This window comes from Rhamphochromis longiceps, linkage group LG10 (assembly GCF_057381845.1).
Source record: "Rhamphochromis longiceps isolate RC_006_pf linkage group LG10, R_longiceps_female_GT1.1, whole genome shotgun sequence".
Taxonomy (NCBI): Eukaryota; Metazoa; Chordata; class Actinopteri; order Cichliformes; family Cichlidae; genus Rhamphochromis; species Rhamphochromis longiceps.
The window spans coordinates 18,917,768-19,061,946 of record NC_140566.1 but is presented as its reverse complement, the minus strand read 5'-3'; the positions used below and the strand labels follow the sequence as shown (position 1 = coordinate 19,061,946).

General features: G+C 40.3%; 3 protein-coding genes and 1 long non-coding RNA gene across 4 annotated transcripts; 3 read left to right on the top strand and 1 right to left on the bottom strand.

Annotated features, from left to right (window-relative positions):
* The first annotated feature begins 8,316 nt into the window (after nt 1-8,316).
* Nucleotides 8,317-23,622, top strand: ufm1 (ubiquitin-fold modifier 1). Its single transcript, XM_085420732.1, has 6 exons — nt 8,317-8,416; nt 8,517-8,573; nt 14,124-14,181; nt 15,828-15,867; nt 20,283-20,315; nt 23,223-23,622. Coding segments are annotated over exons 1-6 (294 nt in total). The 5' UTR covers nt 8,317-8,414; the 3' UTR covers nt 23,327-23,622.
* Nucleotides 23,623-38,993: 15,371 nt separating this feature from the next.
* Nucleotides 38,994-116,352, top strand: frem2a (FRAS1 related extracellular matrix 2a). Its single transcript, XM_085420731.1, has 24 exons — nt 38,994-44,150; nt 46,844-46,933; nt 72,941-73,087; nt 85,596-85,826; nt 91,591-91,716; nt 93,782-94,033; nt 99,318-99,467; nt 99,582-99,791; nt 100,294-100,491; nt 100,870-101,034; nt 102,494-102,676; nt 103,707-103,837; nt 104,271-104,429; nt 105,233-105,536; nt 106,989-107,120; nt 109,346-109,677; nt 111,209-111,401; nt 111,530-111,655; nt 111,750-111,874; nt 111,997-112,131; nt 112,305-112,431; nt 112,774-112,961; nt 113,062-113,208; nt 113,601-116,352. The coding sequence occupies exons 1-24, from the start codon at nt 39,167-39,169 to the stop codon at nt 114,147-114,149; spliced, it is 9,384 nt and encodes a 3,127-aa protein (XP_085276857.1). The 5' UTR covers nt 38,994-39,166; the 3' UTR covers nt 114,150-116,352.
* LOC146660720 (uncharacterized) lies at nt 48,440-52,661 on the bottom strand. The gene is made up of 5 exons (XR_014913553.1): nt 52,572-52,661; nt 51,807-51,872; nt 51,301-51,456; nt 50,756-50,848; nt 48,440-50,459 (listed from the first exon to the last, which is right to left on the bottom strand). It is a non-coding gene; the product is annotated as an uncharacterized LOC146660720 (long non-coding RNA).
* Nucleotides 116,353-118,323: 1,971 nt separating the features above from the next.
* trim47 (tripartite motif containing 47) lies at nt 118,324-129,949 on the top strand. The gene is made up of 8 exons (XM_085420729.1): nt 118,324-118,534; nt 118,908-119,119; nt 122,386-122,431; nt 122,607-122,702; nt 124,646-124,870; nt 125,805-125,827; nt 125,906-126,027; nt 126,477-129,949. The coding sequence occupies exons 1-8, from the start codon at nt 118,352-118,354 to the stop codon at nt 127,004-127,006; spliced, it is 1,437 nt and encodes a 478-aa protein (XP_085276855.1). The 5' UTR covers nt 118,324-118,351; the 3' UTR covers nt 127,007-129,949.
* Nucleotides 129,950-144,179: the final 14,230 nt, after the last annotated feature.

Genomic DNA, 144,179 nt, shown 5'->3' with positions numbered 1-144,179 from the left:
GCTTTAACTGTCAGCAGCTTCATTCAGTTACTACATTTGAGGAAGGACATGCGGGACAGAGAGACAGTAACAAAGAATTGAATCCAGAACTGTGAAGGTGAAAAGAGACAGAGGGGAAGAGAGGTGCTAAATCTGGACAGCAGGGATTCTTTTTTTAAATAAAAAAGATATATGACAAAAAAGAGAGAAAAAGAAAGGGGAAGGTAAAACAATACCAAACGATGGAAAAAATATTTAAAAATTATGAGAATATTTTTACTTTTAAACTGTTTAACTTTGTCTGCAAAAACACTCTATGTGAGTCACTTATGATTAAAGACATTACTGCACAATTTTCATATGACTATGAAGATTTGTCACATGGAAAGAATAATATATGCTACAGTACAGTATTAAATTATCATATTAGACAAATTGAAAAAACAATATAAAGCAAAAGCAAAGACTGTAGCAGCCTGAGAATAATTCATTTTCCCTTTGTTTGTGATTTAACATGCTTTTTTTTGCTAGTCAGCAAATGCAAATTTTTGTGCACCAGTTAAATAAATAAATCATACAACTAAAGACAGAAGATATAAATAAAACCAATGTAAATGTTAAATGTGACACAAATTTAAACAGTAAGCAAAAATTAAATACAATGACCGTGCCATATACAATACATGCGTTTGGGAAATGCACTGAGTCCGTTTTTGGCAACAAATATCACAGTAGGTTCATGCTGGCATGCATGTTCTCTACATCTTGAGACTTTTCTTTTTCACAGATCAAATAACGGTCATTTCTTAATGACTTTTGCACATGCCGGATGCCCCCACATCTGCTGTTACTAAGTTTAAACTATGCAAAGCAACTGCAAAATAAATTGTATCTTTTTGAGTATGAAAACAAGTCAAATCTGTTCATATCACAGAGTCTATGTGGCGTACACATGCGTTGTGGAAACACATACTTCGATGAAGCAGAAATAGAGTGTGCTGCTAATTATCTCTGACGTGTCGGTTTGTTACAGGGATGTGTTGATTTGCCACAAGGATCAAACACCCACGTATCACACAACTTTCTTTCTTTTTTTTGGCCTTCTGTTTTTTCCTTCTCCAGTCCTGTAAAACTTGTCTTCAGTTTTAGCTATAAAGGCTTCAAACTGTACACCATCAATCAACACCTTATTTTTAAGTATTCACACATCCTTTCCACACTGGAGCGCAACATCTGATTCATTGTGAATGGAGCGTGTAATTAAAACGGAAGCTTGTCTGCTCCTGGCTGTCGCTCTTTGCTGCGCTCTCATCTCAACATCACTTTGACACGCATTTACTGGCCTGCTACCTTAACACCCATCTGTCAGTAGCGATGATATGCTGTTAACTGCATGCACTTTGCATGAGAAGTGGGGGTCATGCATAGAAGTTGGATTACTTTTTTTTTTTTAAAGATTGGACTGTCAACCAGTTAGGGGAATATATTACATCACTAATGTAAACTGATATTTTCAAACAAAATCTGAAAAACATAATTTTTTTTCTCCCATCAGCTGATTTCCACCGTCTAAATCCACAGCACATGCAGGCAACTAAATTATTCTGTTATGCATTATTAGGTTTTGGTAATTGTGTGCATATGTGTGTCTGTGTGAGAGAGAGAAAGAGGCAGAGAGTTATGTTTTGTGATATACATTTGGCCACTCACTTGCATCAGTGATTCATTTTGTTTGCACTCAGTGTACCACCAGGATAATGTCTTGTCTCCTAAAAAGGATCAGGGGAGTGCATTTACGACAGCAAGGTTAAATAGATCTATCAATAACATTAATAGTGGTTAGAGGCTGGGGCAGGGTGGCACATCAGTGTTCTGCACTCTATACAATCAGGTTGTCATGTATGTTACTGTACAGTGTTCTCTTGAGAAACATCCGAATATATATCAGGAAAGCAGCTTTGGTGCTTTGCTCTCTCCCATGTTAACACAGCACAGGCATATTATTCCCCAGCTCAAATTTAATTACCACTCAGTATGCTGGGGATTATGCAAAGTAAGTAAACATTAAAAGAATGACATTGGGGCTGTCCCCTGAGGTATAGTCGCCGTAGCTGTCACATATAATTATTCATTATTGCTTTTCGCATGAGGGGCAATCTTATCGAACGTGTGACCATGTAACCGCGCCGAAAATGATCATGAATTTTCCATCCTGGCATAAAAAGGTGTTGTTAGGCAGGATGTTATCAGAGGATACATGTTTTAGTGCAGAGTCAAGCGGCTAATACCACTGCATGAAGAATGCACGGGGAAGAGAACACTGACATTGAGATAACTGTGAGGAGATGAAGTAAACTTCAGCGAGCCTTTCAGAACATCAGAATAATAATATGGGCTAAATTCTTTTAGCTAACATCTGTGCAAAATGTTATTTTTTTAACACTGTGAAAAATTATTCATGGAGACACTTCAAATATGTTGAACAGCATTAGGACCAGAGAGGAAGCTTTCAGTGTCCTTAAAGTTTAGATCTACTGTGCTTAAACTGTTGAGACTGGAGCCATGTCTTCTGCAACAAGCGCTTCTTAAAAGTTACTTTAGCAGAAATGTTTTTAATTTAGATTATACTTTATATCTGTATTCATTTCTTTGAATTTCCAATTCCAGTCGTGTAAATTGGTGGATGAGTGGTGTATATGATGTCATTCAGGAACCGAAACAAACAACTAATGTCTTTCGTAGAGCACTGGCACACTGGGCTCAGGTGTTGCCAGTGTTGCCTTACAGGAAAAAAACCCACACCGCCTCTCCAGTGCCTGCAGAGAAGAACTGCCACACAGGCAGAATGAAAGAGAGGTGGGGTGAAGTGAATAATCTCAGAGTTCTTCATGTTTGAAGCTGGGGTATTTTGTGTTTATTTCAATAACCTAGAATGAGGTTTTTTTTGCCAAGACCCACTGAGCCTGTCAGTGATTAACAGGAAATGAGAATTGTATTACTTTTTTATCCTATTTGGACTGCCTTTGTTTTTTTTTTCTATTAGTTTTAGATATTTGTGCAACGCAAATCTTAGCTGATGTGTTACCCTCCTGAACTGATGACCCTTTGTCATGCTCAGCCTAAGCTTTGTTCATTTAAAAAAAATTAATACAAAAAAACAGATAAAAGATAAGTCTCCAGTTTTTCTGTTAAAATCAACAGTGAGTGAGGTAAAAAGAATAATAAAATAAAGCATGAGCCTTTCTGATCAGATCAAAATATCTGATGTTTCGTGTTTAGCTTCTGCACTGGCATTGTGCAGCGAGTAGAAATACAACACAGAAAAGCATAACACTGCTGAAACAGGCATAGCACACAACAATCAAACACTTTAGAGCATTACTTGGTGGGTGTTGCAGAGTACTGTGCACAGCAGAATTTCCTATATATAAATAGATAGCTGTGTGAGCCAGAGTTCTTCAGCAGCAACTATAGACACTATTTCATTTACACGTTGCATTACCATTACTCATCTTGCTTTATTTCACCGTGATGTCTATGCCCTTTTCCTAGGGACGTCCAATTATGTCAATATTTCTGCCAATCCAATGAAAATTTATACAAACTGTTAAGCAGTGACCTTTTGGAACTAAACTAATATCTGCTGCATGCATACAGGAATGTGCATTAGGCACATACATTTGGGCATATGTCTACACGCATAAGGAGGAGTATAAATGTAGATAACTGTTATATTTCTGCTGGTAATGCTGGCATTTTCTCCCTCTGTCTATGAGGTTTGCCTTTTTTATGCTTTTTCAGTGGAAGCTACACAATGCACTGAATCCTGTTGCTGGGTTATGCATTTTGAACACACCCTCAGACTTTCTGCAAGAAGAAGATGATGGGCAACTGTCATGTTCTTCAAAGCAATATTTCCTCTTTGCCACATTGACAGAGGCACTCCATGAAATGTGTCTTTCTGTATGGAACTCATTCATTATACATTTCTATTTATGATCAAAGAGAATGAGCTCAAGACAGGAACTTCAATGTGACTAGTTCATTAAAACTGCCCTGAATATGCTGAATTAAGTCTCTGTCTCTTTTTGGGGGGGCTGTCAATTACTGAAAACTGCATTCAGTGTATATTCATTATACGTCATCAGTACAAATGTCCTGCACAAAAGATTCTGCAAAAAAACTTGAACTTAAGTGACCAGTATGCTCTGAGTGCCATTTTGCTCTTATTGTATAATCATCTTTGGCCTCATTGAGGGAAGGTTCACTGCAAATCAATACAGAGTTGTTCTGAGTGTCCATTTCTATTCTATGATGACATACTTCAGTGCTGATAGTAGTGGTCTCTTCCACAATGACAATGCCACCATCACAAGAGATCACTGAAATTTTTGAAAAACACAGAATTATAGTCTGTGTTCTTCACAGTCACTGGATCTCAACCAATTTACAAGCCTATGGGAGATGGAAGATTAACATACTACCCATATGGAAAAGATATATATAAATCTTATAAAGTTTTTATCTGTCTTGTATGAAACTTGTATGAAAAGCATACAAGAGTGAAAACACATATAAGATCCCTTGAAAAATTATATAATGAAACTTGTATGTTTTGTATACTCTCTAAAAAAATATATGAAAGTAATGAGAAAATGGCCACTTTCAAGAGTAAATCATGTAAGCCTTATATGATTTGATTTATTCATGAAAGTGGCCACTTTCATGAGTAAATCATATACAGTGGGGCAAAAAAGTATTTAGTCAGCCACCGATTGTGCAAGTTCCCCCACTTAAAATGATGACAGAGGTCAGTAATTTGCACCAGAGGTACACTTCAACTGTGAGAGACAGAATGTGAAAAAAAAAAAAAAAAAAAAAAAAATCCATGAATCCACATGGTAGGATTTGTAAAGAATTTATTCGTAAATCAGGGTGGAAAATAAGTATTTGGTCAATAACAAAAATACAACTCAATACTTTGTAACATAACCTTTGTTGGCAATAACAGAGGTCAAACGTTTACTATAGGTCTTTACCAGGTTTGCACACACAGTAGCTGGTATTTTGGCCCATTCCTCCATGCAGATCTTCTCGAGAGCAGTGATGTTTTGCTATGGGGTTGAGGTCTGGAGACTGGCTAGGCCACTCCAGGACTTTCAAATGCTTCTTACGGAGCCACTCCTTTGTTGCCCGGGTGGTGTGTTTTGGATCATTGTCATGTTGGAAGACCCAGCCTCGTTTCATCTTCAAAGTTCTCACTGATGGAAGGAGGTTTTGGCTCAAAATCTCACGATACATGGCCCCATTCATTCTGTCCTTAACACGGATCAGTCGTCCTGTCCCCTTGGCAGAAAAACAGCCCCATAGCATGATGTTTCCACCCCCATGCTTCACAGTAGGTATGGTGTTCTTGGGATGCAACTCTGTATTCTTCTTCCTCCAAACACGACGAGTTGAGTTTATACCAAAAAGTTCTACTTTGGTTTCATCTGACCACATGACATTCTCCCAATCCTCTGCTGTATCATCCATGTGCTCTCTGGCAAACTTCAGACGGGCCTGGACATGCACTGGCTTCAGCAGCGGAACACGTCTGGCACTGCGGGATTTGATTCCCTGCCGTTGTAGTGTGTTACTGATGGTGACCTTTGTTACTTTGGTCCCAGCTCTCTGCAGGTCATTCACCAGGTCCCCCCGTGTGGTTCTGGGATCTTTGCTCACCGTTCTCATGATCATTTTGACCCCACGGGATGAGATCTTGCGTGGAGCCCCAGATCGAGGGAGATTATCAGTGGTCTTGTATGTCTTCCATTTTCTGATGATTGCTCCCACAGTTGATTTTTTCACACCAAGCTGCTTGCCTATTGTAGATTCACTCTTCCCAGTCTGGTGCAGGTCTACAATACTTTTCCTGGTGTCCTTCGAAAGCTCTTTGGTCTTGGCCATGGCGGCATTTGGAGTCTGACTGTTTGAGGCTGTGGACAGGTGTCTTTTATACAGATGATGAGTTCAAACAGGTGCCATTCATACAGGTAACGAGTGGGGGACAGAAAAGCTTCTTACAGAGGACGTTACAGGTCTGTGAGAGCCAGAGATTTTCCTTGTTTGAGGTGACCAAATACTTATTTTCCACCCTGATTTACGAATAAATTCTTTACAAATCCTACCATGTGGATTCATGGATTTTTTTTTCACATTCTGTCTCTCACAGTTGAAGTGTACCTCTGGTGCAAATTACTGACCTCTGTCATCATTTTAGGTGGAGGAACTTGCACAATCGGTGGCTGACTAAATACTTTTTTGCCCCACTGTATGTTTTTACTATTTCTTTTCCATATGGGTAGGCACAGCTCTGCATTATTAAAACACCAAGTTAAGGAAGATCATTTGGAAGAATTGTGTTTTTCCCTCCAGCATAGACTTGTACAAATCAATGCCAAGGAGCTCTGAAGCTATTTTGGCAACTCGTGCTTTATGTGGGGTTTTCCTTTTCGGGTATCCTTGTGTCGTTTCTCATTTCCTCACATGCCACACTCCTCTATATTCCATGATACATTACTATGAAAGTTTTAATCCTTTGTGAGGTTTTTTCTTTTTAGTAAACTTCTTTTTTTCCCTACATTTTCCTGTGAAAATCTCGTCACTGAATCCCAGAGGTGTTTGCCTGAGTGTCTGCACTGGAACGCTGAGTCATTGAGTCTGTTACCATCTTTTTTGCTGGTTATCATTTCACTGCTTACAGTGTATCACCTACTTTTTCTTACTACTGTATCAGTAGTGCCAGGAAAGAGGCTAAGAAAAGAAAAGAAAAGGTTATTTACTGCTAACAACCACCTTTTGCTTTAACCACACTGAAGACACGTTAAGTCACTTCTACCTTTCTTTTAGCATATTTTGCATGTAAAATCAGCTGTAATTGTAGTCTTTGAATGTGGATTTATTTTGTTAGACTCATTAGGAACTTTACTAATTCAGAGCAACAGGTCGGAAAGTGACTTAAGACGAAAGCTGGTTTACATTAGTCCAAAAGTGCTATGTGCTACTATTTTATATTTGTATGTTATTTGACAATAGAAACTCTTATATTATTGGGAATAAAATTCAAAAGTATTATCGGGCTGTATTTTAATGTCACAAAAAGAAGTAGGAAATAAGGTGTAAGCCACATTTACCATACATTGTGTTAGTGGTTCTAACACAAAACATATGTTGAGATTTTGCCATTGTAGTGGGGACATTTTCATGAAAAATAAAAGCAATCCAGAGGTTCTGCTGGAATGCATGAAGATTCTTAGATTCACTCTTACAGCCAAACAGTTCCTGTGCTTTGCTCATAGCTTTTACACTTTAGAGACAGATTTAGTGAAAGCAGCTCTGGCTTTCTGGCAGCTGGCTGCATCGGGACATGAAGCCGTTTTCTTTGTTTGAGGCTCTGCCAAACCAACCACTAGGCGGGCATTATGACAGTGGTGCAGATAAGTAACAGAAGAAAGGGCAGGACTACATATGAAACAATTGAGCAACAGTGTTTTCTGTGGGAGACGGTCGTTCTAACTGGTACAGACTGTTCATAGTTTGGAAAGCTTTTTTCTAATCCACCAAAGCTATATATCAAATTGTTAAAATTAGGGGGAGAAAATCCCCAAAGCACAGTGGGAAGGTGTACAGAGTATGACAAACCTCAGATATCTGTAAATGTTAAATTATATACATGCAACAAACTAATTAAAATTAAAGGTCTATTGATTAACTCTCTATCTACTATATCTCCCCCTATCTATTTTCACAGAAAGAAGCACCACTGGCATGTTCCTGGTGGTTGGTGTCGATTTATCTGTGTCCAGGTTGGGCTTAGGCTGGTGTCTCATCATCCTGTCTTACAGTGACTGAAAATATACAACATACTGCAATATAGATACACAGCATCAGTCAGAACACTGAGCTACCTGTAGGTTCTACTGGCTGCCATTAAAACAAACGTGAAGGAAATCTGGATTTAATAATTTTCTTTTTAATTCTTAAATTCTTCCCAACAACATCATGTCAAGTAGAAAATTTCCAATCTGAATGAGGGTTATGTTTGTTTAACGTCAAGAACCTGGATTGAGTTGAACAACAGTGCTGAAAGATGTCAGTGCGCCTCACAGAAGTAACTGCGTCTTGTTTACAGCCTTTACGGTAAAGGTTAGCTATTTGCTATGAATGCCTGTCCGTTAATAGGACATAAAATGGATTATGTTTTAATAATAATACGCAATTTAACTGAAAAAATTTAGTCATTTATGAAAAAAAACTTACCTAACTATTAAACTTTAAAATAGGTACATTTACTTCTCAAACTTGGCACCAGATGGATGACGTGTACGTGAGGGTCCTTCTGACTTCCGGGTTTGTATAAACAGATATCAAGCGGAGTCGCCTCGCCCATAAAGATGTGAGTTTTTGGACTTTCGTGAAATTTTGACATGGACATATTTCACATGCATTCACGTGTATCCGTCTGTTAACAACAGTAATGGTGTGTTCTTCATTAGGTCTAAAGTAACGTTTAAAATCACCCTGACGTCGGACCCCCGGCTACCATACAAAGTGTGAGTACACTGACAACTCAGCAGTCACCGCTTTAATATGTCAGCCAGCTACATTTTCGACTTTATTTAACGTTTAGTTAACATTTCACGGCTACTGCAGATATTTTGTGTTTGTAGTTTTTTATTAAGCAACGTAACACGTGGGCAATGAGTGAACATCTGCTAGTGCCGATGCTGACACTGTAATCACAGTCGGCTTCCGTTTTCTGTAGTGTGGCTTCACAGCATTTTATGAGGTCTGTTATGAATTAACCTGACCATCTTTACGTCGTGATCAATGGAAATGGCACTCATTAAAGTAATTTGTATAATATATGTGAATCCTGACAAACAGCCAGAGTCATAAAAATATTATTAAATTGATTTTAAACTTTTAACTGTATTTCTATAAGTTTTACAGCGTTTCCTATTAATGACCGCCATTCGTACTACATCAAAGTAGTAAAGTAATAGATAAATGATTAAATGACAGAAAGGTTTCTGGTTTTCCAGTATTTACAATGAGTCTATAGTTTTAAAAATGATCTGAATGAATAAAGACTGAATAAAAGTTGGCTGTTTGGGGCCCCACATTTTAAAATGGCATTGATGTCCCTGCTATATGCAGGATAAAAAGACATCAGAACATGGACAGGACGAGCAGAAACAGGAATCATAGCAGCCAAGGGTAAATGTAAAGCAGACCTTTTAACATTAAGCCCTCAGACAGACTGTTATGGCTGTGGTGTTTGACTTTGCATTGCTTAAAGGCACAGTGTGCTTTTTATAATCCAAGTCTTTGTCATAGTCAAGCACAGGCATGTTTAAAAAAAATAGAATGCTAATTCAGAGTATGAGAAAGTCTTTTTTTAATCTAGAAAAAGTAAGTTTAGTGAATCTATTTTTTTATAGTATTATTAGTATAAGTTTCATAATTTGATGATATTGTTGAATATTCAATAGCTTTTGATACAGAGTTTAACATTTTAAGTGGTATTCTTGAACAAAGTATTCAAATCTAGGTTTTCAATATTTTTTTCTAATACTCTGGTTCTTCTGTTTGAGCAACACTTTGGCATATTAAACAGATCCATTTCCATTTCTGCTTGAACTTCAGGTTTCTGACAAATTACCTGAAATCCTTCATGGATTTTATGCAGAAATCATAGTTGAATCCATTTTTGCCATTTCTGCAGCTGATTTGTGTCATCTTTGTTTGTTTGGGTTTTTTTTTTTTTAGTGCAATATAAAGTGGTAGAATGAACACTAAAAGACCAGAAAAAATCTTGTTCAGGTCTTATTTAAATAGATTATTAAATAGCTTATTATGAATGTATTCCCATGAATGAAACAATAATGTTTTTCTGAATCAATGCTTTCATGAAATAGCTTGCAAAACTAAAAAAGTGTATTAAATTTATGTTATTCAAAGGTTGCATAAAATACCAGGCAGTTTAGTGCAGGGTAAACTGATTATTGTGCAATATTGAGATAGAATTTAGAATGATGCAATGTGTTGGGCTGGTTGCTTCCTGAGTACTGTTACTAGGTTACATCAAGGGTAGCAAACATCAATTCATATTTAAGGGGATTCACTTGCTGGATTTTACCTATTACCTATTAGCTTTGTGTCTAGGAGTTAGCAATCAGCCATATAACTAGAGCAGAACATAGAGTAGCAGCACAGGTCATTTGATCAAAGTGTATACACAAAGAAAAATCTACTGGAGCTCACAAACAAATCATTATGTGACTTAATTCTAAGTCATTCTTATCCCCATGCTGCACTCCCCCTGTCGAATCTCACTTTAACCCCTAAATAAAACCATTTTTTTCTACATGAATAAAAATTTTTACATTTTCTTTATTTAACTAAAACTAAAAGTAACTAAAATGTAAGCCATGATTGGTCAACATGTAGTTAATTTAAGCAGTGTGTGCCACCTTACATAAATGATGTCTCACTGTTTTCTCCCTTTTAGATTAACAAAAAGTATAATGGCTTTGTTTTTTACATACTGGATTATGTCATCTGGTTTTGTGTGTATGGGCGTAACATTCCTGCTATCACATTGTCTCAAAGCACTTAAATTGTTGAGCTTTTGACCTTTTATGGACTAATTTGACGTTAGTAGCAAAACAATGTGTGCTAACTTCTTAAAAAACATATACAATCCAAACATCTTAAATCTTAAAATCATGTTCTATGACAATCATTTTTTAAGCAGCACCAAATGACATCCCTATATTTTAACTATATTATTACAAAGCAAAGTTTGAAAGCAAGATTAGAATTTATGTCAATTAAAGATTGTCCTTTCTGGTTGGAAACCCAGCTAAACCCTAGTATTAAGCTGCAAAAAGTTGATTAATATATAAGTTGAATTTTCTTTGATGGTCAATCTAGTGAAAAAATATACAAATAGTGAGGCTAAGAATAAAAAAAATCCCAAATGTCTTATTTTAAGGTTTCACACAAGGTTTTCAAGAGATGTGCCCTTTGTAGAATTGAGGTGTAAACAAGATGCAGTTGCAGAGTGTTTTGTTTTCATGGTATTTTTGTCACATAATGCATGGTCATAATTTCCAACAAAGGTTCAAATGAGTAGGTTCAAATAATTAGATGTAAAATACTGGAGACTGTTGTTACTTTAACATGTTGACAGAGCGTCTTTTCTTTAATGAGGTCAGAGAAAACCTTGCTGGAGCTAATAATGTTATGGCTTGAGCAGAGGGATGGTGATGATAATGAGGTATCGCATTAGCCCTGTCAGACATTCAAAAAAGGTTACCACTGGCTCTCAGTTAACACAAGGTCATCTTTATAATCTCCCAGGTTTTCACTCTCACAAATAGGCTGAAGATTCAGCTTAAGCTTAGCTTCTTTCTCTTTTTACTGCAGTGCTGAGTACATCAATTGATTTTCACCCTCCTAGAGCTCATCTCCACTGCATCACCTTACTTGGCAATTGCATTTCTGGCCTTGATTTTTTTTTTAAAATATTTTTTATTTATTTAAAAAAAACTCTCACATCTGTTTAAAGAGTCTGGTGGTTTTTGGGTTGCCCTTGGGAGATCTCTGGTCCCCACTGAGCACTGCTCTGCAGAATTCATTTGAGAAGCATCCATCTGACAGTGTTGTATGTGTAACTGTTTATGCACCCTTAAGGACCAGCCCTGGCCAGTATGTTGAGGTGTGAACTTTAACTGGGCCAGTGCAACTCGTGTATTCTTTTCTTTTTAGCCTTTGTGTTGTAGATTTGCTGCTGTTCTTGGGATCATTCTCCTGATGCATGACCCAAGTTGAGCCGAGCTTTAGATGTCAGACAATTGGCCTCACAATTGAGTCTAGAATATTTTTACAAACTAGTTTTACAAAATACGGTTGGTTCAATGACTGCAAGGTGTCCAGGTCCAGTGTCTGCAAACCACCTCTGTACTCAGTTGGTATGAGGTGTTTGTGCTGAAATGCTGTGTTTGGTTTTTGCCTAACGTGGTGCTGTGCATTATGGGCAACATCTCCACTTTGGTCTTAACTAAAGGACATTGTTCCAGAAGGTTTGTGGTATGTTCAGATACCGCTTTGCAAACCTTCGCTGCCATGTTCTTTCTAGAGAGAAGAGCCTCTGTCCTGGCAACCCAAGTCAGTTACTTTTTGTGTACTCGTTTTGTATTTTTTCCACCATATTGTCAGGAATGTTAACATTTAACATGTTAGTTTAGGCCTGTAGAGTCTTAGATGTTGCTCTTATATTTTTGGCAAGTTCTCTGAGCTTTGCATGGTCTGAGTTTGTGGGGATGTCCACTCCTGGGAAGATTGTGGTAGCACACACCTTGTGCTTTTATAGAGCTGCTCACATTTGATAAGTTTTGATTTGTAGCACTTGGTTGCTCTTTACCCTCTTAATTCCTATGCTAGCAGTAAGGATGTAGTTAGTTCTTCACAAGACTACATAGATCTTAGGGGTGGGGGAAAAAATCGATACTGTGTAGTATCGTGATATTTTGTTTGCTAATAATGTATCGATACCCGGTTGTTCAGTGATGACGCGACGGATCCTACTTCCGGGCCTAAAGTAGTCTGCGTTTAATATGGCTTTTGTGTTGTTAACATGTTTAATGTTATGTATTTTCTTCTATTTGATCTCAAAAAGCTCCTAAAACAGTCAGTGATCACTGTTGACCTCCCTCTGCTTTTATTACCGCTAATCATTTATTTAAGCTCAGTTTTTAAAACCTTAGGATGTAACTACAGCCCAGCCCATGCAGCAGTATATGAATGACTAACCTCGTATTGTGGATGGATTATCTCAGTTGTTCTCCTGGCTGAAGTTTGGTCCTTTTACAGCATCCTGCCATGCGATTACATTTGTTCCTGACCACCGAGAACACTCACGCTAACTTTTATCGAGTGGAAAAACAGTTAGCTTGTTTATATTATGCTAACATAGCTGTGTCGCTAGCAGTCACGTAGCACATCATTATATACCAGCTAGCCCAACTTCAGTAACCCTACAAACGTCACTGCTGTTTAGTTTTCTGTCTTCATTTATGCTGGAAGTGATAACAGAGCTGTACGTTTTAATTTGTTTCCAAAACCCCGCAGTCAGGACATGCTATATTGTATTTAGATAGAAGCTAGCGAGCTAACTCCCTGCTAACTTCTAACTCCGTTAAATGTCATAAATTCTGTTTTCATGGATGCCTGGGTGTTAAACTCAATTGTTACACCTGGTAGAGCAGAACACTGATCATTTTATTAAAGATGAAAGACTTTAGACAGTTTTTCAACTCTCAGTAATGCCATAGTGATCATTTGATATATGGACCTGCAGCGGAGTTTAGACCCAGACACGGCTAGTGACGTCAGACTGAACAACCGGACAGGGACAGCAGAAATCGATATTTTGTTACAAAAAAGGTTTTTGTGCTCTGACTTCAGAGCATGTTGATCCTTTTTCTGAGCAAGAATCCTGACATTCCTTCACTGTCCAAATGTGTTTTAACTTTTTTTTTGGCAGCAATAAACATGACAGTTTGCTTATTTTAATTTAAGACATGTTTTATTTTAATTAAGTTTAAAACTTTTTTTATTTAATGTAAAATTATATTTTGTTTTAATTTAATTTCAAATTCTTCAGTTGCTGAAGGGCCTGCATAGTTTTCATAAATTGCTTAGTTCAGAATAGCTATAGTTGTACCAGATGGTTGCATTCAGTTAAGTTGGACTAGACTGTAATACAAACCGTTCAGTTTGTCACCAATATAACTGACTGAAATGAGAGAAAGACTGAGTGGGAGACTTTATCAATATTCATTTTATCTAATATCAAAGTTTACCTTTATGTACAGAATCTGAATATCGCAAAATATTTTTAAAAATTGCAATAATATTGTATCGTGCGTTAAGTATTGTGATAATATCGTATCGTGGGATGTATGGTGATTCCCACCTCTAATAGATCTATGTAAACCTTCTTCTTCACAAGACTGTAAAATAGTAGGCATTTTATAAAATAAAAATGTTATTTTAGAGCATTTTTAAAATCCCATTTAATATGTCTGTTGCAGACTAAGTGTCCCAGAGAGCACACCATTCACAGCGGTTTTGAAGTTTGCAGCTGAGGAGGTAAGCTGTTTCTCCTTGTTCTTTGTGCAAGACTACGGTGGAATAATTGCATTGCGCAGTAATGCTGTTCAGCTTAATACAGATCTATGGTACATGTGAAAATATATGTCAGCTAATTTAAAAACAGTTTTATATTTGATGGTTTTGACTGTGACATACCCTTGCAACATTTATTCAACATTTATCTATTTATAGTTACAAAATTCTAGTATAAACAATTGTACCTTTTAATAGACTAAAATGAAGTCTTGTTGCAGTAAGTGTTTCAGGCACTGGATGTGTTTTTCAGCCACGTTTTTCAGTCTGACACAACGGGTTCACTTATATTTTAATCAATAGAGCCGTCTGCTGTCACCGAAAGCCTCTCTTTAGCCTTTGAAGTGTATTTTCTTCCCTTTTCTGTGCATAAACACGCAGCAGTACTGCGGCTTAAATCATCCTAATGAATGAGTAAAGCTGCGGCTGCAGATGTGCTCCTTTTCAGTGTGTTGACAGGGTATTAATCTTATTCTATTACAAACCAGGAAACTAATGAAACATAATTTTCACATTGTGATCCCCAAATTTGCATGCAATGAACATACGTGCTGCTAGAAGTTAATTGACTGTGAGGAGAATACAGTTATGGTTAAGTAGAACGACAAAGATTTCACCATTGATTTCCCACAAAAGTTAGCCTTTGAATTACTTAGCCATGGGAGTAGTTTCCTGGAGTGGCTTCATATTGCTGCCTTGTTCACTTACATTTATTTATTCATCAACACAGATTTTGCTTTTGTGTTAGTAGCTTTATATTTTACATTTTCTTTATTATGGTTCAACTGGCAGGATAAAATGATTTTATTTTCTTTCAGATATAATGTTAAATATTTTATCATAAACCAACCAACCAGGCAGGTGGTTCAAACTCATTTATATGCTATATTTAATCCTTTAGGAGTTTTTTTTTTTTTCTTTCTGCCACAAAAACAAAGCTCATCACCTCCCATTTGTCTCTGATCAAACTGTTTCATGTGTGCTGCTTGTGCTACACAAGCCAGTAGTTTGGTGAGCAGCACTTTGCTAACCTTATCTCCCTGGAGACAGACTGCTTCCTCCACCCGTTTGCAGCAAATCCCCACCAGCCCACATCCTCTTCTGCCGAACACTGAAGTAGGACATGTATTGTAACCGTGCTGAGTGATTTTCATCCAGAAATTCAAGCGTGGCTATCTTTCCCACAGGCCCTCTCTAAAGTGTTTATTTGAATGTGTGCGTGTGCTCAGGTGCATTTTTGTGTGAAACACTTGTGTGTCTGACAAGCGTGAAAGTTGGGAGACAAAGGACAAAAACAAAAGAGTTTTTCATTTTTGCTTGTTTTACTCACTATGGTAGTGAAGACATCGTGTAGTAGCTCTCGCTTCTATTTTGAAATTGTTACCCAATAAAGTCAGAGAACGGCAGCACGCTGACTCAGTAGATGAAGCTGTCTTTCATGGTAGTTTTAGTTTCACACTTTGTCTTCAGGCCAAGTGAAATATGGGAGCAACATGTCCCTGATTATTTAACTAGAATGGATTAGTGCTGCTGAAATGTCAAATGCTAACTTCTGTTGAGAAATTCACTTTTAATGTTAACATTGGTATCTGCTTCAATTTCTCTTCCAGTTTAAAGTGCCGTCAGCAACCAGTGCAATAATAACAAATGGTGAGTACACAGAATTTTATTTATTTATTTATTTATTTGATGTTCCAAGTGAACTCGAGTTATTAGGAACCATTTTATGGTTACAGAGAGTCTCGTGCTTTTACAAGCCAAGTGTTTTGACAGGCAGGTTTGAAGTCAACAAAAAGCTGGAAGGATGTGTGGAAGATGCATCCAAGTGAAGGCGTGCTTGCTGTGGTCTTTGAACTACACAGCGGGTCTGGAAATAAGCTGATGCTTGAAGTACTGTCAAGTCACATATAATGATATATTGATCACCAAAAGCAAGCAAACATAATGTAATGGGAATATCTCATCAAACATACATTTAGACATGTGGTCATGGTCAAGACTGGACCTGCTGAAGTTCAAAATAAGGATCAGAATTTGGGTGCGGGGTGTCTCTGGGTGAAAAAGATTTCTACTAGCTGATAGGAAACCAAAAGTAACTCAAATAATCTCTTGTTAGAACTAGAGATGGCACGATACCACTTTTTTATGACCGATACCGATATCATAAATTTGGATATCTGCCGATACCGATATGAATCTGATATAGTGTTTTTTAATCAACAAAACTGTTTTTTAAATATCTTGCTGAATTTTGTATAAGTTCATACTCAAGTTTAAAGCAACAACTACAGGTATAACAGCTATTCTGTTATACCTGTATGCAAAAAAAAAATATTTCATAGTTCAGCAATACTGATCAATCTAATAAACTTAAACCTACACCATCCTCCCTATTCTGGTATTTTAAAGAGTACTTAGCATAAATATTAAGCAACCTAACTAATAGGGTTCCAACTCCCAGCAACAACAAAAATAAATAAATAAAAAATAGGGAACCACCCCTCACGCTCTACCTCATGATGCTTAATCGACGTAATCAACCTTAATTTGATGCAGTGTGAAAAAAAAAATGCACAGAAATCAATTATTTTTCAAGAAATATTAAATAGATTCAACATCTTTCTTCAACAAAATTGCAGACTGCACAGATGGTACCTTCCCAAAGGAAAAAGTACTATAGCTTACTAGGGTATATATATTAGACTTAATAGTTACTATATACAGTAATTGACTTCTATTCATTTTACATCAAATTAAAACTTTGGGTGTCAGATAATTATTTATTAAAAGCTTGACATTTTAAATGAGAATAAGAAAGAAAAGTATGTCTTTGTGCCCCCTTTTCCCTGTTAATGTCCTATCGGCCCCCCTGGCTAAACTTTGCTAGATCCGCCCCTGCACAGTTACCAGCCGTCAGCTACGTAGAAAAAGATCCTCGAGTAGAAAGTAATATTAAATAAATTCTAACAACAGCTGATCAAGCTTAAACGTGCTTCTGTTGTTCAGCTGCTGGTTTCCTCTTTCTGGTGCAAAGTGGGCCAAAAGCAAACTAGAGACACGGACTCGCGACAGAAAAGCCGATCAGCTGATCGTTAAGCAGTTTCATGATTGAAGTAGCAGCAGGAGAGGCAGTCGCTTGTTAAGCTTAACGCAGGAATGCTTTACAAACATTCAGAGATGGACTTACACACTTGCTTTACTTCTCTCGGGATAACTTTGTCGGAGATGAAATGCCGGGTTGCTAGCGAAGCTCCAAATGCTATCCAGACCACCGACAGGTCCCGCATGCCACAGCCGCTCTATCACGTGATGCATACTGCTCCGACGTGCTAACGTTCTGAGGTGAGTTACGGCGTGTTGCAAGTTTTGTGAGGTGCTTTCGTGATATTTAATGGATCGGATTACATTTTTTTATTTTTCTCCGATATCCGATCCAGTAATTTAGGTCAGTATCGGACCGATACCGATACGTAATATCGGATCGGTCCATCTCTAGTTAGAACCAAGATGTGCAGAAGAGCATCTCTGAAAGTGTGACAAGTTGATCCTTAAGAGGAGCAGAAGACAACACTGGGTGTTACTCCTACCAGCTGTGGAAAAAAAAAGCTGAGCAGTTCACACAAGCTCAACAAAATTGTACGGACGAATGACACCTGATCTTCCAATTTTGGATTTCTGCTGCAATGTTAAATTGATGCAGTCAGCAGTTGGTATAAACATTACTGAAGCTTCCTGCCTCATATCAAAGGTTCAGGCTAGTGGTGGTGATGGTGTGGGGCATAATTTCTTGGCACGCTTTGGGCCCTTTAAATTGTTTAAATGCCACAGCTTACCAGAGTAATTGTTGCTGATCACACCCTCCCTTTTGTGACAGCAGTGTATAAATCTTCTTGCTTAAAACAGGAGAACACAGCAAATAAAACTGAACGTCAACCTGGTACCAGTAAGGAGTAACTAATAAAGTAGCTGAGTGTTTAAGTAAAAATAATTTGAGATATATTCAATAAATAAAAACAATGTTCTGTCAGTATTTTGACTATTTTTAAGCCAAGACAGATCCGTATAAAATATTTCCTAAACTTTGCATTGTTGTAATAGTTTTTCACCGACTGTATTTCTTATGACAGTAAATGGGCGGTGTCTGTAATTTCACGAGCACCTTATAAAAAAGGTTGAATTTAAGTCCACTTTCTGAGGTTTTCATTGCTAAATTAATCTTCGTTTTACTTGGTACTTTTAAAGCATATCAGTTTTAGGCCATCAGGACTCAGTAACACTGAATCCTGCATCCTCTACTAGCAGAAGTTTTGCATAGCTTCTCCCAGTTTGTGTTAAGACCCTTTGTGTGATCTGTATAAAGTAAATCAGTCTAAAGCTTCACCTTAGAGGGGATTCATCTAATTAGTGTGTGTATAAAACAGAAATAGAGTTCAAAGTTGTAAATTAGTGCAATTAAAATTTTTTATTTTTACTTCCATATTTAGGTGAAACGTGATTATTTTTTTTAGCACTTCAGTTTACCAAAATAGGCAAGCATTCAGTAGGTAAGTAAATATATAAATTATATTAAAACAAGAAGTCATTAGAAGTGAAATGAAAATCAGCCTTTTTTATTTAAACAATGATTTTATTTTTTGCACAATTATACACAGAGAAACTGTTCAATCAAATAAACCCCTGCACCAATAGAGAAAACACCCGCATTTTTATTTTATTTGAATATTAACATACTAGTAATTCAAGTAGTGATTACTGAAAACTATTTCTTAATTTATTCTTAGATCTTTTTTGAACGTTTAAACTTGTTTCAACCTTAAGAAACAACGTTTCATTTCATTTATTTCATTTATTTATTTATTTCACACTTTGTCAACAGTTTCCACAGTTAGTTCTTTCAAACAAACCAACTACACTTTCTGTCAGTAAAGCACTGCAACCACGTGTGAAGAATACGAAAGAAAAGAAAACGTTCAACTTTTTTTTTTTGAAAACTAGGTCACATTAAAATCCAACATCAGTTCCTCGAATTCAGTGAAGTCATGCTACAAACATGGTTCTATAACTACAGGAAAAAAGTTTAAAATTACATACAAGTATGATTTCAAATTCAGAACCATTAGCCTGACTCCGGAAAACAGATTTGCTGGATGAACGAGAAAAGTACAACACTAAGCTATTTTTAATGTCTTTTCATGTTCAAGTATTCATGACAAACCAGTTGCACAAGTTTCTGTGCCACTTACCTTTGTATTTATTTTGACAGTGAGCAGTTTGTCCACAGAGTGTGAGTAGGACAAGTAAAATGCATGCTTGGATAAATGTTTGTGCTGCTGTCATTTCAGCCAACTCTCAAAGACAAGAAAAGATATGAAAAGTATCAATAAAATACATGTTCTGGTAAAATATTGAACCTCTGCAAGTACTTTCTCGGGCATGCAATAAGTTGTTAGGTCAACAGATTCTTTTCTAAAAGGCAGAACACATACCGAACAGATGGATGTCTGAAATAATCTGAGCCTAAATTTTCAGCTGGATTCCTCCAGTTACACAACACGTTATTGATCTTATAGCCACACTCTTAGAAATTACCAGAGCAAATGACACTAAATTGCCTTGATGGGTGTTAGGAGAAAAATTGTTGGCTTTTTCATTGTACTCCAGCAATCGAAGAGCAGATTGCTGGCAACGTCGTTTTCTTCTGCTCTGTTCTGACAGGGTTAGACTAGTGAACTTAATTGTATTTTAAATCACAGGAAGATTACTTTCTTGGGGACATATTGTGTTGACAGATAACATAAAGATAAGGTTTGTGTTAAAATGACTGAAGTGATGATACGTTCAAAGATAAGTTTTAAATTTATCAAAAGAAAAATGGCTCGTCTGTCATTGTTCCAGATAGATCTCTTTGCTATCAGTTGTGCTGCTGAGTGAACTGTTATTACAAATGAAGCAGTTATTGAATACATTTTATTTCTTATTTCTTTGCTTGTCTTTTGGATAACAGTTTTTTTCTTGTATTTTCTGCATTTTGTGTTTACATTCTCATTTTAATGTTTGCTTTGCAGATGGAATAGGAATCAACCCGGCTCAGACTGCAGGTGAGTTCTTGTGTTCTTATGTATGTTTTTCTTTTTTCTTTTCTTTTTTTAAGTATTAGAAATACTTTGATCCTCAAGGTGATTTAAGGTCACATGTTCTCCATCTGTTGTATTAATATGCAAATGACCTCTGGGCTTTCTTTTAAGCTTGTTGACACTTGTCAGACTGCTTTTGTCAAATCATAAATAGCCTAAGCAATTAATACAGTTCTTGAACAAAGTATGAATCATTATGCTTTATATCTCGGACGTGTTCAAATCTCAGTGACATTGGCCTGAAGGTCAGCGGTCGTTTTCTGAAAACCTTGCAAATGCAATAACTTGAGAACAAGGCAAGATAGGATTTTGAAATTGAAACCATAGGTGCATCTACTGGGAGCCTGGGGGCTACCACTGGTCACCACCAGTATTTCTGCTAATACTCAATGGGATGTAACTGTGCATGGTTCCAGAAAGAGAGCAAGAATATACAGTAAGAATTACCTTGTATTTTCTTGCTCACTTTGTGATCAGTCATTTCTAATTAAATTTGGGTCATTTAAGTCTGTTTTTACATATTAATAAATAAAATTAACTGTTTTCTTGCCTTGTTCTCAAGTTATTGCAAACTATTATGCACCTGAATCTAACATGACAATGAGAGTCCCATCACAAATCTGCGCTACCTTAGAATATGAGTACAATAGTTGCATATAGAGCACATTAAGTGTTTAACTTTATTAGCTACAGCATCATCAAATATACATCCAACAGACACTTTGTTAGGTTTAACTGTTTATCTGTCCAATAATGCAAATCTCTGATCAACCAATTACATGGCAGCAGCTCAGTGCTTATAGGGATGTAGACATGATCAAGACAAACTGCTGAGCAAACATCAGGAACAGGAAAAGAAAAGTGATTTAGGTGACTTTGGGGCATGGTTGTTGGTCCCAGAAGGGGCTGATCTGAGTATTTCAGTAACTGCTGATTACTGAGATTTTCCTACACAGCCTAGGGATTACTGAGAATGGTCTGAAAGGGAGAAGAAATGCTTTGAGTATCACTTGATATTTCACGTGTGGGTGAAAATGCTTTGTTGATGCCGGAGGTCAGAGGAGAATGGCCAGACTGCTTTGAGCAGATAAGAAGTCGACAGTATCTCAAGTAAAGGTTTGTTACAACCAAGGTATGTAGAAAAGCATTGCCTGGTGTGAGTCTTGATTTCTGCTGCAGTATTCGGATGGCCGGGTAAGAATGTATCATAAATATGAAAGTATGGATCCACACTGCATATTTTCAGTGGTTCAAGCTGGTGTTGGTGGGGAGATATTTTCCTGGGACACTTTGGAGCTGTTAGTATCAACTGAGCATTGCTTATTGAGCATTGCTGATCTCTTTATGAGCACAGTGTATTGTTCTTCTGATGGCTGCTTCCAGCAGGAAGGGGGCAGGGATAGCTCAGTAGGTAGAGTGGTGGCCCCATGATCGGAAGGTCGGGGGTTCAACTCCACTGAACGGCTACCCTGAGGTACCCCTGACCAAGGTACCATCCCTACACACTGCTCTCCGGGCGCTGCACTGGTGGCTGCCCACTGCTTCACTGGGTGAATGGGTTAAATGCAGAGGAACTATTTCCCTATGGGGACTAACATGCACACTTTACAGGATAACACGTCATGTCAAAGCTCCAATCCTCTCAGCTGGTTTCTTGAACATTCGAATGAGTAGACTGTTCTTAAATGGCCTCATCAGTCACCAAATCTAAATCCAATAGAGTATATTTGGGATGTGATGGAATGGGAGAGTTATGAACCAACCAATCTGCAACAATTGTCTGATAGCATCATGTCAAGGTGGACCAAAATTTTCTAGGGAATGTTTTTTGCACCTTGTTAAATCTATGACTTGGAAGAATTAAGACAGCTCTGCAGGCAAAAGAGAGTGCAGCCTGATATTAATGTTCTCTGTCTAACTGATCTGAGTCTACTGCAGCCACCTGAACAATCTTCCATTTGTTTGGTAGCTGAAATTTGTTTTTAATGAGGTTGTCTTTGATTTACTTAAAAAAAAAAAAAAATAGTGTTGATTGGTTTTGGCTCTTACAAGTTAGATGTGAATTTGGGAGGGCAGAGATGTCACAGTGCTACCTTGATAAGCAAGTATTGAAAATCTTACTAATCATTCAGCCAGTCTCTTTACAAAGAATTGCAGGACTTCATCACCACTGGTCATACTCGGAGATCTTGTCACATTTATATTATATGTTGAATGTGATCAGAACTGTAGAAGTTTGGCCTACTTCTCCTTATGCATTGGGTCTCTTCTGCTGAGGAAGGACATTGGTGGGCATTCAGCTTTTTATCTGAATTACACTCATGCGCTGTGCTGCCAAGAATAGCAGCAGTTCAGAAACCTCTGTCCGATTGGCTTTTTTTCACCCACTGCAGCCACTCCACCTCCTGTTTACAGGACTGAGATGGTGGAAATCAATCTGTCAAGTTCTTTTTTTTCCCGACATGCTTTCTAAGGTTAAAATCACACTTCTTTTGGAAAATGGCAAAGGTGCACATATGCCAATAAGAACTGCTTAAAATGCATGCTCTTGTTAACATCCATTTCTTTCTTTTTTTAATAATTGGTTTATGTAGGCTGACTGAAGAGCTGAAAATTAGGCACTAGGATTTTTTTCATCTGTCAGTTTAGTGATCGTTCCAGCTCGAAGCGTCTGTGTGAAGACTGAATCTGTGTGCAAGTTGTAATCGAATCCAAGACTTTGAGTCAGAGATTGCATGCTTTTTTGTCAAGTTTCTCTCCCAGCTGGTGAGTTGACATGTTGTTGGCAGCTTTGGTGACAATAAAACCCCTTATTAAAGCACACTGATTATGAACCATGATCTTTATATAGTGCTCTGCCTTGTGTTGCAGGGAATGTGTTTCTGAAGCACGGCTCAGAGCTTCGCCTCATTCCAAGAGACAGAGTGGGAGGACAAGGAGACTGGTGCTGCTTTTCCTCGTCGACATCGGCATAATGACTCACGCGGCAGATTCATGTAACGCTCGAGACCCAGGAAACACCTCAGCGTGTGTCATTTTTATTTTCTGGCCCACCACTAACAGTGACTCACATGAGAGTATATTTAAACACATTGATGACGTGCGCATGTTCCCTGTGTTCAAAAGTTTGGAGTAACATCAGGAGAGAGTAAGAGAGTAATGAATTCACACAACACAGCATCTACATCCCAGGAAAGATCAGCAAACAACTGAGTCAGCTGACTTTTGTATCTTTGTAAATGACAATAAAGAATCCATATGACCAACAGCACATGCTCAGTGCAGCGTTACTTTTGTTCGTACTGGAATTGGTAATAATATCTACAAAGGATGCTGTTAAGTGCTTCATTAAGCGACTGGTGACTTTATCTGTGCTAATCAGGCACCTTGTGTCAGAGCAGTGTTCTTCAAACAGATGCTGCAGTTGTCCTGGGGACCAGATTTGTCTTTGAGTCGATCCAACACAGCTTCTGATTAAAGCATGAAACTGTTAAATCAATCTGTTCAAACATATGGCTCTTTGCTGCCCTCTCTCAGGTTACATTCGAGCATCAAATGCACTCATCCCCCCACTTGAAATCACACACTGCGCACCTACACACAATAAATATAGAAAATCTCCACTGAATAATGCTGCCTGATTATGAACTGATAAAGCAGGTGTTGATAAAACAAGCCAAGCGTCCAAAGAGCTTAGATTAAAATTGGCATCGAGATGTGTCTGAGTAGCTATCAATAAGATTCATCAGCCACTGGTAACACGGATTTTCATCTTGGAAATAAATGTCACGTGTTTGCAGTCGTTTGTCATGTGGCTTCTCTTTTTGACAGTGTCGCAGTTTGAAAAACAAGTAAACAGAAATTGTGTCTTAATATCAAGCCTCCTTGATTATTTCCACCCAAAACAACATGACTAACAGACCAGTCCGTGTTTTTTCCTTTATGAAATGTGCTTTATTAACTGATTAATGCAAAGAAGCAGCTGACTATCCTCTCCGCATTAATCATTTTCATTTGAGAAGGTCTGCATCATTTGTTTCTGAATTGGTTCAGTTTCTCAACCCCCCAAAAAGCAATACAATTCACACTTTGTAAAGAAAAATAGACTGGGGTGAATAATTGAATGTGCATGGTGTAATACACAAGAGAAAGCTTACGGTTGTGTCTCACCATTTGTTAGGATGCAGGCTGGGATGGGGGGGAGGAGTATGAGGGCCATCGCAAATGGATTTGCTTTTCTGTTTTAATCAAAATCACTGCTGGGCACAGCAGAAATTTGCTTCTTAAATTGGAGTCGACCGCAGAGTGCCCTGAATGCAGCAGATGTTATCTCCCAGCGTTGCAATGTTGGTGGTTGAAAATTGCTTAATTGCTGCAGATATTTCTCATACATGTGTTCCTGAAGGGGTAAAAAAAAGAGTACATTTTTTTGTACTTTTTAAACGGGTGAATAGTCTTTAGGCCAAGATCAATACATGATCATTTTGCATGCTGACTAAACCGAATAAGATGAAACTTAAATAAAAAAAGAAGAAAAAAAAGGTAAGAGATCAGCTCATTTCACACCTGAATTTGTGCTCTTTAAAGCATGAAATTAAAATTTCACAGTTAAACAGAATGGATGCTCTGGTTTAATATTTCTGAGAAGCAAAAAAAGTCTCGTAATCGCATTAATTGAGCTCCATGTCCCGAGTCAGCTGCAGGCTGAACTGTGCCCCAAAGTCAAACCTAACTTAAGAGGCACTGATGCACTGTGGGTATCGTACTTGGGCAAAAGAAGTCTATTACAAACTTGTTCTATAGGTTTTCTGGGTTATTTATCAAATGCGAGCAAGCAAACAATAGAACAAGAAAAAAATAGTTTGTCCTGTGGGTTCTATTACTCTGGAAAAAATAGGCCCCTCATGCATGCTGGTCCTTTAACAGGCTCTATGAAATATGAGAGCCTCCTGGTGTTTCTCTGCTCTTTTAAAATAATGCAGTTAGTAAAATAATCGAAACGAGGAGATAAACTAAATAACAGGGTTTGGATATTTTAAACTAAATTTAAAATATACAGCTCTCTGATGAGTTCTGCTTTTTAATCAACAAACTAAATAGCTCCTACCACCACTGTAGCTGGCTTCAGCAGGTCCATTGTAGAGACGAGACAATCAAAAGGCAGTTCATACAGTTCGGTCTGTTGCCTCTGCTGTGGAATATAAAGACTCAGGGGAGACACTTTAGTGGGTGTCAAATTGGGATGTCTTTAGCCAAACTCCTAGAAAACTCACTCTTTGAATTTTCCAAATTCATTTAGATTTCAAATCAAGACATTTTTTAAAAAAAAGGGTGCAGGTACAGGATAACACATCAAATTTGATAAATGCTTTAAAAGCTGCAGAATTCTCCATTTAAGATTTTCTCTTTGCAATTTTAAAGCCATGGCTCTGTCTTAAATAGCCACTGGTTTAGCTCACTGTAAACAGTTAGGCCACTGAAATGATAACAGAGAATACTGAGTTTTTGATAACAGCATTTGTGGTGTACAGTTGTATTTAAAAGATGTGAGCGACTGTGATTGATGATGTATGAGGAGGTAACAGTTCATTTGCAAACCACTGATATTAAGATTATTAACACTCACAAAGATTGGACATGTCCCAGTGATTGATTGATTTGTCTTGAACCGAGTTAGGAAACAGTTTGAGGTCTCCAGTTGTATTTTTAGTCTCTTGATATAAAGATGACAGACATAAAGAGACAAACGGGGAACCGGGAGCTGACACGGGCTGACAGCGTAGTGCTGACTGGTCTCAGCGGCTGTGTCTGTGTCTGCGTGACGGCGAAAAGCCCATTTGCTATGAAATGGGTTTTCCCCATGCACTGGTCTGCTGCCCTCTTTCCCCCAATCGTTTGCGCTCAACCTGCTTCATAAATGACATGTTGAGTGTGCAGCCACCGAGTAAAGGCGGCCAATCTAAAATGAGATCTGGTGATCTTTCAATTCTCCGTGCAGACAAGATCATCACTGTGGCCACAGGTCAGTGAGCCAGATAAAGAAATCAGGAGCCAGGGAATGGAAAGAGATTCTCTCCGTCATCCCGTCCAGCTAATTTTCACCCCCATTCCCACACATCAGTCTCTAAAACATGTGGATATACAGCTCAGTCTGCAAACCGTGTAGTTCTAGTTTAGTCCCAGCTGAACTAGAACCTCAATCACAAAGTCCACACCCCCTGGGAAAAGAGTGTCACACATTAGGAAACATGAGGAAAACCAGTTGAGGCATCACATCAAGATTATTTAATTATATGAATGACCTGATTCTGCCCCCTTCTGTCATAAATTTAGTATGGCAGCTGGTTGAAAGCCCTAATTTGCCAGGTTTAATCTTCCTCAGTTTCTTTTCTTTCTTTTCTTTCTTTTTAACAAAACGCTCGCTGTTTGTCGTGTCACGTCATGGTTTGGCAGTAATTATTTGTTTCTCTTCTCAAGTGTGAATAAATTCAAGGAATATATTCAAGTTATATTTTGAAAGTAAGCCCAAATAATTCTTTAAATATTAATTGTCCTGTCAGTGTATGTATGACATGTCATCTTAAAAATATATCCAAAAAGGATCCAAAGGAAACCTACTGTCAGAACCACAAGTCTGATGGGTTCAGTTGGCTTAACAACAATTCTCTTTGTCACCCCTGGTGTGTGTCTGATAGGTTGTTTCATCTATTATTACACAGGAGGTGAAGATGGTCCGATGACTACAGTATTGTCCTATTTTAACAAGTTTTTGCCGTGAAATGAATGAACAGATTTCTTACCGCTGTCAGACTGCCTGCATTTAATACTCAGTGTGTTTGGTATTAAAAGTATCAACTTTTATGTCTTTTATGGCAACCACTACATGATGCAAACATACCAGGTCTACCATTTTACTTTTCATTCAACTGAAAAATGTATTAATGAGCAGTGACACACATCGTATGTTACGGTGTTATCAACCAATAACGTGATTCAACACAACAGCTAACTGAAATGAATGTCTTGTATGAATCTGACTGGCTGTCCACTCTTGAACCTGCAAGGCAGTCCTAGAGTTAATTTTTTATTTTCCCCAGTTTCTTTGCATCACTTCCATCTGTGCAACAACTTTCTGCAACTATGTGTGCAGAGGGGTTGTGTAGGTATTAATAAATTGCTTAGAGAGTGTATTTTAAGGGCACAACAGCCACGGGCAATGTGCACTCCATCAGCTTGGACAAAACAGAAAAAGCAGGCTCAGCCAGTGTAGTTTTCCAACAGCAGTTCATGTGCGCTCAGCGATAGTATGCTGTGAGAGTGTGCAGCCAGAGCAATTTAGAGCTCCACAAATACTCTGGAGTAGATTGGACACCCATGCTGCCTAGACAATGGATCCTCAGATCATCCCCCGACTTTATCTTTAGAACAGCCTTGGCTGATACTCAGGCTTTTAGTAAAATTGAATGGATTATCATGAAATTTGATGCTCATTTACTTTTCAGTAGAGTTTATCCTTTAATTTCCTGTGCCACCATCAGTTGAGATTTTTATTTATGACACAAAATCAACTAATGCCTTAATTCACTTTAGCACCGGGACACTTTTGTTGTATATTGCTAAAAAGCAAAGGACGACTGCCTAAAATAGGGGACGGAAATGTTACACTAAAAATTGTGATTTCATGTTTTCATTGAGCGTATTTATGCACAGTCAGGTTAGCGTTTAGCACAAAGCACTGCTGTTGCAAACCAGAAACTTACTGTGAGTGATTATTAGCTCTAGACAAAATTGAATACAGTGTACTGCTGCTGCTATTGCTAAATTCACAGGTTTGCACTTGGTTTGCACAGGGTTCAAATAGTGTTTCTGAGCTCATCTAATAATTACCACAACGTTTTGTCTTCTACAACGTTGCCCCATGGTCTGAAACTAACACCTGTTTATTTGCATGTAGAGGTTTCTCTTCGTTCTCGGAATCTTTCAGTGATACATATCACAAGTTATTAAATCACTGAATTCTTTGTATTTTTAATGTAGAAAAACATGAAAATGCTGAAATATTTGCTTGTGCAGTGCAGTCTATCACACAGTTGTAAATCCCACCACATTTTTACTTTTGAGGCCAAACCTCTGTGCTTGTAATTCTTCTTGGCCAAATACGCAGGCTGCTGCCACATTCTGTATTTTTTGTTTCACCCCTTTGCAAAAGCTAAATAAAACTCACAAAGACAACTTGTTTTGGTGAAAATAAATTTATTTCAGATTTCTGGGAAGCTCTTTTTTCACTCATGCGACTAACTGCACTGACTGTTAGGTAGGAGTTTAATCAGGGGATTTTTGTTTTGAGCTTTTGACGCCTTTTACTGACCGAACGTTTTTGAAATGTGCCACAAGCATCAAATTGTGGCGATGGTGGCTCAAGAGTTGGCAGTTCGTCTTGTAATTGGAAGGTTGCCTGTACGAGCCCTGGCTCCTACAGTATCGGTCATTGTGTCCTTGGGCAAGACACTTCACCCGTTGCCTACTGGTGGTGGTCAGAGGGCCCGGTGGCACCAGTGTCCGGCAGCCTCGCCTCTGTCAGTGCGCCCCAGGGCAGCTGTGGCTACAATGTAGCTGCCATCACCAGTGTGTGAATGTGTGTGTGAATGGGTGGATGACTAAATGCGCTTTGGGGTCCTTAGGGACTAAGTAAAGAGCTATACAAATACAGGCCATTTACCAAATTCGAAATGATCATATTCATATTTTTTAAATCTAAATTTTAACATTGTATGTATCATGTTCTGTTCCCATGTATATTTAAGGCAACATTCAAACTTTTCTGGAAACAGGGTTGGACGTCTTCCCTGTGGGAAAGTCTACATGTTGTGCAGCATTGCCACAAACTAAAGGGACTGTTGACGCAATAAAAAGCATTAATGTCCCTGCAGTGAGCAGCCTTCCTTTAGTAACAGGGATCTCACAACTTAGACATTCACATTACTCACACTCTCATTACACATACATATAGGATCTTGGGGGTGGGCACGATACACGGAATCGTGTATCGTGCCAGCAGGAGGGACCATGCGCTTACCTGCTGCTCTCTGGCAGGTAGCTCCATGCCCTCCTGGGTTTTAAATGCACCTTAGAACGCACATGCATCAACACTACAATGAGCGGGTGGAGGGAGGTTTGGAGTCTTCTCTCACCCCCATTCTCTGCGGCCTGCTGGAGCGGGGGGGCTAGGAGGAGGAGTTGGCCGTCCGACTGCGGTCTGGAGTGTGGGGCCTCCCTGCTGCTGCGGAGTCGGGGCGGTCTGCCTCCCCCCACCGCAGGGAAAAGGGTAACACCACCTGGGTCTGGGTGCAGTTCCCCCCCCCCCCCCCTCCAGGGGCAAGGGTACCTAGACCCGGGGCTTAGAGTACGCTTGGGGAGTGTGATCGTGTGTACAGCGTCTCTTTATGTCTGTCTCCACGTTGGTTAAGTGTGGAGTAAGTGCATATGAGAGCATGAGGGTGGGAATGGATGTTTGTATATGTGTGTGCCTGTATTTCTGTGTCTATATGTCAGGTTGGGTGTCAGGCGCCACCTCTCTGGGGACATCTCAGGCCCTCCAAGGTATGGAGGCCTATCTCCCCCTACCACCACTTCCCCTGCCAGTGGCAGACGCCCTCAGACGTCGGTGCGTTGGTGGTTCTTTGTGTCCGGGGATGGGCGTCCAGGTACACACCGGCTCACTCCTTGGCGGCCGCTTATCGGGGCCTGGAGCCTGGGGCTTGCTCGGGCCACTTCGGAGGTGGGGTGCCCCCGGCCTCTCGGCCTGGGGCTCGGTCACTCAGGCACGGCTGGCTGCCGGCGGAGCTCACGGGCGCGTCACTGCAACTCCCCCTGGCTTCTGCTCTGCGGCTGCTGGGTGAGCCCTCATCTGGGACTCTCCTCAGCTCTTTCTGGGACAGTGGCGCGGCTGCCCCTCTGTTGGTCTTCCTTGGTCTCTTGTGTTCTGGGGGCCTCTGGATGTCTGGAGTTTTGATCTCCTCCATACCTGCTTCACGCCCTGGAGGACGGGGCTGTGGCCCCCCCACACCCTCTTGCAAATCATTACATGAAGGAACCTTTTAAAAAACAAAAAACAAGCGCGTCCATGCTCACAGGTGTACACACGGGTGATCACACCCACAAACTACACCCTTTTTGGCTCCTACCTCAAAGCACACTGTGTTCTGTTGATCTTATGTGCTGCACAATAATGTTTAATATTTAGTATTTACTGTCATATTCCCATATATCATCGTGATGTTGTTTATTCTATTACTCTTGTTCTCTTCTGCTTGTTTTCTTTTTTCTTTCTCAGCAGGTGATCCAGGTGATTGATATATGCATTTTTTTTTCTTTTTCTGCTCATTCTGTTGGTTTTTGTCTTTTGCCCTTCTCCCCCGTCCCTCTTCTCAGCTGTTTCTCTTTCCCTCTTTCTTTCTCCCCTTCTTTCCCCCAGTCAAGTCTGTCCCATGTTCAGTAAGTGAAAATAAAATAAACAATAAAAGGTGAATCAAATGGACCATTATGGCAAGGCTGGGATGGTCAATTTGGTAAAGTAAATCCGTTGGGCATCTTTCTTTGCCTTTAGACAACAATTCTGATGGCAAAAGAGCCAAACGGGACAGGCAAAAAAAAAAAAAAAAAAAGAGCTATACAAATACAGGCCATTTACCAAATTCGAAATGATCATATTCATATTTTTTAAATCTAAATTTTAACATTGTATGTATCATGTTCTGTTCCCATGTATATTTAAGGCAACATTCAAACTTTTCTGGAAACAGGGTTGGACGTCTTCCCTGTGGGAAAGTCTACATGTTGTGCAGCATTGCCACAAACTAAAGGGACTGTTGACGCAATAAAAAGCATTAATGTCCCTGCAGTGAGCAGCCTTCCTTTAGTAACAGGGATCTCACCGTTGCACTGATGTTAAATGCCAGAAAGCATTTGCATAGTGTGTATTTCTGTCCACAGCGTGTGTTGGTGGACAGGGAAAAGCAGGAGGACTGTTAACCTTCAAACCCACTTCACCTCGTGTTCTGACTTTTAGTACACTTAGGAGGGTTCAAATCTTATAATTAGGCACTCAGACCATCTCTTTCTCTCTCTGTCTCTCTCATACATATGCCTGCACTTAACATAGTCCTTTCGCACAGTTCCCATAAAGCGTGGATCTCTTCACTGCAGGTTAAACACAGTGATTACATAGATGTCTGTATTGGTAAGTGCAGGTTTAAAAATCTGGCCTGACATTAACTTGCAAGTAGATGTTTTGTGTACGGTGTGTGGTCTAAGGTAGTTACCAACTGATTTTGTTTACCACTTTCAGGCAACAGTAATGCAAACGTCAGTCTAAATAGTTCTCTGTAACACAAGCTGCCATTATTAATAGGTAAAAACAATGAGCACAGAAAGGATTCAGTTTTGAATCGGAACCTGTCGGAGAATTATTTTGATTTTTCTGATTAATCTCTCAATCTGGTAACAGCACTTGACTTAGGAGCTGATTGCTGAACTGCCCTACCACGTTTTACCACTAGAGGGCAGTAGCCTATTAAAAAAGTATTTTCTTTGTCTTATTTAGATGAAAGTCATGACTGCATTTAAGCCGTTTACTGATTTAGAAGAATGTGTGTGCGTGTGTGTTGTTGTTGTTGTTTTTCTTCTTTTATCCTAGATAAACTTGCTTATACTATTAGGTGGCCAAAAAATATGCAAGATAGTGCTCGTGCAACACAGGAATATCTGGAATATAAACAACTTTAATTTGTTCTTCTCTGTGGGCCTTCTATTCTTATCTGTACTTTTGCTCCAAAAGGATTCTATTAAATAGAAAACAATTAAAGGGGAAGCGCTGAAAGCACGGTAAAAGGGATGAATCACTGCTCTTCTCTTGCAATAAAGTAATTCACCGGAGAAAAAAAAAGAAAATGCTGCGGAAGTACTGTAACAAATGTTCACCTCCAACAGGCCACGAGAGCTGACAACAACCAGCAGAAATTGACACTGCCTGGAGGGCTCAGAGCTGAGTGCTTTGTCTGATGTGTGATGGAGTGTGGCAGGTTTGTCCCTTATTAGACTCATCACCTCTGTAAAATCACATGAAATAGAGAGAATGTGCTCTATAGAGGGCATGTCACAAAGCCAACCAACTGGAAGAAGTCTCACGCACAAGATGTAAACAAATCATTAGAGCCAGTTTTGTTTACTGTCTGTTCTGTATTTAAGATAAAAGTCTCAGCAGTAAATGTCAACCTGAGTGACAGATTTTTCTCTTTCTTCTCTTTTTTTCTTTTTGTTTGTAAGTACACTACCTAGAACTAAAACTAACAGAAACTAGTTTAATTATTTAATTTAAAGCCTTTATTTCTTACAATTTGCCTGGCAATCAATCTAGAATTCACAGAAACACAGATATTTACCCAATTCCCCTCTAATTTATAATGCTAACTGTTCCCCTAACTGAATGGCAAGAACATTGTCATCTGTAATGGAAATGAGCGTGTGAGATGGAGGAACAAACCCGCGGTTTCCCGAGACAGCAAACTCGAACCAGAATGGCACTTTGTGTAAATGTAAACTCACACAGTCCTTGTGCTGATGATTACAGAGCAGCAGCGGAGCTAACGATTGTGTTTGGAGAAGAGTTCCTGGTGTGTCGTCTGAAAACCTACATTTTCTGACTGTAACATATGAACAAAGAAAGCCCAGATGTGATTATGTACGCAGTTGTGAGAATGCTTATGTGCAAATTGGAAGCAAGTGGGGGGTTCTATTACACATTCAGCTGACCCAGACAGAGAAGCTGTTTCATCTTCTGCAGTAACATATAACCAGTGATTTTGCACGTTGAGCTGTTGCTTTTATGCGTGTGCTTCCTCAAGAAGAAACATGTTCTCTGTGGTTATGGAGATAGTGGCGACAGAACAGAGAGTGATAAGAGGCCCGCTGCCTTTCGTAGATGCCGGGCGTTGAAAGCACAAACGTAACAGCTGTGTGATGGTGTTGCCAGGCGAGTGGAGACGCCATTAAACAATTTATGTACCACAAAAGTTTATGTTTAAATTACTGATATGAAAAAAAGCTATTCAATGTGAAGTATAAGTATAAAGTGGCAAAGAATAACAAGACTGAATTTGTGCATTGATTATACATTAGTTTTCTTATGACTCGTTTATTTGATGCATTTGAATGCAAAAGCTTCAATTGCATTCAGGTTTATTTATACAGCACCATAACACTAAAACAATCTCCTCGTGGAGCTTTGTATTGTATGGTAAAGATCCTACCGTAATGGATGGAAATCTCTTAGTATGTGATAAACTTTAAAGAGTAAGAACGTCTGGGGGAACAGTGGGGAGGAAGAACAGCCCTTTAACAGGAAATGACCACCAGCACAACCAGTCTAAAATTTGGAGCGACCATGTGTCTTGATGGTTATGCTCATTAGAGATGAGGAGCTAACAAGAAAAAAAAACAAGCAGGGTAGGGTAACTATGGAAGAGAGTAGATAAAAACTTAATGACATGCAGTGTATACAAAGTCAGTTCAGTTCAGTTTTATTTGTATAGATCACACAAACAGTTGCCTCAAGGTGCTTTATGCTATAACATAAAGACCGTGCAATAATACAGAGAAAACCCCAACAGTCAGACACCCCCTATGAGCAAGCTCTTGGTATTAGTGTGGAGAGAAAAATTCCTTTTTAAGAGAAAAAACCTTCGGCACAACCAGGTCCAGGGAGGTGCAGCCATCTACCTTAACCTGCTGGTCAACGATGAGAGGAAGACAGGACAAAAGACCCACTGTGGAAGAAAAGAAACAGTCAGTGCATCATGGAAAACCAGCAGCAACCAAGGCTTATTGCATATAAACACACGGGAAGTGAAAAAGGTGTAGGAGAACTCCTCAGTGGATCATGGAAAGTCACTCAGCTGTGTGAGCCTATAGCAGCATAACTAAGAGATGGTTCAGGGACTTACCCCGAGAGAAGGCTGATGGCAAAATGCCCCGCTCCCATAATATTTTTGAAAACTCTAGGAATCGCAATTATGACTGCACTCAGGGAGTGAAGTCTTCTAATAATATATGGTCTTTAGGTTACAAAGGGACTTCAGATTCAGATCAGTGCATGTTTCTCCCAAAGCAATCAGCCAGCATATTCTAAATAAGATGCAGAATCTGGAGCTCCTCCATAGACAGTGAGCCAGTGTTGTGATTTGCCTCAAACCCTAGTGAGCATCAGCAAATGCATATTGTGAAGTAAGAGATAAATGATGAGCGTAAAATATCTCCATTTTGTTCTTCTTAAAAAGCACTCTGTTTACTTTCACTGTCACATGCTTTGTCACAGCATCACAGATTAAAACTCCTACCTCTTGATTCTGCTGGGACGGTGGCATGTGGGTGGTGTGTGTCTGTAAACAAACAAAACTGTCTCTGTGCTGTGCAGTCAGAATTCAAGGACTCCACCTTGCAGTGAGAATTTATCATTTAGATGTTTCAGGAATTTTTTAATTTATATTGGTGCCTGGTAACCAGACAAAAAAACAACCTATGACCAAGTATTACAGACTCTAATTTCGACCCATTTTCATACTGACTGACACAAATATGTAGAACTGATTTAGATGAATGTACTTGGTGTGCTCCCGGCTCAGTGATTACACTGCAATGCTGAGCATTTCCCTTGCTTTCAGCCGCACTTGTACAGATAATTTTATGCAAATGTAAAAATCTGATGTATACCTAACACTCATACTGGCATACCCAATTACCTGAAAGTCCTGAATATAGGTACCAATTGAAAGAAGAAGAAAAAATCTCCACATGTGGCCTTATAATAGCAGAACGGCTGCTGTGCACAAGGAACCCCACAACCTGTACAGTGTGAAAATGTCATGAATATTAGCCTCAACTTTCCCCAAAAAATTCTGTTTTGCTTAGCAGGTGATAGAGATGGGCTGCAGGGATGAGTAGGACTCTCTGTATTAATTAGTCAGATGGGAACAGAATCATATATACAGGGAGTGCAGAATTATTAGGCAAATTAGTATTTTGTCCACATCATCCTCTTCATGCATGTTGTCTTACTCCAAGCTGTATAGGCTCGAAAGCCTACTACCAATTAAGCATATTAGGTGATGTGCATCTCTGTAATGAGAAGGGGTGTGGTCTAATGACATCAACACCCTATATCAGGTGTGCATAATTATTAGGCAACGTCCTTTCCTTTGGCAAAATGGGTCAAAAGAAGGACTTGACAGGCTCAGAAAAGTCAAAAATAGTGAGATATCTTGCAGAGGGATGCAGCAGTCTCAAAATTGCAAAGCTTCTGAAGCGTGATCATCCAACAATCAAGTGTTTCATTCAAAATAGTCAACAGGGTCGCAAGAAGCGTGTGGAAAAACCAAGGCGCAAAATAACTGCCCATGAACTGAGAAAAGTCAAGCGTGCAGCTGCCAAGATGCCACTTGCCACCAGTTTGGCCATATTTCAGAGCTGCAACATCACTGGAGTGCCCAAAAGCACAAGGTGTGCAATACTCAGAGACATGGCCAAGGGAAGAAAGGCTGAAAGACGACCACCACTGAACAAGACACACAAGCTGAAACGTCAAGACTGGGCCAAGAAATATCTCACGACTGGTTTTTCTAAGGTTTTATGGACTGATGAAATGAGAGTGAGTCTTGATGGGCCAGATGAATGGGCCCGTGGCTGGATTGGTAAAGGGCAGAGAGCTCCAGTCCGACTCAGACGCCAGCAAGGTGGAGGTGGAGTACTGGTTTGGGCTGGTATCATCAAAGATGAGCTTGTGGGGCCTTTTCGGGTTGAGGATGGAGTCAAGCTCAACTCCCAGTCCTACTGCCAGTTTCTGGAAGACACCTTCTTCAAGCAGTGGTACAAGAAGAAGTCTGCATCCTTCAAGAAAAACATGATTTTCATGCAGGACAATGCTCCATCACACGCGTCCACGTACTCCACAGCGTGGCTGGCAAGAAAGGGTATAAAAGAAGAAAAACTAATGACATGGCCACCTTGTTCACCTGATCTGAACCCCATTGAGAACCTGTGGTCCATCATCAAATGTGAGATTTACAAGGAGGGAAAACAGTACACCTCTCTGAACAGTGTCTGGGAGGCTGTGGTTGCTGCTGCACGCAATGTTGATGGTGAACAGATCAAAACACTGACAGAATCCATGGATGGCAGGCTTTTGAGTGTCCTTGCAAAGAAAGGTGGCTATATTGGTCGCTGATTTGTTTTTGTTTTGTTTTTGAATGCCAGAAACGTATATTTGTGAATGTGGAGATGTTATATTGGTTTCACTGGTAAAAATAAATAATTGAAATGGGTATATATTTGTTTTTTGTTAAGTTGCCTAATAATTATGCACAGTAATAGTCACCTGCACACACAGATATCCCCCTAAAATAGCTAAAACTAAAAACAAACTAAGAACTACTTCCAAAAACATTCAGCTTTGATATTAATGAGTTTTTTGGGTTCATTGAGAACATGGTTGTTGTTCAATAATAAAATTATTCCTCAAAAATACAACTTTCCTAATAATTCTGCACTCCCTGTAGATATAAACTCTGTCCCATCATTGTTGGACTTTTTCTTGTTGTTTTTCATTACCTTAAATTTCCAGGTGTATTTTTTTTTCTATTGCTTATTATTTTTGCCTCCCTAATTAAGATCTTTGCATTCACTTTAATCTTTGTCACAGTTTGTGTCTCGGAAGTATCGGGTTTTAATATTCAGTACAATTTCAGTTTCCATAGCGGTGAATCTAACATGCACGTGTGAAGTCACAAGATGAGTGTTTTTGAGCATGCAGCGAGTGTGACAGCTGGAAAAGCTGGAGGTGCCTTGTACTTTGAAAGAAACAAAGCAGAAGAAACCCTCTAATCACCTGGCATCTTCAACCTGGGTAGAGTCGAGAACAAAATGCAGTCACAAGCAGTTCTTCTACGGATCAGCTTTAGGTATAATGATTTTAACGACTCAAAGCTGTCAGATTTGCAAGTGTGGAACTTTTTAAATATTCATGTTCAAAACTTATAACCAGTATCAGAACAATCACAAAAACTTCAACTGGTTTACAGCAACTGTGAGATCTTGCCTCATAGTGACATTAGATAAATTATGAATGGGGCTGATGAAGATTGTCCCCTTGTTCGCTGACCTTGTTTTTCGTTAAGTGTACTCGTTCGTGCCAAAACAGAACTCCTGGCATGCTCATCTTTTATTAATGTCAAACATATATTTTTTCGTTGACCAGGACATTTGCCAGTGCGACGTCAAATATCGTTCCAAAAAAAGAAAATCAATAAAATAAATGCATAAATGTTAAAATCTTAGAAATCTGATCACATAAAAACAGTCTGCTAAGCAACTGGGGGAAGTGGGTGTATTCTCTCATGAATTAGCCTTGACAGATTTTCAAACAACCCCCCCTCACAGGTTCGCCAAGGTCTAGCACTAGATTCCCTCCAGTTCTAAGCAACAATTGCAATATTTCTTGCTCCATGCCACGGCAGCTGAATGCGTATTTCACGTCCCCGCGCGCCTGCTTATAGTTGGAATTTTGTTTATCGTATTACGGTCTATTCTGGACTGACAAGGACAGGGTCATTCGTTCTAATCAATGGGCAGTGGGTGGGGTTTTATTGTTGCTTTTTCTTGCTTAAGGGAAGGTCGTCATCTTTCTGAGGTCCACACTGAGCTGCGTATTCCCTTCAAAATAAAGCTAAATAAATAAATGGATGAAGGCATACATGAATAAGAAATGGGCAAAAAAATTCGTCCTCACCTTCTTCGTACTTTAACTTTTTGCAGAAAGCGAGGAGTTACTGCAGAGCAAGTGAGGGGAAACACAACAGGGGATTAATACGCCCAGCTACCAAATGACTAATGGAGATATCCCATTAAGTAGGGGATACAGCTCAAATCTTAAAATGTATTATTAATATTGGGGGCAGATGGCATACAACAGTGATCAATGGAATTAAGGGGTTGTCTGTAATTTCTTATAAAAGAAAAATAGGTTGCCGTATAGGAACACATAAATTATCTGTAGCCTGCATATGTCCCAGCAAATGTTCACTTAGTAAGATAACTAGTTTAAGGACTATAATTTTACATGCTCGTATGATGCGTACTTTTACAGCTTTCTCAAGTTAAAAACCAGAAGAATGACAACGTTGGTGGAGTTGAAATGACCTTTTCTGGCACACCGTGGAAAATAAACAATTATAAACTTGCCGTTTCTCTTAATTTCATCAGTGTCTGCATGTCCAAAGATTACATGATAATATTATCTGTGTTAGGCAGAGTGCTTAAAAAGAGGATTTTATTTAAACTCGTCTTTCCATTATGATCGTTCGGGGGGAGTAGTTCTACCAAGAGGACACGCTTGGTAATTAAGCTATAATCAATCCGTCTACTTCAGTTTATCTTCCAGTCTCCACCTCTCCGTGACTGTCAGCCGTACTGCCCATTAGCGATAGGGCTGAGCTAACAAGCCTTCAAAATCCTCCAATATGTGCAGAGATGGGCGGTGGCGCTTTACGCTGGGCTCTCAAGCGGCTGAAGTTAAAACTCCTGAGCGCTATTCTCTCGGAGTATGTCGAGGGTCCGCACGGATAGATGTACGGGAGTCACTGCGTGGGCACCCCGCTGACTCCCTATTGTTTTGGGATTCTTTTATTTTGTTAAGTAAAACAGACATTTTGGAAAAACATTTTCTTTGTTACAGCAGCACCTTGGCAGAGCTCACATAACTGGTGAACATGTTGTCCTGTGGACTTCTCCTGTGTTTTTCCATAACAGGTATTGTCTTCGCGCAGTCCGACAGCTCTGGATTATTTTATGCACTGAGATCAGAACTGTCTGAGGACGCTATCTTGGTGGCCAACAACGGAATACGCGTGCCTTTCGGGAGGTCGGTTTTTATCGATCCAATCAATGATTTGGTCATTCAGACACAGCCCGGCGACCGGTGCAGCATCAACGTGCTCGATAATGATCCACTCTCGCAGAGACCGGGTCATCTGTCTCCCAAAAAGTTTCCCTGCGATTTTGGTCCAAATGATGTGACTTACTCCCACCACGGATCGAGAAGTCCGGCTAAAGACAGAGTGAGGATGCAGCTCAGGTATGACGCGCAAACCGAAACGGTCATTATTCCGTTTATGATGGAGGTTGAAGTAATGTTCACGCAGCTCGAGTTAATCACCAAAAACATGCCTCTGACTGTTGATAACCTCAAAGGGATCAGTAACCCTATTGATAAGAGGATTTTAGAGTTCACTTATGACAGAGAATCTCACAAATGCGAGGTGACATCCCAGTCCAGCAGCAGCGGCAGCAACTCGCTGCCTAGATACGGGAAACTCATCCATGGCGGTAAACTTTCTGCAATGATGGACTGTGATGAATTCACGCGAGCTGATATCCGCTATGAGCACACTTTTCAGCGCAAATCCCCCAACAGGGATTATGTCCCCATGGTTGTGGAGCTGCAGGATAAGGAAGGCAACCTAGTGAAACAGGAGTATTTTCATCTTATGATTCGCATCAAAGGGGGAGAGGAGAACACTCCCCCCAAACCCAGCTTTGTGTCCATGATGATGATGGAGGTCAGCCAGTTTGTCATGACCGCCCTCACCCCTGATATGCTTGCCGCTGAAGATGCCGAGTCAGACCCAGACAAGCTTATTTTCAATATTACTTCCCCCTTATCTTATGAGGAAGGCTATATAGTCAGCACTGATGACAGAAACCTCCCCATCACCTCCTTCTACCAGAGAGACTTGCGCGATCTTAAAATAGCTTATAAGCCCCCCTCCCTGGATTCAGACACTGAGAGGATTTTCCAGCTTGAATTTGAGGTGGTGGACACAGACGGGGCCATCTCGGACCCATTTGCTTTTATGATTGTTGTAAAGCCCATGAACACTCTGGCCCCTGTCGTGACACGCAACACAGGTCAGCTGCTGTATGAGGGGCAGTCTCGGCCTCTCTTCAGCGCTCACAACTTGGAGATCAGTGATGAGGACAACCTCGACTCTGTCAGAGTCACAGTGGTGGATGGGCTGCGCCACGGGGACCTCACAGTGCTGGGCTCTCACAGGAAATTCTTCACACCCGCAGACCTCGCAACAGGAGTTGTTGTGTACCAGCACGACGGGACTGACACATACAGCGACAACATTGTCTTCAAAATGACAGATGGGCAAAATGAAGTTGAATTTCTCTTTCCCATTACAATTGTTCCCACTGATGACGAGCCACCGATTATAAATGCCAACACCGGTTTGGTGCTGTTCAAAAATCAAATGATGCCCATATCTCCCCTCATGCTCAGCGCTGCTGATATTGATTCTGAGGACTCAACTATTAAATTCATCATTGTGCCTCCTTTTTCTTCTATTGGCACGCTGCTCCTAAGGCAGTCAGACGCCCCTGAGGACCCTTCCTCTTGGAAATTTAATGCTGAGGATGAAGTATATGAGAAAGAGGTGACAGAGTGGTTTCAGAAAGATATCACTGATGGGAGGTTGTTTTACAAGCACACAGGCCCTCACAACACAGATGCAATCACGGATCAGTTTGCATTCACAGTCCAGGATGACAACGACCCCCCTAATTTGTCAGAAGAGAGTGTGTTTATAATCCGAGTTTTACCTGTCGATGACGTACCCCCCGAGCTGGTCCCTGGCACCACCCTGCAAATGATTGTTCAGGAGTACAAACCTACTCACTTTAGCAAAGAAGTTCTGCACTATACTGATTTGGACTCTGAGGACCGTGACCTCAAGTATACAGTCATCCAGCCCCCCACAGATACAGATGAAAATAACCCTGTTGTGTTCGGTTCTTTGGTTCTGACAGACCACTCCGCCACTGAAGTAACAGAGTTCACACAAGCTCAAATTAACCACCATAAGGTCTCCTACGAGCCCCCAGATGTTGAGCTTGGAATCACAGCCCACGTTGTGCAGTTTCGTTATACTGTTGAAGACACAGCTGGAAACAGTGTAGAAGGGGCTTTCACCATCTATCTCCAGTCTGTTAACAACAAACCTCCTCAGATCACAAACACCGGCTTTACTGTGCTTGAACGGGGCATACATATCATCACAATCGCTGAACTAGATGCTACAGACCCCGACACTGAGAGTGAGCAAATAACCTTTACTCTGAGTCAGCCTCCTAAGCATGGTCAGATCCAGGTTGCATTCATTGACCTGGAAAAAAAGGGAGTTTTTAGACTTGAGGATATCTCAGAGGGAAAGTTATTGTATATTCAAAGTGGAGAAGAGACAGTAAACGATGAATTTCAGCTGGATGTCAGTGATGGAATTCATATTGTGACCGTGACGGTCAAAGTTAATGTAAAGCCTGTCGATGATGAATCTCCAACCATCAGCTTGCCTGCAGGAACAATCGGGTCTCATATGGAGGTGCTGGAAAATGGAGCCACAGAAATAACAACTAATGTGATTCAAGGTCGTGATGATGACACAGATGACCTTCGGCTGACTTTTATTGTGGAAGATCCTCCCCTTATGGGTGAAATATTAGTTAAAGGAGTCCCAACCACAAAGTTTACTCAGGCTGACATAATTAACGGTGCAGTTGTCTATGCACACACTGGTGGTGAGATAGGTCTCACCTCTCAACAGGATGGCTTCAATTTGACTCTTAGTGACATGTCTGATGATTGGGCAGTAGGTGGCAATAAGGTCACCGGAGTCCATGTTCAGGTCACCATCCTTCCTGTTGACAGTCAAGCCCCTGAGGTCAGAGTTGGTATTCAGTTCAGTGTCATTGAAGGAGAAAAATATGCCATTGGCCCTCAGCACTTGAACGCTGATGATAACGACACTCCAACTGATGATATCCTTTGCACTATCATTGTGCAGCCCACTGCCGGCTATGTGGAGAATATATCCCCCGTTCCAGGCTCAGAGAAGTCCAGGTCAGGAACAGCTATCAGTGCTTTTACCATCAGAGACATCAGGGAGGGAAATATCTACTACGTGCAGAGCATTCACAAGGGAGTAGAGCCAGTAGATGATAGATTCATATTTAGGTGCTCTGATGGTATAAATTTCTCAGAGAACCATTTCTTCCCAATTGTTATCATCCCAGCGAATGATGAAAAACCTGAGATTTACTTGAGAGAGATAGTTTTGATGGAGGGGATGAACATCGCCATCGACTCACAAATTCTGAATGGAGCTGATGCCGATATCCCATCTGAGGAGCTGGTGTTTATGATTTCCAAACCTCCCAAACATGGTGCAATTTTAAACCAGCTAGCCACAGGCCCCATTTTGGTGACTAATTTCACTTTAGAGCAGATTAGAGAGGCGTCAAGTATTATTTATGAGCACGATGACTCAGAGACAATCGAGGACAGCTTTGATGTCATTCTGACTGATGGGAAGTACTTGGCTCAAAAAACAGCCATGGTTATGATCATCGCTGTTGATGATGAAACCCCCAGAATGCTCATTAATAATGGTCTAGAGGTGGAAATTGGGGAGACCAAAGAAATCAGCAACAAAGTGCTCAAAGCGACAGATTTAGATTCAGATGACAGTACACTTACATATATTATCCGGTTTGGGCCTGGTCAGGGTCTGCTGCAGAGAAAAACCCCATCGGGGTCTCTGGAAAACATCACGCTGGGCATGAATTTCACGCAAGTTGAAATTGATGCAGGGCTCGTAGTTTACACGCACAGTGGACAGGAGGGCGTTCGAGACATGGTCAAATTTGATGTCACTGACGGGTTAAACCCACTAATTGATCGTTATTTCTACATCACAGTGGACAGCATTGACATGGTCTTCCCTGATGTGGTCAGTAAAGGTGTTTCTCTGAGAGAAGGTGGCAGGGTGACTCTGACCACTGATCTCCTAAGTACCACTGACCTCAACAGTCCTGATGAGAACTTGGCTTTCACTGTCACAAGGGCCCCTGTTAGAGGCCACTTAGAGTGCACAGACACTCCTGGGATTCCCATTGTGTCTTTTACCCAGCTCCAACTGGCTGGCAGTAAGATTTACTACATTCATACCTCAGACGATGAGGTGAAAATGGACAGTTTTGAGTTTGAAGTCACTGATGGCTACAATCCCGTTTTCAGAACATTCAGAATCTCGATTGTGGACGTCGATAACAAAAAACCTGTTGTGACTGTAAATGATCTAGTTGTCACAGAAGGGCAGCTTAAGCTGATAACACCTTTTGAGCTCACGGCTGAAGACCAGGATACAGCCGAGAAGCTGATCAAATTTACGATCATCCAGCTTCCTGTTCATGGCAAATTGCGCTACAACGAGTCCACACCTATCAGCAGCTTCACAAAACAAGACCTCAATGAAAACCTCATCAGCTACAAGCACGACGGAACTGAATCATCAGAGGACTCGCTCTCCTTTACTGTCACCGATGGCACACACACTGACTTTTATGTTTTCCCCGACACTGTTTTTGAGACTAGGCGCCCTCAAACTCTCAAGATTACTATCGTGGGAGTCGACAATGGCATCCCCCAAATTGTTGTAAACAAAGGTGCGCCCACTTTGAAGATTTTGGCCACGGGTCACCTGGGGTTCCCCATCAGCTCCAAGGCGCTGAAGGCAGAGGACAGAGACAGCAGTCCGGCCTCGCTGCTGTTCCACATCACCACCCAGCCAAAACATGGTTACATCATTCATCTCGGGCACGGCAACAACTCCATCAACACCTTCAGTCAAGGTAAGCTTTGAACAAAACACCTACCAGCTCTATAATGTGTCAGCATGAATATTGAATGTGGAGGAAATAATCAAACAGCACTGATTTTGTTTAGTAATCAGTCAGATCTAATAACCAGAATGCTCATTCCACTCTATGAGAAAAGTCTATCAGTTATTATTTTTTGCAAGAAAAATTACCTCTGCATGCCTGTCCTTGAAAATGTAATCATATATGTTTAAATACAAGATCGTTCTGAGAAGCAAAGTGTTAGACATCAAAATTCCTTGCAAATGTGTAAGTTTTGATTAATTTTTCCAGCCCACCAAAGACTTTAATTTATGGAGTAATAATTATTCAAACGTGTGACAAGTACAGGCCTGGGAATTTCAATAGTTAATTTGTGCGCCTGATTTAGATGTGCCTTGCTCATCAAATCATAATTAGCAGAGCAAAGTTAGAGGCTGATGTTTCGCACAAATGTCTTGTAGACAGTTAGGGATGAATAATTTATTATTTCTGCATCTCTGGGGAAATGTTCACATCTGATGTTCTCTACAGTGGTCTGTTAAATGAAGCAGGACAGAAGTAGGGGGATCGTGTGAAAAGGTCAGCGCGGAGCTTCGAGTGACAGGATGGCATTTGAGTTGCAGCACATTCTGATAGTTTGACCAGGGTCAAGTCAATTTGAAAGAATTTGTTGAAACGCAGAGAGCTCTCACCAAAATGCATTTTTACACCAACACGCAGAGCACACTGTGCCGCTTTAAATGTTTGAACACATTTCTTTTGCATTTGTGCACATTCGGTGACTGATATTACAGGCGGGGATTCAAGACAACAATGCCGTTGATTGAGGTTCAAAGCGATGCAATCAATGCCGTATTTCATATCACGCTGAGGCAATTAGAGCAACAAGTAAGGAAATCCACCTGCTTATGACACAGCTTGGCTTAAGCTCATACGTGGTGTGAGAACACAGTGCCAAAAAAAAAGCAGCACTTGAGCCTGCAGGAGATGGACACTTCTGACAACCACTGTGAGGATTGCAGTCGTTGGAAAAAAATAAAGGGCATAGATGAGACAAGAGTGCAGTGGGGATGAGAAACAAAGGGCAGTAGAGGGGCAAGAGAGAGCAAGTAAAGTGGAGGAGAGTGCAAAAGAGGCAAGAGAAGAGGAGGGGTGGGGGATGTGTGGGTGACATGAGAGAAATAACGAATGAGGGAAGGGGTGTGAGAGATTGAGTGAGAGAGAGAGAGAGAGCAAACAGGCTCGTCAGAAGAATCAGTCAGGTGAAAGAGACAATCCCTCGCTCTTTATTTACTCATCCTATTTCCAGGGCACATCCCGTGAGGCTTTCTTTTTAAATATTTAATGAACAATGTGCCCCTAGTTCACAGTGTTGACTTTGTATTTGTAAGGCCCTCAGGTTCAAGTATGTGCCACAGAGAGGATCCTTCTCAGGCTGCACCTCCCGTTCGATTAGATTCGACACTCAATAATCTGAAAAACATGAGCAGCAATCTGGAAGCGAACAAAGTCTTTGCATCACATGAAAGGTATATTTTTTGTCATGTTCGGCACAAGAGAAGCAGACTTAAGCTTCGTCCCAGGCAGGAGTCGGGGGTTTATACTTTTATGAACCTCCTTCCTCTGACATCTATTATTAAAGGAGGTGGTTTGAAGGGGCAAAGCCCTTTCACAGTCTTGATGATTTTTCTGTACTGTAATGGGTGTTTGCAGAGACTGGTGGGAAAAAGAAATGTAGGCAGAGCCCTGTAATTCAGAAAAGTTGGAAAAACAGGTGTGTCTGTGTGCCTGCTGAAACTCCTGGTTTTAACATTCTTGCCTTGTCTGTCATTAAAAAAGATCCACTGTCACCTGGTTTTCAGCGCTGATGAAACACCGAGTTGGCCGTTTCTGGGTTTAAATGTATTCTGTTGCTTTAGCTTGAGCTCTTTTGGATTTGAGGTTGCGGCCTTATCGTCCTGGATTACGGATGCATGACTTTCAGAATGCTTTCTCTGGTGGAAAATTGTTCATGCTGAGTACTGATAAGGAACTGAATCAGTGTGATACTAGAGACCTGCTGTTACTGTAGCTGATATAGTACTGGAGCGGGACAGCTTCCATCTTTGAGCAATTATTTGACAGAGAGAGTGTTTGAACAAGCCATAATGCAACTTCAAAGTGTGTTTGAGGCTATTTCTGTAGTCAGCATGAAACACAACATGAAGGGCCTTTTTTTACACTCTTAAAATGCAAATTTTATTTACTAAATATGTATTTAAAAAAAAAATCTTGACAAGGACAGATCTCTGCACGATGAAATTAGTACTTTTGGCCATCACCTTGCTTTAAGTTGGAGCAAACTGATATTGTTTATCGTGCATCGTCTCACATTCACTTCACAGCGCAAGACATGACTTTAAAATGGAAAGCAGGCTACAGTGGCACTCATTTGCATTCTATAATTACTTATATTTTTTTTAAAAAATTCTGTTTGCTTATCATCTTGATTTTTGTTTTTTGCCCTTTGTTGGATTTCAGGTGACTGAGTTTTATTCTGTTTGCACAAACTTTCAGTTCACTGTGCTTTTATTTCCAGATCTAATTTTCACACCTGATTTGACACTTCAAAGTTTCACGAAAGAAGAATTCATAAAAAGAAAATATATATTTTTTAAAAAACTAAAGTTACTTTTCTGTTGCAGCCGATATCGATGGCCTGAGCGTCTGCTATGTGTTGCGGAGTGGAGAAAACGCTACGTCTGATGTCTTCCATTTCTCTGTTGAGGATAATGGTAAGAGTTCACCTTCTTTTATATTTGCATTTATTTGTCTGTCAGTATTACTCCTCTTTGCTCTGAGTTTCTACAATAGCTGTCCGGCTAAAAAACAAACAAAAAAAAAAAACTACTTAACCATTCAGTATTTCAGAATTGAGATCTACAAGTCACCTGTCAAGCATTTTTATTCTAACCCAGACTGAGATCAGTTATATAATTTTGCAAATTGTTCCCAGCAGATTTTATAAACAGATCAGTGAAGTTTATTTTTGCTCTGATTGCATTTGATTCAGGATTTGCCCATAAAATAATCTGCCATTCAGAGCGGCCTCGTAGAATATCAATTCTGACAAATCTGCATAGGCCAGCAGAGGTGTTCAGCCTGTAACTGTGTACTGCTGCATTCTATTAACTTACCAGGGAACTGATTAGATGTCCAGGGTCACTGGAGATAGAAAACTCTTTAAGGTGTGAAGATCATTTTTACAGTTCATCGAGTTAATGAGACTGACTGTGTAATTTGTAAATATGACAGGATATGCCAAGCAGTATTAGTGCATATTTTATCTTGAATGCAAGAAAATTTCTCATGAGTTTTTTGACAGAACAGAAGATTAACAATGTGTATTTAAAATAAACACTGACATAAGGTGGTTTCATGCAGAGTCTCCGTTTATGTACAGTTTTTATAAAGCGATGAACATTTTAGTTTGAAGAAATAACTGCTTGCTTTTATTTTACATGTGACGACATTGGCAAATATTACCTCCTTTCTATTTTGGTTCAAACCAACATTACATGCATAATAACTGCCAATTGGGGCCCAATTTGCACATGAAATTAACACGTACAATTCACCATATCTTATGCTATATGCATCTCTCCAATGTGCATTAATTTAGCATCCTTTTATGAAGGCAGCTGCTAATTAAGTAATCAGCAGATGCCAAAAATCTCAGTGAGGGAGGAAGAGCTTAAGATGCAGTTGAATTTATTTAAGACTAAATCTAAGAAGAAACCTCATAATACTGAGTATATATGCTCATTATTGAATAAAAATTTGCACAGGAAAAAATATTTGAAAATGTGCTCTGCATGAAAAAACTGCTGCAGAAACATACACGAGTAGAATCATTCCAAACAATCCCTCTACACTCAAAAAAATGAAACGTTGACTTTAATTAAAATTATTTTGTCAACAGGTTCCACGAAATTGAATTATGTTAGTTTAAAGCAAAAATCTTTAGTTCATCTAATTTAAAAAAACTACTTAAGATTAACAAGACATATTTAAGACTAACTAAATCAAGTTATGTTGTATGAACATAGATGATATATTTTCAGGTTAGATAGTTTAGATTAGTTACTTCAACACATTTCTTATTTGTGGCAGTAAAATGTTAAATTTAAGTTAGATTAATTCAAATATTATATTTTCAGCCACCTTGTGCTTTATTAATTAGTTTTACATAAATCTATTTTGTCAACAGGTTCCACACAAATGAATTAAGTACATCCAACTTATTTTTTTAAATTTATTTTATTGCCAACACATTCAGTGAGCATTTGTGTAAACCCAGTCCAAAATAAAACACAACAGCTCATTAGGGTTAGTAATTAACAGTATGTAGACAGATGCAACATCAAGACTTTAAATTAAATGTCTGTATCTACCAGAAATAGAAGAAAAAAAAAAAACGCATTGAAGATCACATAACACATTAATAAGATGACACTTGAGTTATGCACATGTGATGCTAGTAAGGTCTGTGAGTGTTTTTTTCTTTTAGTGTCTAAAATGGATAGCAAAGTTGCTATTTGCAATGATTGCTTAGGGTCAGTCCAGTAACACAATGCCAATGAAGTGCTTTCCTTTAACAATGCAAAGTGAAGTGTCCACCTCAACAGCCACAATTTAAAAAAAATTTATGTAACAACAACAACAATAATAATAATAATAATAATAATAATAATAATAAATAGTCCACTGATATTAGCAATCAAAGAAAATTACATCACCATCCCAAATAAAACTTTAACAAAACATGCCAACATTATGGTCTAACAATAAAACAGCTTGTCAGCGTTCAGTTTTTTTGCAACAGCACAGCAGTAACCATTTAACACTCGCCACTGTCAACATTTATTTTACCAGTGTTTGGGCAAAAAACTTCAGATGGAAACATTTTAACATGGAAACAATTGTTCGTCTTTAAAAGTCCACAAAATATACATTCATCCTGCATTCCCAACTTGGATGATCTGATATCCTCGTGTTGGTGTTGTTCCCAGACCATCATGAAAATGTTGTTCCAGGTTCAACATTGCAAGTGACCAATCACATTGTTGTGACGTTATTCTATTCCAAGCCATTCGTGCATTTATGAAATTCCAATGTTGCAAGGACAATATCAATTCTGCTTACTGTTTATTAAAGGGTTACGGTTAGGGTTAGGGTCAGTTGATCGGCGGACAGAGGCGGTTTCACGCAGCTTAAGTACAGTTTTTTGTTTTACGCCGGTTTTTCCCGAAGTCGCAAAAGTATGACGTCACAACATTCTGATTGGTCACTTGCAATGTTGATCCTGGAACAACATTTAGTATGATGATCTGGGAACAACACCAACACGAGGATATCAGATCAACCTCCTAACTTACCCTTATTTTTAGTATGTATTGCAATTACCTTTACAATGCACACAATGTAACACAAACTGAATATGAACATATTTCCACCTCATAACAATATGCCTTGAACGCTAATATACACACCACCCTTCAACATTTCTGGTGCAGTATCATCTCTCAATTAAATCCTTTAAATCTCAATACTTTTGATTGTCTCTTAGCTTTCAGTCTTGAGGTTAACTGAGATTCAGTGCATATATCCCACCCATTAAGAGTGCACATGCAGAGGCCAGGTCTTCCAGGTCATGCAGGACACACTAGATGGTTATACCCACTGTAGGGTAATTTCCAATAAACCAAGTTCAAAAAAGAAGAGTCTATGGCTGACGCGTGTTCCTGGTTTCCAAAAGAAATGCTTCCAGTTGCATTATGATTTGAAGACTGTTTATTTATTACAAACGGAAGATGTAACAATGAACTCCTTCCTAAAAAGCATGAAAGTTCCAAAAAATAGCAGTTATCCAGAACTAGCTGTGCACACGGTCAGAAAACCGTGAGACTCCTAACCTCTCTGTCCATGCTCCTCCCCTTCCCTCTCACACAGGGTTTCATGCTACTATTGCACTTACATAATTAAAGTGAGAGGTACCCCCTTTTAGGTTCCAATCCCAAAACAGTGACTTAAAATTACTTTATGTAAACACATATATTTTCACATTTATTAATCCTGAAAAGATGACTTATGTAATGAATCTATGAATTATAAAACAAACATGAACTCAATCGTAAATAAAAATATAAAGCAGACGTCTGGCGCTTACACCCACATCGGCTGGAGGAGTGCTGGCATCAGCTCTTTCGATGGTAAAGATAGCAAGGGTAATTTGTTCCAGCTCCCTCTGAACAGCTGTAGCTTAGACACAAAACATAGAAAAATGGCATCCAGTTTTAAAAAAAGAAAGAAAAAGGGCCAAAGCTACCCTTTAATGACGTAAACACAATATTAGGAACATGCACCCCAGTGCGCCACTATTTTAGACTACAGATTCAACGATAAATATAAATAGTTTGGGTATACAAGAAGATTTCCCAAAACATTTAAACAGGTTCCATGCAAATTACAACAACAACAACATTACAACATGCAACAACATTAGTTATTCAAAATTTGGTTTAATACAGATAAAAAACTAAACTAAAATTACCAACCAATTATTCTTTGAAGAGGATGCTTGGGTCTTCATTCAGGTAAAAAGGTAGTGCCCTGAGGACACACTCCCTCCCCTTTTCAATGGTTTCCTTCTGTAGAGAGTGGCAGAGATACAGGAAGAGAAAACAGATATACTTTAGGATGACAGAAACTCACATTATACGCAAAATGAATGACATATCCACTGCACAGATAGACATGTACACAAGACCAACTAATCATCACATGGACATGAATAGTTAACCTGTTGGGCAGGGTTTCCACCACATTAGATATGTCCATAATGGAGCTAAAGACAAACTAATACATCATCTTTTTTGCATTCAAAACATAACATAAAAACATTCACTTCTGGTTTAACCTAAATCAAGGGATCAGATTTTACATATGTTTAGGTAATTTAAATTTTCCAACGTTTTGAGTACCAAACTTTGTCTTGCTTAATATAAATGTAAGTGCACTGTGCAGCTACCATACACTAGCTGTTTAAATTTGAAAATGATCTTATTAGCCATAATATTTTGCTACCAACAGAATAACGCACCTGTGTGGCTGGGGCCAAAGTTTGTCTAATTTTCTTCCCTGCAACGCCTCCTTTTTTCTTGAAGACTTTTATGAGCTGGTCAGTGTATTGGTCAAGTTGTGTAAAAAGCCTTGGAACATGTGCAGCAGTAGTAATCCTCACATATTCTGCTTCCACCTGAAAATATGTCAACAAACACAACATACTGTACTGTAAATATACATACTATATGTACACATATACAAACTAAAACTAATGTAGTAAGACCTCATTAAAGCTATAATTTTAACACAAACATTTACACAAAATGCTAATGGAGCCATTACAGCTTTTATTGTTATTTATCAAGTTCCAAAAAATATTGATCACAGCTGATCTGAAAAGAATTTCATGCCTCAGGCCCTTGAACTGCAACCTTTACCATGGTTCAGATGTGGAGAAGAAATAACAGGGGCATGGGATGGGTCACAAAAGAAAACTTAACTTATAAAACAGTTTTGTTTTCAAAAGTATAACAGTTCACATACCACATACAAGCTCAGCAATACCACATACACCACATCAGTATAGGAGGGAGCAGGTAAAGGCAGGATCTGAGATTTATAAAGAAAAAAAAATAATTAATTCCTTAATTTCAAGAAGCAAATTATTGTTTGAATTACAACTAAATAAAATACTACTCAGAAGAAAAGCAAGAGATTGACACTGCCATGTGCTAACTTTCTATAGAAGCAATTATCACCAGGTCTGTCGACCTCCATTGTCTGTCCACTCTTATGTCTTGAATAATTTTATTAAAAAAATTAAGTGTGTACTTTCACAAACTGTAATTTATAACTACATTGATATGTATAACTCCGCTAGGAAACATGCTGTATTTACAGACCATTTTTACATAATACAGATTACTGATAGAGCAGAACAATGGTGTCACAGTGGCTTTCGCTCTTGACTTTTTGGATTTTAAATGTCACTTTATGCTATCCTTGCTATCCTATTCGATATTTCCGACTCTCGGATTACAGAAAAGGAATCCCAAGAAAGCAAATGGAAAAATAACCCCTTGAAAGAATAACCCCATGAACCCCTGTAGCTAATCCCTTAATAAAACAAAAAACAATAAAAATGTTTCTTACACAGTCCACAAAATAAGCATGTCCAGGACCCAGTAAAACTAATGTAAAACAAGCACACGCAAACGATATAACATGTCTAGTAAGACAAACGCAAAATATAACCATGCTGGACATATAGATACTACACAACATAGTCAAAGAAAAAAGTGGTCTTACCTCTCAAAGAAACAGCAGCTTGGCGCCAAAACAGCCTTTTTCAGTTAAATTTGAAGTCTTGCGCATGAGCAGGCACAAGCCGTGAAACCTTCTTGTTCTGCGCGGTTTCATTACAACTGTTTTTGCATTACTGCCACCTTGTGGATATACAAGGTATATCGATCCTAATTGACTTAACTTAAATGTTATGCGATCAAGTAGCACATTAGTATTATGTACGTTGAATAATAGACACAATTACGTAGACTTGATTAGAAAAACATATGTTAACTTAACAAAAACATATATTTTAAGTAAAATGAAAATAAATAATTAATATACACTGAACAATCCACCTCATTCATTTTTTTGAGTGTAAGTGGGATATATTGAAAATACCAAAATTTATGCAAAAGATTTGCAGTCCCCGTCTTGTTTGAAGCATTTTCTTCTTCTTTTTTTATGTCTTCAAATACAATATACATGTGTGTGAATGAAAGAGAGTGAGGTTTAACAGCACAGCTGCAAGGAGTACAGGTAATGCATGTGGAAGAGTTTAAATATCTTGGGTCAGCCAGACAAAGCAACAGACAATGCACATGAGGGGTGAAGAAGAGAGTGCAGGAGGGGTGGAGTGAGTGGAAACGAGTGTCAGGGCTGATTTGTTACAGAAAGATAGCAGCAAGAGTGAAAGGGAAGGTTTACAAGATGGTAGCAAGACCTGCTATGATGTATGGTTTGGAAATGGTGGTGGTGACAAAAAGACAGGAGGCTCAGCTAGAGATGGGTGAGTTTAAGATGCTGAGGTTTTCATTGGGGGTGACCAGAATGGACAGGATCAGAAATGAGTGGATAGCTCAGGTTGGCTGCTTTGGAGACAAAGTTAGAGAGGTAAGGCTGGGATTGTTTGGACATATGGAAAGGAGGGATAGTGGGCTTACTGGACAAAGGATGCTAAAGATGGAGCTACCCGGCAGGAGGAAAAGAGAAAAATCACAGAGAAGGATGTAGAGAAGCAGGATATGCAGAAGGTTGTGTGTCAAAGGAGGATTCTTATGATAGGGTGAGATGGAGGCAGAGGAGCTGCTCTGGTGAGCCCTAAAGTTCAAAGTTACGTATCACTACAACCAAAATAAAGGGGTCTGTAAAGCAAAGCAGTATGTTAATAAATAAATAAGAACATGGGATGGTGGAGTCCTATCATAAAATATAATGCAAACTTTCTTCAGCAGCTGTCTTCACGATGTGATCATAGTGTGGTTTAAGCTGTTTTAAAACAGTCAGATAACTGGACTACAAGTTTAGTCATTGTTGGCTTTGTTTCTTTACATCTGTCTTCTTTAAATAATGCAATGCACTGATCACCTTGTCTTGTACCGAGACACATAATTGAGGTTAACGTACAGTATTACAAATACAGCACCAATTTTGTGTAAGTGATGTAGTTTCTGTTGCAGTGGCCATTTCATTTCATTTTATTACAAATCTACAGATTTTTTAAAACACTAGTTTTACGCTGAGCTTATAAAAAGTTAAAAAGTTTTCCTGGAGCAGAACTCATCCATCCAGAATAAATCAACACAACGCCCTGCTTTTAATGTACAGTACACACACACACACACACACACACACACACACACACACACACACACACACACACACAGGTGTATCTGTTTTATATTAACACATTTGAAACAAGGTGCAGCTGACACCACCGCTCAGTCCATCTGTTCATTTTCCTCCTCTATGATCAGGCACGACAATACAACACAATACATTAAAGACTACTCACTCATGTAGCGTCTTTAAAGATTACCAACACAGCTTCTCTGTGAATTACAAGATTATGTACAAGAGTATGTATCATTGAGGACTGAGTTAATACAGTACTGTGCAAAAATCTTAAACCTCCTTCATTTCTTCATATTTTACTAGAAAAATTGGAAACCAGGTGCAGCAATTTAAGCATGTGAAAACATGCCGTACATGAAAAAACAGTATATAATACAAAACTAGAGCACATCTCTAATGAACTTTAAAGTCAATATTTAATATGACAAGCTTTATTCTTCAGTACAGCCTGAACTCTCTTAGATCAGCTTTCTTTACTTTCTTTTAGTCTTCAGGAATAGCTCTGCAGGCTTCGTGAAGGACATTCAGAGCTCTTCTTTGGGTGGGCCAAGCTCTGAGGAGGCCATTACTTATAAACCCCAACACACTGCCAGGGCTTTTACTGCATTGACAGCATGTCTGGAAACATGTTGAAAAATTAGGCTGTTGCCAATCATATTTCAAATGGTTATCATAAATACAGTGGTGTGAAAAAGTGTTTGCCCCCTTCCTGATTTCCTATTTTTTGTGTGTTTGTGACACTTAAATGTTTCAGATCAAACAAATTTAAATATTAGACAGAGATTACACAAGTAAACACAAAATGCAGTTTCTAAATGAAGGTGTTTATTATTAAGGGGAAACAAATCCAAACCTACATGGCCCTGTGTGAATAAATACCTCCCCCCCCCCCCCCCCCCCCCCCAAACCTAATAACAGGTAGGCCCATGTACCTGAAACATAAGAACGTAAGAACTTAACATAAGAACTTAACTGAAATCAAGCGTTTGTGATCACTGGCAATGAGACTTTAAAGCCCTGTGGAGGAATTTTGACTCACTCATCTTTGCAGAATTGTTGTATTTCAGCCACACTGGAGCATTTTCAGAATCAGAATCAGAATCAGAATACTTTATTGATCCCTGGGGGAAATTATTTTTTGTTACAGTGCTCCATTTTAAACCAACATTAAGACAAGACAGACAATACGCTAACTAAGAATAGTACAATATATACATATATATACATACATACATACATAAGTCACTTATAAATAAATATTTGGAAAAGAAACATGTGTAGTTGTAGCAGCAAACAGTGTGTTAAGTGGATGCGTTGTACAGGGAGATGGCCACAGGCAGGAATGATTTCCTGTGTCGTTCAGTGGTGCTTTTCGGTAATCTCAGTCTCTCGCTGAACGAGCTCCTGTGACTGACCAGCATGTCATGGAGTGGGTGGGAGGTGTTATCCAACATTGTCTTTATCTTGGACAGCATCCGCCTCTCCGACACCACCTTGAGGGAGTCCAGCTCCATCCCCACAACATTGCTGGCCTTACGGATCAGTTTATTAAGTCTGTTGGCATCTGCGACCCTCAGCCTGCTCCCCCAGCATGCAACAGCATAGAGGATCGCACTGGCCACCACAGACTCATAGAAAATCCTCAGCATTTTCTGGCAGATGTTGAAGGACCTCAGTCGCCTCAAAAAATAGAGACGACTCTGGCCCTTCCTGTAAAGTGCTGTGGTGTTTTTAGCCCAGTCCAGTTTATTGTCAATGTGTACTCCAAGGTATTTATAGTCCTCCACAATGTCAACACTGACCCCCTGGATTGAAACAAGGGGTCAAGTGTTTCCTGGTCTTCCTGAAGTCCACGATCAGTTCCTTGGTCTTTGCCACGTTGAGCTGCAGATGATTCTGCTCACACCATGTGACAAAGGAGTCGACCACAGCCCGGTACTCTGTCTCATCATCCCTGCTGATGCATCCAACCACCGCAGAGTCATCAGAAAACTTCTGAAGATGGCAGGTCTCTGTGCAGTGGCTGAAGTCTGTGGTGTAGAGGGTGAAGAGGAAGGGGGAGAGGACAGTCCCCTGTGGTGCCCCTGTGTTGCTAATCACCTTGTCAGACACACACTGTGGGAGACGTACATATTGTGGTCTTCCTGTCAGGTAATCAACAATCCAGGACACCAGAGAAGCATCCACCTGCATCGCTGCTAACTTATCACCCAGGAGGGTCGGCCTGATGGTGTTGAAAGCACTGGAAAAGTCAAAAAACATGACCCTCACAGTGCTCGCCGGCTGGTCCAGATGGGTGTAGACACGATTGAGCAGGTAGATGATGGCGTCCTCTGTTCCGAGACGAGGCTGATAAGCGAACTGAAGGGGATCCAGATGTGGTCTTACTATGGGTCGCAGCTGGTCCAGGATGAGCCTTTCCAGGGTCTTCATGATGTGGGAGGTCAGTGCCACGGGCCTGTAATCCTGGGGGCCACTGGGACGAGGCGTCTTTGGTACAGGGACGAGGCATGATGTCTTCCACATCACCGGGACCCTCTGCAGACTCAGACTCAGCATAAACAGTTTATGAAAGACTCCACACAGCTGGGGGGCACAGGCCTTGAGGACAAGGGGACTCACTCCGTCTGGTCCAGCAGACTTGCCTGAGTGAAGTCTCCTCATTTGCATCTCGAGCCTGAACTGCCTTTTTAAAGTCCTGCCACAGCATCTCAATTGGATTCAGGTCAATCCTCCTGATTAGGCCACTCCAAAGTCTTCATCTTTCTTTGGCAATTCTTGCTGGTGTGTTTTGGATTATTGTCTTGATGCAGAATCCAAGTGCTCTTCACCTTGAGGTCACGCCTCAGTTTTGCTAGAAACTGAGGCGAGCCTTTATGTTCCTTTTGGTCACCATTGGAACTCTGCCATGCAGGCCGCTTTTGCCCACTCTTTTTCTTATGGTGGGGTCATGAACACTGACCTTAACTGAGGCAAGTGACCAAAGCGGATGGGTCTTTTGTGACCTCTTAGATGAGCCATCGCTGTGCTATAGAGTAATTTTGTTTTTCTTAGGACATTCAGAGGTGGATTTGTTTTGGATCATTGTCCTGCTGCAGAACCCAAGTCATGACCTCAACCTGAAGGTTGAGCTGACTCTCACTGTGGTTCGCTGGAGTCCCAAAGCTTTAGAAATGGTTTTATAGCCTTTTCCTTGGATCGCGGCATGATGTCTGGCTTTTGAGGGTCTTTCGGTCTTTTCCTCTCTGCCAGGCAGGTCCCATTTAAGGGATTTCTTGGTTAAGAACAGGTGTGGCAATAATCAGACATAGGTGTGTCTAGAGAAATTGATTTCAGCTTTTCAAAGATGTGATACACCACAGTTAATTGACGTTTTGTGTTTACTTGTGTTATCTTTTTCTAAATTTTAATTTTGTTTGATGATCCAAAACATTGAAGTGTGACAAACATGTATAAAAATGGGAAATCAGGAAGGGGGCAAACACTTTTTCACACTACATATCAATTTTGACTAAACACCCCTGGTTAAAATGCAACCCTCGATCATGACAGAGATTCCACTGTGTCGTATGCAGACACTCACTGCTGTACCTCTCTTCTGTCCTCTTCTAAACACACTGATGAACATTTAAGAATGACTTCTTGACAACCAACCTTTCACTAAGACCACAGATTTCTGAAGAGCCTTCACTGAACAGTAGACCAATCAATCAAAGGATCTGATGCATCTCTCAGATCCTGTTTTGTCACATTTTATTTCCTGTTAAGGACATGGCTTTCACATACTGTTCATCTGCAATAGATGATTTTATTTTTATTTTTGATCTGCCACTTTTGTCCAGCTTTTAGTTTTCTCAATCTTTTATGGACAGACCCTACACCATGCTGAGATATGCCGTTTGCACCTAATGGCTCTTTGGGAATCACCTTGTTGGTGAAAAATACAATTTTATTCCTGTCAAATGGTGTTATCTTTGCAAGAAAAGGAAATGGGAACAAATTATGTGTTTTTGTGACAGGCTGCTAGTAACAAAGTGCTTAAAGACACATTTTCAAATTGTTTGTTTGCAAAGTTGTCTGTTATGTGTAGACACAACATTGGTTCAGCCCTTGTCTTATGTACCTTTTTTGTGCTTGATTGATTCACAGATCAGTGTTAACAAAAAGAAAAACACTCCTGGAGTGGACTAAAAATGAAAGCAGCATATATCCAAAGAAAAACCTTCAGAAAGGAGACTAAAATTACAGGAAGCGCTGGAAGCAAAGTATAAAGAAATAAGGGATGGCTTAAGTCATTTGCACAGTACTATATAATGTCTTTTTTAAATATATCACATTTGGCCAAACATATATTCTTTGGTTGAATAAATTATAACAGTCCTGTTCATACAATCTGCAAAACAACTCAAGAACGAATTCCTGCATCGTACATTTTTGGACTAACTACATGAACTATTGGTTTTGGGAATTCCATTCAGGCCCCATTTTTCAGTCTTTTTCATACTCTGGTTCTAATGCACTTTAAAGAAAGTGCTAATGCGTAAAAGAGTAACAGTTCCTTTATGCACATAAAAGCAAAAACATTGACTAATTGATTGTCCATGCTCCTGTTCTTAGAGCTTTTTTTTTCTTTGCCTCTGCTCTCGACTACATTCTTGTTTAACTAAAAAGGCTTTAGGCTTTTAAAAGAAACACTACTTGAAGTACATGACTGCATATCATCATTGGTCCATAAGTTTGTGGAGCCACTTGGTCTTCCTTCCTCCCCTGGAGTGTTGGTGTTATTGCAAACTGATTCCAGATATAGAATTTAAGAAGTAAGGACAAATATATTTAAAAGCCTAAAGGTAACAAGTTTAAAATATTTTAGCATTACGTTCTTATTATGTAAATGCACGTGTAAGCAAATCTTTCCTTATGTTATAAAGGTATGTTAAGACACTCTTCCAGTCGTGTACTGGTACATGTACACGCTCATGCAGACAATGACGCAGAGCAGAGAACAGAGGGGTAGCCGTAGGCAAAGGGGCGTCCAGGCCTCCAGCACAAAGAGGTGTTTGATATTTAAGAGCTCAGGCAACATTGCGGGTAATGAGAGCCTTGGGCGTCTGAGCGGGGCAGAGCTCCAAGGCAAGCACTGGTAATTGTGTGGCCCCGTTACAGGCTCATCTAGAGGAGAAGAGTGGCAGGAAGAACCTTCTGTCACAGGTTAAGACAAGCTAGGACGGCTGCACTTAACTGCAATGGGCTGGAACACAACTTGTTTCCCAGGCTTCTCTTTGCAGCAAGTTAATAATAGAGCAGCAGAAAACAACAGAGATTACTAGTCATGCAAATCTGAAATACAGTACAGAAGGTAACAATGGCTTCAATTATCAATTAAATAATTCATCATAGAGGTATAAAATATTATTTAAAAAACAAAGGCAGAAATACATATTACAGAAGCTAGAGATCAAACATTTAGGGGGACTTTGCTTAAAAAGATCCTGTGATGATCATAGCAGTTGTTGATGTGGATATTATTAGTTTCCTATTTTTTTTACTTTTAAAAGCTAACTGAAAGCACTACGTTTCTTAGATTTCACTCTAGTAGCATGCGTGATTAAAGATACGTCTGTAATATGTGGTCCCCTTGTAAGACACAATGTAGGTGAATAAAATTGAGTTTTGGGTGCACCAAAACAAACATACAAAATGAATATCAGCATGTAATATTATTTTTTCATGAGCAATAGTGCAGTTGATGGTTTTAATTAAAGGTATAACACTGAAACTATGCTGGCATAGTTGTTATTTGAGGTCTTTGTGGTCTTCAGAGTATTCACAGTTGCTAAAACGTTGTACCTAAAAAGATGGTACTGTTAAATTTTTAAATCTCTTAACACTAGAACTAAAATTTGATTCAGCTGCAGCGGGTAGCAGCAGCACCAGTGGATGTCTCAAAATCTCAGGTTAAAAAACCTAAAAACAAAGGAAGAAAAACTGCCCGTGATCCTGGCTTTGTTTCTCCACCCTAATGTAAATGAGACTGAATGTTACGATAGGCCCCTTTCACCCCTCTACCCCCCACCTGCACATGAGGAGCTCAGACACACGGCTGCTTTATCTAAAGTATAAGTACAATATATCCACTTAAAGCGCTCCCTGCTGCTTTGATAGTCCTATTTTAGTCACATTTCACGGCGCACAGTCCGCATTAAATGTAGTTCTGAGTCCTCAAGCATTCGTCTTATTCATGGCAAAATACTTTGCGTGCAACTTTTCCTTTCCTAGCGTTAGAAGACTAATTATCACCATATATACTGCAAGGTCACATTTCTTTATCATCAGTTTTTGTTTGCGCGTGATGTATGATTGGTTGTGGCTCTGTGGGCCCACTTTGAGGTTTTTTTTCTAATCTCTTCAAAAGGCCTTTTTTCATAAAAGGAGTGCCAACTTTTAAGATGAAATGACCTCCTTGGTTTGTCCTCTTCGCTACTGAATGATAAGCATTGCAAATTATTTATGTACATACAGATTTTCTTTCCAATGGATGAAAGAAATTGTTATTGAAAAAGAACAGAGTCCATTTTTAAATAACATCTTTAATAACTTTTACCGGTGGAATAATGACTCATAATGGCTCAGAAATCTGTAGTCATCTATGAGCACAGGGAGCGTTTGCATTTGTTTGCATAATAAACTCATGTAGTATTCGTACTGTATTTTCCCGCTCTTCTGTGAGCTTTGAAAGTTCAGATTGACTTGAAGGCACCTGGAAAACAATTAGAGGGTTGAACCGGCTGTCACCATGGACACAAATGGACCAGCTTAATCCTTTGACCTTTTCTCTGTTGTTTGCCTTTTTTTCTGTTGTTGTTAAAGCAATGTGTACTGATCAGGGCAGAATGGCAAGGTGATATATCAGCACGCTCCACAGACATACACACACTAGCACACACACTAAAGCATCCCCTGGCTTTAGTAGAGGATTCTCTTCATCTGTCTGCATTCAAGAATTTACTGTCACTCTTCTCCCAGGGCCCGGCTCTCCTATCTTTATCCTCTTCATCTCCTCTTCTCACACTGTCACTATTAGATCTGTGCTCAATGTGTTTCATTCATTTTCAATTCTTTTACACAGCTCGGCATCTGTGTTCATTATATATTTTGTTCTGTAGTGTTATTTTTGACTGTCTCCCCATCATTGTCCTTCTTTCCTCCCGAGGTACGAGCTTACCTCCCTGTCTCGTCGAGTGAAATTTTAAAAAGGTGTTGCGGTTTATTGTGATGAGCGTCGAGGCTGTCCTAGGCATCAGGATTCGGTTTTACTGTCTAACCCTCGCTGTTTTTTGCCGCCGTCTGTCCCCGCCTGCTGTGTGGATGTCAACGTGCTGATGGCTCTTTCTGTTGTAGGATTACGGCACATTGCGCAGCGTCGCTTGTGATGATCTGCATCTCATTAGAACCTTGAAACGAGAGCATTCGATTTTGAGAGATGTGTAGGGGGTTTTCAGCATATTCATCATCTTTGATTCTGTGTTTGTCCATGCTGACAGCTGATGCTTGACATGTAATTCAAACACTGAAACGCGGCTAAACATCCTCGAATCTCTGGAGTAAACTTTTTTTTTTCTTGTCATGTAAACATTTCCATTTATATGAATACATTATTTTGCTTCCAGTTATCAGCACTGGATCTTATTCATTTTTAGTGACTTAGTTGCCTTTTTTAAACACATTTCACTCTTTTGTTTCTTCGCAGTTTCTCCAATTTTCACCCTGTCCTTCTTCTGTCATATAAGGGTGTGATTCACACTGTACAAAGTACAATTAGAAGAAAATTACCATTCCAGCTCACCAAACTGTTTTCTATCTTTTAATGCATCTTAATGAAGCTTTAATTTGTTGTTAAAATTAATAAGCGTCTCATCTTAATGTGAAAATGAGAGCTTTTCTGATCCCTTATTCATTATTTATTAAATCGCTCAGATTCAAAAAATTAAATAAATCCAGCTTTTTAATGTGAGGCATCTTGTGATGTTTATCTTGAAAGGTGCTATACAAATACAATTTTACTTCCTTACATCTAAAAGTAAACATTATTCATAATCATTGTATTGGCTGAAATACAAATGAGGATTTACTGACAGAATAAAATTTTGTTTGAAGGAGGCTGAGGAGATGATGGAAGGAAATGAGAGCAGAAGAAAAAAAAAAAAAGAAGAAACCAGAGCTTTCAGTAGCTAGTTTATCATCTCTGCTGAGGCACAGTTTGCTCTCAGGAGTGCCAGTAACTGTCCTGCGATACATTAAACTCATCTTTCTGTTAAATATTACATTGGAGGAATGGGGAGATGTATGCTGAAGCTGGATTGATATGCATGCTAGAGTTCCTTTTTTGTGATGAGCACTAAAAGATCCTGCAGGAGAATGAATGCTTTTAAATGTCATCATTCATAAAAAAAATAAAAATAAAAAATAAAAGCCCAGAATGTATACATATACTGCAGTCACTTACACATACAATCAAGTGAAAAAGAAGCTACACCATTTTTCAAATCTAAAGTTCTATGTATCAGGACAGAATGAAAAATCATTTGTTCCTTTCTAGGTTGTAAACACTACATAAAATATTATACAGTGTCATTATTTATTTAACAAAAAATAAGCCAAAAAGCAGAAGCAGTGTCTGGAAAAAGTAAATATAACCCATGATTCAAAAGCTTGAAAAACAAGAAGTGATGATTCGAGACTTTACCAGTGTCTCACATCATTGCAGAGTATAATTTTGACCCATTCTTCTTTACAGCATTGCTTCAGTTTGTTGAGGTTTGCAGGCATTTATGTATGCACGGCTCTCCTGCCACTGCATTTCGATCATGTTGAGGTCTGGACTTTGACTGGGTCACTGCAACATCTTTATCCTTTTCTTTTTCAGCCATTCTGTTGTCGAGTTGCTGCTGTGCTCGGGATCATTTTCCTGTGCCACGACACAGTCTTGTCAACCTTTAACTGTCAAACAGATGGTCTCACATTTGTCTCTAGAATACTTTGGTATACAGGGGAGGTCATGGTCGACTCAATGATTGCAAACAAAACAGCCCAGCCCAGATTATCAGTCCTCTACGGCTGTGATGGACAGTGAGGATGAGATGTTTGTGTTCATATACTTTGTTTAGTTTTCACTGGACATTGCACTGGGCAGTATGGCCAGACATCTTTACACTAGCCTTATCTGTCCAAAGGACATTGTTCCAGAACTATTTTGGTTTGCTCTGATGCAACATTGCAAACCTAATCTGTGCTGCCTCGTTGTTTTTAGAGACCTGGCAAACCTTCAAAACTAGTCAAAACTCTTGTCTTTTTCTAATTGTACTCTTATGCTAACTGAAGCCTGTAGAGCAGGGGTGGGCAACTCCAGGCCTTGAGGGCCGGTGTCCCTGCAGGTTTTAGATGCCTCCTTGAATCAACACAGCTGATTTAAATGGCTAAATAGCTCCTAAACATGCCCTGAAGTTCTCCAGAGGCTTGGTAACAAACTAATCATGTGATTCAGGTGTGTTGACCCAAGGTGAGATCTAAAACCTGCAGGACTCGAGGCCTGGAATTGCCCACCCCTGCTGTAGAGTCTTAAATGTAACTCTTGGGTTTGTTTTGTTTTTTGCAGTTTCTCTCTCGTACAGTCTAACCTTGGGGTGAATGTGCTGGAACATTCACTAATGGGAAGGAACTGTCCTCAATGTTTGTGAATAATCTTATAACCTTTCCCAGATTAGATGGGCAGTAACAGTTGCTTCTCTAAGATCGTTGTGAATGTCTTTTCTCCTTGTCAGTTTGTTAACGCACTCCTGAACCAAACCTGAGAACTGCTAAAAACTATGCTGTGATTAAAACCACCTGGCTGCTAATTATTCTTTTAATTTCTGTGGAAAGATTACGTGTGTGCTTTTTTCACCCATTTGGGCATTTTTATTTTCCCATAGCTTTTGTTAAATAAATAATATGATGTAATATGTTGTTATTCATCTGAGGTCGTATTTATTTAATTTATAGACCTGCTAAGGACTGAATGATTTGGTTTTATGCCCTCATACACAAATGAAAAGAGGGTCCACTTTATTTTTCACATGACTTTAAATACCGACAAATATAAACACACCTGAGAAACCTACTTCTGGTCCGGCCTCCTGTGCACAATACAAGATTTTTTGTCATAGTTATTGTTGTTGACAAACAGATGAATTTATCATTTGTTTTCTTAAAACAAATTATGCCACATATTTTTGACACTGCTCCCAAGTGGCAGTAGATAGCTCCAACATTTAAACAGAGGTCCTAAAATCTCATCTATGCACTGCCAGTAAAGCACCATGTCAAGATTATTAGCACTGATGTGGTCCAAAGGAGGAGGAGGAAGAAATGCTAGCACCCGAAGCTGTAAAATGAGTAATTCTTGATTTCTGTAGTGACAGTCGTAAGCTATGCCAGTAGTAACTTAGAACACGTGCTGGTGAGACATTTTTATGTACACCACTTGATAAAAGACTTCTACATAGAACATTTCCTATCTGTATCCTCCTCCAGAAACTTTCTCTCTCCATTCTTGTTTGCTCAAAGTGTATGTAAGGGAAGAAACTCAGAATAGCTGAGAAGAAGTGACTTCTGGGAAGCCAGGAGAGAGAGAGAATGCAAGGAAGCTTAAGTTAACCTAATTAAATATTACACTCCACCTTGTCTTTGTCCCCAGGTCTTTACCCTTGAAGCTATGCCGCAGGTTGTATAAGGCTGTCTTTGTAGACATCAGTGAAAAACCTCACATTTATTAACTGTATTGCAAGAACTTCAAAGGTTTGAGTATTCTTTGCCCCAAATGTCAATTTCAAATGGTTTCATGTGCAAGGTCGCTTAAGGTGTTTCTGCGGTACTCTCATGCCTAATGGCTATTGAAGGTAGGCAGGAAACAATGCATTATTCTGTCACACTCAACTTTTATCTCTTACGAGTGGGTAGGTGGGAAGTAATGTATGTGCACTCATTTCCTTTGTAGCCCACAGGCACACACAGTGCTCTCTGATGCACAAACAGCAGCATAAGATTCAGCTTTACGTTTGGTTTAGTTTGAACTCCTGTGAGCAACCATATCACCTCAGTTGTACGGAAGGCCCAACAGCGCCTCTACTACCTGAGGAGACTGCGGAGCGCACACATTCCCAGATCTCTGATGTTGAACTTCTACAACTGTGCCATCAGCAGCGTTCTGACGTATGGATTTCTAGTGTGGTTCCCCAGCTGCACCAAGGCCGATCAGCAAGCACTCCAGCGGGTGGTGAAAGAAGCTGGCAGAATTATTGGAACAAGTCTGCCAGAGATCAGTAATATCTTCCCCACTCGCTGTCTGAGGAGGGTGCACAGTATCCTGCGGGACCAACATCACCCTGCGCGCCACCTTTTCCATCTGCTGCCCTCAGGGAGAAGGTACAGGTCTATACAGGCCAGAACATCCAGACTGGCCAACAGCCTGTATCCACAGGCTGTGAGGCTCCTGAACTCTCTGCCCCCCTCTCACGGACAATAACCATATCCAACTTCTTAATAGCAATGAACTGGTCTGCATTGGTGCATCATATCTTTATTCTCTTCCCCCTCCTGCCCCCCCCCCCCCCCTCTTTCTTAAATAGATAACTATCATATCTGATATCATATCTCACAGTACAATAATATTGAATGGGTTGCATTGTTGTATTTTGTCATGTTTCTCAGGTCTTTGTCTGAATTTCTACGAACATTATTGCTAAGGATTGTCTTATTGCATTGGAGTCACACTGGGTTAAATATGTACACTTGGGTTTTAAGGGGTATTTATTATTTTCTTCTTTTTTTTGGGTTGTATGGAAGCCCCAAACGCAATTTCATTGTTCTTGACAATGACAATAAATAAATAAATACTAATACTAAACACGATGACTAGGAGAATTAATTACCTACACACATACAAAGATTGTCAAAATGTACTTGATCCTTGCAAATTAACAACAAAAATACTTCACACATGTTGGCTTATATTTGCCTTTGAGTCGAGCAGCATTTTAAATGCTTGAAATTGCCCAGGGCTGTGAATTCCTGGTCAGATTACTGATAACTCCCTACACCTCTGGAGATATCCGCTATCATGCTGATTGCCTTGAGTGAAGTGTAAATGTAGCAGAATACACATGTACAGTTTATGCACAGACACACTGCATTATAGTGCTGCTAAAAGACTTGCAAAATAACTTGCTTTCTGTCTGCTATAAGCCTAGCCCCACACACACACATGCACACACACGCACACACTCTCACACACAGACACTACTCTTAGAAGAAAGGAACAGCTGAGTGCAAAACCCATCACAGTCTTTCTGATCCTCTTTGCCACTAGTTGCACGCATGCCAAGCCTCTCAGTAGAATGACTGCCACATATCTGTCAGGATAAACTAAAAGCTACTGAAACATCCTGGGGGGTGTGAGATATCTCTATTTTGTCAACCATCAAAATTTATGTAGTGTGGCACTCCTTTCAGGTGGATGATGCGTGGGCTTCTGTTACTACTGAAATGTTATTGGTAGTCTATTTTTGTCCCAGCACTTAAACATGCAATGTGGTTTGTAAAAGAGGAACATTATGGCAACTGAACGAATAGAATTTTAGATTTAGTTTTTCCTTCGTAGACCAATGTTTCTCAAAAGTTTTCCACGGTGAGAGATCATTCAGTTTGTTGGTTGCATATAGCTCTGTTTGCCAGTTGCAGAGGGAGTTGGGGGTTGAAATACAAAGGAGTACAGAAGGCAGATGGAGACATAACAGTGAGAGAAAGGCCACACCGCCAGCAGCAGAAGAGAAGTAGTGTGTCGCACAATCTTGCTGTGAAAAATTTCCTTTGATTTTGAGTGTGAAATCTCAAGCACACACACACACACACACACACATACACACACACACAAATATACACAACTGAAGGCAGCCCTGATTTTTAGGAAAGATGCTAAAAAACAAACTTTGGTGTTGAATTCTAAAAATAAAAAAACCCAAAACATAGACATTTATTTGGTGGTTGTTACAGTAGCCACTTTCATTAAAAGCACAAATAATCACACACATGCACACACACCCTAAACCATGTGACTGAACATGCATTATCTATACCGCTGTGTGTTGGGCGATCGTGGCTCAAAAAGTTGGCAGTTCGTCTTGTAACCGAAGTTTGCCGGTTCGAGCCCCGGCTAGGACAGTCTCAGTCGTTGTGTTCTTGGGCAAGACACTTCACCTACTGGTGATGGCCAGAGGTGCCGATGGCGCGATATGGCAGCCTTGCTTCTGTCAGTCTGCCCCAGGGCAGCTGTGGATACAACTGCAGCTCGCCTCCACCAGTGTGTGAATGTGAGAGTGAATGAATAGTGGCTTTGAGGGCCCCGAAAAGCGCTATATAAATGCAATCCATTATTATTGTTAAAGTGGTAGTAGTGTACTAGTGCATCTGCATTTTATACTTATTGTTTGTGACTTTAACCTGTTGGTAGTGGTTGCTAGGCAACATGGTGACATCATGATATATCATGCCTAGTTCAAGTTTTCTGCACTTAAATGAGTTGACTGAAATAAAATGATAATCTGCTTTTGATCATTTTAATATCATAAATGCTTCAAATGGGCAAATTGTTATAATATAATATAATGTAATAAATTATTATGTGGTTGCTAGGTAGATTAGAACCTGCAGTTGTAGCTGTGTGCAAATGTTGGTGGTTAAATTCCTGATCATGTAAGAAGAGTTTGCAGGCAAATAGTATTATAGTAAGACAATAAACCAGAGCTGTTTTAATTTTGCATATTTCTAACATATTGCCACAGCTTAGAAGCAACAGCCAATAATTACACAATTTAAATACATTTAAATATAAATAAATCAGTATGTTGTATTTAAAAAATATTTAAAAAATTAATAACCCAAAATTAACCCTCATACTACTGACATTGAACATTGAATGGGGAATAATTTATTGCATAGACAAATAGCAATAATAATAATACTAGTAGCAATCTCAAAGCTTTGTCAGTTACACAATTAATTCCATCAAAAGAAACAAAAGTTACTGTTAATTTGCATATTTTGTAAAATGAAAATCTATAGTTTTATTGAATGCAACTTTGAGCTATTATTCCAAATGCAGTTCACAAAATTATTTTAGAGCTTTTTCAGCATCTTTAGATCTGTTATGACTTAGTTTTCATTCATTTCAAGTACACATCATTTGTGGTCACTTTAACCCCACTATAAAATTATACACACAACCAGCTGTCCAGAGATGTAATCTCTGCAGCATGTTCTGGGTCTTCCCCGGAGCCTCCATTACATGCCCAAAACACTTCACTAGGAGGTGCCCAGGAGGCATCCTGGCCAGATGCCCAAACTACCTCAGCTGGCTCGTTTTCATCTGGAGAAGTAGCAATTTTAGTCTGAACTCCTCCCAAATGACTGAGTTCCTTACTCGATCTCTAAGGCTGAGCACACTCTTCTGAGGAAACTTGTTTCTGGCACTTGCACCTGTGATCTTATTCTTACAGTCACTATAGATAGCTCCTGACCAAAGGCGAGGGTAGGAACGCAGATCTGCCAGTAAATCAACAGATTTACCTTCATGCTCAGTGTTTTCTTCACTACAGCAGATCAGTACAGCTTCCACACCACTACCATGGCTCTGTCAATCTGATGCTGCCCTCTCCCTTCACTTTTGAACAAACACCCATATGCTTAAACTTCTCCACTCGGGGCAGCGACTCATTCTGAATCCAGTGTGTACACTCCACTCCTTTCCAGCTGAGAGCCATGGCCTCAAACTTGGAGGTGCTGATTCTCATCCCAGCCTCTTCACACTTGGCTGCAAATAGCCCCAGAACAAGCTGGAGATCATGGCTTGATGAAGCCAACAGAACCACATCATCTGTGAAAACCAGAGATGAGAACAGAATCGGTCAGAAGCAGCAGTCCTGGCGGAGACCCACACCCAGCAACCAGTCTGGCTCTTTACTGCCAGACTCTCACTACTGTTGTACAAACATTGGAAACTAAGGCTAAACACACACTAAAGGCAGTTATAGCATACAATTTGCCTAATGCTTTGCTAAGGCCATGATAACATCTTAGAGTAGGAACCAATAGTGCTACCTTCCTGCCTGCAAATCGCGAACAAAGGTACATTGGAGGATCATTGCTTCTCAAAATATGGCTTTAAGTGTAGCTATGTGTTGCATGATCGGGACCTCTATCTCGCTCAGGTAGATCTGTGGATGTCTCCAATATTATGATAACCAGGTGATGAATGAAGTGATAGCATCTGAGTTTTTCTTCCTTAAATGAGTGTCAGAGTGTCCCTACTGCCCGGATATTGTGTGACACTTTAATTTAAGACTCACTGTAAGCACTAACTGAGCAAATCATTCCCTTTATTAAAACTTCATAGAACATTTGGAAAACACAAACTGTAAAAATTCTAGAAAATTTAAAAATACTGTAAATGTGTTTTTCCATCATACCCAGCATAGCAACACACTGTGTAAAATAGGAGGAAGACTTTGAATATGTCAATAAAGTTGTTATAGTGGGGGTTAGTGACTATTATCAATATTAATAGTCATTTATTATCAATAAATTTAAAAAAGAAACCCTTTGCCTTAGCAGCATTTTCTAAAACCTAATCTACTTTTATTGCAGTATTGCTGATATATTCCTTTCGCTTAACTCTCACTTCAGATAGCTCACTAGCTGAATCTGAGAGCTTTGGCTCAGTCAGATTCAGGAGTTAATGAGATTCAGCTTTACAAAATCAAAAACTGCTTTAAACTCCACTTTGACTTTAACGCTAACATCTCTTGACTTTGCATAGCCTCAAGTTTTGTGACATGAAAACCTCCCTAAGCCCAAAGTGTGAGAATTTAGGCTGGTCCCTGAAGTATATTCAAGAACAAAGCTGATACTCAGGCCTGTGTGAAGGTACAGTTGTTTTGATGCCTTAGCTTCAAATAGGGTTTCCTCTGGTGGTAAAGATCTAAATATCATTAAAAGGAGAACATTGAAGGGGAAAAACTGAGATTTTGGTTACTATGAGATTTATGCATGCTTTGAAAAGACTATTTTTTAAAAAGGCACTTTTACTGTTTTGACATGATATTACCTGCATTAGCCAAATGTATTCCAATATTTATTATTTCATTTCTCAACTCTGTCCAACAGCCAGTTTATTTTTTATCTGTCTCCAGTCAGTACTGGGAATGTTAGTGTAGATTTGCTTTTCTGTTTAACAATTTATGTACCTAATTTATGTATTTATGCATTTTTTTCTTTGCAACTATAGCAGCTTACAGTTGCAATTACACAGTAATTTAATCAGGTTGCTCTGTTATAACTCTGTAAGTTGTAACTCCTTGGCATTTTTCCTTTTTAGTGCTTTTCGAGTAGCATGCAGTGGGTATACTGGAGTTTGTTTTTTTGTGTTTCTTTTTCTAAAGAGGGCTGTTTGTTCCACCTGACAGTGGGGTTAATGAAAGCATTGAGACTGAACCAAACAGTTTTTTCAGGGCATAAAACCAAAACACTGAATAGCCCTTTTAAGACCCTGCAGAGGCAGAGTTGGCAGTAAGTTCCACAGCTCGACGCTTCAAACAACCCTTTCAGATTATGTGTAGTAACTTGATTCAGTAATAATATATAGAAGTATAGGTGGCGCTTTAATTATGCAACATTATCTAAGTTATCCAAGTTGAGTCAAGCTACAAGGACCCAAATGAGATACAGTAGTTCACATCATGTGTAGCAGTGTGCTGGTAAACTGGATAACAAATCTTAGAAAATAGAGTGGAAAGGAGGAAACACACAGCAGTAAGGCAGTCAGTGATTGTGCCATGAAATAGATCCTACATCACAATGCAGCATCAGAACTGTAAGTATCAAAGTTTTATCTTCAGATTTCTCAGAGCAACGTGATCCTCAAAATTTATTGCTCTGGAACTAGAAGCCCTAATTGGTGAAGAAAAAAAAGCTTCTGCTTAGTTTCTGTTTGGAAAGCCTTTGAAAGACGCTGCAAAGCGAATTTAGCTCTATTGAGGATGATTTCAAAGCTGCTTTTTTTTTGTACGGTCAGCATATGTGAGAGGTCTTTTATCCCTCCAAAAGGCTGGAGGAATGAGACAGTCTGAAGCCCACTGACTCAGATCGCTATTGTCTGTCCACAGATATTCTCCCAGTGTGAGAGGTCACACATGCACAAACATGCACACACATACAGACATACACACACACACACACACACACACACACACACACACACACACACACACACACACACACACACAACTACGACTTCAGAAGGCTTATGCTGCATTTACTAACAGAGAGCCGGGATGAAAGTCAAGGTTGCAGGCTGCAGTGGAGTTAAAATCGAAGAGATGCGCATGTGTGCAATTTTGGATTTGCACCTGCTAAATGAAGCTTGAACTTGGCCTACAGGCTTTTTTGAGGATGCATGAACTCTGATTAGCTGTCTCCTCACCTCAGCATGTTGTGCGTATGTGTCTGTGCCATGCTGGAAAGTACTTAACTTTTCACCTCTGCTGATCATGAGCAGAACCTGAATTCACAGTAGAAGTACAAATTTTCGATATCTTTTCCAGTCTTGATTATACTCTTAAGTAAATATACTTTACAGTTTTAAAGAGTCAACTGACTTTTCTTTTTTTTTCCCCCAGAGGCACTGGGATGCCTCTGTGATGATGGAGGTAAATTGCTATGATTTGTGTGCTTTCAACAGCAATTCTGCTTCTGAATGTAAGCTGCATAAATGACTTGGAAGAACAAACAGCTGTGCAAATTGTCGTCAGAGGAGCTAAATGAGATTTCCTTTCTGACGGTCTACAAATAACGGTTCCATAAACAGTTCTTCACTTCTACATTATCTTCTACCACTATAACACCCACTCAGGCATAATTTCCAGGAATGGCATGCAGAGTTAGGTATTGTTCATTTCTACACAAAAGTAAAAAAAAGAAAATCGACCCTCCTCTACCTTTTCCAATCCACTTTTGCAAGCAGTAGATGGGCAAATCAGCTCCACAAAGCATCATCCTCCTGGCCTACTTGTTGAAGTGGCAGCTATTGAGTGCTCTATTAACCTAGCACTAATACATCCATTTGTTCAACAAACTTTTCTTTCATAACACTGGTTAGCTGGTGTGCTTGAATCATCAAGATGATAGAGAAGATAGAGAAAAAAGCAGTTCACCAAAGGAAAGCTGAAATATAATTATAGGGCACATTAAAAAAAAGAAGAAGATTGCCTGGTATAAAATTGTGCCGATTCTTTTTCATAAATCTGCAGCAGATGTGTTGTGAACATTTGGACTGTGCGTTGAAAAATAATTAAAACCCTTAGTCTTCGTTCAGTTTTACGGTAATTACCCCCACGGGTGGCAGAATTTCCAATCATAGTTTTCTAGTTTCTAGTTTTTGCAAAATGAAAATGAATGCAGCATGTAGTCTTTATGTCAGAGAAATAAACAGGTCCAGATCCACCTCAGCACATACACAATACCGTAATACTCCCATATTTAGAAAAACTGTACGAGTTGTTGAAGGGACAGAATTCAATCAATGGCTAAACTTCTAATAAGTGAGAAACTATTAATAAAATATTACAGTTTACAGTCAGGAGTGTTTTTATGTTGTTTTGGGGTTTTTTCAGGTGGGAACAAGTTGAAAGGACAGCAGTTTCGTCTGGATTGGGCCTGGATTTCTTTGGAGAAAGAGTACTATGTGGTGGATGAGGAGGAGAAATTTCTGGACGTGGTGCTCAGACGAAGAGGATACCTGGGGGAGACGTCTTTCGTTGGTGAGTCTGTTTAGTCTCCCTTTCTGATCAGAGGACATATGTTCTATCGTCTAGCATTTTGTCTTCAAGGGATGGCATTGAACAATAATGTCCGGTGGATTGCTTCAATTTTTTATATTATATTCATAGCCAACTTATCAAAGTCCTTGATCTCTCGTCAAATGCAGAGGTTGAGACTTTAGCATGCAAGCAAATTCTAAACAACTGTTGAAAACCTTTCAGATCATCCCCCATAGAGATGATCTGTAATAATTTGGTGGTGCTCTGGCTTTGCATTCCACAGCACATGCTTGCATGCTGGCAACCATTTAGTAAAAGCAAAGAGTACAACTTTACAGTACTTCCAGCATGGCCTGTTAGTTTTGATGTCAAATTCATATTCTCTTACTGTCTTTTTTCCGTAGAATTCAATTAAAATTTCAGTGCTTTACAGTGTCTTTTGAAATGCCAGGCTTTTCATAGCTACACATTCCTGTTTCTGCAACAAAAATTTTTTTAACAAAAGCTCACACATTCACGCAAAATGAAAATGCTATTGAAGCTAAAAATCTATTGCAGAATTTCCTTTTAACGCACATTTTGACCAGATTTGTCCTCAAAGTCAGAGTAATATTTTCTGGCTTCAAGCCAATTTAGTTTGCAAAAAAAAAGTTTTATTAGATTTAGGAAGCTGAGATGGTTGCAAGGTCGGTGCTTTGCTATGTACAGAGATGTAACTCTTTTCTTTTTTCTTTTTTTTTTGTCTTTAATGGCGCATACAGGAAACCGGTGTAATGCAACCCATAATTTTTCATTTGCTGTATTTGTCCCAGACGGTTAAGAAAGGACATGAAATAAATATTAAAACACGTGCATGTCAAAAGGCAATAAAAAATGCACTGACCAGATGGCTATGGCAACATTTGCAAAGAAAACACTGACAGTTTTATGGCTTTTACTGAGGTTGTACATTAAGTTCCTGTTACATGCTTAGGTCATTATCATTCATATCAAGAGAAATCTCACCCCATTATCACCTTGTCTCTAAGTAATACAAAGCTGTAGATGTGAATGAATATTTATATGTTTTTCTCTTCTGACTTTTGGACTTCACTCTGTCTGGCGACTATGGCCGACCGTCCCCTGCAGTTTTAATGCCACGGTCATTGTTAGCTATTTGACAAATGTCTGTTTGCTCGGCTTGTGGACTTCAGTCTTTTGAATGAGTTTATTATTTATTTTGTTATGTCTTAATCACTTATCTAGCTAACTGAAGAAGCAAATTATTAATAACATTATATGTATACAATAAAAATAAACATGTTATTTTATTTATTCACATCAATAAACTGTCATTTTATTTTATCAGAATGTTGTTTTGAATAGACAGTGGTGCACTGGTTAGCAGTGCCTCATATAAACAGCTTTCTAATCAGCGGGGACCTTTCTGTGTGTAGTTTGCATGTCTCCCATTGCCTGAGCAAGTTTTCTGCCTTGCTAACCACAGCACCACTCTGACACTCTGCGCTCCAAATAAAGATGCATCTGCGTGCAGGTGGTTGCTCCCCATGCCCCTGATCCCCATCTCCCGCAATCATCCAAAAGCAGAGTTGGGTATCACTCATGGCATGCTAGTTGCACTCTATTATAGACCACTTGTGTTGTTTTCTTCTGGGGGGTTTTTTGTAGTGCATAGCGCAACTGAAAACAGTAGAGGAAGTGGAAAGCAGGCCTATATGCTTCAGTCGATCACTGTCAAGCTGCTGGCAGGTTTGATGAGTCAGCACTCTGAGCTGCAAAATAAAGGAAAGAGCAGGGAATTGATTAAGACGACATTAAGTCGATGCAAAAGAAAAATGATTTGGAATATTTATTGGAGTCAAAAACACTCAGTTATTTGAAAAAAGTGCATTTTTGCTTGTTGATGGTGCTCGGTTGCTACAGTGTAACGTCTGTGAAACTGAATCCTGTGTCCATGCAGGTGCCCGAATACCTGAATATAAAACAAAGCACTGTGACCTGGCTTATTGCTTTGTAAAATCCTGGTTTGAAGCCTTTATTCTTTATGGGACAGTAATTCACAAAATGATATTTTGACTTGAGTCAAGCAATTAAGACCATAAAGTCACTGGGAATATCTTTACTGAGGTCATAAATTAAGCAAGCCTTCCAGTCGATGCCGTTCCCTTTAGGGGTCGCCACAGCAGATCGTCTGCCTCCATCTCACCCTGTTCTGAGCATCCTCCTCTATAACACCAACCCTGTGCATATTCCCTTTCAATACATCCATAAATCGCCCCTGTGGTGTTTTGTCTTTGTTCCGCCCCCCTGGCAGCTCCATATTCGACATCCTTTGTCCAGTATATCCGCTATCCCTCCTCTGCACATGTCCAAATCATTTCAACCTTGCCTGTCCAACTTTGTCCCCAAACTGCTCACCTCAGTTGTTCTTCTGATGTGCTCATTTCTGATCTTTTCAATCTTGGTCGCTCCCAAGGAAAATCTTAACATCTTCAGCTCTGCCACCTGCTGTCTTATCATACATCATAGCAGGTCTCACTATCATCTTGTAAATTTTCCCTTTCACTCCTGCTGCAATCCATCTGTCACAAATCACCGCTGACACTCATCTCCACCCTCTCTGCACTCTCTTCTTCTCCTCTCTTGTCATTGCCCTTTGTTTTGTATGGATGATCCCAGGTATTTACACTCTGCTCCTTGCAGATTTACTGCTACACCTGTGTTCCTTTTCTTTTACTGTCATTCCTCTTTTCTCCAGTTCACATCTCCACCTCTCCAGGCTCTCCTCGACCTGCTCTCTACTCACGCTACAGATCATAGAAACATAGATGTTACAACTCTCACCATTCATCCAGACTGAGGACAAGTGATAGGAGTACACACAGATTTTTATACAATGTACTTCTTTTTCCAGCCAAAGTTACGCCCTACTTTCACAAAGAAAAGATCATGTGTAAGTCATTCCATTGGCATCAATTTTTTGACCCAGAGCCTACACCCTGTCTATATAATACATGATTTTAATTATTTGATTGCCAGCTTTATCAATGGGCTGTAAGAGAGAAATACTTTTGAAAAATCTATAAGGTAATATTTGCAAGCTTTGAGCTAAAGATACATTTTTTGAGAATTGCACAAATTTTTTTTTCTTTCATAATTTCTAATACAGATAAAATCCAATATGGAAAATGATGTCTTCTGATTCTGGTTTGAGCCATGAAATCCAACACTGACGTGAAAATTGTTCTGGTTTACAATCTGTATTTATAAAGGTACCCCACTCATTGGTGGTGCTATGGTGTGTGTAGGCCACAGACACCAGAATTTTATTGTAATCCTCTTTTACCCGTGCTCTGACTTTCCCCCAACTTTCAGGAAAATCAGCCTGGTCGTATTTATGTAATCCTGCTAAGAGACAAACAAACAGGTGGAACTGAAAACAATGGCAGCAGTGACAAAGTCACATTTTGTCCCCTCTTTTGAATGTTGACAATACAGTAAGTGAATCATCGGATTTGAAATAAAGGAGGCATCATGCTGCCTGTGACACTCATCCATGTACATAACACAGTGTGGGCGGAGAACATGCTGGTGTGTGTCAGTCAAATCTTAAATCCAGCCAGTCGCACAAACATCACTGCCTGAGTTCTTAATAAGCCTTATGACCAACAGACGGAGGTGATTTTGTGTTGGAAAGAACAGCCCAGCATGTTTTTGTGCTTATGTCTGACTGTTTGTGGAGGTTTCAAGTTTAAAAGGATGGTGATGATGTTGTCCCTGAACGGCCCTTTTAGTACTTTGTTATGCTTCAGCTCGTTTGCCCTGCGAGAAGTAGCAGCTGTAAGCAGCTTTTACTCTCTCACCTCTCATCATTATTCTGTTAATCGCGGGGTCAGGTGTTAGCATCACAGTGTAGCGGTTAATGTTAGCTTTAAGACTCATCTACCTGTGTGTGTGTGTGTGTGTGTGTGTGTGTGTGTGTGTGTGTGTGTGTGTGTGTGTGTGTGTGTGTGTTTGTGTGCTGGTGTGTATATTTGATTCCTCTTGGGAAGGTTTTAAGTGTATCTCTTGGGCACACATGAAAGCTTGCGTTCAGACTCATCTCTTTGCACAGTTGGTGTGTGAGCACCTGGTTATCTCTGACCACACTCACATAGTACACACACACACACACACACACACACACACACACACACACGCACACGCACACATCGACTTTCAAGCCAGCATTTTAAAAGGAATGTCTAACATGGCATGCTGACGTGCCGCTATGCATGAATGTGTTATTCATGTGCACTTACATGGTTAGTATATTTTAGAGGAAGGCAACATCAAGAAGAAAGAAATGTTTATTGTAGTCTTAAGAGCATCGGAGTTGTACCCCAGTGTAGTGGGTAACATGTTCACCTTATGTGTGAACATGTTAACCAATAGTGATTTGAGAGTGACATAAACCCTGCCTCTGGGGGCCATTAACAAGCAAATTTCAACTGCTGTTCCCAAGCCTGGATAAATGAGCATCTTGCATCAGAAAGGGCATCCTGTGTATAAAATCTGAGCCAAATCAGAAGATGCAGATCCATCTGCTCTGGTGATCCCTTGAGGAATAAGATGGCAGCTGAAAGTGCCGTTAGTCTTAAGAGAACAAGTGCACCGTTCCTCCACAGCACCAACCTAAATCACTCTAAGTGCAAATACACATGGAGTGTTCAAATTTCAGTCTATTTGTTTTAATGTGGCCTTTGTGGCACTGTTTAGGCACTAATAATAAAATATGGTGAAGTCTAGAGCAACAGTGATCAATGTAAAAAAAATAACCAACATGTTTTTCTTCATAGGTTTCTTCATTTTCCCCTTGTTATTGGTAACTGTCAACTAAGGGATGTTGCTTTGTTGTTGTTGTTAAATACATGTCTGTTACACAGACATGTATTTATTTATAGTTATGTTTAGTATTTAAAACGAATTAATTTCTATTGCAAAAATGTAAAAACTGCAGTGAGATATATAAAACAGTCACAAGGGCCAGTGTCGTGCCTGCACATAACTGTCAACTTAGCAAGCAACCAATTCAAATTGTATCTTTCGGCACTTTCTTTACTAGCAGCCTGTTGGCAAAGCAAATCATTTGTTCCTGTCTTTAGGTTATTTATGAAAAATGCCAAAGATAACACAGTTTGGCAGGTAAAGAGCTATTAGCTGAGACCTTTTCATATTTCAAAATTGGAAGAAACCAAACAAATGGAGAACAAAGAAAAAGGGCAAGCCTAAAAAATATCTATAGCAGATCATCAGTATCTGAAAGTCATGTCCTTAAGACAGATGGAAAAAAAATCCAGCAAAACCCGACACAGTACATGTGAGATGTATCCTACCCTCGACGTGATCCAGGTGCTTTTTGCTGAAGTCTCAGCAGAAATGGTCTCAGTGGAAGAGTGGCTGTCAAGAAGCCATTCTTAAAGAATTAAAACAGATATTACACAAGAACTAGACTAAAAATCAGTGCTAACAGCTCTGATGGAGTGATGATCCCAAATTTAAAATTTCTGTTTCAAGTCTTTGTCAGTATGTACTGAGGAGGTCAGGAGAGAGACAACAATGATAGTCTGTAGCGTTCTGTAAAACACCATGGAGGCTCTGCCATGGTTTGCTGCATCCATTTCAGCCAGTGGTGTTGGGGTTCTTGTCTAAACTGATAGAATTATGAACAGAAAAGTAGCATCAGACTTCTGAAGGAAAGCATGTGATTGGCAGTGGCTTCAATTTTCAGCCTGACATTGATCCCAAACACACGGGGAGAGCAGTAAAAGCATACCTGGACCAAGAAGAAAACCACAATGAAACACTCATCAGTCATGGCCTGACCTCACCAACATTCAAAGAAGAACCTTGAATGTCCTTTAAGAAACCTGGAAAACTGTCCCTGAAGATTACTTAAAGAAATTACAACAAAGTTTGCCTAAGAGAGTGCAGGTGGCGTTGAAGAATAAAGGCGATCATAGCGAATATTGACTTTCAGGTTTGTTAGAATGGTACAAACTTATGAGCTTTTTCGCTTTTTATTTTCATTGCAAAATATTAACACATGAGTGTTGTTGCATTTGCAGTTATAAAAGAAATAAATGGACAGAATTCTGAGTGAAATTCAGGAGGGCTCGTTACGAGACCCGTTTTGATGGACAAAGCTCAGATCCAGCAGAAGAGGGAAACCTTGATGATGAAATGAAAGACACGTATGGCAGCTGGCATTAAAGTTTTGCTAGCTTTCAGTAGACTCGTAATAAGTGGCAGCCAGTGTCTAAAGTCTTTTACACAAATACAAGGAGAACAGCTATTTTTTCATTTCTTGCTTGTTCTGCGGTTTTGGTCCGGCCTTGGGAAACACGAGCTGGACTGAGGTGAGGTGCATGACTTTAATAGCTACTATAGTGTTATTATAAAACAGAAAGAAAATGCAGCAAAACATTTACATCTGAAAATAATATTTTTATTAATTCTACTGACAGACTCATGGATCCCATCATGAAACTGTTACAGCTCTAAAAAGAAATGTTAAAAGTAAATAACGTATGTGGAAATAGTTGGAAAAATTGCATTGGATTTGATGAGGATTGTGTCAAGGATTGAAAGGCAGAGAGAAAGCTGCCCGATGATGCTGCCAGAAGCTTGCTGCTGCTGTTGCAAGGATTAGCTGATGAAAGCTGGTGTGGTGCCAGGCAACAGTGGAGGAGAGTTGTTACACATGGTCCATCACAACAGGATGTTCAGGTAGAGAGGATCAGTGAAGGAGGAACACAGAGATAAGATCAGGGTTCAAAGATGCTCCCGCAAAGCACAGCTCAGGCAGAACAGGGCTGGACAAGGCCATGCGGATTAGACCGAATTCTATCCTCATATCCTCTTCTTTTACTTTTTAAGCTTTCACCTTGCTTTCTCATTTCTTATGAAAACAATAAAATTCCACTCTCGACCAAACATATAAACGTGCAGCCTAAATCCCGCTAATTAAGTCCCGTCGCTGTCTTCCTTCTGCCAAAGCGTCCGTCCCAGTGACGTCGGGCCACTTAGCTCGTCTCACATTCTTTCCCTTTTATCCGTAATCTCTCCTCACCTCATTTTACGGTAGAGACGTCCTTTTGCTTCTAACCTCCTTTTACTCATCAAAGGCACCATCTCTCCTTTTCTTGCGCCGTTACTGACTAATAGTCTAGCCTTCGGTGTTTGACATCAACTGTTTCTTTTCTATAAGTTCCCTTATTTGTGTTATACCTACCTTTTTCCCCTTCAGTCTCACTCCAAATTTTGGACAGTATATTGGGTGGAAATATGAGTCGTATATCTGTCCAATGCTGTGCTCATTGGCTGCTTATTCCCACTCTGCCTTCCTCTTCTGTTGTATCCTTTGTTTGGTTGTTACACATTTCGGTGCATATGCTGGTTCAGCTCTGTTTCTCCACTTGCTTTTGCACCTTCTCGCACTTTCCCTCCACATAACCTTCCATTCTCAGATCCACATCTCCTGTACATCTTTCCTTCCCTTCCTTTCATTTCCTTTCTTTGCCTTCTCTTTTCCTCGACTTTTTCCATTTCCTTCTCGCTTCCTGTCTTCCTTGCTGTGTGAGCAATATGAGGGACCCCATAGGGACACAAGATGGAATTGAATTCTCATTCTTCTTTTTTTTTACTTATTGCATAAGTCAAAGCTCATCCTTTGAAGACTTTTTTTTTTATTTCAGCACTGTCCTTCTCTGGTCTGTCCTTGCCCTGAGAGATGAATTGTTAACGAGGTGTACTTTTGCCAGGTTAAGATATATTATCTCCTGTGGGACATATTCCAACCTCATTTTTGTTGCCAAGCAGAAGGGATGAAGAGATAATTGCATTTCACCAGGAGAGAAAAGAATCTGTTGGACCCCTCCATCTTTTTTGCGCAAGTCTCCACCTTTGCTGCCTCAGTGTGAAATGAGTCTAGTATAATGAACATGCAATCATCATGCTTTTTTTTTTTTTTTGAATTGTGCATGTTTCAATGAGCCATGCTGAGGTTACTCAGAAGCTAAAGAAACTACAACAGTGAATAAGCACAAGGAAAGTTTGCAGCTAGAAAAAGAAGATGTGTTTGTGTTTGCAAGCAACTCTTTGGATCTGCGAGTCTGTACTTGTTGTGGAGACACAAACACAAGGCGCTCTGGCTCTAAGCAACAGTGCGATGGAGATCAAAAACACTCGAGAGGATATGTATCCTCCAGTGGAGAAGAAACCCCAGCGCAACCTCGGGAATTGTGTGCCTCTTCCCTCCAGGGAGTCCATCGAGGGTGGTGTAGTGAGACACCACCCTTTTAAGGACAGCCCTTCCTCTCTCCAGTAGGCACGCCATGGTGTACAGATGTTTTATGTGATGTGGATCTACAAATCATCAGAATAGGAAGATCAGATAGAAATACTCAGCTATGAGCAAACATACTTCCCTTCTTTAAAGTTCTAATCTTGTGTTTCTTGAAATGATGGCCATTCAGTGTGTTTGCATTGCGCGATAGTTTTCCTTGTTATTGATGAAGTTTGCTGTCTCGTTTAGGATTCTTTGCATACGTTCATCTCAATGCAAATGACAACAAGTCCTGATACAGTATTTCCATATCAGACAACAGCACTGACTGTCATCTCCTCTTTATCAAAATGCACCATCATTTGTTCTGTGCTCGGAACAGATACATGTGTTGCATTCTTGACAGAGAAGCTGCCTAGAGCGAGGCTGCTGCTCTGAATCGTCTACAGACCTTTAAGAGTCTCGCAGATTTATTTTTAAATTTACAACGCGCATGAATCAATGCTGAAGCAACTTTTAAAAAATTCTTCATGTAGTCTGTATTGCTAACATGTTTCTTGGCCTCCAAATGAGATTTTTAGAATGTAACTCTAAAGAACTCGCATAAAGCATACATAATCATAACACACTGAAAATCAATCTCTCTCTCTCTCTCTCTCTCTCTCTCTCTCTCTCTCTCTCTCTCTCTCTCTCTCTCTCTCTCTCTCTCTCTCTCTCTACATTTGCAACAACATTACAAAAACATGTCAACCCAGTGTATGGTCTAATCACTCACACTGCACAGGAGTGGGAGGGCTTGAAGGCTTTAGTTCTCCCTCAGCATTTGGTCACAAATTCCCATCAACACCTTTCCCACCTCACGTTTCTTTTCCCACCAACATGTCTTCCCTGATGTATGTTATTATTTTCTTTTCTCTTTTAATCATTACAAAGTGACCCCATTTCTTCTGACCAGTAATAACCCTTGTTTGGCTTTTAGCTGAAGTTTCTGGGAGCAATGGAAATTATTTTACTGTAAATAGACAGTAAAGACTGTCTGAATATTTCAGTAAGGTTAATGCAGACGGGTTCTTGTTTTTGAACTTGTTTGTAGCCATTTCAAACATTCAAAACAAAGTTTTTTGCATAATGAATATGGTAGAGCATAAATGAAAGATTTGTGAACGAGCTTTCTTGAAACTAATCCCCAGTTTGGTTGACATAATACTACTGCTGAGAGACATTGTCACCACAAAGTTAAGTCCCAAATTAGCTGATGGCTCACCTGATACTATTCTTTGCATTTAGTTTATACATTTGACACTCTGTCCATATTATTTAGGTTGTTTCAGCTGGTCTACTGCTGTTGCGTCCCCCAACAAGACACTTTACAACTCACCCTTTCTTTGTTTTTGTGCTGTTTCAGACCTCCCCTGATCTGCTTCAGGCTTTCCATGTCTGCACATGGAAAGATGAGAAAGTCCCAGAACAGAGCCATGCTCCCAAATACAAATACAACTCAACTACAAATGGAAAATGCACATTTCTTTTTACTTAAATAGTACTAATGGACAATAATTTTATACATTAGGGTCTAGTTCAATGTGTTGCTTCATCATTGCCCATTTCCTCTAAATTAATTGCCCTGTAATCCCATTCAAACGCAAGAAAGAAACGTATTCTTTTTACTTTAATGACTCTGCCCACTATTATTTTGATTTCACTTGACAGAACACCATTATCAACTTTCTATGCAGCAGAGACAGTCAAAGTGAGAAAATAATCACCCTGCTGCATAACACAAGACCCACAGACTCTGAACAACAACCTTATAAACATTAACTAGTGCTTGGGTAACTTCATTTTGAAAGCTTGATAGCTAATTAGCTGCTTGGTTGCAGAACATTAAACAGCACATAAAAGTACCTGCAAAACCGATTTCAGTCCTACTCTTGCTTTTAATAATGCAAAGACTGCCATCGCTGCATTCATTACCAACTGCAAGAGTATTGTTTTCACTTTGTGTTTCTGCGTGGGTGTGTAAGTCTGTGTTTCAGCATGTCAGATATGGTCTGACCCATAAGTTCTGTGTAATGATGAATAATAGTGACCATCTTGCAGTGGCAAAATACCAGGACGGACAGTCATTAGCATGTTGATGTTTCAGCCCTGCGAGTCTTCAGCGAGCGCTCAGATCACACTCATCTTCAGACTCGGCCTTGATTTTGATCCCAACTACTAGACACCTGCGGAGCTTCATGACTGAATTTTGAACGTTACATTTTGAGCCTGGTGTTTTCAGTAAAGCTGCTCACCATAGTGACAGTCAGACAAAAGCACTTGTCAAACTACTCAGACTGTCTTTGTAGTAGTTCACACTTCAGTTGATGTCTCCAGGACCACATTTTGCCGTGACGACACACACACAGATTGCTAGACAGAATCACGAGGTGGATCTATCGCCAGTGGTAATCACAAAATAATAGATTAATGACTACTAGCACTCATTATGGGAAAGGTCACCATGCTGACAGACGTCATGTCTTGTTTAAGATTGTAAAAGCTGATGGGATTTCCACTGTGCTTTAAGGAAATCAATCAACCGAGCATTTGTGCTTTATTTAACTTTAAACTCAAGTGAAGAAACTGGAACAGGACATTAAGCTTGATAGCAAATGAAACCAGCTTTGATAGTCTATCCAACAATGCCGTTATTTAGCAGTAGTTTTGTAACAATAATGATATTTGAATTCACATTTGGATTCCGGTTTGCACCAGCCAGTCACTTAGACACACACCCAGCTTAAGATGATAGCACTGCAAGTAAGAAAAAGGGATCCAAGACTTCTCCTGACAGCACTTCCGCTAGGCATGTCTTAGATTTTCCGGAAAGGCTTTCAACACCCCCAGAGAAATTGATTTTCTATGTTGCGATAGTTTAGCTGCACCGAGCAATAGAAGCATCTTTGGCTTTTCCTGTTGAGAAAAAAACAGAAAAAGAGAGAAAAAAAAACAGGAAACGTAAAGGCCGAGTGATACTTGTGGGGCTGTTGACAAAAACGCAGCAACAGCAGATGTTACCCTAAATGCGTTGCCGGCTACAGTTCGGCAGGGTTTGACCGTGAGTGTGCTTCACTTGATTTTGTTATTGTTGAACATCATCCAAAGCACTTTGCCCAAAGAGAAGCATTTGGTGGACTGAGAAAAAAATATAGAAGAAACTCCAAAATCATGTACAGCAATATTAGAGCTTTTGCAAATAATTATAATGTCTGAAGGTCCTCGCAGGCATGGTAAAGACTGTGACTGTGCAACTTTTCATTCCGGCATGTGTGTTTATTTTCAGCTCAGATTTTGCATACAATACTCGCCTCTCCGATCTCGTTGTGCGTATGATTGAATGGATTCAGGCCCATCTGCATACGTTTGTCTCTTTTTGTGTGTGTGTGTGTGTGTGTGTGTGTGTGTGTGTGTGTGTGTGTGTGTGTGTGTGTGTGGTGGGGAGGGGGGGGGGGGTATCTGAAAAAGAAAACAAATCCTTTTATGTACAAACACATTCATCAGCCTGGCTATGCACACCTTGTTCTCAGACTCCTTCCTCTATGAATATAGAGGAAGGAATCTGAGCAGCATATTTCCAAATGTAAGGCTTTATTTTATGGCCTGTGCCACCTGGATTCCTTTTTGTTTAATGTGTAACCCCATTGGTACCAGCAAGCTTTCCTCATTTTATGAAATGTATCAACAAGCATGAATGTCTGATGGATTGCTGCAAAGTGGATTCACATGAAAGACGTTCGATAGACGAAGTGAGCGGCATTTGAAGGGAAAGGGTCGTGACGCACACACACACATATACCCATTCATGTATGCGTACCTAACAACTATGGTAGCTAATCCATCTCAGTAAGCTAAAATATGCTTATTTAAATCCTTCAGTCACAAATTCATTTCACACATTGAGGCACTGTAGTGATCAGTGGAGAAAAAAAATAGAAGCAAAGCACTCTTTTTCTCACCTCTCTGAACAACATTAAAGGGTGTGAATATCTAATCTGTTTGTCATCTGTTTCTCTCTCCCGCCTGTCATCCTTTCATTGTCATTTTCTTTGTCTCCGCTCCTTTGGTTTTTTTTTTAACTCATCTTTTTTGCTTTTCTTGTCTATTCCTTCTTTCATGCCCATCACCGCCTTCACCTCTCAGGGATTGGCACCCAGGACGGCAGCGCAAAGAAGGAGGAGGACTTCAAGGGCAGGTCCCAGCGGCAAATTCAGTTCAACCCGGGACAGACCAGAGCCACGTGGCGTGTTCGGATACTGAATGATGGGAAGTACGAGCAGGCAGAAACCTTTCAAATTTTATTATCGGAGCCGGTGATGGGAGTGATAGAGTTCCCCGTCATGGCAACAGTTGAGATCTTGGATCCCAGTGATGGTCAGTCCTTCCCATATGCACCTTTTACCCTGCCTTCAACACGCACACACAAACACTCACGCACACACACACACACGCACACACACACACACACACACACACACACACACACACACACACACACACACACACACACACACACACACACACATGTTTTATGTGACAATTATCAGCGGTGATGAGTGGTAAAATACATTTACTTAAGTAAGGCAGTTATTGCTCTCATAACTCGATTTTTCTGAGAGCTTTAGTGACTTGATAATTTGCAGACACATTATAGAATCACCTACTGAATTATGATGTAATATTGCACATATATTATCCTTGCTCACACCGTTTCAAGATGTTACAACAAGGCCCCTTTAATGCTTCCAACCTTAAGGTAATTCCTATGAATTCTAATGAACTAATGTCCAGAGGAGGCCAAATATTAACTATTCACAAATGATGCAGGTGGAGGATTATCTCATAAGAAGAGCACATGGCCTCTAGTGTACTAGAAAAAAAGAGAAAAGCGTGTTGGATGTGTGAGAAGTAGGCAGATGAACTTAGTGACATTACCAGGAAAAGCATGATAATGGCCAGAGTTACTTCAGGTAAGCTAGCTCCTGACTGTGAAATGGAAGAGAACAAATCATGAACAAATAACAGGATATGGTTTTACAAAGTAAATTGTTGCAGCTTTTATTAATGTTCTAAGAGCTGTAATTAAGGATATTGCCAAATTTGGCCAAAGCATTAAATGAGGGACTAATTAGAATCACATGTTGACTTTGCAAAACACATTTTTGACCAGAACTGAAAAATCTATACTTTAATCTAACAATACTAAGTGCTTAATATCCTAAAAGTCAAAGGCCTCCTTCACTACAGCATCATCATTTTTGCCATTTGTCACATTTGTGACAGTTCGTTACAACTGCTTGAGCACTGACTTAGTGACACTTTGGTGCCCACCTTTGAAATGTGTTGATTTGTGCTGCTGGTTTGAAAATGTATGTACATATTTACCTCCCTGCAGCCTGATCAGCAACTTTATGTTCTGTTTTATTGGTCAAACAATAATGCACATGATACCTTTCATTTAGTTAAGTCTTCCCTACATATACAGGCATGTGATAAATTATATTACTGTGCTAAACTATCTAGCCAGTAGTAGTAGCCCCTTGTGTCTTCATTTTTTCTTTCATTTTTTGGCTTCCAAAGAGCTCAGATTTTTACCTGACCATTTTCCCAGGTATGTTTTTATATTTGTTTGTTAAGCCACTTAACATGAACTTATGAATCATAAAAATGAACTCAACGCGTGGGATTAATCACTTTTATGTTTACACATGATATGCAATTAATTAAGAAACTATTTTAAATTATATCCTTAGGCACTTTACTGGCAAGCGGTCGTAAAACATAATTTGTTCCCATCTGCCAACAATAACAGAGCTTGACAGGCAGAAAATGTTTTCTCCTCAACAAGGTGATTCCCAAAGAACTATTAGCCCAAAACGTGAAATCTTGACATGTTGTACAGTGTGTCCTTCAAAAAATCAGAGTAAACTAGACATGTGGAAGACAAAACAACAAGTGGCAGGCCTAGTGCAGGTCTACAGTATCTGAAAGTCATCTTTTTAAGAAATAGGGAAAAAATATATTGCTGACTGAGCCTCATCAGAAATGGGCTCAGTGTGAGGGTGGTTGTCAAGACGGCACTCTTAATGAAAAGGGGTAGCGCAAGAATTTTGCACATTACTATAAAGGTTGAAACTACATGAAATGGCACCAAGGACGTCTGGCAAAATGGCTACAGCAGCATAGCCACCGGACACCCTTACTACAGATTACTGCAGTTTTTCCTTTAATCTGTTACCTGTATTTATTATATGTGTTTGGACAGAAAAGGAAGAGGGGCAGAGGCATGCATCTACAGTCATTTTATTTGTCAGGCTCAGGAGAGACTCGGAGGCAGACCGTCACTAAGGTTCACAATTTTATTTACACGTAGACACCAGGTGCGGGTATATACAAGTGAGGGGGCACAGGAAGAGGGTCTCCGGGGAACACAGGCACGGGAAGGGAACGGCTATATACACAATCTACTGAAGCTCAGGCAGCTCGGGCTCCGGTCTTAGGTCACCGAACGGCGGTCCTCAGGCTGGCGAGAAATCTGGCACAGAGAGGAAAAGCAGGTAAGTAGTGGCACGACAGAAACTCGGAAAAGGGCTCAGATAGGTGATGACACTGACGAGTGTTACACAATAATCCAGCGAGGAAGCACTCTCAGCAGCCGCCTTAAGAAGTGAGTGAGAGGATTGTTTGCAGGTGTCCGAGCCAGGGGCTGGAGCCGTCATGACTCCGCCCCGGTAGAGCGCAGTGCGCGGAAGGGGAGAGAGGGAGATGCAGCACAACAAAAACACTTGTAGCCATACAGAGTCAGCCGAGAAGGCACAGGGTCATGACAGTATTTCATTCTAGATCCAATTTGCTCTTCCTGCTAATCTGATGTGTGTCCTTTGTTTTCTCAACAGACAACACAACATGAAAGCTGAAAATGATTTATTTACTTCTATACATTGAGCTGCAGTAGAAAGAACTGAGACAACATTGTTTGTCATTACTGGTTAACTAAAATGTTATTTTATTCAGAAGGATGTACCCAGCATTACAAATTAAAATCAATTAAAACCACTGTGCATAGTGGAAATAATTCCTTTGTTAACCCAGATCGAAGAATAAGGCTGAATATTCACTGAAGTTTCTGCAATGCATAAAGCATAGCACAAAAATTCTCCTCTGCCACTCAAGTATTTCTTTACAGAAGGCTGAAAAATACATATGCCTGACACGCAGAATCAAGAACTGTCAATATAAGTATTTTCTAATATAAGGCCTTGTCAGGTCTGCCCTGAGGAAAGGAGCAGAAATACATATTTGTCATGATAGCCAGTGAAAAATAACTATAAGGATAATACTCATCTCTTAATGGTAGTAGTGTTTTTTATACCCAATGGAAATACTGAGCACAATCTGTGCTTCTTAAAATCCAATAAGGCATAAAAAAAGAAGAATAATCACACCCTGACACACTCACACACACATCTACGCACACACAATGTCTTTCGCTTTCTTTCTTAAAAAGGTTATAATCTGCCATTTTCACTCTCATAGTTCTTTGTGTCTTTTCCTGCAAATTGAAATGTTAATGGAATATTGAGTGGTGCGACAAACTGACTCCTCTGCTCCATCCAGACGAGATTTACTCTTCTTCTGCTTTTACTTTCATTTTTTTGCATGCATTACCCCCCTCCTCAGTGCAACTTCCAAGTAATTACAGTTGAGCACCAAAGATGGAAACGCTGAAGTGTCCATTATAGTGACATACTGCAGTTGCTCTCACCCCTCTCTCATTTGTTTTTTTTGTCCTTTGTTTCTCAGTATCACTCCCCATGCCACATTTTCCCTCCTCAATCTATCCTCCCCAGTGGGTTAATTACGAAGTGTGTGGAGGGCAGGGGCTGGTTTGTTTTCCGTCTTCTCGGGGGACTGTCTAATGTGGCAGAGATGTGCCACTCTGTACTCTAATGGGTGAAGAAGCTTTAGCTATGCCTGTGGTGTTAGCTGTACTCCAGCTTCTTTCTCTAATGATGAAAACGGGCTTTGTCTAGTCGTCTGGTTATCCCAGAGAGTCACTCCCCGGAGAACATGTCAGCTTGGCTAATATCAGCTTTAGAGGAGGAGAGAGGATCGTTAAGTAAAAGTGCTCCAAAATTAAGGAGTGGAGTTTGCGAACAAACTGCACTTGTCTGTGTCGATGCTTGGAGTTTTTCTCTGGTGTTTTAAGCAAGAACACATACTTTATAGAGATGTGTGAGTGTGCTTCTACTTTTTACCTGCTGTCTGCCCATGTGATTGCTACGATTTTATTCTTTATATATGTAATGCATACGCAATGATGACTAAAGATGAAGGGAAACGCCTGTTGTTGGACTGCATACTCTAAGCAGCAGCCACATTGCTACAGGTGGTCGTGTAGTTCTTGTGTTCTCATTAAGAACACAATACATCAGGACAACTTTTACTGCGTTTGCACCAGTGTCATTCTGCTAAACAAACAAGAACGCACTTGTGTTTTTGTGTGTCATCATGGACACTTGTCTCTAGTCGTAAACACAGAGCTTTCAAGCAAGGAGCTACATCTTCTTATGCTGGATTGTGTTTTGCTTATATTGTGCTATTAACTGCAGGTTTTTAGGGGCTCATTTGTTATACATGTGCATCTCCATTTTGTCCATGACCAGCATTGCAAGGTGGTAATGAGTAAAGTGCACATTTATCACAACGCAGTCAAACAGCAGCAACAAGGAAAATATCCCAGCATCCATAGAATATTTATGAAATTATCAATAATGGAGAGGTTCAAGGCATAGGAAGAAAAGAAAAGCTGGAGTAAAAGAAAACAAAAGCAGTTTTTATTTTATTTGGTGAAACAATAGCAAAATCAGGTGCAAGTATTCGCTGTTTTAACACCCAGCATAAAAGCCTGTGTTTATGTTCCAATCCCCATGAATGATTTAAAAAAAGACTGTGGGTTTTCCTCCAGGAGGTGAACTTGACCCACTTGGCTGAAAATGTGCTTTTCCAAACCGTAGGTGGATTTAGAGGCAATAGAAGAGTGCGAGGAGGAGACTAAGTGTACAGTACGTGTGTGGAAAGAGGGAAGAAAATCAGGTTGTAACGTTACTCGTGTGTGTGGAATAGGTAAGCGGTGGACCTCAGTCTCCTTGTATGAGTCCCCGGGGAGTGACAGATTGTGGACAGGAACAGAATGAAAAAAAGTCGGAGAGGTGGAAGAAGACTGTGAGAACAATTTAGCGACTTATCGTAAGATAAAAGAAATGTTCGACCTCCTCCCCCCGCTGTGTGTAAGATTGTCTTATGTTGATGACTTCATCCCAAACAGCCAGCTCAGGTTGCTGATCTCTCTTTACGCCGGGCATTGAGTCAGATATAAATCTGTTTCACGCGCCAGTCCTCGCCTTTTTAATTGAAGTTTTCGTCAGTGTTTTTCACCTCCCATCATTCAGTCATCGATTCTTTCAGAGAGCGCACGAAACAAAGGCACGCGAAGAACTGGGACGAGCTGAAGCTTCGGCCACTCTGTTAGCATTTTTATTGGTCCCAGTGCATCTGTGGAAAATAGCCTCCAAAATTTATTGTTTCTATAATGCCAGTAAGTTCTGTGCTTTGATAGATGATGCTTTCACTAGCTCAAAGTTTCTCCCTCAATCACAAACTCCAGTCAGAGACGGAGAGAAAGGCGGGGAAGAAAATATGAGAGAGATGATTGACCCCTCTGAGTATGGAGCTGTAGATGGGTGAAACTCCCAGCTGATTGACTCTGTGGTATAAATTCAGATTCTTGCCTGTGTAATTGTCCGCGATACGTGAGACAAGAAGAAAAACTTCCAAAGCGGTCTCTTTGAAGAGCCCGTCTGGTTACACCAAACCAAAAGACCGATGGAGAGTTATTCTCGAATATGAATAAGCACACTGCAGGACCACCACTTCAATGGAATAAAAAAAAAATGAAAGGAAAATGTCAGCTGCAGCTCGCTAATGCAGAACCAGAACAAAAGCCTGTATTAGTCCTTGATGGCCTAATGCACTGTGGATTTTTGCAGATTGTTATACATATCATTACCCTTTTCTTTTTTTCCCTGACTCTCACTCTCTCTCACTGTCTCGTTTTCTCTTTTCCCCTTCCAAACAGAGTCGACTGTATTTTTCCCTGAACAGATCCGCTCAGTAGAGGAAGATGTTGGAGAGCTTTTCATCCCAGTGCACCGCAGGGGAGACATCAGCGAGGAGCTCATGGTGGTCTGCTACACACAGCAGGGTACAGGCTGGCCTTTTTTCACCTCATCTAACCCATTTCCCCCCCTGTATACGTTGCAATCCTGCCATATTTGCAGACAGTGATCGCACCACTTGGTTAACGGTATAAAAAGCTGGGTCTGATTTACATTCGTTATATTCACCTGTATAATGAAGTCTCAGATGTCCTTACTTCAAATTACAAAACAAATAGATCATGTAATTGTTAAAACCTAAAAAGTGAGGCATGTTTCAGTCTTGTGATATATGCGTCTGGATGACAGGCGATGTCTTTGTTATATTGATGTGTAGGTGGAGTGTCGGGTGCAGCTTTTTTCCTCACCTATGCAGTTTGACAGTACCCGTTAAATCTGTTTAAAGTCAAGTCAGCTCTCTGGAAAAGAAGCTGTTTACACGCCATTTGCATTTTCACAAATCACATGTTAGCAGCCTAAGCACAGCAGGATCACACTTAGCTGTTAAGTTTTGCAAGAATTCTTGATTCCTTACATGCTCCACAACATCCGCTTCCCCTTTAATAATTCAGCCATACTATTTTTTTGCTTTTCACGGTTAATGAAAAATGAAAGATTTCTAACAAATTTGCCAGAACTTGATGGAAATTTACTTCTGTGCTCCTTGCCATACACCGACAGACCTAATGGACTTGCTGCAATTAAAAGTCAAAGTTTAGCTATGCTGAAAATCTGAATCTTATGAAATTCAAATACAGATTTGTAGCACTGAGATACACAACATATTCATATTTTCTTCATTTCATTATTTTCATATTTATTTTTATGCTCTTAATCCAAGTTCTTATACACACCTCAAAAAAATTAAAGGAACTATTTTTAATCAGAGAATATCATCTGGTCAGTTAAGTAGCACAGACAGTTGTTAATTAGTTTCAGCTACTTTGGTGTTAATGACATGAACAGTAGGTGCAGTGTCCAACTCATCCAGGGTGAGGGTTTATCAGAAGGTTTGCACAGGCTCAAGAGCATGGAGGAGATTACAGGAGACAAGCAGTTACTATAGGAGAGCTGGACACGGTTGTAGAAGGTCCTTAACCCATCAGCAGGACCAGTATCTGCTCCTCTGTACAAGGACAAACAGGAAGAGCACTGCCATCCTGTTCCCGTTAGGTCACACTAATGACCTCCAGCAGGCCACTGGTGTGAATGTCTCTCATCAGAAATAGACTTCATGAGGATGGCCTGAAGGCTCGACATCTTTTAGTGGGCCCTGTGCTCGCTGCCTGACACCTTGAAGGTGATTGGTATTTGCCAAAGAACCCCAAAATTGGTAGGACCACCACTGACATCCTGTGGTTTTCATGGATGAGGGCAGGTTCACCCTAAGCACATGTGACAGATGTGAAAGGCTCTGGAGAAGACGCAGAGAACATTATGCTGCTTGTAACATCGTTCACCAATGGAGAGACGAACAAACCGTGAAACCATTGTTAGACCCTACGCTGGTGCAGTGAGTGGCCCCCACCCTCAGCTGACATAAATCCAGTAAAACACCTCTAGGACATCATTTTAAGTCCTTGTGATGCTGATATGTTGCACCTCAGACTGTCCAGGATGCCTTGGTCCAGATCTGGGATGAGACCCTCCAGGACACCTGGCGTCATCTAATTAGGAGCATTCACCGACATTGTCAGTCAAGAATACAAGAACGTGGGGGCCATACAAACTACGGAGTGTCTTAAGTTGCTGCAATGGAATTTCGGCAAAATGGAAAAGCCTGTTGCATCATTTTTTCACTTTGATTGAATCCTCTGTAGGTTAATACATTTCATTTCCGTTAGACAATCCATTCATTTCTTACACATTACCCAGTCCATATCCATATTATTATTTAGCATGATTTTTTCCCACAGAGATCTGTTGCGTTTTCAAACTGTTCCTTTAATTTTTTTTGTGAACACTGTATTAAAAGATTTGTATCAATAACACATCTTCTTTGTACAGAGGATACCATTTATGGTCTTTTCATTAGGTCTTTTCAATCATATTTTATTCTTTTTATGCTTTTGTGCATCGTACTCACCATTCTTGTTGCTGGTCTTTCTAAAGGTTCGGCCTCAGGAACCATTCCTACCACTGTCCTCTCTTACTCGGACTACATCTCCCGTCCTGAGGAACACAGCAGCCTCCTTCGCTTCAACAAAGGTGACAGGGAGAAGCTGTGCCGCGTGGTGATCATAGACGACTCCCTGTACGAGGGAGAGGAGAGCTTCAACGTTACTCTGTCACTGCCTGTGGGAGGACGTCTGGGAATGCACTACCCCACCACCAAAGTTAACATCTTGGAAGATACGGATGATGGTAATGCATTCTAATAATAGCTTTCTAACTTTATCTTTTTCAGGTGATCATTTCTAGAAGTTCTAAGAGCTTCATAGAGAAAACTTCAAAATCTATTTGTGGTCAAACCATTTTGCTGCCAGATGTGATGTACTGTAACCTGAATCACAGCGGCTGTGGCGAACTTTGCAAAAGGATCTTATCTCACTCCAGAGATTTAGAAGATTTGATTTATTTCAGCTTGGCTTTAATGTTAAAGCACACGTGCTTATATGCACTCTTTCAAACAAGTGCATGGATTTCTGTTGTTTTGAATTTTCTTCAGAGCCCTCATATCACAGAATTTCTCTTAATTATGCTTGTTTCACAGACTTAGCGGGTGTTAAGGCATGCAGGATTAGAGTGCTGAAATAGACCCTGCACTCACAGCAGACAGATGGAATCAAACTCCTGTCACGCTGCTATTCTGACAATTTTTAATTACAGTCGAGAAGCGAGCACAAGTCCGGTGGGACTGCATTATCACACGCGTCCCTTGTCTGCTTTCATCCAGTTACAGCATCGCATGGACCAAAGTAGATTAAATATTCCGAAAGCAAGAGAAATGTGTAGATGATTTATCTGGGGACTGACATGCCTGCTGGGAAATACCTATTGCAATCTGTATGCGTTCTCCACCATCTCACTATTCTGCATTGATTTACTTTAGAGACTTCACGGTGACAGAATGATGTCTGTGCTCTGGATTTTTTTGCTAAATGCCACCAAATCTATTAAAAAGTGAAAGTCGGTAAAAGTCACAATTTTTGTATCTCTTTTGGAGATAAGGCTGTAATGTCTATAATGAATTTGGGTCAAATACCAGTGATGTAACAAAGGCCATAAAGACAGTCTTCATTCCCTTTATACACAACGTGGTTCTCAGCTTACACGCTTGTTGTTCAGACACCCATTTGTCATCTATCTGGACAAATACAGGCTGGCAGATTTAAAGCAGCAGAGTAAGAGCCAACGTTTTAGGACAAAGGAAAAAGTCAAATCAAAAAAATTGTAAGATATATAATCAAGCTGAGAACACATCCTTACTCATTTTCTGTAATTTGTGGCAAGGCTCTTTATTGGGTTTAAGATTAAAATGTAGAAAAATGAAGTCTTATTTTACAGACATTTTATAATCTTGCTTTCCTTTTAGTCTTTCATTTTGTCATGAACTGTTTGTATCACAGAGGCCTCATCATGCTACTGCCAAACAGCAGCCTGGGATAAATAAAACAATGACGACTTACAACTGAGAACTCATTTAGGGATACAAACAATTGTGCCAAATTGACTGACTGTGCATATGTGCAGGGAGGCATCTGGGGGCTAGTTAACAAGAAACATGACACATGGTCTGATTGGTAGTAAATTGTCAGAAGACTTCAGACTTGGTGCTGAGTTCAAAGGAATGGAAATGTGTTTGTGAGAGCCCAACTCCAGTGAGATATTATGTGTCATTTTTAGCCTCCCAGAGGATAATACGCTGTCTGACAGTGTTCTAATACCTGCACCCAGGCAGTCAAACTGCAGCCTCATTTTCTTTAGTGCAACCTCCAATTGGCCAGGAAAATAGTGAAACAAGAGTTTGCAGCATGTGTTTACTTGTGTCACATGGTTCCTTGCATCTGCATGGATGTTTATGTGTGAAGGTAAGGTAAGGTAAATGGTGAGAAAAGCACTTAAAGAACACTTAAGTGTGACTGGTAGTCCTCTCTCTAGCCCCATTTTTCCTTCCCTCAGGTTAGAGTCAAGTTCACCTGGCTGCTCTCCTTCCATCTATTTATCCACTATACCTCTCTCTCTCTCTCTCTCTCTCTCTCACACACACACACACACACACACACACACACACACACACACACACACACACACACACACACACACACACACACACACAGGGTTTTCTCACTTCATCTGAGAAAAAAAGTCCCAGAGATATCTGCTTGATTTAGTACTTTATCAGATTAAACTCTACAGTACCTGTCGCCCTGAGTGTTGCGCTCTGCATGGATGCACATTTTGACTCAAAGTGAGTGTTGTCATCTCCTTGTACCCTGCCAAGGAGAGACGAACGCGCAGACTTTTCGGATGGGTGCATATGGCCACAGCTGAGTTTGTAGAATTGTAGATTAGCTCTGAGTATCTCTTGGAAACCCAGGCCTTCATTTCAATATTAGGGCAGCCTGAGTGTTGGTCACACCAAAGCTGCAGAATACCTCTGGCTATTTTGTACGCCCTGACTGGGGTGAAACAGTCGGGTTACTTTGCATTTCAGAAGGTGAACTTAGAACAGAACTTAGAACTTAGAGAGTTTTTGTTTGTGCTGCTATCAGCAATACTATTTTTCTACAGTATAAGTCTTCAACTACCCATTATTTCTTAATTTTTTTTATATGAAATATGACCACTGAAATTCAGTTTGCATGTTTACTGAAATGTGCCAACATGCACAAAGGAGCAGATACTGGTCCTGCAGTTGGGCTAACAATCTTCTATTGGTCCGTCCAGCTATCCCACAATAACTGTTCATCCACTGGACTCTCCTCCATGGCCATCTGGCAACAGCACGTATTGATGTGCCATCCTGGATGAATTGGACTACCTGTGCAACCTCTGTAGGGTCCAGGTGTCATCTTATGCCAACAGAAGTGACCCAGCCAAATGCAAAACTAATGAAAAAAAAAAACATTCAAAATAGATGAGAAGGGGGAAAAAATATCAGTGACTTCCACCTGTAAAACCACTCCTGTTTTGGGGGTTGTCTCATTGTTGCCCCTCTAGTACAGCTGCTAAAGCTGATTAACCTCCTCTGCTGTTTAGCTTACAGCACTGTTTTAATCAATATCCCAAAAGTTTAATTGACTTGATGCTATATTCTGATTAATAAGTGTTCCTTTAATTTCTTCGAGCAGTCTGTGTGTGATGGGGTTTGGTCCAAGTTTTGATGGTCTAGGAGGAGAAAAAAGAACAAAAAAACCCAAAAACCAACAGATTTCACAGGTGCCACTGTAGAAAACCTGGAGGAGTAGGTGAAGGCTGCTGAAGGGGCATGGGTTCAAATGTGAGCCAGCCTGTTCCCTGTGTGTCACGATACCCTGTTTTAAGCCCTTTCCACTATTCTAGCTGATAAAAGCTAAATGCCAACAAAAAGACAAAGGTTTGTTTATTATAGTTAGATATGACCTACCTTCTTAATCATTCCACGATTCGATATGACGTTTATTACCTAAAAGCCTCCATACCAAGTGAAATACTGCATACAGACAGTTTGTATTAGCGAGCCTCCTGCAAAAAAGGGCCCATTCTTTACAGGACAGCTGAGAATGTACTATAAACTGCATTTAAAGGTGCAGTGACACACAAATGGCTACAGACACCCACACACTGGTAATTATCATAATTTGGCTTTACACCTTCCCCACACACTTCAGAGTGCTAAACCACAGGCGTTGTCCCAGAGGGGAGAGAGAATTCATTTCTCATTCATCAGTCATCACTCACCTCCCTCTTGTGGTGTCACGCAGAGGGGAGCGCAGTCAAGACATGTGTGAATACAGACATGTTTATTAGCATCTTAGCAGAAGTGTCCTCGCTGAGCACAGAAGGAACTGGAGCCAGATTGCTTGCATTTAGTGTTTAAAGATAAGCTACACGTCCACACTCTTACAAGCCCCTTGTTTATCAGTGTTTACGGTCAGACGTTTTTATCCATGTGTTTTTCCTACCTACGCAGTCTGTTACTTTGCTTTTACTCTGCCTTTGTGCAAATACACACATTCTGTTTGCAGTGATGCATCTGTTAGATAACAGTGAGTGTGTAGGAAGAAAAGGTAAATGAGAAAGACAGCTGCATTGAGGAAAGAAGTCTTTGGATGGGGCGAGAGAGGGCACAGGCTGCACTTGATGTGCAATACTCGCTGGATGTTATTACCCTGAGCTGTCACTTGTTATGTGAAGCTGGCAGTCAACATGCAACTGCAGATTTTTTTTTTCTCGGTCCCTTTGTTAAGTACTCCACTTAGCTTTTGTTATGTGGCCTAGTTAAAGTATATAAATAAAATATGAAAGTTCATATATCAGTAGAGTAATATTCAGAATAAAAAAAAAATCTCTGGCTTGTTAAGTATTTGATCGAGACACGAAAACACAATAACACACGTGCTATTTTTGGATTATATGCCGGAATATAAGAAACAGGCCAGTTTAAAATGGAGACAGAAGAACTTTTATTCTGTCACTTTTTATGACTCAACGCGGGTGCGAGGGAAAGGGGTGGGGGCGGCTTGTGAGAGATGAAACTGTCAAATACACACTGGACTGCCTCCACTTTGCTGCCTCAGGAAACAATCCTAGTTCAAACAAGCCTTTGAGCAGTCTGGGGGGCCGCATTCTCTTTGTCTCTCCATCTCACTACTTTACAGTCAGGGGAACAGACTCACACATACACACACAGGCTTTGTTTCAGTGTTAACAGCATCCATATTTGTTAAAAGTACTTAATTACTCTGTCAGGAGAAACAATTAAAATAAAGAAATGTGTGGATTTAAGGCCTAGGATGTTGAAAGGTCACACTCCCCTGCAGTTTAGCTTCAGACTAATGGCCTGCCGCTTTTTGACCGTTCTGTCCAGCTACTGGCTATACAAATGAATCATGCCAGGCTGCAAGTGGCTGCTGGAGATCTATACAGATCTATAGATTAGTACCACTGCTGATTTAGCTCATATATGCTACGTCAGCTGTCAAGTTAAAGTATGAAGAAAAAATGTGTGCTGACCTTAAAAGTCCCCAAATACTGAATATCTCAGAGTGTTAATATTTAAAGAAAATAATGAGTCAACTAATACATTTAACCTCCTCAGATCCAAACTCTTCCACGGCATGCATTTTTAATTTCTCTTTGATACTTGGGCATATTGGGGCCAAATGAATGTAAAAACAAAGAATTACCAGATTTTTTCTTTACCTTATTTTTGTTTTTAAGAACAATAAGAGCCACATATGAGGATATTTGTTTAAAATTTTGATAGAACAGTAGCAGTATAATGTCCTCGTAAGTGGATATCAGGCCCATGTAGAGCAATTTTTTTTTAATAATTTATTTTAGTCTAAATAACCCAAAATGTGATATCCACATATGTGGACGCCAGGTCCTAGGAGGTTAAAGACAGAAATCATTGAAACTAAACGGATATTATGAAGCTGTAGTCTGGAATCAAGAACCATTAATTACAGCCATTTATTTATTTATTGTCTTTTCTCCCCAGTTCCTGTGTTTTACTTTGGGGAGGTAGAGTATCATGTGGATGAGAGCGATGGGTATGTGGAGATCAAAGTGTGGAGGACGGGAACGGATTTGTCCAAATCTGCAGCCGTTACTGTCAGCTCTCGCAAGGCAGAGCTCGTTTCTGCAGAAGGTGAGCTCCCATACAGTTAAAGTATTGCTTCTGACAGATAAGAATAATTGAATTGACCAATAGCATTATTTGTCATTTACCTGCATTCTGTTTGTCTGTATATTTTATTTACAGCCGGTATTGACTATGTGGGCATCAGTCACAACCTTGACTTTGCTCCAGGCGTCAGCACGCAGACGTTCAGGGTAATCATCCTGGATGACCTGGGACAGCCAGAGCTGGAGGGGATTGAGAGCTTTGAGCTGGTCTTACGCATGCCAGTGAATGGCATCCTGGGAGAACCTGGAAAGGCTACAGTCTTCATAAATGACTCAGTGTCTGACTGTGAGTCACTCTATATTGCTGAGAATTTTCATAAATACATTCATAAAGGCATCTTAACTTTATGTTTAATGTGATTAACTCACACGGTCAAAGTGTTGGAAATGCACTGGGAACACATTACTGTAGGAAAATGATATTAGCATTGAGCTAGAGCATCACTATCCAGCCTGTTTTTTCTGTTCTTTATATTACTGATAATAATATAATAAAAATAATGATATTTGTTAATATATGTGTATAGAAATATATAAATAAGCCTTAGAAAGTTTGTCAAACTTCTTCAGATTTTAATTTGGCTGCTTTAGTAAACGCAAAGTTATAATTAATTAATTTGTCACTGTGTGTTCATAGTTCCACTGCAATCATTACCACTGTTAGCTTGATGTGACAGCTATGTTATTTGATTTGGTCTTTCATTTGCGGCTTATTCCAATTCCAGCAAGGGAGAAATTATCTCTGCGTTAATCTTATGAAATGACTGAACTATCCTGTTTGACTACAGTGCCAAAGGTCCAGTTTCGTGAGTCGGTGTACACTGGAGAGGAGAGCGACGGCCAGATCACAGCAACAGTGTACCGCAGTGGTGACATCAGACATAAATCTTCTGTCCGCTGTTACACCCGTCAGGCCTCTGCGCAGGTCGCCTCAGACTTTGATGAGCGGCCAAACACAGATGCCTCTGTCATCAGTTTCTTACCAGGTTCTTCAGTAACTGCACTGTTACATCATGCATGCTTTCCTTAAATTCTTTTGTTCCCTGCGTTCTGAAAGCTGACACCTTTTCAGGTGAATAAACAAGTTTCGCAGAAATGTAAAAAGAAAGAAATCCACATACTCCAATACTGCTTTAACGGTTCCCTTTTTTTCTTGTTTTTGTTCTCTTTAATTTTTTTTTTCAAACATACTCAGCATGCAAACAGCTTCCTTAAACCATTGAGGGACTGAATAAAGGGAAGAATAATTGTATAAATAAGATTTTATATCCTCTACAGATAAAAGAAGAGTAGAAGCCTTTTTTCTTCCATTTCAATTTCTTTGACATGTCACATCTTGTGACACGTTTTGCTGTACATTTTAGGCGAGGTGGAGAAGCCGTGTGTTCTGTCTCTGGTTGATGACACGCTGTATGAGGATGGAGAGGAGCTCCGGCTGGTTTTAGGAAACCCGAAGAGCAATTCACATTTTGGCGCATCAGTTGGAGCTCTAAACGAGACACTTGTGAAAATCAAGGATACGGCAGACAGTAAGTGGAAGAAAGAAGGCAGAGGTTGAAAAAGGTCAGAAATTAACTGCTTTAAAAAATAGAAGCCGATGAAGAGCACTGGCTTTGAATATAACTCGCAGAGAAAATAAGTACACCAATACATCATCATTCTTGATGACCATGTAGTAATTACAATCAAATTTTTGTAGAATATTGTAGAATATATGTAAAAACACAACACAGTGATTTGCAAATCTCAAAACCCCTATTTTATTCACAACTGAGCATGGAAAGCATATCAAATGTTTAAACTTCTTTTAATAGACATCTAATAAACATCTGGGAACTGAGGAAACCGGCTGCTGGATTTTAAGGAGAGGAATGTTGTCCCATTCTTATCTGATATAGGCTTCTAGCTGATCAGCAGCTCTTCCTATTTTTAATTTCATGATACACCTAATGTTTTAGTTGGTGAAAGGTTGGCACTCCAGGCAGGTCAGGTCAACACCCATACTACTATAAATGCTGTTAGACAGTAATAGCTGCAGACATATGCAACGTATTCCCTGAAAAAGACATTGTCTAGATGGAAGCTTATGTTCCTCTAAGACTTATAAATAAATGTATATAACTTTCAGCACTGATGTCTTTCTAAATGTGCAAGCTGCCGGTGCAATAGATGCAGGATTTTGAATTGAGTGCTGACACAAGCTGGATGGTATTTCTCCTCTTCCAGAGGACGAGGTTTACCACTTTCAATGATTTACCACATTTTAAATACATTTTTTATTTAAAATCCATTTTGAACTGGTTAAATGTTCTTTAACCATCATTTGTGGACGGCACAATGAACTGTGTTTAAAGACGATGATTTCTGGAAGTGTTTCTGAGCCCATGCAGTGATTTGCATGATAGAATCGTGCCTGTGTTTAATGCCGTCCACTCGGAGGCCTGAAAACTACTTGCATCCAGATTCTCTGAATCTTTTGATGATATTATGCACTGTAGATGATGATATATATTTTACATCTACACAATTTTACGTTGATGAACAATATTCTGAAATTGTTCTACTATTATTTGGGGGGGGGGGGGGGGGGATTGCACATTGAAGAACCTCTGCCCACCTGTTCTTTGGAGAAACTCTCGTATCGTGTTTCTGACCTGTTGCAAAATGTTCCTCCAGCTGTTTCTTTTTTAGCACTACTTACTTTTCCAGCCTTTTTTTTTTACCACTGTCTCAACTTTTTGAAGACACGTTGCCATCAAATTCAAAATAAGCCAATATTTTTCATGTAATAGTAAAATATCTCAGTCGAAACATCTGATATGTTTTTTATGTTCTACTCTGAATAAAGCATGAATTACTGCAAATTATTGCATTCTGTATTTTATTCACATTTTACACAGTTTTCTGATCGACTTGGAACTGATGTTGTAAAAGTTGTTGCATACATTTCAATGAGTTTGCTTTACATTTTAATTCTGTCCACCTTAGAACCCATCATCCGTTTTCTGGACACCAGGTTCAGTGTTAATGAACCAAAGGATGCCAGCGCTGTAGCCACTGTGAAGATCCCTGTGGTACGAGTGGGTGACACATCAAAAGTGTCGGTGGTTCGCGTTCACACTAAAGATGGATCAGCTGTCTCAGGAGAAGACTATTATCCTGTATCTCAAGGTAAATCCCACATATATCCTCTTATGGTGTGATATGATTAAAAGCTCCAGATGCATAAAAGAGCTTCAATGCAGTGCACAGTTCTTTTTTTGAACTGCTATTAAAGACCAAAAGCTGTCTTCCTCTCCTCATTCCCTTTTCTCAGCACGTTAGTGGCGTTGAAACATGTGAAGCAGAACGTTCAGTAACTCACTAATAAATACAAACCTCTACAGCACCATTAGTAATCACGAGATACACCAAATTTGCACTTAATGACCTACACATATCCTCCTGATTGATTTCTATTATGCATTGGCGGCATCCAGAGAGGTGAAACAAGGGTCCCTATAGGAATGTTAGATTAATGAAAGTGGGCATAGGGTTTTATTTGGGCAAGGGTCATTAATTTATAATTTTATCTCAAATGGAGAAAGGTGATTTCTGCTATAGTCCAGTGGGAGGTTATGTAATTTTTAATAAAATTTCAGCAGTCTTCATGTCAGCAGGATGAGGTCTTTTGTTCTATCTGTTCAGCTTTTAGCCCAAAGTGAACTTTTCTAAGCTTAATCAAGGCTTGAAATATTTATAGAATACATTCAGTCAATTCAAATTATACCTGCCTACTCACCGTTAAAATTTCCCCGCAGTTTTGAATCATACAGCCGTGAATTTCTCATATTGCACAATATTTTCTCGCCGCAGCACATTTCTAATGCAAAGCTCTATTACTTACCGTGCAAGGAGATGGACCACCTTTGGCACTATGCAAATAGAAACCTGCAATGCTTTTTAGCTAAGTGATATATTCTTCTGAAGCAATAAAATGTGCATTGGGCTAATCTGCGAGGCCTTTTTATTTCCTGTAAAAATGTAAATTTGGCAAAAAAGAGGTGGAAATCTGGCCTTGCAAGTCGATTACTTTTATCTCAGGAAAAGATATCGATCGGTGCAGTACACTTTCCCTAATAACGATCTATTTGTGCTATATCGTGTACATTTTAAACTGTTTCCCTGATGATTGTGTTCTTCTATATTTGTGTGTGCCCAGTCCTTGAGTTCAAGCAGGGGAATAAGCAAAATGTGGTGGAGGTGCAGGTGCTTTTTGACGGAGTCCGAGAAATGAGGGAAGCGTTTACGCTCCATCTGAAGCCTGATGAAAACATGGTGGCTGAAACTCAGGTCAGAAGTGTGCGCGTGCTTAACCGCCACAGAGCGATCACACAAAATCCAAACTGACGGCTCAGGAATTTAAAGCTTAATGAAAACGTAAAAGATTAAAAGCTTTTTTTTTTCTGATTTGACCCATATTTATCCAGGTCAGTCCCAGTGAGATCAGGGATCTTTTTTACAAGGGTGTCCTGGCCCAGACACCGGCAGCACTTTACTGTAGTTGCAACCAAGAGGGCAATGAAAACATTTTGCAATGAATAATAGATTATGTTAAAAAAAAAAGACAGAAGAAGTGAGGAGAAGTAAGGAGTAGAAAGAGAAATAAAAGGGGAAACAAAGTCTGAAGAGAGAAATGTCCAAGAATTTAAACACATTCACTGATAACTCGTTACTCAGAAACACCTCTGTGTCAGTACTCCTTAAAGCTCTTTTTCTGAACCAGGTGACTAAAGTGATCGTTTACATCGAGGAGATCAACAGCATGGCTGATGTCACCTTTCCCTCCCTTCCTCATGTGGCGTCGTTGCTCCATTACGATGATGTCGCCAGGACACAAGACAGCCTCCACCCACCAGCCGGCTATCCACTCATCTGTGTCACAGTGAGTCACGCTTAAATGGTATTTAGGGACACAAGTGGCCCTGGAGGAATAGTCTTGCTCACTCTACGACAACATGCCTTCTAGAAACACCTGGGAGAGATCAGCTTAACAGAAAACAGTTACATTTATTACGTTTTCTCCAGTAACGAAAGTAGCATTTTTTTTCCTCAGGATCAAACTGTCCACCAGGAATCAGCTATTCTGTTCTTAAAATAAACATTACACAGCTTGGTAGGCCACAGTCGCCATGCTCTCATACACAGGAGAATCTCTGCCACTCTTGAAAACGTGTTCAGTGAGAAACTTAAATGGATTGTCGTGATGTGTTAAGTCATTTGCTCCTCAGGTGACTGCTGAATGTGGCTAGAACTGTGTATGTGTTTGCATGTGCGAGAGAGAGACAGAGAGAGTGCACGTGTGTGTTTATTTTCGTGCAGTGTGGTCAGCTGCGTAGGAGGTTCCCTGGAGAGGCAAAATGAAGAAGTCTTGTCGAAATTGAAGTGTCGAGTGCTGTGGCAGGAAGCTCAGTGTCAACAGGTTTACAAAGGAAATCTACAGAATCTATTTGAGGTTTAACCCTCGATCCAATATTTGTAGCTTTCTAAATATAAAAAAAATATTTCCAAGACCACAAATGTGAGAATATAAACCACTGAAACATCTGGATTTCCTTGGCAACCATCACTTACTCGTTTGTATTATCTGTCTCCTTCTTTCCTCTGGCATGTACTGTATCTTTCTCCATCTCTCTGCTGTCCTTGCTTACCCACCCACTCCTGCTAAATTCCTTATCCATCCTCCAGGCTTGCAATACAAAATACTCAGATTATGACAGGACGGGCTCTATCTGTGTCAGCGAGCACATCAACAACACCTTGACCCGCTACCGCTGGCTCATCAGTGCCCCAGCTGGCCCTGATGGCATCACCAGTCCCATGAGGGAGGTGGACTTTGACACATTCTTTACATCCTCCAAGATGATCACATTGGATTCAGTCTACTTCCAAGCAGGCTCCAGGGTCCAGTGTGCTGCTAGAGCTGTTAATTCGAACGGGGATGAGGGCTTAGAGCTCAGCAGCCCCGTTGTCACAATCAGCCGGGTGGAAGGTGAGGACTGAAAAATGAATTAAATCTTATCTGGGCCTGATGTTTCCAGGTGTTTTTTGGAGAATTATTCTACAAGAATCGCAAAAACAACCTACTATACATTACAGCTTTGTTCAGTCGGGGCAACGTTTGATAAAAAAGGATTGGTATTCAATACTTGGACAAGATGCTGAATCCCCAGTCATCCCCGCACTCGTACTCACACTCCAATTAATGCATCAGAGCAAATGTGAGTGCTATATTAAAACTCCTTTGCCTCATTGACCCACATAAATGTTTGAATGAGGCTTTTATTAACAAAACTCTTTGAGTACTCAACATGGGTAGAAAAACATGTTCTTTAAGTACCATCATTGACAACACAGATGAAAATGATGAGCTGGAGACAAAGGTGGGTTGCAAAGCGGCTTGCATGCAAGTGGGAAGCAGCAACTGTACGCAGGCTGTGGCGGTCTAAATAGGGATCCCCATATAAGATTTGCAAGCTGGATCCACAGCTGAGCAATCCGCTGACTTGGGTCGGTACTGATATAAGGTGATTAAACTGCCTGAAGTTCAGTATTTTTATCTCTGAATTATGATTTAAATTATTTGACAAGTATTCAGATCTTTAAGTAAAAATATTAATGCCAGCAAGGAAACTAAATAAATAAAGGTTGTAATCACAATGGTACTTGATCAAATTAAGTAAGTCTTATTGCTGTACTTAATTATAAAACAAAAAGCGCCTAATTGAGAAAACGGTCTGTGTCCTCTACATATGTTGTAGTTTTAAAGAATAATTTATTGGGTAATTGATGTAGTGGAATTTTATTGTAGCTGGTAAGATCTGAACCAATTTTACACATTGTTTAATTTGCAACTTTGTCCTATTTTAAAAGATTAATCAAGTGGCATACAGACACACACACACACACACACACACACACACACACACACACACACACACACACACACACACACACACACCCACAGACCATTTTCATTGGTTACAATAGCCCTAATGAATCATAATCCAATGCAGCTACAAGCTATGTGCAATGAGAATGGGTCAGAGCTCTCACTCGTTTCTCAAATGGGAAAGAAAATAATAATAATTTTTGCTGTTGCTATGCTATCACTTATGCCGCACTCATTCCACCTACACATCCCAAATGGAACAAGTTCAGACTCACTCTCTCAGGGTGGTCACAGGGTATTCTTAGAAATATGGAAATCACTATATGACTCAGTAGTAGTTCGGGCAGGTTATGAACAGAAAGGGATTTAAGAGGATATTGCATTTGTAATGTGTAAAAAAAAAAAAAGAATAACTACATAAGGATTTATCACATGTAATTAGCTGTAAGCCATTGCCAGTTACTATATCTTGCTTTCTCTAATGTTTTGTAACTGTCTTGTGTCTATTCCTGTGTTTAGAATATCTCTTCTCTGCTCTTCTGTCATTAAAAGGTATGTGTCAACCACGCAAGATGGGCACTGTTGGTGCCGAGCCTTTCTCTGCCAAGCTACGCTACACTGGAGCAGACGACCCAAAACACCCTAACCTCATCAAAGTGACTGTCACCATGCCTCACATAGATGGTATGTAGGAGCTGAAGGCAGAGCTCGTACCACAGATGAAGTGAGGTGTAATGTAGTGTGTGTAATATTCACGTCTGGGGCTCCTCAGGAGCGTGACAGCCAGAATACAGATCTCGCCGGTAGGGTTGCCAACCGTCCCTTAAAAAACGGAATCGTCCCGTATTTAGAAACAAAAGTACACGTCCCGTATTGAGCTAATAAGGGACGCACTTTGTCCCGTAATACAGTGAGAATCAAAAGTAGTCTATAACTTTTAATGGAATTAACACTTTGTTTGAAAACATAATTCCCAGCCCCTCTCCTGCTTTGTGACCAATGAGCTGACAGCACACTTATGACAATTCGAGTATGACAAGTCAGATTACCGCTCATCTCATTGGTTGAGGAAAGGTCGCTTACGGAGAAAATACCGGAAGACAACCGATGACCACAACAACAAGCATGGCCAACAGGGAAACAAACGCCGACACTGCGGTGCAAGTCTCGGACGGCACACTGTGCCTCCATAACATGAAGGTTATAACAGAAAATCTGTCGCTCGCTCTCTCTGTCTTTCACTCACACAGACACACCACCACATCAACTTTGCTAAATTGCTAATGAAAAACATTGATCAGGCAGCTGTGATTGAGCAGCAGTGTAAATCCAACTATTTTCACGGTTGTTGTGGTCGTGATAATTTTGTGATGCCACATGGAAAAGGCTCGGATGAGCTTTCCAAAGTTCTACAAGTTGTGCCTCCATCGCTTGTGTCCAGATCACACGCCGCACAGCTGTGCTGCAACGTCTTTTTCACCGACGTTTACGTGTTTGCGCGTGAGCAGCTGCGGTGACACCCTCACGAGCGATTGATGATCGGGAGCTGGTCGTGAGGTGTTAATCGCTTCTCGTTACCCCACGTATACTACACGACGCACGATGAAGGCCAAAATCGGGCTGATCACCAAATCGGTCGCACGACTCAAAAATCGGCTCAAAATGGGCCAAAAATCGCACAGTGTGAGCCCAGCATTAGAGCAGCAATGTTTGTTCGCTCAGAGAAAGAAAAAAAAAGGCTGCAAAAGTACAGGGAGGAATGGGAAAAGGAAAACACCTGGCTGGAAAAGTGCACTATAAAGCGCACTGCACTGTGTGCTGGCGCACTTTTTCCATAGGCATGCTTCTATTGGTGGGCACATGAAGAACATGAGGGGCATGAAAGCTCGGGGAACCCTTTACCAATTTTTTGTCCGCCAGGCCACGGCAGAAGCAGATATGGTATGTAAACACTGGTTTGTTTTTTTTAAACCCTCTGGTTAAGGTTAATATGGGCATGTGCAGTGAATATCAGGGCTATGTGGCCAGAAGTGTAATAATATAATTTATTTTGTGTAATAAACAACTGCAAGGATAGATGATTACAACAAATAGATCACTAATACATAAAAGTAATACATAGATAAATAATGATGATGAGTTAAGATGCGTAATCATGGGAACAAGTGGGTTTACAAACAGGAGCAGCTGATTAGCATTAGAAAAGCTGAAATAATACCTCAACTGAAGCCAACTGTACTAAATGCACTATATGTGCACTGTTACAAGAATATTTTTCGTTCTATTGCTTTCTATTAATTTATATAATTTTAAGTTAAGTAGGACAGAGTTCTTTTAAAGAAAGATTTACTTATATTCTCAAAAGTTAAGCATGACAGGCTTCTGTTTAAGAAAGAGACCTGTTTTACTGTGTTAATGTTGTCATTGTGAGCTAAAAATAAATGGCTAAATGATCATTTGTTTCCCATATGGTCATATCACAAAGAATATGCATCTGCTTAAATCAAGTTCAAGTCAAATGGTTAAAAAATAATTTCACACACAAAAAAAGAGCTACCACACTGGGAAGGGTGAAGACAACTGGGTTGCCCGGCCCTGGCCACGAGGTGTCCCTTATTTATTTTTCAGGGAGTTGGCAACCCTACTCGCCGGGTTGTACCGAACCTGTAGAAACCCTCCAGCACACCTGCTACTTAACAATCCTTTCTTGATTTTTAATCAGTTTCCTTCTGCTTCATCTTTTTACTTCTCCTTTTTTATGCCCACCCCTCACCCCCCATCAGTTTTAACTGTCTATATACTCTTTCTTTCCTCTGCATTGCTTTTTTTTTTTCAATAATCGTTTCTCTCAGTTCAAATATCAAAGGTAGTTGGGCACGCTCAAAATCAAAAATGTCCTTGTCTGGCAGGAATGCTTCCAGTGATCTCAACTCGCCGCCTCACGAACTTTGAACTGACTCTCAGTCCCGATGGAACCCGGGTCGGAAACCACCGCTGCTCTAACTTGCTTGACTACACCGAGGTCACCACAGCTCACGGCTTCATCACTGCATCGACGGGCAGCCCTGAGAGCATGGGGGACCCTGCGCCATATCAGTTCAGCAGCTTTCTGCGGGGGAACAGCACACTGCGCTTCTACAGGAACCTCAACCTGGAAGCCTGTCTCTGGGAGTTCACCAGCTACTACCACATGTCTGAGCTGCTTACTGACTGTGGAGGCACCATAGGGACTGATGGACAGGTGAGTCTGTTTGCTTGTGTACCTTTCTCCACAATGCATAAATTCCAATCTGGGCTTTGCGTGTACATCTGTTTGACTGTTCTCCTTTGTGAGTGTTTGTGCTCACCTGTATGCGTGCTTGCCTGTATGTTCAGTTTATTTGCAGCCTTGTGAATGAGGAGGACACCCAGACTCAATGGCACCAGAGCTGTTTGCCTGCATTTTATGTCTCATTTGCTGTTTGTGTGTGTGTGTTTGCCAGTTTTATACACAAGCATTTGATTGACAGCTTTTAGTGTGAAGGTAAACACACACACACACACATAAAACACACACACTTATACAAAGAATTGCCAACCTGCCAGTCCGTCACTCATAAATACTCAATACTATTCTCAACACAGAGCACTAAAGCTTACATCCGCATGAAATCTCTGAGTCCTGGGCATCTACACCAATATCCCCAATTCTTAGTTACCTGAAAGCTTTTCTAAAGCTTTTTTTTGGTACTTTTACTGGCTTTCTGTTGGGCTCACTACCAAGTCAAGCACTGCATTCAATTTTGGCAATGTGGCAATCTGTCATTTATGTGCTAACAAGCTTCCAGTTGCAACATCATTGCAGCAGATGTTGCAAATGTTGTGATGTTATAAGGACTATCCTCTTGCTTCCTGTTATTGTGGAGACAGACCCTTGCTCCCTTGCTCATGTCCTGCTGTTCGTTAGTGTTCCACTGGCTTTTTATCTGGGAGCTTCTTGCTGTTGATCAGACTGCTAAGTGTGTGTGTGTGTGTGTGTGTGTGTGTGTGTGTGTGTGTGTTTGCTTCTCGTAGTTTCTCGCATCGTTTAATCTCCCCTCTGAATCCACTTCTGTTATTGACTATGCAAATCGAGTAATTTTCCCTTCAAGCCAAACAATGATAATTGACTACAGTTTCAGCTTCTGTCAAACTGAACTATTTTGTGTTTTTTTAAGGAACATAAAATAGTTCAAAAGCTGTGAAGTCAGACAACATTGCTAAAACAAAATTGGTGAACAGAGACACCTAGTGGTGATTTTGTTTTGTTGTTACCAGGGAACACTGGACATTGCATGTATCTTGTAGCAGCAGAAAAAGCAAAATGTAATTAAATCACTTTTAAATACTTGGAAACATCCTTCACATCTTTATTTCATCAATGATCAACATGAATTATAAGTTTTGAAGTGTTTGGAAAACCTTTAAAAAACAATGCAATCCCACACCAATGCCCACTGTGGTTCTTGGTGTACAACACAGGAGTTTTCTGCATCTCTGTAGAAACACTGAGTGGGAGTGAAAGAGTTCAAACATTAAACACCTTGTGGAGGAGAACAGTGTGTTCATCTGTTACATCTTCTCTGCACTTATTATAGCTTACTGACCTACAATCGCCCTTTAATCTGAAAAGATTTTACCTCTTTTCATCAATGTTGAGGATTTCTGTAGTGTCTTTTCACCCTTCAATTCAATAAGCTTGTTTCATTTTAAAAAAATCAAATGACCAGTTCTTCATTGAAACATCTTTACAGGTGCTGAACCTGGTGCAGTCCTATGTGACCCTGCGTGTGCCTCTTTATGTATCGTATGTGTTCCACTCCCCTCTGGCTGCTGGTGGCTGGCAGCACTTTGATTTACAGTCCGAGCTGCGCCTCACCTTTGTGTATGACACGGCCATCCTCTGGAAGGATGGCATCGGCAGCCCCCCACAGGCAGAGCTACACGGTATGTCACCAAGACAGAAAGAATATTATAGCTTGTGTTTTTGTTCTTGCACAGGATACTCTCCACATCAACAAGACCAGCTCTTGCAAAATTCAGAACGTGTATATTATGTGTGTGTGTTTTTCAAGGTGCTTTGTATCCTATGAGCATGCGCATCAATGAGCAGGGACGTTTGGTGGTAAACTTCCATACCAAGGCTCACTTTAGGGGTCTGTTTGTGAGGTCTCATTCTTCTGGGAGAATAAAACGATCTGGTGAGACTGAAATGTTGTCATCGTATCAGAATTGTATTCTGGGACCATTATTTTAGTATAAAGTATAAAATTTGCTCTCAAAATTACCCTGCAGTCTCAATGTCATCCATGGTGATGAGTGTGGACCACACTGGCCTGACATTTAATCTGACCTTAGTGAGAAGTGAGCCCACCTACAACCAACCAGTCCAGCAGTGGACCTTCACCTCTGATTTTGCAGTAAGACTGCATGAAACGTTTAAATGCCACGATGTAATCTGAGACATGTAGTCTGTTTCAAAGCAGCTACAAGGGCAGATGCAGACTGATGTTTTTATATATCTCCCCGCTGCTGCATATAGGTGAGAGACTACTCTGGTACCTACACAGTGAAGCTGATTCCCTGTACAACATCCCAAAATATGGAATACACCGTTCCACCTGTATGCAGTCCCAGAGAACCCGTCACCTTTGATCTGGACATCAGATTCCAGCAAGTAAGTCAGCATCAGCTAAGATTAAGATTCAAGAGTGGCATGTTTCCTCGTTGTAGGAAGGATTTATTCATTTGTATTCATTTATTTATTCCATTCTCTGTCTCCAGCTGTAACTGGCAATCTGTCTTCTTTTATGATGCTATCACTTTCTAAATATGTGCATACATTTTTAGGTGAGTGATCCAGTTGCAGTAGAATTCAGTCTCAACACTCAGATGCTCTTGCTGTCCAAAAGAAGCCTATGGCTTTCTGATGGATCCATGGGTTTTGGACAGGAGAGTGATGTTGCCTTTTCTGAGGGTAAGGCCTATTAGGTCCCAAGATTTACAGAATTATACTAGTAGAACTATACTAGTCTAAAATATTTCACATTGCTTCTGTCAGTTTTGTAAAGGAAATGTTTACCTTACATGCAGACATAGGGTTGCTTCAAGTAAATGATTTGCTTTATATTATTAAAAGAAAATATCGTATGAGATTTTAATAAAAGCATTTAATTTAGAGTTTTGGTTTGGTTTGATTGAGAATAATTCTTAAAGCAGTGGCAGCAGATTATGCATCTATGGTTTCTTTTTTGGACAAAAATGACAATACAATTTTAAAAAAAGGTACGATTTAGATTTTACGTTTGTCTTTCCTCAGGTGATACAGTATACGGCCGTGTCATGGTGGACCCTGTGCAGAACCTGGGAAATTCTTTCTTCTGTAGCATCGAGAAGGTGTTCCTCTGCACAGGCGCCGATGGATATGTACCCAAATATAACCCGACCAAGTTTGAATTTGGATGCCTGGCAGACTCCCCTTCATTGCTGTATAGATTCAAGATTCTTGTGAGTATTCTTGTTTTCTAATGATAACATTTCATTATGCAAAATAACATTTAACAATCTTCCATCCCTTTTTGATTTTCAATCTAAAATACTCCACCAGGACAAGGCTCAGCCGGAGACTCGGGCACGGGCATTCGGCGATGTCAGTTTTAATGCTGTATTGGCAGCGGACGATCCATTGGCCATGTCACTCATCAGGCAACCAGGGTCTGATGGCTTTAGACTGGACTCTGCAGCCATGTTTCAGGTATCCTATATGTTAATGTTTCCTGAAGCCAACAGTTCATTTTTTGTATGAATCAAAAGCTACAGAAATAACCTGAATGACAAAGTTGTGAGGCCCTGCAACTTTGCAGGATATGAGGAGAATAACATAATCCTGATTATGCATTTGTGATACTTTTACTTGGAGGGATGTAAAAAATCTCAATCTTTAAGAAATTACTTAAATTAGGGCCAGTAGAAAACTGACTATAAATTGGCTATAGATACCAGATTTTCATTGCACTAGTTAAGTTTGAACAATTAAGGATTACAGTTTCTATTTTATTAGGTGTCTGGTTTTAGTCTTTGTGTCTTTTGCATCAAATTAAGGTGACTATAATTCTAAAAATATCCATCATTTTTACTGCTTCTTAGGTTGCTGCAGGTCGTGAATGGTACATTCACACCATCTACACAGTTCGCTCCAAGGAGAATGCTAACAGAGGGATTGGAAAACGCAGCTTAGAGTACCACTCTGTGACTTCCACAAGCAATGATGTGGCCTTGACCCCGTCCAGTTCAAAAGGCCACCGCTGGAGGAGGTCAGCTGCCAATAAAGTTCCTGAAATCGCTGAAGATATTGGAGTGGATAAGAACCGTGGTACTAACATCATGCACATAGCTCTGGATCGCACCAAGCGTAGGCCAGTGGGGCCAAATGAACTCTTTGCTGATGGCCTGGAACCCAGGGAGCTGCATGCAGATGACGAAGAGGAGGGTCTGGTAACTGTGGTAGGGGCGCTGATCGGCCTCCTGCTAATTGTCCTCATTATTGTCTCCATCGTGCTGGTGCTCAGATCCAGACAGAAGGATGGGAAGGAAGGATGGAGGGAGGGCGTGCAGGAAGTGGTGAAAGGGTCTGTCAGTACAGAGCCCATGCTGGTGGTGAGGATGCAAGACTGCCGCAACAGCTCAGAAGTCTGAGCAATGAAAGCACGGACAGACAGATGGACATGTAGGAAATATATGGGAGCTTTTATAAGTTCTTCTTTGGAATATCTTAAAAAATATATTTAAAAAATGGCATTAAATTGCTTTCATAACACCAAAACTCAAGAGTCATCACGTATGGTATTAAGTGTGCCTGTAAATGGGGGTGCGCTCTACAGTACAGAATATATACTTATCACTGCAACAGCAAAACAACAACATTTTTAAAAAAAAAATTATTTAATACTCAGACTTGTCCTGCAAGTAGCGTAATACTGCTGTGCTCGCTGAGTGGCTTTGTGGTGTTAAAGTGCCTGAAGCAAATACATCCCTTCAGGACAGTCCCAGTCACCCAGTGAACATTTACGATAAAGCGTCACACAGGACAAGTCGAGAGCTTTAGCGCCGCGGGTGTACCTCCGGGAAAGGAGGCTAGATATTAACGATATGTGCATCAGAGGAAAGAATATTTCATCTCACAAAGAACGCTCTGATGTTTCCTTAAAAAATATGAATGATAAACTATCCCATCATTTCTGCAGTATGCTGAGGATAAAATAGGTTAATGTACACATGCTGTGCAGCTGAGGTTGTTAGAAACTCCATCCACTGGTGGGAGATAATAGAAAACAAAAGGTAAATACTGGACTTCTGTGAACTAAGTGTTTGGCTGCAAAACTTTTGCTGTATGAGCACATTCATGTTAAATCTGGGGTGAACTGTGCCTTTAAGCCTACAGTTTAGTCTTAAGATATTTGTTGGGGCAGTCATAAAGACAAGATGGCACCACTTGTGTTTTATCTGTGAATTAAACCTTGCAAAACTCTTATTATCAAACTCCAGGAATTGAAAACAACTACTGATATAATTTAATGTTTAATCACCAGCTAAACTTTTTTTTTATTCCTCCACCATATCTACTGTTCCTCATCATGTTTACCATATACCGAAGAGTGTTTTCCTGCATGTATTTGGCATCTCTGTTGCTCCTTTTTATTTTAGTTTTTTAAATATTACTAGTACAGTTTTGACACTTTAGTTTTCAGCTCATCGCTGCGTCTGATAGCACAATGTTCACTGCTGTCACTGCTATCCTCACAGTGTTGTTGCTCTGTGTTTTTCTAATACTTTCTGTCATTTTGAGGGTTTTTTGTTTGTTTGTTTCTTTATTTAACACTGATTGAGGTACATTTGTAACGAGACACTCATCTCAGGAGTTATTTCTTTTACAAAGAATGGACTGTGTGTTATAACACAATTTACTACTGCTGACTGGAGAGCTCTCAAGAGCCACTTTCAACGTGTGTGTTACACTGCTAATAAGTGTGGTGCTGTGAACATTCAAATACTGTATCCATATCCAATGACTTAACCCCCTGCTCTTCCCACATTATGTTCATATTACTTGTCACTAGTGTTGTGTGGGATTTCAGTGTTCTGACTCATTTTGTTTTTCCCAAACAAATGATGCAAAGAAAATAGCTGCTCACAGATCAGTATGTCACTATGGAAAATATCACATTTGAGACTTTTGATATAATCTCATAATTTTGTCGATGTCACTGGTGAAGGTTCTTGTTTATATGTATTGTTAAAACTATGTCTTACTCTGCTATGAATATACGACATGCTGATGTAAGTGTTCCTGAATATTTGTCTTCTTATGGTGTTGTTAGTCATCCTTGTATAATTATTTCTACTATTCATCAGGGTTAGTTGATGTGCTGGACATGAGCCGGAAAGCAGCTGAGGTGTGAATCCTCGAGGTATGTCAGGATTTATACATCTGATTGCCAGCTGCGTATGTGTTTGTATTTTTTTATTTTTCGTTTCCTTTTTTAATTCTACCCTGATGAACTTGGAAATAACACCATATTTGGTATCAAATGCACTTTTCTGCATCGCCTCCCTCACACGCCACTACTAGCTATGCAATGTAATGTATACCCCACAGCCAGTTATTCCCATAATATGACAAATTTAGCACAATCAGACTTGATATTTACTTTGTGTCTTTTTATGAATGGGTTTTTATGTATATGTATTTAAGAATAAATACTGTTTACCGGTGCCTTTTGTTATTTTCATTGATTTAATCAGTACATTTAGGTTTAGAGGTGGGGTGGATCATATGAACTTTAGCGGCTTTGATACTTGATTTGACTTCACTGCTTTGAGACTGAGAATGCTTTCCCCAAATTTGTCTCTGTCATGTTAAAATCATCTGTTTTACTGGTTTATGTTCATAGAAACAAAAACATATAGTGGAGGAAGTAATTATTTGATGCCCTGCTGAATTTGTAACTTTGCTTACTTATAAGGAAATGAACTCTCTCTCTCGTTTTTATAGTAGTTGATAGAATATCAATTAAAACTAAAAAAAAAAACACACATTACATATAAGTTGGTAATTTATTTGCATGTCTTTGAGCAAAAAAAGTATTTTATCTCCAAGCAAAACATGACTTAAAGCTTGGTGCAAAAACCATTGTTGGCAAGCACAGCAGTAAGATGTGTCTTGTAGTTGGTCATCAAGTTTGCACATATCTCAGGAGGGATTTTGGCTCACTCCTCTTTACTGATACTCCCTTAATCCTTCAGGTTTCTTGGCAGCCACTTGGCAACTTGAAGCTCCAGGTCTGGAGACCCTAATGCGCTTCTTCTTTAGGCCACTTCTTTGTTGCTGAAAAAAAACATCCATCACTAACCCATCTTCAGTGTTCCGGCTGAGAGTAGGAGGTTCTCGTCCAAGATTTTACACTACATTCCCCCGTCACTAGTCCCTCAATGCGGTCGACGTATAACTTGACCAGAAAATCAACCCCAAAGCATAATGATTCCACTTCTGTGGACTTGACTGAGGGGATGGTGTTCTTTGAGTCACACTCAGCAGTTCTCTTCCATCAAACATGATGTGTCAAGTTGATTGCAAGCTGATCGAGTAGAGCTCGATTTTGGTTTAATCTGACCATAGTACTTTCCCACAACAATTCTCTGAATCGTTTAGGTGTTCACTGACAAACTTGAGTTGGGCCTGTACATGCGCCTTCTTAAATGGGGGACCCTGCGGACGCTTCAACATTTCAATCCAGTTATTCATGTTATACAGGAAAACATGTTACCAGTGGTATTCTTGGTGGCTGTGGTCCCAACTGCCTTGAGATCATTAAGCTGCTCGCTTGTAGTTTGGGCTGATTCGTCACATTTCTCATAATCATCCTCACCCCATGAGGCAAGGGCTTGCATTGGATCGCCAGACTGAGGGCAGCTGATAGCCATTTTATACTTTTTTCATTTACAAAGAATCACACCAACAGTCACCATCTCACCAAGCTTCTTTATGATGGTCTTCTGGTCTATCCCAGTCTTTTGCTGCTCTACAGTCTGGTCCCGAAGTCCTTTGGTCTTACCCATGATGGGGGGAGAGGTTGGAAGATATTTATGCTGTGAATAGGGGTGATTTATACACATAATGAGTTGAGATCAGTACTATCTCTATTTAATTGACTGATTAATTGATTAACTGTAATCTATGTGCCACGTGGGCACACAACCAATTGGTGGGAGCCAGTATTCTGGCTGGGTTGTTGGGGATCAAATACTTATTTCACTCAGTGGCATGAAAATCAATTTTTATATAATGTGTTTTGGTTCTAGATTTCTAGTTGATATTCTGTCTCACCATTAAAGTGAAACTACCACAAAAATTAGGGACTATTTCCCCCACTGTACTAGTAATTTTCCATTTGCTATCACAGACTTAAGAGCTTATTTGGACTGGTGAGTAATAAGTTAAAGTAGCTCAGTTAGCAGCTGACCTGTAAGCACACACATTGTTAATTCACCTTCCTAGGCAAAGTAGGAACGATTAAGAAGGGAAAAAATGGCACAATTATGACTGTCAGTGAAATGAGTTAGGCTCCACAATGTCTGTAGGGGAAAATGTTTTAAATGCTCCTCTGGGAAGCAGTAAAATAAAAGTGCAATTTGTGATTTCTTAGATTGAAGACTATGGTTCATTTGACTGCTGTGCCAATAAAGGGTATATAATTGAAATACAATTGAATAGAGAGAGAGTGAAAACTGATTGGCTGAGAGCGAAAGCGACACTGCACAAATGTGCCCACTTCCCTCCCTCCATCCTCTTCCTTCACTTCCTGCAGTGGCAGTTCTCCGCTGCTGGTTGGTTTGTAAACATGGCGACTGCTGGTGCATCTGGAGATGACCTGAGGAAGGAACTGACATGTGCTATTTGTTTGGACTTCTTCAAGGACCCCGTTATTCTGAAATGCGGCCATAATTTCTGCCGCTTTTGCATCTGTATGCACTGGGATGAAAATGGCGGAGACTATGGGTATCAGTGTCCTCAGTGCCGAACGGTAAGTTAATACATTATATACGCCTTTTTGTTTTTCTTTTTTGAACCTCGTCTGAAGGTAAATACAATAACACGGCGGTGCCAGTGTTTCTTCCAATGTCTTTTTTTTTTCTTTTATAAATATCTACGAGAAATAACACCGCGTGTTTGGCTACTGCTTTTAAAATAACGGATACCTACGCAGTGCATTTTGCATTTGCTAGGATAGCTGGTTGTTATTGTTGGGTTTTTTTTTTTCCTCCTTCCCTTAGCTAACGATAGTCAACCTGTCAACACATGAGCTGGCAGGTTAAAAGCTTAGCTCCAAAAATGATATGATGTACGCAACCTTGTGCTTGGTTAGTCGTCCTTAGCTTCTTTCTTTATTCCGTCAGGTGTTCAACAAGAGGACTTTCACTAAAAACTATCTGGTGCAGAACTTGGTGGCCAAACTGGACGATCTGGAGTGCCTGGGTGCTTGTCCTGCCCCCTCCAAGCCTGTGAAATTTGGTGAAAAGTGTGAGCATCATGGTGAAGAGCTGAAACTCTACTGCCAGACCGATAAGAGGCCTATCTGTGTTGTCTGCAGGGAATCTAGATCACACAGGTTGGGTTTTATGATTGACTTTACAAATATCACACCACAGCTCTGTGCCCTGAAAAGATTTTATTAATGACAGATATTAGTACACTGGACAGTATGAACCAGATTTTTAGGAATAATAAGGGGGCGATGTAAAAAGCACCATTTTCATCTTATGTTTTGTCTGCCATGCTTAATGGTATTACCTTAATATTAGCAGAATAATTTCACATTTTTACTTTTAGTTTGTGGCTTTGTGGGGTTTTTGTTGTTTTTGTTTTTTCAATCCTGTATCGCCTAAATAACTTTCAAGCATTTACTAATGTAACCAGTATCATTGGAAATTGGGACCCATAGCATGACTGGCAGCTGCTTATGACCCCACACCAAGCTTGGGAAGCACTGCAGTATATCTGCATTTCATAGTAAGATCCCAGGAGGGTTGTAGAATGAGGTTTTTGGCACTAATGTACCCAAGACTCATTTGGAATAGAATTCAACTTTATGGTCATTGCACACATCACAGGTACAAGGCAACGAAATTTGGAAGCATCATTGTGAATGCCTAGTGTACGAGTGTCCATCTGTGAATTAACTTTAGTTTGAGACCAGTATTGAGGAGGGGCAGCCACACAGTGTGCAATGACCTCAGCAAGACATTAAGCCAGCGGTCCCCAACCTTTTTTGTGCCACGGACCAGTTTATGCCCGACAATATTTTCATGGACTGGCCTTTAAGGTGTCGTGGATAAATACAACAAAATAAAACTAGTACCGGTACAGAAAAAGAGAATTTATTCATAACACACGTGAAAAGACACAGGATAACAAATAACGCTGAAAACAGATTAAAAACCCTGAAAACTATACATTTCACACCTGAGCCTCAACTCTCGCGGCCCAGTACCAAACGACTCACGGACCGGTACTGGTCCGAGGCCCGGGGGTTGGGGACCACTGCATTAAGCGACTTATAGCAAGGGCAGACAAAGTGGGTGGGGCTCACACATAGATTATATAGAGGATGTACCTCTGAAAAGTGAAGCCAATGCAAAAGTGCTTTAAACATTTTATTTAAATATGCACTGGGGCATGTTGGTTATGGTTCTAAAAGACTTCCCATCTTTTAGAGCTCTATAGGGAAAACTTCCCTCTGCCACAACTGTTAATCATTTTCTCCTGCATTTCTGGGTTTGGTTGCTCAATTCAGGTCATACTGTAGGCGAAACAAATTTCTTTAACTACATTTAAGTAGAGGAAATGCTGATTATCCAAAATAAGCTAACTTGTCAATGAGCATGTGGTGGTACCTAGGCAACCAGAGCCTGGAAAGTCTACTAGTCAACTACAAAGTGTCTGCAAAAAAGCAACTTAAAAAGTATCTTTATCTTCAAATAACTGTTCAGAACTTTGTTTAAAAGAGTTTTATAAATAAAGTTATTATAAACAACTCGAGGATGAGTGCATTGGTGCTTATGTGGACACGCCTTTAGCTGACCAAATGGACATGATATGATCCACATGATAAGCTTTACAAATGTGTACTATGGTTTTTGTTTAAACTTCCACCTATAAATGATTCTCTCTCTCTGTGTGGGTGGGTGTGTGGGGGTGTGTGTGGGTGGAACTTCTACTAAAAGAATATAAAAGTATAACAGACAATTTGAATAACCTAATAATTCAAATAGCCTCGTCTAACCTGCTCCTCAAAATAACTTACTCTGCTTTCACTTCTGCAAACTCTCTACAACTTCCTGTCAACTCCTGCAACTTGGTCTTTCTGAAAGACACACACACTGTTTAAACCTCTGAATACAATATCAATGCTGTAAATTATATTATTAATGCAATAGTAATGATGATTATTTACCAATAGCAGTAAAATAATTTCCCTGCTCCACAAGATCCACAAATATAAGCTATGTTCAAATCCCAGTGTAAAACTGGGACATCTGGCCTTCCATTGCATGCATATGGGTTTTTTGTTTTGTTTTTTTTTTCTAAATAAACAGAACAGCTGGTAATCCCTTTTACAAGAAAATACAGATTTACAATTACAGACCCTACAGAGTAGCCTGCCACATTCTGAAATGTTAAGGATAATTAATTACGCTAATATCAATGTTGGCCTGATTTCATTAGAGAATGCTCAGATTAACAAAGGATTTATTCCACTTTACCTTGACTATATCTGTATTCATAATATGGAGCATATACTTAATGCAGAGGATGGTCTCAAAATTGGAAGCAGTTTGTTCGCACTAAACAAAACAACTACCATCTTCATCTCATGCGGCCCTCCTGGCGCCAGCTGGATGCTCAAGGCAAAAGCTGAATAACAAAATTCTCCTTGGATAACAAGACTGACTCTCTCCCCCACCCCAAGGCCACCCGCATCGACTAAAGACTGTTGACTTTTGCCTAACTGGGTGAAGGGACACTCTCTCTCGGCTGAACACAAATGTGCACTGACACAGACCTACACTCAATTACACCAGACCCTACACCAATTTCCCTCAATTTCCCTCAGGATGAATAATTTGTACACAGAAAATTTTACCTTTCGAAAACTTATTGGATTTGTGAGCTCAACTTGACTGTGTATAACTGATCAGTATTTATATTTTATTTATTGAAGCACATGCTCATGAGTCCATAAGTTACACACAACATTGCACACATTTGTAAAGCTTAGTTTATGCTTGTGGATCATATCATACACTTTTACAACCCTCTTGAGGCAAATTTGTCTCCATATTGATGTCATAGCCTTCACTTTTGTAATCTGTCGGAGACCTGATGTGACACGAATAATGTTCATTGATTAAAGTGAAAGATGACTGAAACCTAAAACTGATTGTGGCTAGTTCCTGTCTTAGGTATTTACGAGTCACTTTTTAAACATTATTCATATAACTAAAAAAGGACTCGCTGAAAACTTTCAACCATTCTAATTCACTATGAGAGGTTCTAAAACTGCTATTTTTCTGTCATAGCAGTTTCCCAGTTAATTCAAACAACAAGAAACTCTTTATAAACGACACACTGTGCAACACAATCATATGATTTGTGTTTATTTGTTCCTTTTTTATCCTCAGATGAGGAATTGTGTAAAATAACATTTGCTCTGTTGGATAATTATATTGTGGAAAGTTAATCCATTGGGATTTGTAAGAAACACAATCTAAACATCTGTCTGAAAGGAAGTTCTAGATGACACAGTGAGTCCAATGTTTATTTATTTTTGATTAAAACAAATTGTTCTGTAACATGCTGAGTGTTTCGTTTCAGACACCATGATGTGGCACCAGTGCCAGAAGTTGTGACTGACATGAAGGTAGCAGTATTATTATTATTATTATTATTATTATTATTATTATTATATTTTTTTTTATTCTTAAGTAGTCTCCTATTATGTATTGGTAACCTAGACTCTTATTTACTGCATCTCTAATATTTGCACTGTTGCCCTGCTTTCCTGACTACATGTCTTCCTGTACATTTTGTTACAGATGGAACTGAAACTGAGGCTAATGGAGCTCAACTGGCAGAAGTCTCAATGTGTAAAAGTTGTTACGGCTGATGAGCTCACTAAAAGTGAACTGAGGGTATGGAATGACCGTTCTTACTTGCTCTGTTTGTGAACTTGGTGTTCAAGTGGCCATTTTTTGCATATTGCATGCAAACATTCAGTTGTGCACGGTGAAATTTTAGTGGACTGCTGAACATGCATTTCTTGAGCATTCGTCTTGAAGTTATGTTAACATTATAGTTCTGGTCAGTCAATATTATTTTGGGGGTTTTTTTTGTTTTTTGTTGGGGGGTAAGAGCCTTGTCAGGATGACTCTAGCAGATTCTCAGTTCTGTTTATAACGCTTTGCTCAGGCTGACGTGCTTGTTTGCACAAATGACTCTGCCATATTATTTGGAAATGCATGGTCACATTTAAAAGTTGACTTAAACCACAGATCATGTGTCATTTATACTTTAAACCAACAGTGTCGTTGTTTGTGGTAGGCATCACTAGAACTGCAATGTGACCAGCATTGGGTATAATGCGTTACTGTAATTAAATTACTTTACCACTGAAAAAGTAGAGTAACTGATTACTGTTCATTTTTAGGTATTTTAATTAGTTACTTACAATGTACTTGTATTACATTGTAAAATTAAAACTCGCTGAATATCATTTAATTTCAATAATTTATCTTCTAAACGTAGAAGTAAACTCTGCCGCTTTAACATCGCTGTAGTCCAGGTGCACGTCATTTCGTGCCAGTTTGCTGCGTAGTCGTATTCTAAAGCGGAAGATGTTGGACTAGGCTGAAGCGAGTGGCTGTTTTATGAAATGGACATATTCCTGTCTCTTCACTCGTCTGAAACAAGCAGACAAGAACATTACAGTAAGGTGTAAGCTATGTCCTGGGGAGGGGGGGAAAAAAAAAAAAAAAAAATCAGCCGCTGTTAATACCAGGAGTGATCTACTGAAGCGCCTGACACGAGAGCAGAGACGAACACTTCTGACTGATCCTTGTTCATCATCCATGGATAACACCGCGGCAACTCCTGCTAAGCAGGCAAAATTAGATTTTACTTCAGCAGCACAGAAAGCATCTGAAGGTGAGCTTAAAAAATGATTGCAGGCTACATTGTGGAAGAGATGCTACCGCTGCGTACTGTAGTCTGTCTTTAAAAAAATAAAATAACTTTATTTTATTTATTTATTTATTATTTAAAGAGTTTAATTTCTATTGTTTGTCCACTCAAGGTTTATAGGGTTTTTAAGAAGTGTTGTAATCTCCCAGTTCTTTTAATCTTTGGGCTGAAGGAAGGACAATACTCGGTGTATAAATGCTCAATCAACAATCATTTATTTCCATACAATTCAACACACAGAGCATTAAGACGTCCGGACGGGAGAGATGCGGCCAGAGGGTTAGGCACATGTCTCTCAAAATGGTGGCGATTTTCAGACTTTTATAGCTTCTGACAGCCCCACCTAGTCATAAAAGCTACATCTTCACATGTTTTTCTACTTCTTAGCGAGACTGGCTCCTGACCTTGCCTCCCTGTCTTCCTGCAAAGGTGGGGGTATAGAATGTGGTTTATCTCTTCTGCCCTAGACTCAGAGTCTCCTTTCTCTTCATGATTCAGCAATAAAACATGTCAAGAACACAGTGTGAGACATTCACAGCAGATCAAGGATACAGAGTGATGCAAATTTATCTAATAAACTAATATGTGAATATGTTCTGTTAACTCAAGAGTATAATGAGAACTAGACTACATACACAGCACACAATCTAAACTAAAGGATAATACATGTCCTACAACTGTTAACATAATTCAACTACATTGACTATGGTCATAAAATAACATGTTTTACTCATAATCTTCACAGAAGTATTTAGTTTAATTACTTATTGAGTAATTAAGTAACTTTCCTGACACAGTAATTAAGTATTTTAAATACAATATTAAGTAATTACTTAAAGTAACTTACCCAACATTGAATGCGACACATTTATCTTATACTTTTCTTTTGCTCTAGTTGAAAAAGCAGAGACTCAAGGAAAAGATTGAAGCAGACGTCGGTGCCTTGGTCCAGTTTTTGCTGGACGAGAGGGACTCGCTGCTTGAGAGCCTGGACGCTGAGGAAGTGGCCACCATGGCTGTTATAGATGATAACTTGAAGACTGTGGAAACGGAAGCAGCAGCTGTGGACAAAGCTATAGCAGCTATCCACAGCCAGATCAATGGAAAAACTAACTTTGAGGTCAGTTGACTTCAAAGTTTAACTTGTAAATTGTCAGACCATGGCTATGACATAAGAGTTGGATAACGTTATTGCTGAGTTCCCCATCCCAAACCCTTTTGCTTCAAAAAGGATAAAGCAGTATTCTTAAGAATGAGACTGTCTTAAATACAGCTTTGGCAGGCCTGTAACATTCCTTTTTATCAGGCTTCTTCTGTTAAAAGCTGCACTATTGCCTTTACCTTTTTGTGTTAATGCAATCATGCTGCCTATGACAAACATGTGCCCCCTTTTATTTTAATTTTTTTTAAACTGTACGCAAAAGTGAAAATGCTTGTTTATAACTGGGTGATAATCATACATTTTAAAGCTGAAATAAAAGCACAGCCATTGTCTTTAGGTTAACAATGCGATGGGAAAATTTGGTGCACAGAGTTGTAGTTATAAAATTAGACCTAGGAACACGCCCCTAGTCAACCAGAGTAGCCTTAAATACTGTTTACTGTAGATACTCAGGAGCCCAAATTGTTGTATTTAAATATCACATGGGAAGTCAAACGTGAAGTAAAACCCCACCAGCAAATAGCCGCCATCATCCAACATTCTTTATTTTGACAAGCTTCTCCAAATTACCATTAAAAGCAGAGTTGCTGTGGATGTGAGCATACTGCGTGGCCATTCATCATGCAAAGCCAAACGGTCATGAAACTGGTCTGATTTCATATTCTTATAAAAGGACTTTAAATATTAATTTGTGATAAACTGCAGACACCCTGATGACAGTTTACCACTGTGCACTAAGGATTAAGGATCAAAGCGTCCTTAAAATGGCATATGGGGCTGCTCAAAGCAACGGAAATGTTATGAAACTTGTTTGTTAGGGTTTGAATTATACATTAAACCACAAATTAAGTATATTCTTTCTTTTCTCCCCCCCCCCCCCCCCCCGCAACAGAGCCTTGCTGAGACATTTAATGAGTAAGTAGCTTTTTGTTCATTTATTACAAAAATGCTTTACAAAAACCCAGCATGTTAATTTCCATGTTTCTTCTGCAGAGTTGTACAGTGCAAGCCTTTCACCTCTTTGGAGCCGGTTAACTGTCCGACAGAATTTACAGACTTCTCAGGGCCCTTTCAGCTCATCATGTGGAAAAAGATGATGCACGTGCTGCACACCAGTAAGTTGAAGAATCATGTACTGTTAGTGCTTAAGAGATGCTATATTTGAACTGTAAGACAGATTTTTAGGCATGAGGTTGGGCATTTTCAGCCTAAAGCTTGCTGGATGGTGAATATATTAAAGTCTCTAAAGAACCTGCAGTAATGCAGGTTAACTTTTCTGCATGCTTTCTTTTTGAAACGGGTTACTGTCTAATAGGGCTGCAATTAATGATTCTTTTTGATAGTCAACTAATCTCTTTTTTTTCTGCACACAGACTTTTATCAGTCCTAATAAGGATATGATTTTTATCAGCATACAAATGATTATATTTCTAAGCACAAATGACAATATAAAAAAAATATCAATTTCAGCAGGCAGTTTGTCTACCAAGTCTGCTCTTTTAAAAATGTAGTATCAGGTCAGCTTAAGACTAATGTGATTTAATCTGTCATGGCGTCTCCATAGTGCCCCAGAACCTCACCTTGGACCCAGACACCGCTCACCCGAACCTGCTTATCTCGGACTTTGACACCAAAGTGGAGGAGGGCCGTGTCCGCAGCCAGGAGCCAGACCTGCCTGCCCGCTTCAATCGGTTCTGTGGCGTCCTCTCCACAGCCCAGTATGCTAGTGGCCAGCACTACTGGGAGGTGGATGTGAGGGACAAAGGTGTGTGGTACCTGGGAGTGACCACAGAGTGCAGCAACAGGAAGGGCTTCGTCAGCCTCACACCCTCCGCAGGATACTGGAGCCTGTGCCTGCAGGACCGGCTGTACGCCAATGGGGAGGACGGACGCATTCCAGTTGCCGACTACTGGAATTCTCCTCGCGTGGGTGTGTACCTGGACTATGACAACGGGCGTCTTAGCTTCTATGATGCTGTAACAATGAAGAGGCTGTACATGTTTGACACCTGCTTTGAGGAGCCTGTCTACCCTTTCTTCAGCCCAGGGAAAAATGACCCAGGCAGCAGACTGCAAATATGCCACTATTACTGAGAGTTTAAACAAGTTTAACGCCTGCGTGTTCATTTCTGCCTGTTGGCAAGGCTTTATCTCATAGATCAGGCTGGAGTGATAGGCTGATGTTGACCCTTGAAGTCATGTATGCTTTTGAGTTGTCTTACTGGTTTTTAGAAAGTACATTTTACATTAAATAAAAAGTACCAGGTGTACACAAATTTGGTAGTTTTCAACTTGGACACACACTGTAGGCTCATACCACCTCCTTTGGCTGGGGGTTTGGAGAAGTGCTTTGCTATTCATCACTGTGTCTGCTGGGTTGCAGATGCCTCGGATGCTCTTGTTGTTCAGAGCATATTCAGTGCTGTTATCCCGTTAGCAACAACTATGCCATACTTCTACTACTATAAAAGCTCACTCTTAGAAGGGTCAGTGGTGAAGCATTGTCTGGTATAGTTTGACTGTCTGTTGTTATCATGCTACATTCCCTCATCAATATGAGACTGAACACTCAATTTTGTCCATATTGTACTGATTTTACAATTAGACTTCCAGGAATGAATGGAAGTGGCAACATCCATCAGTACAAATCATTTTATCACAAACCTTTTAAACACTTAATTTTATATAAGATGATAAAAACTTAAAGTTGCACGCTAGGCATTTTTGGACTTTTCCCTCTGTATATTGCGGAGTTGCATCTTTCTTGCAGCTTATTTTTGAGGCTGCATTTTTTTTTCCTTCCCCCCCCCCCGCAGTGTTGAAAGCAAATCAGTTTCAGCCAGTGTTGGTATTGATCTGGATAGAAGGAAAAACTACCGCAGTATTCTAACTGCAGCTCAGCAAGCATTAGTTGTTGCGCTTTTTTTTTTTTTTTTTTTTTTTTTTTTTTTTTTTTTTCATAAACAGAATTTTGTTTTCAAATCATCACCATTGTATTTTAAGTCTTTTTGTCCCCATTTAACTTTTTTAAATGTGTGTTTTTGTTTTTTTTTTTGTTTTTTTTTTTTTTTGTTTTTTGGTAGTTTTTTTTTGTGTGTGGGTTGTTTTGTTTTTTTGTAATCTTAAATGGCCTCATTTAAAACGGTCTGCCATCACATGTTGGGACTGAAACTCTACTCTTTAACTTTGAGTATTTGCTGGTAAATGTTGTCTCAGATGGTGTATCTTATTCAATACATACTTTTTATTGCTGAAATGTATTGTTGGATTTTTTTTTTTTTTTTTTTTTTTTTTCCCCCTTGGGGGGGGGGGGGTTCTATTAATGTGATTGGTGTTTCTCACATTAGGATTAAAAGATGCAAAGTGTATTTGACTTGTAAGTCTGTCATCCATTTAAAACACTTTGTATATAGACAATGCAGTAAAATTAGAATAGTATTGCAACTTCTTCCACAATTTCCTTTAAACTGAACTTTATCTTTGCTATAAGGTTACTAAAGATCAAAAACACGACAAGTCTCTGCAATTTAGTATTTCCTGCTGCACTTGGGATCGTTGTCTTGTTACATGCCTCAGTTTTTGCCATGCTTTAGCTGTCAGACAGAGATGGCCTTACGTTGAACTCTAGAGTACTTTGGGATATTTGGGTTATATTTTAGTTCCAGGGCCCTATTTCAGGAAGCCGGTTTAGAAAACTCAGAGTGAAAAACGATACTCAGGGTTGAGTAACCCCGAACTGTCCAACTCGGAATATTCGGTTTCAGAAAGGCTGATAACAAGTAGTTCAATCAACGCGGAGTTGCTTTAACCCCAAGTGAAGCGCGCGGAAGAGGATACATAAAGCCCTGATAAGCGGAGCACAGAGTAAGCGAGTCACCATGGAGACGGAGGGAAAGAAGGCGCGGTCAATGTATTTTACAGCGCTTGAGGCCGAAATTCTGATGGCAGTATATGCCGATAACATGCAAATTTTGCGGAAAAAAAGTAACACAGCCTCAGCTGCAAAAGAAAGGGAGCATGCATGGCAAAACATAGCCGACAGCGTCAATGCGTGAGTGTTAATATAAACATTGATCTAGGGATTTCCACCCATTTAACACGTTATTTTATCATATGTTATTTTATTTGTTATTGTATACATTTTATGTTGTGATGTGATGTGAGCGCAGGTGCAACCCAACAGGCCCCAAACGTGCCTGGCAGCAAGTAAAAATGAAATATAAAAATATAGTCCAAACAGGTAAGGTGTAATTGTATTATGAGCCATAGTGCTTGGTCTGTTTGTCCCATGTAAATCAATTGCAGTTAGAGGCTACATTAATATTCTTTCTGTAAGCACTTATTGAAATTATCTGAGCACATTACAAGTACATATTTGCTTACTCTGTATGCTCAAATGTGACCCCGTTATAGCCAACAGAAAAAAAGCGGAGGCCCGAAAAACAGGTGGGGGTCCTCCACCACCACCACTCACAGAGGCTGAGCAGTTGGCCCTCAGCCAAAACAGTGGGCGCCCTGTGGCCGAAGGCATCTCTACGGGGACATCCTCTGAGTCAATAACCCCGCAAGACACAAGTGCTTACATAGGGGGTAAATTCAAAATAATACATGATGTGCATACATCCTTTCTTCACAGTCACCTTTGCAGTGCTACTCATTCATTTGATAAACTCTTTACCATAATGGATTATTTTGTAGTGAAGTTATTTTCCTACTGATTTTGCCTTCCCTCAGTCTTGGTTGTCTTTGAGAGCATAATGACAATGAAGTGTAAGGTGATTGGTATGTTTGTTAATTGCCATTTGGTCCCTTGTAAGTTATAAGTGTCCTGTATAAACCTCATATTCTATCAGTTGATGGTGGTGGTGTACTGCATCTGGTGCAGCCTCCTGTTGAGCCAGACCAACATGCAGTTGTGAGTAATACTCCACAGATTATGAGTTTACAGTAGAACAGCAATGTTGTTTATTTCTTTACTACAGGAAAATAATGGAGAAACATTGACAGCTGTTACAGAGGAGGAAGCAACAGAGACACTTTATGAGGTTTACATCTTTTAATACTTTGTGTACAGGAAATACAGGCGACCAATAAAGCCAGTTGAACAAAAAATCTGTTTATTCCTCTTTCAACATGTTGAGGTGATGGGTCAAAAGAAATGATTGTGACATATGGTGTCTCTGACTGCGCTTCCATCTTGTATGTCCGTGGGAGGGTCAGGATGTTCATGGTTTGGATCACTGCTGATGTTTGGTTCAGAAGGACAGTGTTCTCCTCTAATTGTGGCAATGTTGTGAAGAATCACACATGCCACAATAATGTCACATGCCCTTTCTGGGGTGACCCTGAGTCTTTGCAGGCACTGGAACCGGGCCTTAAGCATTCCGATAGTCATTTCAATTCTGGCTCTTGTCCTGCAATTAGCCAGATTATATCGCTGCTGTGGGCCCGGGTCAGGGTAAGGGGTAAGCAAATAGGGTAAACATGGATACCCCCTATCACCAAGCAAGTAGCCAGTGAACTCTCCTAAGACAGAAGGGTACACTTCAGTTCAAATGTCCCTGAAGCAATTGGTCTTTATATATTTTAAAGTATTCTCAACTCACCATGTCCAAATTTTGTGCTCAGTGTACATTCACGGAATATTTGTGAGTCATGGACAGAGCCTGGCCACTTGGCTTCCACATTTGTGATAATGTTGGCAGCATCACATATGATCTTCACAGTGCAGAGAACACAAATTCGCATCCATTACTATAATGAAATAATTTGTTAGTTTGAAATGCTACAGGGAACTATGTACCTGTACATTAATGCTGTGGAAAGACTTCCTGTTCACATAGTCTCCTCCATTTACTGAAGGAGCAATGATTGGAATGTGAGTGCCATCTATACAGCCAATCACGCCTGGGAACCCTGGAAATAAATGTAAAATTTAAGTAGTAGTTCAAGTATCACCACATCATGAATTAAGTTTTGGTCATCCTGCTACCTGCAATTTTGTGGCATCCCTCTTTGATAAATCTTGTGGGTCTATGACCGGGGAACACCACAGACGAGTACAGGAGACGTTTCAGTGCAACTGTAACATTCCTGACTGCCCGACAGACGGTAGCCTTGGAAACGTGCTCAGCGTCACCAATATTATGCAGAAAGCTCCCGTTTGCAAAAAACGAAGTGCAATACAAATAATATGTACAGAACTGAGAGAATGTCCGCGATGTGTCACATGCGTAATATATGGCCTGAGGATGTTATCCAAATAACTTATAGATTGTGCTGTGAAACGGTAACGTTCGCACAGAAAATCATCAGGAAATGATAAAATGTCCAAACGCGCTCTGATCACTCTCTCCCGGCGGAGAGCTCTGCGGAGAATTTGGGCTTCACGATCTACTGGCTCTTCAAGGACGGGGCACGCCATGTCTGACACTTCCTACTGTCAGGTTTCCGACAAAGGGGCGGAGACAGTCAGGGTTAGTTGTAGTAAACCTGCTAGGGGGCAGGTTAGCTTCACGGCGTGTGTCGTCATAGTGACTCACTGAGGCTTCATCTGAACTCGCTTTGTGAAACCGAAAACCCAGAGTTTTCGTTAACTCAGGGTATACTTACTCAGTTTTTCCACTAAACCGGCTTCCTGAAATAGGGCCCAGGTGTCCAAATGTGGTAGGCTTTGTTTTCTGAAAACTTGTCTTGAATGTTTTCCTGTTGCGTATCTTTCATTACAGAATGATACACACTTGAACTTGTTTGGAAATGAACCGCGGTAAAGTGAGCCGTCATTTGTGAGCCGCGGTCAAGCCAGCCGCCTCCTATCCGCCGCATAAATTTCCTTGCGCTTTTACACCAGTCTTTACGGTAGCGCCTTTTCGCTTTATGTGCCGATTGAAAGACTATACCCGCGCGCGCACAAATTACAATGTAGCAGCCCGATACAGTCAATACAATTATGGAAATGTCAGAAATTCATTAAAAATCATCCTGAGTAGTTGAGGTCCAACTTTCAACACATCCCCCCTCTGGGACACCTACTGTACCTGTGTGCCAGGTTTCACCCAGATTTACTGTAGAATTCCTCAGAAATTAAAGGGTACTTGTATTCAATGCAATACAGCCAATGCACTACAATTGTGTCAATTTTCAAAAATTCATTAAAAATCATCCTGAGTAGTTGATGTCCAACTTTCAACACATCCCTCCTCTAGGACACCTACTGTACCTGTGTGCCAAGTTTCATCCAGATTTACTGTAGATTTCCTCAGAAATTAATGGAAACATTTATTCAATCTAATACAGCCAATACACTACAATTGTGTCAATTTTCAAAAATTCATTAAAAATCATCCTGAGTAGTTGATGTCCAACTTTCAACAGATTCCTTCTCTGGGACACCTACTGTACCTGTGTGCCAGGTTTCAGCCAGATTTACTGTAGAATTCCTCAGAAATTAAAGGGTACTTGTATTCAATGCAATACAGCCAATATACTATAATTATGTCATTTTTCAAAAATTCATTAAAAATCATCCTGAGTAGTTGATGTCCAACTTTCAACACATCCCTCCTCTAGGACACCTACTGTACCTGTATGCCAAGTTTCATCCAGATTTACTGTAGATTTCCTCAGAAATTAATGGAAACATTTATTCAATCTAATACAGCCAATACACAACAATTGTGTCAATTTTCAAAAATTCATTAAAAATCATCCTGAGTAGTTGATGTCCAACTTTCAACACATCCCTCCTCTAGGACACCTACTGTACCTGTGTGCCAAGTTTCATCCAGATTTACTGTAGAATTCCTCAGAAATTAATGGAGACATTTATTCAATCTAATACAGTCAGTACAATAGAATTATGTCATTTTTCAAAAATTCATTAAAAATCATCCTGAGTAGTTGATGTCCAACTTTCAACAGATTCCTTCTCTGGGACACCTACTGTACCTGTGTGCCAGGTTTCAGCCAGATTTACTGTAGAATTCCTCAGAAATTAAAGGGTACTTGTATTCAATGCAATACAGCCAATATACTATAATTATGTCATTTTTCAAAAATTCATTAAAAATCATCCTGAGTAGTTGATGTCCAACTTTCAACACATCCCTCCTCTAGGACACCTACTGTACCTGTATGCCAAGTTTCATCCAGATTTACTGTAGATTTCCTCAGAAATTAATGGAAACATTTATTCAATCTAATACAGCCAATACACAACAATTGTGTCAATTTTCAAAAATTCATTAAAAATCATCCTGAGTAGTTGATGTCCAACTTTCAACACATCCCTCCTCTAGGACACCTACTGTACCTGTGTGCCAGGTTTCAGCCAGATTTACTGTAGAATTCCTCAGAAATTAAAGGGTACTTGTATTCAATGCAATACAGCCAATACACTATAATTATGTCAATTTTCAAAAATTCATTAAAAATCATCCTGAGTAGTTGATGTCCAACTTTCAACACATCCCCCCTCTGGGACACCTACTGTACCTGTGTGCCAAGTTTCATCCAGATTTACTGTAGAATTCCTCAGAAATTAAAGGAAACATTTATTCAATCTAATACAGCCAATACACTACAATTGTGTCAATTTTCAAGAATTCATTAAAAATCATCCTGAGTAGTTGATGTCCAACTTTCAACAGATTCCTTCTCTGGGACACCTACTGTACCTGTGTGCCAGGTTTCAGCCAGATTTACTGTAGAATTCCTCAGAAATTAAAGGGTACTTGTATTCAATCTAATACAGCCAATACACTATAATTATGTCAATTTTCAAAAATTCATTAAAAATCATCCTGAGTAGTTGATGTCCAACTTTCAACACATCCCCCCTCTGGGACACCTACTGTACCTGTGTGCCAAGTTTCAGCCAGATTCACTGTAAAATTACTCAGAAATTAATGGACATTTATATGCAATTCAATACAGCCAATACACTACAATTATGGAAATTTCAGAAATTCATTAAAAATCATCCTGAGTAGTTGAGGTCCAACTTTCAACACATCCCTCCTCCGGGAAACCTGCTGTACGTCTGGGCCAAGTTTCAGCCAGATTTACTGTAATATTCTTCAGAAATTGCAGGGAACTTATGTTCAGTGCAAGAAAGGCTGAAAGACGACCACCACTGAACAAGACACACAAGCTGAAACGTCAAGACTGGGCCAAGAAATATCTCAAGACTGGTTTTTCTAAGGTTTTATGGACTGATGAAATGAGAGTGAGTCTTGATGGGCCAGATGGATGGGCCCGTGGCTGGATTGGTAAAGGGCAGATAGCTCCAGTCTGACTCAGACGCCAGCAAGGTGGAGGTGGAGTACTGGTTTGGGCTGGTATCATTAAAGATGAGCTTGTGGGGCCTTTTCGGGTTGAGGATGGAGTCAAGCTCAACTCCCAGTCCTACTGCCAGTTTCTGGAAGACACCTTCTTCAAGCAGTGGTACAGGAAGAAGTCTGCATCCTTCAAGAAAAACATGATTTTCATGCAGGACAATGCTCCATCACACGCGTCCAAGTACTCCACAGCGTGGCTGGCAAGAAAGGGTATAAAAGAAGAAAAACTAATGACATGGCCTCCTTGTTCACCTGATCTGAACCCCATTGAGAACCTGTGGTCCATCATCAAATGTGAGATTTACAAGGAGGGAAAACAGTACACCTCTCTGAACAGTGTCTGGGAGGCTGTGGTTGCTGCTGCACGCAATGTTGATGGTGAACAGATCAAAACACTGACAGAATCCATGGATGGCAGGCTTTTGAGTGTCCTTGCAAAGAAAGGTGGCTATATTGGTCACTGATTTGTTGTTGTTTTTTTTTTGAATGTCGGCGAGGATTCCGCACGGCACTCCCCTCCATTCCCCTCGCGAATCTCCGCTCTCTTCCAAACAAAGTCGACGAATTACTGCTCTTAAACCGGACTAACAAGGACTTTGCACGCTCTGCTGCCCTCTGCTTCACTGAAACCTGGCTCAGTGAGCGAGTCCCAGACGCTGTCTTAAATCTGCCGGGCTTCCAACTTCACCGGGCGGACCGCGAAACAGAGCTCTCAGGGAAAACAAAGGGTGGTGGAGTCTGCTTCTACATTAATGAAGGTTGGTGTACTGATGTCACAGTGTTACAGAAACACTGCAGCCCACACTTGGAAAGTTTTCTCATCAACTGTAAACCTTTTTATTCACCGCGGGAGTTTTCTTCCTTCATGCTGGTCGGAGTTTACATCCCTCCACAGGCCAACGCGAACAACGCACTGTGCGAGCTGGCTGACCAGATTACTACCCTGGAGAGGAAATTCCCGGATTCCTTTACAATTATTCTTGGGGATTTTAACAGAGCAAACCTAAACCACGAACTCCCTAAATACAGACAGCATATAGTCTGCCCCACCAGGGACAACATCATACTGGATCACTGCTACACCACTCTAAAAGATGCCTATCGCTCTGTGCCCCGGGCAGCTTTGGGACATTCTGATCACTGCATGGTCCATCTTATTCCAGTTTATAGGCAAAAACTCAAACGTGCCAAGCCTGTAGTCAAAACTGTGAAGAAGTGGACTAACACAGCAAAGCAGGAACTGCAGGACTGTTTCGACTGCACTGATTGGACTGTTTTTGAAGCTGCATCTGAGAACCTAGATGAGCTCACGGACACTGTGACATCATACATCAGTTTTTGTGAAGACGTGTGTGTGCCAACAAAGACCTTTTGCACATACAACAACAATAAACCATGGTTCACTCCTAAACTCCAACATCTTCGCAAGGCCAAGGAGGACGCCTACAGAAGTGGTGACAGGGTCCTGTACAAGCAAGCCAGGAACACACTGACCAAGGAGATCAAAGCAGCTAAAAGGATCTACTCCCAGAAGCTGGAAGAACGGCTCTCAGCCAACGACCCTGCATCAGTGTGGAGGGGCCTGCAGGAAATCACCAGCTACAGACGCCCCCCACCCACTATTGAAGCAAACAAAGACCTGGCCAACGAGTTAAACACTTTCTACTGCAGGTTTGAGACGGACAGACTCCCACGCCCCACCCTCCCCTTCCCAGGGACATTGCTTCAGACATTGACCCCCAACACACCTTCCACCTCTCCCCCCTTCACCCTGCCCCTCCCCAATCAAGACTCAACGACCACCCCCACCCTCCCCAATCCAGACTCAACGACCACCACCACCCTCTCCATCCCAGACTCAACGACCTCCACCACACCTCTCACCCCCCTTTCCTCCTCCCTGAAACTAAGAATACACACTCAGGATGTGAGCCGACTATTCCAGAAACAGAAGCCCAGGAAAGCCCCCGGACCAGATGGCGTCTCACCCTCCTGCCTCAAAAGCTGTGCTGAACAGCTGGCTCCCATCTTTACTCGCATCTTCAACAGATCCCTGGAGCTGTGTGAAGTTCCCTCCTGCTTCAAACGCTCCACCATCATCCCTGTTCCCAAGAAACCCACCATCACAGGACTGGATGACTACAGACCTGTCGCCTTGACGTCTGTGGTCATGAAATCCTTCGAACGACTGGTGTTAGCCCATCTGAAAGACATTACAGGCCACCAGCTGGACCCTCTGCAGTTTGCCTACCGGGCAAACAGGTCAGTGGATGATGCAGTGAACATGGGGCTGCATTACATCCTGCAACACCTTGACCGCCCGGGAACTTATGCCAGGGTCCTGTTTGTGGACTTTAGTTCGGCTTTTAACACCATTGTGCCTGAACTTCTTTCCTCCAAACTCTCCCAGCTCAGCGTGTCACCAGCTACCTGTCAGTGGATCACCAGCTTCCTGACAGACAGAAAGCAACAAGTGAGGCTGGGGGAGATCACCTCTGAAACCCGGTCCCTCAGTATTGGTGCCCCTCAAGGATGTGTCCTCTCACCACTACTGTTCTCCCTCTACACTAACGACTGCACCTCCAATAACTCTGCTGTCAAACTCCTAAAGTTTGCAGATGACACCACTGTCATTGGCCTCATTCAAGATGGTGATGAGTCTGCATACCGGCAGGAAGTTGAGCGGCTGGTACTCTGGTGCAGTCAGCACAATCTGGAGCTGAACACTCTTAAGACTGTAGAGATGACAGTGGACTTCAGGAGACATCCCTCAACTCTGCTCCCCCTCACCATATCAGACAGCCCTGTGTCGACTGTGAAGATCTTCAAGTTCCTGGGTACAACCATCTCCCAGGACCTGAAGTGGGAGACCAACATCAACTCCATCCTCAAAAAGACCCAGCAGAGGATGTACTTCCTGAGACAACTGGGGAAGTACAGTCTTCCACAGGAGCTGCTGATCCAGTTCTACACTGCGGTCATTGAGTCTGTCCTGTGCTCCTCCATCACAGTCTGGTATGGAGCAGCCACTAAACAGGACAGGAGCAGACTGCAGCGGACTGTACGGGCAGCAGAAAGGATCATCAGCGCCCCCCTGCCCTCCATCCAGGATCTGTACCTCTCAAGAACCAGGAAACGGGCAGGGAAAATCATCGCAGACCCCTCACACCCTGCACACAGACTTTTTGATCTGCTGCCCTCTGGCAGACGGTACAGAAGCCTGCAGACCAGGACCACCCGACACAGGAACAGTTTCTTTCCCCTCGCCATCTCCCTTCTTAACAGTTGACCTGTCACACTGCTCCCACTGCCAGACTGCAACTGCACCTTATGTACATTTTGTAGTATTCATTCCACCTCATTCATTTCTGTATTTTATGTATATAAGTTTAGATTCGTTATTTATAGTTGGTTTACATAGCTTTGTGTATGTATGTGTAATGTGTATATATAGACACTTGTGTGTGTGTGTGTGTGTGTGTGTGTGTGTGTGTGTGTGTGTGTGTGTGTGTGTGTGTGTGTGTGTGATTTACATTGCTGTGCTTGAGAGCCACCATCTACCAGAACCAAATTCCCTGTATGTGTCTGCACATATACTTGGCCAATAAACACGATTCTGATTCTGATTCTGATTCTGAGATGTATATTTGTGAATGTGGAGATGTTATATTGGTTTCACTGGTAAAAATAAATAATTGAAATGGGTATATATTTGTTTTTTGTTAAGTTGCCTAATAATTATGCACAGTAATAGTCACCTGCACACACAGATATCCCCCTAAAATAACTAAAACTAAAAACAAACTAAAAACTACTTCCAAAAACATTCAGCTTTGATATTAATGAGTTTTTTGGGTTCATTGAGAACATGGTTGTTGTTCAATAATAAAATTATTCCTCAAAAATACAACTTGCCTAATAATTCTGCACTCCCTGTAGGTCTGTTGACAGAGCTCTGTACAGGTCTGCTCGAGCTGACCTGAAAAGGGGTCCCACCTGTCCAGCAACAACACATGGCATGGAATAATAGACATCATAAACCACAGAGGCAGAACTGTGAAAACAGAAAACCTGAGTGTGCAGCTAGCAGAGGACATAAACAGCTTCTTTGCCCGCTTTGAAACACCACAACAGCAGCATTCATCTGCCTCAGCCCTGCTCCCATCCTCATCCTCACCTGGTTCCTGCACCGCTCCATTCACTGTAACGGAGCACGATGTCAGATGAGTGTTCCTAGCAGTGAACCCCAGGAAGGCGTCCAGACGGAATACGTGGTAAAGTGCTAAGACCATGTGCCCACCAGCTCACCCTCATCTCCACCAGAATCTTCAACCTCTCACTGGATGAAGCAGCCATCCCATCCTGTCTAAAATCAGCCACAATCATCCCAGTACCAAAGAAGTCTCCCATCACCAGCCTGAACTATTATTGCCCTGTGGCCCTCACACCGGTAATCATGAAATGCTTTGAGAGACTAGTCCTTCAGCACACCAAGGATTACCTCCCCCCAGAATTCGACACCCACCAGTTTGCATACCGTGCAAACAGATTCACAGAAGATGCCATCACCCTCCACTCGGTGCTGAGTCACCTAGAACAGCGGCAGAGCTACGCCAGAATGCTCTTTGTGGACTACAGCTCACCCTTCCACCACTCGCCCATTGAGAGCCTACTAACTTACTGCATCACAGTATGGTACAGCAGCTGCACTAAGGCGGATAGAGCCACCCTCCCAGCATGTTTGCAATGAGTAGGAGATGCTCTGTATCTCACTGTACAACTGTATAGTGACAAAGGTATTGGGTTCTTTTCTAAAAATTGCTATAAACAGAGGAACCCAAACTGATGAAAAGTGGCGAATATTTTTTTTCAAATGACTATTTTTAGTGGATTTTTGATATAGAAGCAGAATGACAGAATGTTAAAAGAAGTTACTTTTAGTCATTCTAAGCTGGGCATTGCGTTCTCTGGCTGTTCAAAGCCATGGAACGTTAGACTTTCCAAGCAAATAATGATGGCCATACTGATGTTCTTTTCAGTACATTTTACTTTATGTTCATTTTCATTTTTATGATGTTTCTATTTTTACATAATTCCTCCCACATAGCAAAATTGGTATGGCCTGGATCTGTCCCACACAATGTGCTTACACATGGCCTGCGTACCGCAAAGAATGACGGCCCTATGGTGGCCCAGATCTGGTTTACCAGAGGTGGCCCACACATGAGCCCCAGTGTTTTCTGGCATTTTCAACTCCTCACTGCAGGCATGTCATGTGCCTGCCTGCTTCAAGTCCTCCACCATAATCCCTGTCCCCAAGAAACCTAGGATCACTGGACTAAATGACTACAGACCCGTGGCTCTGACATCTGTGGTCATGAAGTCCTTTGAGCGCCTAGTTCTCTCCCACCTCAGGACCCTCACGGCCCCCCTCCTGGACCCCCTGCAGTTTGCATATAGAGCCAACAGGTCTGTAGACGACGCCATCAACATGGCCCTACACTTCATCCTGCAGCATCTGGACTCCCCAGGAACCTACGCCAGGATCCTGTTTGTGGACTTCAGCTCTGCCTTCAACACCATCCTTCCAGACCATCTCCGAGACAAGCTTTCCCAGATGAATGTGCCTGATCCCATCTGCCGGTGGATCACTGACTTCCTGACGGACAGGAAGCAGCATGTGAGGCTGGGAAAGAATGTCTCGGACTCCCGGACCATCAGCACCGGCTCCCCTCAGGGCTGTGTTCTCTCTCCTCTGCTCTTCTCCCTGTACACCAACTGCTGCACCTCCACCCACCAGTCTGTCAAGCTAATCAAGTTTGCAGATGACACCACCGTTATTGGACTCATCTCGGACGGTGACGAGTCTGCCTACAGGAGGGAGGTTGAACGTCTGGTGTCCTGGTGCAGCCACAACAACCTGGTGCTGAATGCCCAGAAGACAGTGGAGATTATTGTGGACTTCAGGAAGCACACAGCCCCACTCCCCCCCATCATCCTGACTGACACCCCCATCACCTCTGTGGACTCATTCCGCTTCCTGGGTACCACCATCACCCAGGACCTGAAGTGGGAGCCCACCATCACCTCCGTCATCAAGAAAGCCCAGCAGAGGATGTACTTCCTGAGGCAGCTGAAGAAATTCAACCTGCCAACACGGACGATGATGCAGTTCTACACTGCAATCATTGAGTCCATCCTCACCTCCTCCATCACCGTGTGGTACGCTGGAGCCACTATCAGGGACAAACAGAGACTGCAGCGTGTTGTGCGCTCTGCTGAGAAGGTGATTGGCTGCAGACTCCCATCTTTGCAGGACCTGTACACCTCCAGGACATTGCGGCGTGCAGCTCGGATCTCAGCTGACCCTTCTCACCCTGGACACAGTCTGTTTGACCTGCTCCCCTCAGGCAGGAGGCTCCGGTCCATTCGCACCAGAACCTCTCGCCATAAGAACAGTTTCTTCCCCTCTGCTGTTGGACACATGAACAATAACCATATGACTGTCCCCGCCACTAACACATGACCCTACGCTGTGTTCACTGTATCATTCCATGTTTGGCACTGATCACCACCTGCACTCATGTATATATCTTTCAACGTAGCACTCTTAATTCTTACTCTCATGTATATATCTCATGTATATCGCATGCACATATCTTTCCACGTAGCACTTTTAATTCTTATCCCTACTTTTATTTTTTCCATGTCTATTTAAGTGCTATTTATCAGAATCAGAATCAGAATCAGAATCAGAATACTTTATTGATCCCTGGGGGAAATTATTTTAATTATTTATGACACCATGTTTGCACTGAAGCACTGCAGCAATTTCCTAATGTTGTAAACCTGCTCAACATTTGGCAATAAACCCCATTCTGATTCTGATTCTGATTCTGATTCTGATTCTGATGAGCCAGCACAAGGCCAGTTGCAGACACACTGCTGGCCCTGTGCTGGCCCAGAACAGTTTCAGCTCTGGCCCCAGATGTCAGCCTAATGTGTACCTTAGCCATGTAAGCCATGTAATAACAACATGTGCTGGAACATAATAGTGCAAAAGTAACATGACGAAACTCTGTTCAGACAGTGAATGGACTGATTCTTATACAGCACTTTTTTACTCACCCATATTACTCAAAGTGCTCTATACAACATGTCACATTCACCCAATCAGGCCAAATGTGGCATGCCATCACATAAACAGTGCCATCTTACCATGCCAGAAGTCAGCCAGCAGTGCCGGCTTGACACCAGATCCAGGCAAGACCCGTCTGCTATGTGGGATGACTTGTTCTTTTGGCATTTTAGTTGTGGATTATGTTTGGACTGTGTCTCTTGCCCTTTCAGTATTGTTTCCTTGTGCTTCTAAGTGTCCCTTTGTTTCTTTTTAGGTTATGTAGTATGGGTTAGAGATATTTTGTATGTTGTTTTTGTTTAATAAATCCACCTTTTGGATTATTCCCTGATGTGCCTGAGTTCTGTTATTTAGTGTCACTTTGAAAGGACACACATCCAGCATTGACATATAATTGTTCTTTCAATTTTTGATAAAGATTACAGTGAATTGAGATGTAACTTGGCCCAGAGGTACAGTAGGACGCCCAGAGTAAGAAAGTGTTGAAAGTTGGACCTCAACTACTCAGGATGATTTTTAATGAATTTTTGAAAATTGACATAATTCTGTTGTATTGACTGTATTGAATTGAATATAAGTTTCCTTTAATTTCTGAGGAATTCTACAGTAAATCTGGCTGAAACTTGGCACACAGGTACAGTAGGTGTCCCAGAGGAGGGATGTGTTGAAAGTTGGACATCAACTACTCAGGATGATTTTTAATGAATTTTTGAAAATTGACACAATTGTAGTGCATTGGCTGTATTAGATTGAATAAATGTTTCCATTAATTTCTGAGGAATTCTACAGTAAATCTGGATGAAACCTGGCACACAGGTACAGTAGGTGTCCCAGAGAAGGAATCTGTTGAAAGTTGGACATCAACTACTCAGGATGATTTTTAAGGAATTTTTGAAAGTTGACATAATTAAATTGCATTGGCTGACTGCATTGGATACAAGTACCCTTTAATTTCTGAGGAATTCTACAGTAAATCTGGCTGAAACTTGGCACACAGGTACAGTAGGTGTCCCTGAGGAGGAATGTGTTGAAAGTTGGACATCAACTACTCAGGATGATTTTTAATGAATTTTTGAAAATTGACATAATTCTATTGTATTGACTGTATTGAATTGAATATAAGTTTCCTTTAATTTCTGAGGAATTCTACAGTAAATCTGGATGAAAATTGGCACACAGGTACAGTAGGTGTCCCAGAGGGGGGATGTGTTGAAAGTTGGACATCAACTACTCAGGATGATTTTTAATGAATTTTTGAAAATTGACACATTTGTAGTGCATTGGCTGTATTAGATTGAATAAATGTTTCCATTAATTTCTGAGGAATTCTACAGTAAATCTGGATGAAACCTGGCACACAGGTACAGTAGGTGTCCCAGAGAAGGAATCTGTTGAAAGTTGGACATCAACTACTCAGGATGATTTTTAATGAATTTTTGAAAATTGACACATTTGTAGTGCATTGGCTGTATTAGATTGAATAAATATTTCCATTAATTTCTGAGGAATTCTACAGTAAATCTGGCTGAAACTTGGCACACAGGTACAGTAGGTGTCCCAGAGGAGGGATGTGTTGAAAGTTGGACATCAACTACTCAGGATGATTTTTAATGAATTTCTGAAAATTGACATAATTCTATTGTACTGACTGTATTAGATTGAATAAATGTTTCCATTAATTTCTGAGGAATTCTACAGTAAATCTGGATGAAACTTGGCACACAGGTACAGTAGGTGTCCTAGAGGAGGGATGTGTTGAAAGTTGGACATCAACTACTCAGGATGATTTTTAATGAATTTTTGAAAATTGACATAATTCTATTGTACTGACTGTATTAGATTGAATAAATGTTTCCATTAATTTCTGAGGAATTCTACAGTAAATCTGGATGAAACTTGGCACACAGGTACAGTAGGTGTCCCAGAGGGGGGATGTGTTGAAAGTTGGACATCAACTACTCAGGATGATTTTTCATGAATTTTTGAAAATTGACATAATTAAATTGTATTGGCTGACTGCATTGGATACAAGTACCCTTTAATTTCTGAGGAAATCTACAGTAAATCTGGATGAAACTTGGCACACAGGTACAGTAGGTGTCCTAGAGGAGGGATGTGTTGAAAGTTGTACATCAACTACTCAGGATGATTTTTAATGAATTTTTGAAAATTGACACAATTGTAGTGTATTGGCTGTATTAGATTGAATAAATGTTTCCATTAATTTCTGAGGAATTCTACAGTAAATCTGGATGAAACTTGGCACACAGGTACAGTAGGTGTCCCAGAGGGAGGATGTGTTGAAAGTTGGACATCAACTACTCAGGATGATTTTTAATGAATTTCTGAAAATTGACATAATTCTATTGTATTGACTGTATTGCATTGAATACAAGTACCCTTTAATTTCTGAGGAATTCTACAGTAAATCTGGATGAAAATTGGCACACAGGTACAGTAGGTGTCCCAGAGGAGGGATGTGTTGAAAGTTGGACCTCAACTATTCAGGATGACTTTTAATGAATTTTTGAAATAAACATAATTGTAGTGCATTGACTGTATTGCACTGAATATGAGTTTACTGTGATTTCTGAGTAATATTACAGTAAATCTGGGTAAAAACTGGCCCAGAGGTAAAGTAGGTGTCCGAGAAGAGGATTGTGTTGAAAGCTTGGCATCAACTTTTAAGAATGATTTTTAATTAATTTTTGAATATGCAACCAGACTGTCACGATGGCTGTATTGAGCTGTTCCATTGTAATTTGTGTGCGCGCGTGTGCGTGTGACTGTT

Bases quoted from the DNA above. Each gene is read 5' to 3' on its own strand.
- ufm1 (XM_085420732.1), top strand. The intron at 8,574-14,123 runs GTGAGTACACTG...TGTCTGTTGCAG, and splicing joins CCCCGGCTACCATACAAAGT to ACTAAGTGTCCCAGAGAGCA. The intron at 15,868-20,282 runs GTGAGTACACAG...TTTGCTTTGCAG, and splicing joins CAGTGCAATAATAACAAATG to ATGGAATAGGAATCAACCCG.
- frem2a (XM_085420731.1), top strand. From the start codon at position 39,167: ATGTTGTCCTGTGGACTTCTCCTGTGTTTTTCCATAACAGGTATTGTC. The intron at 111,656-111,749 runs GTGAGACTGAAA...ATTACCCTGCAG, and splicing joins TGGGAGAATAAAACGATCTG to TCTCAATGTCATCCATGGTG. The intron at 111,875-111,996 runs GTAAGACTGCAT...TGCTGCATATAG, and splicing joins CCTTCACCTCTGATTTTGCA to GTGAGAGACTACTCTGGTAC.
- trim47 (XM_085420729.1), top strand. From the start codon at position 118,352: ATGGCGACTGCTGGTGCATCTGGAGATGACCTGAGGAAGGAACTGACA. The intron at 122,432-122,606 runs GTAGCAGTATTA...ATTTTGTTACAG, and splicing joins AAGTTGTGACTGACATGAAG to ATGGAACTGAAACTGAGGCT. The intron at 126,028-126,476 runs GTAAGTTGAAGA...GCGTCTCCATAG, and splicing joins GATGCACGTGCTGCACACCA to TGCCCCAGAACCTCACCTTG.